At 35.7% G+C, this 144179-nt stretch overlaps 1 long non-coding RNA gene across 1 annotated transcript; it reads left to right on the top strand.

Annotated features, from left to right (window-relative positions):
- Nucleotides 1-40801: 40801 nt before the first annotated feature.
- On the top strand, nt 40802-110673 carry LOC107129086 (uncharacterized). The gene is made up of 4 exons (XR_001489169.4): nt 40802-41131; nt 44595-44745; nt 101527-101609; nt 108840-110673. It is a non-coding gene; the product is annotated as an uncharacterized lncRNA (long non-coding RNA).
- The last annotated feature ends 33506 nt before the right edge of the window (nt 110674-144179 follow it).

The following is a 144179-nucleotide window of genomic DNA, read 5'->3' as shown; positions in this document are numbered from 1 at the left end:
TCGTTACGAATATCGAATAAAGCTTACAATTTTTATACATATTTTTATAAATGTGGGAATTCCATTTATTCCCAATTCATGTGGGCAGGAACATATTATCCTGTGAATTAAAATCTCTATGGTGACATGGCAAGAACTATCTAAACTGTCTAAGAGATTCTCATACGAGCATAAATTAAGAAATTAAGATGATTCTTTTAGAAATCACAAACCACATAAAGCGCAAAGAAATTTACCTTTTTCAAGATATTGTTAATTATTAAAATGTTCTTTATTATGATTTTCCAGAATTTTAGTCAAGCACACATATGAGCTCTACTACTTTTTATCCCAGGAAATCACTTACTTACAGCTCTACAAACATACTTTTACTGAAATGAGCAGCTTTGTCCTTTAGCCTTGCTGCAGGCATCAAATATCATGGCAATTATGGAAAGACTATTCAGTGTATATTAATTGGTGGTAAAAATCTATGAGACTTAGCATTGCCCCTTTATGTTAGCACTGTAGTTTCCCGTCTAATGTTATTATGGTAGTTATTTTTGTAATTCTTGTTCTGAACTCTGATTGTTTTTAAAATCGAGATTATAAGATAATTTTTGGGGATTCTATTACTACTTGGCATAAAAGAAATGAGTCTACTGGTGTGTTCCCTAGAGCTTTCTTCAGATTTAATGCTACAATAACAGACTTTTTGCCATCTCTGTGGAAAGCATGAGACTCTCTTGAAAGCCTCTTAGATATCAATTATTGTCTTCATTTCCTGAAATTAAACAGAACCATTGTGAAATTAAACAGAACCTATATTACCAAATAAAGGATTACAGGATGTAAATCATATACACCTGAAAGAGAATATGGAAAGGGTAGGTCTGGAAAGGGCACCTAGAAATCCAGAGAGAAGTCACCAGTAGGCCCTCTTGAAGCACTGAGGTCTAGAGATAAGTCAGAGTTTTCCGGCTGGTCCAGATGCCACAGTGGAACCATGAAGGGGAACGATTGGGAGCTGTTGCCTCTGTGCCTCTCAATAGGCCTGAGATCACTGTTGGTCAGCAGGGAAGTAGGGAAGAAGAGCTGGCTTAATTAGTAAGTAACGGAACCAGGACAAGTTGGACCCTGCTGGCCTCTCTGCATCTGGCTGTCACCTCTGCATCTGGATTACACCTTCATGTGTGATCATGAAACCTTCAGAAAGCAATGGGTCCTCCTTCACCTCTAATATCCAAATCTCATGAAATGTCTCTATGGCTAATTCTAACTCAGAACCACACAGAGAAAGGGACTCAGGAAAACTTAGTTCCAGGTTAGATACGTTGACACAGGGCAAAACTACCACTGTGGTTTTGTAATGGAAGCATTACTTTTTGCTACTTCCTTGTTAAAATCAAATAAATACGTGTTTCAGTGTATAAATGAGTACCTCAATGGCTAAATTTTTTTGTTGGTTTTTACTATATCCAACAAATATTTTATATATATGTAAATACATATATAGAGGGAGCATGCATAGATATGTACAAATGCTATATATTTATATATGGATATATGTGTATTTTACATACAAACATACGAATAAATATGCAAATATTTGGAGTTATTTTATGATACGTACACATACATGCACATACATTTAATCAAAGATCAGGGCTAGTTAGATAGATGTCTTCTGGCACTCAGCAATTCTTTTTCTCTTCATAAGGAAATTTAATTAACATTATCATTGATCCCTCATGTAATGAGGTTATATATTTTGCATCCTTAATTAAAAACTAGATCTTGAGAATAAACAATGGTGGTAATAGTAAAACATAACTTCCCAGGTATTTTTTAGAAGTATTGGTATGTGATAATTACCTATTTCTTGAAACATTTTTGAGGGTCAATTTTACTGTTTACAGTTTTCCAGCATGGTACAGTTAGTGTCAACTGTGCTGATGATTCCTGTTAAAAACATTTATAAAGATCAGCGTATTCTACTGTGCAGGTTCATAAGACAAAGTGATTTTAATTGGGACCAAAAACTGAAATGAAAAGAGGTAAGCGCACTGCCCTGGTGGGATTTGTTACTTAATCAGTTGCAGGACACACAGCAGGTGATGTGCACTGACAGGGAGAACGAGAAAGCTGGATTATGCTAATATTTTAATATGTTAATTCATAATCCTAAAAAAAAAACAGATGTCATTCTCTCATTTCAAAAGTTAAAGCAAAGGCCAGGCACAGTGGCTCATGCCTGTAATCCCAGCACTTTGGGAGGCCGAGGTGGGTGGATCACAAGGTCAGGAGATCGAGACCGTCCTGGCTAATGTGGTGAAACCCCGTCTCTACTAAAAATACAAAAAAATAGCCAGGCGTGGTGGCGGGTGCCTGTAGTCCCAGCTACTCAGGAGGCTGAGGCAGGAGGAATGGCGTGAACCTGGGAGGTGGAGCTTGCAATGAGCCGAGATTGCACCACTGCACGCCCAGGCTGGGTGACAGAGCGAGACTCCGTCTCAAAAAAAAAAAAAAAAAGTTAAAGCAAAATAGACATGCTTGAAAAAAGTACACAAAAATTTTTTTAAAGTATAATGGTACTGCTTTCGATAAGAGTGTTTCAGCATTATACTTTTCTCCTTGTCTCATAAGAACTGTACAATCAAGACATATTCAAAAACATAGTTGAAAAATGGTCTTTGGGGAAAAGCATTGAACCATGATGAAACTTTTGTGAATTCTCATGAATCTACTTTAGAATAAATCGGTATTGAGTGTTTGCTATTGTAGTCTAATTCTACAGATCAGGTTTCAGTTATTACACATAAAGTGATTCAGTGAGTACATTCTTGAGTAGATATTATAGCTCTTCAGTTTAAAAAATTAGATTCTGAAAATATGTATTGCATACTGGAATTTAAAAGTCTATAAAATCCTCATTGACAAATTATCATAAACTAGGTTATGTATGACTAGTGATTTCTCTTTAAAAGAAGAACTGAAGCTAAGTCTTTACTAAATTCATCATGATCTGAAACAAAAACACTGATTGCACATAATAAGAAAAGATTAGCCTCAGACTTTACTGATATACTTAAAAAATAACTATGAAATGAAAAAATCAATAACTATTGAACAGAATTTCCCTTCATGCAAATTACTTCACAGTTCTTTTCTCCACATTCAATTTTATAATAATGACTTACTGGGGAATTTAATTTAGCATCTTAAAATATTTAAGGAAAAGAGAAAGAGTGGCAAAGACACATACAGAGAAAGAAACAGAGAGAAATACAGCAGATGAAATAGAGAGACAGAGAGAGAGCTCAGTAAAGGAGTGTCTGTCTCATTACTTATCCTAAGGACAAAAGTGATTTTAGCTCTTGGAATCTAAGGTCTTGAATGGCCTATGAACTTCATATTCCATTTCTCATTTCCCACAAGCACAAAAGCAAAATAAATCTTTGTCCTGATTAACCTTTAAAACATTTTATATCCTACATGATCTTACCCAGGGTTTTAAAGTAAAGTAGCCATGTAGAAGTTATCTCTGTAAAAACCGCAGAATACTTAAGAAATATCAAATCTTACTTGATTTATTTATTTATCTATTTATTTTGAGACAGAGTTTCACTCTTGTTGCCCAGGCTGGAGTACAATGGTGCGATCTCAGCTCACTGCAACTGCTGCCTCCCCGGTTCAAGCAATTCTCCTGCCTCAGCCTCCTGAGTAGCTGGGCTTACAGGCACGCACCACCACACCCAGCTAATTTTATATTTTTGGTAGAGACAGGGTTTCACCGTGCTGGTCAGGCTGGTCTCGAACTCCTGACCTCAGGTGAGCCACCCATCTTGGTCTCCTCAAATATTATTTTTAATTTCTCTGTAGAATCTACATTAAGCCTGTTCTCTTATGTACGGTATAGAAAGGGTATTTTTATTCTAAGTAAAATAATTTAGAAAATTCAAAACTCACATTTAAGAAAGGTCTGAAATGTTCTGATTATTTCCCCAGTAGTTGCTGCATATCCTATACACACCTCTTCTCTGTTGAAACAATGTGCTCTGTTGAAGATAATTAATTAATAAAGCCAGTGTTGCCTGACGTAAAGTAAAATTAATGGCATATCCCAAGTGGTTGTTATACAAAAGATGAGAAATGAAGAAACTGGTTCTGGAATGTACAGTAATAGTCCCAGAAATCTATTCTCTCAGAATGGCCAAGCCCAGGAGCAGAGGCTCATGAGAACCCAGGCTTCAAAGCTCACAACTTCATCCTTATTATTTTTCACCACTTACTTTTGCACTTATATTGTTTTCCAACCTATTTCATTGGCTTATCCTGTAATATTTTTATCTGTAAAAGGAAGAAATAGCTTGATAATTTAGTTATCTGTAATATTTTAATAATTCTGGAAGTGTTAAAGCTTCTTTGTAAAATACTCAGAAATTTTTTAGCTTTATTGGAACATGTGATGTTTCTTAAAGCTCAGTAAACTATAACTTACTCTTTAAGCAATGAGAACATAAGTTAATTATTATGTATGCTGATTCATCAACATAGGAAAATCTTATTATCCTGATTTTCAAAGTACAGCAGAATACTGCAGGTCAACTATAGGAAAACAGAATAATTTTCTGTTGGGTCTTCTAAATTTTTCAAGAATATCACTGGACTTTTTGTTGTTAAATATCTCTGGAAACCTTATTACTGAGCCCTGAATTATACGAATTTATTTTCATCACACACACACACACACACACACACACAGACTTTCAGTATTAAGTTATTAACCATAAACAACATGCTTTGAGGGAATAGAGTATATCATACCATTCTTCACATAGTTTTCCACCTAAATTAATTTGCTCTTCACAAAATATTATATGAATCAGTTAGTATTTGCCTTATCTTCACTCACTGGTATCAAGGCAAAGAATGATTAAGTAAATCTCTTAATGTCATCCAGCAATTAAGTGAGTTTCCAGGTTTCATAACTCAGGTAGTTTGGCTCCCAAGCCAGATTAAGTTAATACTAACTTAAGAGATAGAAAACTTAATAACTTAAGAGATATTGCATGTTTATTTTTAACCTAGACATAACATGTTATAATTTCATATAATCAGCAGGTCTATTTAAATTCATACTCATAGCAAAGATATAGATGTAGTTGCAGATACAGATATTCATATGCAGAGAGATAGAGAAATAGAGATAGAGACAGAGATAGGAATTGTAAGGTCTGGGATTACATTTTGGAATTTGGGGATAACCATTGTAACCATTATATTTCACACGCAAAAAAATGAAAAAAGCTAATTAGAGAGACATCAAAACAATTTTGTTAATGACAGACCTATAAAAGTTTATCATTTTATCAAAACTCAGCATTTTAATCCTCAGAGACAACCCACATGCACATTTATAGTTTTGCTTCTTCACAGGATGCCTATAATCATATTATATTAAATAGTAACACCTATTTATCTTTGTACTTTTCATATTGTTGGTTACATATTAACGTGATTTTTCTAGCACCAATACCATGTCAGTTGGAAATGTGGAACTCCTCTATCATTTTTAAGAATGTAAAAGAACTTTTGTGGTAAACATGAGAATGTTTTCTAATGTTATGTGTGTGTGTCTTGCAAATGCAAAATTATATAAAATGCGACAACACAAAGGAAAAAACAACAGCAAAGTACAATCCAATTTCAGTAAGCAAGAAAATACCAATATTTGTTTACTGCGGCTCTATAAGCAAAGGAATTGCTTGCATTCCTAGACTTTAAAGTGCCACAGTGGCTACCACTGGAAGCATAACTACCCTGTTCAGCTCACATTGCACAAGATTCAAAGTGGAACAAACACCAACGGTCTCTGTTCTTATAAGTGTAAAACCTGATTAGCCAAAGACCACCAGACAAATCAAATGCATTAACTCAGTGAACCAAGGGAAGGCATTCCAGAAGAACAGTGGAATACTGATACTCCTGATGAGGGAGGGAAGTGTCTTGTATAAAATTTGGGTTCCCACGAAGGGATGATGGGAAGGGATCTAAGGGAAGTACAGCTGAGTTCTATATTGGTTGCTGTTTCTGAGACAAGATTAGGAGAAATGAGTTTCATGAGGGATTGAGTGCTGCTATGAATTAAAGGCAGTTTAGCAATTGGGTATCCCCCATGACTAGAAAACAATAATAAAACAGGTTAGAATACACCATTTGTAAGACCACTCAAAGAGGAGGTCTTTATGCCATTCTATAGTTATTCTATAGTATATAGAATATGCCATTTGTAAGACCAAAGAGGAGGTCTTTATGCCATTCTGTAGTTCTATAGTATATAGAATATGCCATTTGTAAGACCACTCAAAGAGGGGGTCTTCATGCCATTCTATAGTTGTTGCGTGAGCAGAAAGAAATGATGTTTCCTCCTAATTTTGCCCTGCATTTAATTCTGTCACCTGCCCTTATTAACACTGAAATTGTAATTTTTTTTCTTTTCAAGTTTAAGCAAAGTTTTAGCCTTTCAATCTAAGATGAGCTTTGTTCTTTCAAAACCATACAATTTCACTTAATTAAGCTATAACATTATGTGTTAGCAAAGGCAAAATTGCCTTTTTTGGTAGAATATAAAAAGAGACTCCTTAAACAGGTGAACTTGTTAAAATGTCGGCCTCTGTATTAGTGTGGAATGATTAATAGTGGGATTTTAGCAACTAATAAAGATAAACAGAAAAGTTGATAAATGAGTCAAAGTAACTGGACTTAAAGAATCTTTAAAAAGAACCTTGGAAAAGTGGATTTTGGCATGAGGGGTGGGTAAGCTGAAGAAGTGTGGAGAAAGGGAAAATAGAAAAAGCATTTAGGAAAGGATGGTCTATTTCAGAGAAGAAATGATTTTTTTAATGGGTGATGACTACTTGGGAAGTGATTAAAATATAAAACACTGTGAGGATCTAAAGAGAAATGAATGGGACAGTAAAAAATACACGTTTAATGAAGAAGAGAAGCAGAGGAATAAGGAAGGAAGAAAAACCGGAGGAAGAAAGGGGAAAACAAAAAATTAAAAGGCCAAGACAGTGACTAAATATGGAAAAAATATTAGAATATAGTCTTATGGGAAAAAGTATAAATGTTTAATCTATATTTACAGAGAAAATAGAGACAAAAAGTACATCAATGATTTCCAAGGGCTGGACTTAAATATTTGAAAGTATAAAAAATAGAACTTTCTTCTGAAATACAGTATAAAAACTAACACATCGGAGAGAGAATACATGGAATATTTGAGAGTGAGCAAATGTGGTTTCAGTGTGTTTCAGATTAATCTTGCTAAGTTAAACATGCCTATAATAAAAGTGAATTCCATGATTAGAAGTGGCTGGGATGCAGTAAAAGCAGTGTTTGGGTGAAACTGATTGCATTCAGTACATATTTGAGTTAAAATTACTGCAGACTGGGTAATTTATAATGAGCTGAAATTTATTAGTTCACATTTCTAGAGTCTAGGAAGACCAAGATCAAGATTCTAGTATCTTGTGAGGGCCTTTTTTGCTGTGTCATTACATGAAAGAGGGGCACAGAGAGACAGCAAAAAGGGGTTGAACTCACCTTTATATAATGGCACCAATCCCACTCATAAGTATGGAACACTGATGACCTAATTACCCCTTAAAGGTTCCACCTCTTAATACTGTTATAGTAGCAATTAAATGATCACCTGAGTTTTGCAGGGGACAAACATTCAAACCACAGAAATGCATGTATCAGAGAAGAGGATATATAAAACAAACAATCTAAATGTATACCTTATACAACTAGAAAAAAGCAAATAAAATCCAAAGTAAAGAAAGAAAAAAAAAATGTAAGTTGAAGCAGAGATCAATGAAACGGAAAACAAGAAATCAATAAAGAAAATCAGTAAGACCAAAAGCTAGCTCTCTTCAAAGATCAATAAAATCTGTAAGACTCTTGTAAGGGTATAAAAAAAGAGAGGACACAAATTAATAGTATCAGAAACGATAGAAAGACATCAGTAAATACGTCACAGATATTAAAAGGATAAGAAAGGAATAACTATGAACAAATTTGATAACCTAGATGAAATAGGCCAATTTCTTGAAAGACGCATTCTGTCAAATCTTGTACAAGAACAAACAATCTGAATCTGTCTATATCTAAGAAATAAATTGAATCAATAATTAATAACCTTCCAAAACCAAATATACCAGATCCAGATGAGTTCAATGATAACTTCTAATATACGTTAAAGGAGGAAATTATATAAATTCTCCACAATCTCTTTCAGGATATATAAAGAGAGGTGATACTTACAAACTCATTCTATGAAGTCAGTATCACACTAATTCCAATACCAGACAAAGGTACTACAAGAAAACATCATACAAATATCTCTTATAAATATTGATGCAAAAATTCTTCGTAGAATATTAGCAAATCATAGCCAATGACTTATCAAATGAATTATATACCACAGAAAAGTGGGACTTGTCCCAGATACGTAAAACTGATTCAACACTCAAAAAAACAATTAAAATATTCAATCACTCGATAAGATAACAAAGGAAAATTACACAATCATATGAATGGATTCTGAAAAAGCATTTGACAAAATTCAACACACATTCATGATAAAAACTTTTGGTAAACTAGGAATGGAGGAGAACTTCATCTTGATGAAGACTATCTACAACAAACCTTCAGCTAGCATCATACTTAATAATGAGAAATTAGATGCTTTCTTACCAAGATCAAGAAGAAGGCAAGGATGCTCTCTCTCACCACAACGTTTTATAATTATACTGGAAGTCATATATAATGTAATAATACAAAAAAAAGAAAAGTTACAGTTATTAGGAAAGACAAAATACTTTGTCTCTTTGTACATGATAAGATGTTCTGTGTAGAACATCCAAAAGAATCAACAACAAAAAAATTCCTGGAACTATGAGGTGATTACGGCAAGATTGTGTGATATAAGATTAACACAAATGTCAGTTAATTTCTTATATACCAGCAAGGAACAAATGAATGTGAATTTAAGAGCACAATATCATTTACATGAGCACACTCCAAAATAAAATACTTAGATATAAATTAAACAAAATACGCAAAAGGCCTGTATAAGAATAAGTACGTAACTTTGATATCAAGAAATAACTAAATAAATGGAGAAAGATCTCATGTTCATGGATAGATAGCCTCAATATTGTCAAGATGGCAGTTCTTCTGAACTTGACCAATAGTTTCCATATAATCCCCATCAACATTTCAGGAAGTTATTTTTGTAAATATCAACAACCTGACTCTAAAGTTTATATGGAAAGGGAATAGACTAAGACTAGTCAACACAATATTGAAGGAAAAGAACAAAGTTTAAGGACTGACACTGCTCAACTTCAAGACTTATGATAGGGCTACAGTAATCAAGACAGTTTGGTATTAGCAAAAGCATGGACAAGTGGATCAAGGAAACAGTATAGAGAGCACAGAAACAGGTCCACATAAATACAGTCTGATCTTTGACACAAGAGCAAAGGCAATACAGTGGAGAACAGATAGCCTTTTAAACAAATGGTGCTAAAACAACTAGACCTCAGCAGACAAAAATATAAATCTAAACACAGAAATTAAATTCTTCACAGAAATTAACTCAAAATGTATGACAGATCTAAATGTAAAATTCAAAACTTTAAAATTCCTAGGAGACAATGCAGGAGAAGATCTAGATGACTGTAGGTTTGATGATGACTTTGTGGACACATACCAAAGGTATTATTCATGAAAAAAAATTGACAAGCTGAACTTTATTGAAACTAAAAATCTCTGCTCTGCAAGAGATACTGTTAAGAGAATGGAAAGACAAGCTATAATAACAGAGGTATATACATATACACATACATATAAATCACAGATATGTATATATATCTCCTCTTAAAACTCAACAATTATATATATATATATATATCTCCTCTTATATATATATATATATCTCCTCTTAAAACTCAACAATAAGAAAAAGAATAAATCAATTAAAAAATGGCCAAAGACCTTTACATCTCATGAACGGAGATGTATAAATGACAAGTATATAAAAAGTTGCTCCATACCATACGTCATCATGGGACTGCAAATTAAAACAACATAATACCATAATACACCTCTGCAGTATATTATGCAGTGGTCAACATTCAGAATACTGATAACACCGAATACTGGAGAGAAGGTGGAGCAACAGGAATTCTCATTTATTTCTGGTGGGGATGCAAAACAGCACAGCCACTTGGAGTACAGTATGATGGTTTCTTAAAAAACTGAATGCACTCTTATTATGTGATCCAACAATCACACTTTTTGGTATTTCCTCAAAGGAGCTGAAATCTTACGTCCTCCCCAAAACATGCACAAAGATGCTTATAGCAGCTGTATTCATAATTGCCACAACCGTGAAGCAACCTAGATGTCCTTCAGTAGATGAATGGATAAACTGTGGCTCATCCAAACAATGAAATATTATTTAACATGAAAAAGAAATGAGCTATCAAGCCATCAAAAGGCATGGCAGAACATTAAATGAATGTTACTAAGTGAAAGAAATCAATTTGAATAGGCTACATACTGTATTATTCCAACCTATGACACTTTGACAAAAGCAAAACTATGGAGATGGTAAGATGATCAGTGGTTGCAGACATTGGAAAGAAGAGGGTGGTGAATAGGTGAAGCACAGGATTTTTAGAGCAGTTGAATTAGTGAATTAGTCTGATGGATTCATAACATTGAATATAGCCATCAGAACATACACACAAATGCACACTTACGTACACATATATTTCATAACACAGGTAAATAAACGAAGTTATCATTATGCAGACAAAATAACATAAACTTGGATATAGAGAGGACTGAGAACCAGAATTCAGTTTAGCCCTACCAGACAAAATCTCAAATCCCAGTTCTCATCCTCATCAACGATGTTTTGAAAAAGTTTTGTATAAACTGAGTTTTATCATATGAAAAAAATGAAAGTTTGGCTAATGAATTTCTATTTTCCTGCCTAGAAATATTTGTCATGATTCTTCTAGGAAGGCTCAACTTGTCCTAAGTATTATAATGATATTCAACTAGAACTATTTATTGACCTCTCCTAGGTGCTCAGAGTCAGACAGGTTGTATTAGTCCGTTTTCACACTGATCATAAAGACATACCTGGGACTGGGTAATTTATAAAGGAAAGAGGTTTAAGTGACTCAAAGTTCAGCATCGCTGGGGAAGCCTCAAGAAACTTACAATCATGGCAGAAGGGGAAGCAAACACATCCTTCCTCAGATGGTAGCAGTAAGGGGAAGTGTCCAGCAAAAAGGGGAAAAAGCCCCTCATAAAACCATCAGATCGGCTAGGCATGGTGGCTCACACCTGTAATCCCAGCACTTTGGGAGGCTTAGGTGGGCGGATCATGAGGTCAGGAGATCGAGACCATCCTGGCTAACATGGTGAAACCCCGTCTGTACTAAAAATACAAAAAATTAGCCAGGTGTGGTGGCAGGCGCCTGTAGTCCCAGCTACTCGGGAGGCTGAGACAGGAGAATGGCGTGAACCCAGGAGGCACAGCTTGCAGTGAGCCAAGATTGCGCCACTGCACTCCAGTCTGGGCGACAGAGCAAGATTCTGTCTCAAACAACAACAACAACGACAACAAATCAGATCTCATGAGAACTCACTATCACAACAACAGCATGAGGGTTACCACCCCCATGATTCAATTACCTTCCACAAAGTCCCTCCCACAACATGTGGGGATTGTGGGGACTACAATTCAAGATGAGATTTGGATGGGGACATAACCAAACTATATCACAGGTTTAAACAAATTTAGCCTCTATTTCATCAAGGAAATTATTAAGACTAAAAATATGCTCATATGAGGGCTTTGCTTTACAGATATGACCAAACTATTGCATATTAACAGAAAATATTATTAGCTTTGCGAATAATATGAGCAAGGAAAATGAGCTTCTTTGCCTTCCTTTAAAAACGTGCCAACCAAGATGAAAACATTAGCTCTACTTGTACTAATTAGTTTTCAATAATTCAGCAAGTCCCAATACTTGATGATGTCACTCTGATGACCCTGCTGGCAATCGATGTTCTCTAACCTTATGATATACAGTGTCCCTGATCCAGGGCCACCACAGTAGTTAACTTATTCAGTCATACCTGCAGCAATTCACTTTATATTTTAGAAAAATTAACCAGGAATAATGTTTCCAAATCATGTGGCCAAAACTAACTATGCAAGGGACTATCACAACCCTTGCCCAGAGGATGAGTCAAGTTTATTAACAAGCCCATATGTCCATATCATGAATTGCAATTTTATGTGTATGGTGATGACTATAGAAGGGGAGAGGATTTGGATCTCTGCTAGAAAGTATTGGTACATTTCCTTCTCCTTTTTTACACTTCATTCCAGAAACAATCTGCTAGGCACGTTAGGAAAATGCCAGTTCAGTCATAACTTTGAGCTGAAAATTAAGAATTTAGGGATCAAAGGAGGATTAGTACTACTTTTAACACTCTCATAGATCCAGGATCAAGAGTCAAGAAATAACTGACTTCAAATATGTTGGAACTGTGATGTCCACAGTTGAAGGACTGATTGCAAAAAAACCCACAAAAAGTCCAGCCACCTCCAAATATTAAAAAGCATTCACATGTAGAAGAGCATAGTATTTCTCAATAACACTTTCTACTTGTGGATATAGCTTAAGACTGAAAAGAAAGATCAAAATATTCATAACGACATCATTTTTATGTACTGATGAGTACATTTAATAAGTTCAGAAATGTCAAATAATGTAGCAGTTGTACATTTCTGTGCACTCATACTAAATTATTTCTGACCTAAAAACAAAATAAAATTGACAACTACTAATTTAATATAAATATTTTGTGAGAAAAAGAAAAAATAATTCCAAATGAAATCAATTCATTTCACATAACGCTTCTTTGAAGGAAACTGGTGTGTGAGTTTCTGTTGGAAATTTACTATCCTATAGAATTTCTGGTATGCATGAATAAATAAAATTATATATGTTCCTGAGTATTATTTTGTGTTTCCAGTTCATCCTTGGGCACAAATGATTTTGAAGAGTGGGAAGAATTTAGTCTTTATAGATAAAGAATATCTAATGGAAAAAAGTAAGATTTCTGGATTATCATTAGTAATCTAAGTTGCTTATTTTCTTTCATTATAATATCTCAACCTTAATGAAGCAAAAGTAATATTAAGCATCTGTGAAAATATACTATTGACTTCTAAGATTTCTAAACATGTTTGGTTTTAAAAATTTACTTCAAATATGACTTCTAGATCTTTCAAAGTTCTGAAGACTGACCTATACTTCTACAGGTCTGTATTAGGAAAGGATTAAGGGAAGAACACATCTGGAAAAGAAGAGCAAGAACTTCCAAAAATCCACTTTTCCATAAAAACAACGATAACACTGACAACATTGTCAAAATCCGTGTTTCTCAGAACTCTAGAAATTAAACAAATGCTTGCAACCATCTATACCTATGTATATGTATACATTAATATTACATACATACAGCACATGTATATGTGTGTATATACATATATGCATACATATGCATGCCATTTTTGCTAGATAACTAGACAACTTTAGAATCATCTAAGTGAAAATGCTGTATTTTATTTACATATATATTTATTTATAGGTTTCATCCCAAAAATGAATGAAAGCTGCAGAATGCATGGCCTAAATGAAGGAGCTTTCATATTATACGGCTTTGCACATTGTGTAGTATCTTTTTACCTTTCCTAACCAAGTGAAATTCGAAAGAAAAGAAAATGATGTTTCTTGTATTACAGCTTGATTAAGCTTCTTATTTAGAACATGACTAGATAAATTTACAGGATACTTTATGAAGGTCATCTAGATTCCACTAAGCAAATTAAATTAATTCACAAGGGTTGGCTGGGTTTTTATGAAGTATTATGAAGACTTCCATTGTTATTACCTATTTTAAGATAATTGTTAAGAAGTAGATATCCCTTGTTAAACTAACAGATTAATTAGAAAAACCATGGCTAATAGTAGTTACCCATCCAGTTATATTATTTAATTACTCTATGGAAAAAAGTTACTAATATCAGGACTACCAGCAACAAGAATTAACTCAATCAAAGCCCCCTCACTATGAAAAGAAAAACAATTTACTTTTTTTTCAATTTTTTACAGTGCACTCAGAAATACAATTATTAAGCTTTTAGCACTTGACTAATGTTACATTTTTGTAATGAACAGATGTATGCCATTTCAATTTTTCAATATAATTATTAATATTAAACATTTTATTCCCTGTGATGGAAAACAAATTTTGAATATGTTCATGCTTATAACTTTAAGAATATAGTTGTTATTGTTCTTGTCATTCTTTATGACTCACTGATTTCCCTCAAAAATTAAAAATGAAGCACTTTGGGAGGCCGAGACGGGCGAATCACGAAGTCAGGAGATCGAGACCATCCTGGCTAACACGGGGAAACCCCGTCTCTACTAAAAAAATACAAAAAACTAGCCGGGCGAGGTGGTGGGCGCCTGTAGTCCCAGCTACTCGGGAGGCTGAGCCAGGAGAATGGCATGAACCCGGGAGGCGGAACTTGCAGTGAGCCGAGATCCGGCCACTGCACTCCAGCACGGGCGACAGAGCGAGACTCCGTCTCAAAAAAAAAAAAAAAAAAATGAAAAATGAAAAAGTCAACAGTTTTTATTACTGTTCAAGAAATGGCACAAACTGGATGCTAATTATTGAAGGTTTAAGAACGGGTTTCAAAGATTTTTAATTCTAACTACATGTTCTGAGGTTCTCAACCTCCAGGTCACAGACTGGTACTAATCCATGGCCTGTTAGGAACCAGGTCGCACATCAGGAGGTGAGCTGCAGGTGAATAAGCACTACCCAGTGAGCTCTGCCTCCTGTCAGATCAGCGAGGGCATTAGACTCTCATAGGAGGAGGAACCCTATTGTGAGTCGCACATGTGAGGGATCCAGGTTGCACACTCCTTATGAGAATCTAATGCCTGATGATCTGAGGTGGAAGAGTTTCATCCCCAAACTATCCCTCACCCAAAACTTTCCATGTCTGTGGAAAAACTGCCTTCCATGAAACCTGTTCCTGGTACCAAAAAGGTTGGGGACCACTGTTCTAAGCAATCTGTGGTATAATCCACTTTCTGAAGGCAAACATTTTAGGAGGCATTTGCTTTCCACTTGTAGACTGAATGTTTATGTATCCCTGCCCCCACTTCCTATGTTGAAGCCCTAATCCCCAGTGTGATGATATTTGGAAGTGGGGCCTTTGGGGGGTAATCACATTTATCTGAGGACATACGAGCAGGGGACCTCATGATGGGACTAGTGTCCTTATAAAAGGAGGAAGAGAGATCAGCGCTCCCTCACTCTAGCCACGTGAGGTCACAGGCGAAGGCAGCCATCCGTAAGCCAGGAAGAGGACACTCACCAGGAACGTGACCATGCTGCACCCGAAACTTGGACTTCCTGCCTCCAGAACTATGAGAAAAAATTGTTTGTTGTTTACAAACACCTCATGTTCTCAACTCACAATGAGAACACATGGACACAGGGAGGGGAACATTACACACGGAGCCTGTCAAAGGGTGGGGGACTAGTGCAGCAATAGCATTAGGAGAAATACCTAATGTAGAGGACAGGTTGGTGGGTGCAGCAAACCACCATGGCACATGTATACCTATGTAACAAACTTGCACATTCTGCACATGTACCCCAGAACTTAAAGTATAATAATAACAATAATAATGTTTGTTGTTTAAACCACCTTGTCTATGTTATTCTATGACAGCAACCTGGACTAACATACCACTCATTCATAAACATCACGTTCAAGGCTAATTTGCAAACTTTTGTTCTTGATTGCTTCATACTCTAATTTCTAATTAGCTAGAACTTATTTTGCATGTATAAACAATTTAAGTACCCCCAAAAAGACAGTTAAAGAAATGTTTGCAAGTATAAGATATCATTTTCTTGAATTTATGGAAGTAACAAATTTCAAGTTTTTGTTGCTGTGATTATCCTTGCAACTATTAAAATAAAGAAAATGGAGAAAATGAATAGACTTTAAAAATAAACAAATAAATAATACAAAATTAATTATAGCAATTTATATTTGTTGGCTGTTTTAATAATCCCCTGAATAAAACTTTTTTTTTGCTATTGATTTATACAGCACAAGCTATAACTATATGGGTTTTCCCTCAAATCCCTGACCTTTTAAAAAATGCTAACCAGAGTAATAATTTGACTGTAATGTCTGAGAGATTAGCTTTTTCCCCCACAGTATTTTTATGCTAGTGGTAAGCTGAATAGTGGCTCCACAAACACCCAGATCCTAATCCCGGAGTCTGGTTCTTATAGCACATAGAAAAAGACAAAGAGTCTTTGCACTGTGATTAAATTACGGATATTGAGAGAAAGAGATTATCCTCAGGTTAAACCTAAATATAATCACAGTATTTGTACAAGAGAAAGTCACAGGGCCAGTTGACTACAAATAAGAGAAGTCGGCCATGTGACAGGAACAGAGACTGGCAGAATCAGAGAGAGAAGACGCTATACCTCTGACTTTAAACACAGATGAGCACCATGAGCCAAGAAATGTAGCTCTCCACGCAGGAAAAGGCAAGACATAGATTCTGCCTTGGAGCCCCTGAAGGGAGCACAGCCTTGCCAACAGCTTGATTTTAGTCCACAGCACTGATTTCTGGTCACCAGAACTGTAAGAAAATTAATTTCTGTTGTCTGAAGTTGGCAAATTCGTAGTAACTTGTTATAGTAGCCATAGGATAGTGATGCAATATTGTGAATTTAGTTATTTTTTACTGGTTAATATATATTGTTTTTAGTGGTACGAATTCTCCCCCACTCGCATAAACATCTGAAGGTACAGTATGTTCTTTCCTCGTTTTAACAATATCCTAATCAAAATACAAATTTTTTCAATTGGTAAATAAATTTGACGAACGCTCTAAAATCCACTTTTATAAAGGTTAAATTAAATGTGCATACTTTTTGAAGCCTATTGATCAGAATCAAAGGTACTTAAATATGCATCTTCTCTTCTGAATCCAATTTTGAAGGACATTTTGCATTGTAATGTTAGAAATACTTAGAACCTGAAACAGTGTTTATTTAGGTTAAAATAGCTATTTTTCCCAAGACAGAAATTATTCTGATATGTGATAGGAAGAATCTAGGTAGTATTTAACAACCCATTTCTTTGAATTACTGCTTCACACCAAAACAGTAAATCTCTTTCCATTTAACATGGAGTTTTAAGATACTGACAGGTTACTATTGATTCAAGAAAGTAAATTCATTTATGACTGGAAAAGTGCCCACATTCTCATTTTAAAAACATTATCAGGGTACATATAAGACCTAACTTCTTGTTCTATTCTTCTCTAATCATAGCATTACATTCATTCCTAACATGATAACTAACTAACTGTATTGAGTGCTTACTATATGCCAGGCACTGGTTAAAAATTATTCCATGTAGGTAGCAAGGTAATTAACTTATTTTATCACGTTAGTCCTATAATATCAATACCAGTTATGCTACAATTACAATTTTACTGGTGAAAAAACTGAGAAACAGAGAGATTACAAAAACTCGCCCAAGAGTGCACACATAATAAATAGAAGAGTGGTTTATTTGCAAAGGCAGTATCCTTAACACAGTGCCTACTGTAAGCGGCAGGTGCACGAGCAACTGCTGACAAGCCACCTAAAGCTCCTGAAGGTAGCAAGAGAGTAAGCATCTCTTAGTTGGTGCCAAATACACAATGTATTGTTTACACATACACATTTGCAGCATTCAATATAATATTCATCTATGATGGATTAGACTGGCCACATGCTAGCACCGTTCTCCCCAGAGCTGCATACGCTGTAACTATAAAACATTCAAAATGTTGCTTTTATATGTAGGGTATACAAAATTTAGTAAGATACAATCTATAGATTCTACTTCTCATTAATTTTTAAACTTAATATGGAATCTAGATATATATATATCTGTCTCTAGTACATGTAAAAACAGTATAATCTGACCCATGAGTTTAGCATGAAAATCAGTCACTTTAAGAAATATATGTAAACATTTTTAAAGTTTTAAATTAAACTTTTTACAACTTTTAAATTTAAATTTATTACTACAATAATGTTTTTACAGGCAGCAAATATTCCTCTCTTGGATTTTCTAAACACCTCTAGTTTTTGTAGTTCATCCGCCCTGGTAAGCAGTTACATCCCAAATGAAAGAGTTAAGCTGAGCTTGTTTAGGCAATGAATGGGGATGCATCTTGCTTTTACATTATCCTGCTGAAAACTGGTCTACACAGTCTGATACATGATACATATTTTGTATATTTCATGATCTCCACTTAGACTTCCCATAGGCGTTAAAGCAAGGTGAGTTTCTCCTTTCAAATTAAGCCTGCCTGAGAGTGCCTGTTCTGGCTTAGGGCAGGGGATGGAGGATTGGGAGGCGGTTACTTATTCACTGGCCCTAATGTTTTCTTGTAGGTGTAAGAATCTCTATTCACTTGATACTTTTCTTCTTTTTTCAGTCCCTTATTTACTCTCCCCATATCCATTTTTCTTCTCTTTTTCCTTTGTTATTTGTCTGCTCAAAAATGACATGTTTTCAATTTCTCTTGACTATGCAGTACGCTGAATAGTAAAAGTTCTGTCCCTGTAGCGTACGGGTTTCCAAGATTCTGCGCCTACCAGCGGGTCACACTAATACCGAGATGCTCTGTTATAAAGCACTTTTTGGACATACCATATCGAGTCCTTTAGTTCAGCTTTTCATTTTAGATAAAAGTATTATTTGATTTTTATCTGCCTTTCCTTGAATATTTCTCATCCTGTTACTTGCTATAATTCTTACTTTTTAAAAACCTTTGTAGGTGTTCTTTTTCATTTTAAATGTTCTTCTTCCATAATTGCCATCTTATGTTTTTTTCATCCTATTCATATATTATTAGGTATCCATCTATCTTTTTAATTATATTGCAGATGAATTATTTGAAGCCCTTCCCACTTACTGTGTATTACAGTTAAAGAGTTGAGCACAGTCTATTCTGTATCTTGAGAGAAGGGTAAGTAAGCAAGAACCTAGAAAGTATTTAACAACTCATTTCCTTGAATTATTGTTTTACCCCAAAACAGTAAATCTCTTTTTATTCAGAATGGAGTTTCCAGAGAGGGATTTCTTTTGGATGAGTAGTATCTTACATGGAAGACTTGAACTCAGCTCTCTGTTATGAAATTTTGTGGCCTGACTGGTTTTAGGGCCCAAATATCCTCTGTTTCAGCCCTTAGAAAAATGATTTTAAAAGCATTGAGGTTTAAATTGGAATCAGATTTTACATTTCATAACATTTCCTCGATGTGGTTGCTGTTTGTCTGAATTTAACTATCCCTTTAATAGGCTATTGAGGTTGGAATACTCTGGAATTTAGCTAGGGACTCAATGGAATCTCTCCTGAATACCATCCCTCAAGGTTATAATCACAGGCTACATAACTTTCAGACAGTAGCTATAAAATTCACCATGATCCATTCCAAGATTGGAACATCAGAGTGTAACTGAAATAAATGATATCTAAAACCTCAAAATGCCAAATTATGCACTTAGTTTTTGTTGTTGTTTGTTTGTTTGTTTTCTGGGAGACACCCCCTCCCCATCATGGCTCGTGATCTCTGAAAGGGATTCCCCAAAGGGAGAAGACTGGACTGACCTCCAGGCTCTAGTTGGGTAGATGCTGAAGTATGATCAGCCACTGTTTACCATTGCTTCACTTTGCCAGAGATTGCAGATCCTGACAACTGGTTTAGTGCTTGCCCAGATCCCTGTGCTGGTCACTATGAATATTTGAGGGATATTGCCATAGTTCCTTCACTGCTAACACTGTTGAAAGTGTTTCCTAGGGCACAACTGAGTCCTAGTGCCCTGAGTGTTCCGGGTCCTGTGTACTCATGAGCTAAATCATGAATCGCTACCAAAAATCTTGCCAAAACTGGTTTAAGCCAATGATTCTCAACCATGAACAATTTTGCTCCCCCAGGAGACATCTGATTATGTCTGAAAACTTTTTGGTTGTGAAAACAGGGAGAGGAGGTTATAACTGGCATCTAGTGTGTAGAGGCCAAGGATGCTGCTAAACATGTTACAATGCATGGTGCCACACCTCAAAACAAAGAATTACATTGTCCTAAGTGTCAACAGGGCTGAGGTTGAGAAACCCCAATTTAAACCCTTAGAACCTTAAGCCAAACTTCAGTATGTGGTATTTGGTTTTCTGTTCCTGAGTTAGTTTGCCAAGGATAATGGTCTTCAACTCCATCCATGTCCCTGCAAAGTACACAATCTCAGTCTTCTTTATGGCTGTATCCTCCCACAGCCAGGGACCATCTTAAGTGTAGGTCGTCATTCTGAGAGCATTGTAGTTGTGCCTATTGAGTATAAAGAAAATTGTGAAGAGCACCAGACAATGCAGATTAGGCCTTCACCTCAGAATTCTGTTTGCTTAGAATTGAAAGTTGGAATCATGTTCTCATGTCTCATTAGTTAAAGATTTGACGTTCCTATTGTCTGTGTTCTAGAGTTGTCTGAAGAAGAAGGGAGAGTTTGATGTTCCTCTCATAGATGCATTTTGGCTCACGGAAGATTTTGTTCTCAGGTGGGAGAGTGCTAGGAAGAACAATGCCACAGCTGTGCCCACCTCCTTCCTTGCATTTTTGCATGGGAAGAGGGAAGCTAATATGGAGAGTTTGATATTGGAGTATCTATTGGATGACTTTCAACACCTGGCAGCCTTAGAATGACCAAAACACAATCAAGCGCTAACCACTCATCCTCTTTCACTTTCTGTTTCAAAGAGCATTAAGATCTCTTAAATTGATGCTTTCTATAGAATAAGTGACTATGAAGAGGCCTGCTCTGTTTCCCTGTGTCTTCCCCCAGCTCTCTCTGTACCTGCCAATCACAACATTTTCTCTGGCCCTGCTTGTGACTGGGTGGAGTTATCCTTCCTCAGGAGATAACTTCCATCATGTCACTGGTTGAATGGACACAAAATTACAGCTAGCTTTGCAGTCTGCTTTGCTATATATACAAAAATTAAATTGAATTAGAAAATAAATCTAATTACTAGTATTTCCTAAGGCCAAATATATTTAACTTGCTACTCTTATGTAGTCCACCCTTCCACCACCATTGAATAATTAACAGCATTGATTTTATCACAACTTCCATATGCTGTATGTGAAAATTAATTACTTTTATGAGAAAGCTATTATTGGACAGAAATGGTTCTTGGTTGTGGTGTCAGTCACCACGTGTCATTTAGGACTTCTGCAACTGAACCTAGGTCACTGCTCCTGTGTAGTTTTGCCATCTGATCCGCTACAGTGAGGCGGTTTCATACTGGTAGGCTGGGCTCATTCCTGCTGATCAATGGACTAAAACTGCCCCTAGAACAGTTTTAACGAATTATGCACAATGTTCATGTTAATGCTGTCCCAAGTAGCTCTATGATTTTGTCCATGCCTCTGATTTGCCATTTCTCCATGGTTCAAATGAGGGCATGGCAACAATAAGAGTTTGCCACCCAATCTGTCAGTTATCAAATTTCCAGTGAGGGTCGGGGTAGGGTTCCTGTCATTGTCTGACACTGCTCTTAGTTGAATTAGCAAGTAACCTAATACTTCAATTTCACAGTCAATGTAAGTACAGAGGACTACATTTCACTTTCTTTTCTGTTCAGAAGCTAGGCCTTCCAGCGTTCTGTTTTGTTCCTAGACATGAAAATAGGGCTGCAGGTGGTGACTCTCATTAGCCTAGGTAGTTCATTTTCTGTCTGGCAGTGAATAATCATAGTTGTGATCTATAAGCTCTGACAGGAGGTCAGTTTGGTAATTTCGATGTTTTTCAGTTCTACTTTTACACTACAATTACAAATACATGACTTAATTTTGCATTCACAAATTAAGTACCTCTCAGAGCACTTTTCTTGAAAGGTGGTTGGTCAGAATCTCTGAACTCTTTGGGATGTCCGCAGTGATCTTTGTAAGAATTTTGCAGCCAGTGATACCTTTCTCTATCCACTGCCTTCATGTCACCAAACACACCTAGGCAGATTAGGAGGGATTCTCCTGTTGTGAGGTCAAATTTGCACCAATTTTATTGGGGTAGTCACATCTCAACAATATGACTAGATGTGTTACATTCTGTTAAAAATATAGGTTTGGGAGGCTCTTTCCTCTCATATAAATTTGGAAAATGTAAAATAGGAGACAGACTCCTAAAATCAGGTAATATAAGGAGACTAATATGTCATGTTACTGATCCCTCTGCAGTTTTGAATGGAGTATAGCAATGTATTAGGTATAGAAAAACACCAAAATATTCCCACCTGACAAGAGTAGAGCAGACCTAAGTTTCCATTAAATAGTTTTGTGAGAAGGAGGAAAAATGACTCAGATGAGTCAATGTTCTCCTAATTCTGGAGGTCCCAAAGTCAACCCTCTATAAAGAAGCAATTTCCATATCTCAGTCCTGGTGTCCTCTTTTTGATGATGAACTTACTGTAGGAAATCTCTAGCAATATAGTGATGCTCAGAATAATGAAACAATAATGAATTGCCTATTCACTGTATCTCAAACAAAACCTTGTATCTTGCAGTTGTATGTTTGTGTATGTGTGCGTATAAATGTATTTGCACATATGTTTAGAACTTACATTAGAAACATGAATATCTTTATGTACCTAAATACATTTTGATACATATGTTTTGATCCTGCCATTATCTGACTCTGCATACATTATTTGTAGATAAATGTTTTTCTAATTATCTTATGGATAGGCCATTGTCAGATGTAGTTAGAAGCTTCTTAACTACTCTCTAACCCACTTACACATCTGACATGATGTAGTCATGTTCTGAGTGACATCATGCCAATGGCTTTTAGAAATGTCACTTAAACACCACTAAAGGCTTATAATCTCCGTTTAAACATCTTCAACATGTTTTTTTCAGGCAGAAAGTACGTATCTGTTCTTTTCCTTTAAAAGTTTGTTGTTTTTGAATTTTTATTTTTTAGGAATAAAATTATTATATTTCTAGCAATAATTACAAGCAATTTTCTTCTTCATAGTGATAATCTCACTGAATTAATTGAATGCCTGGAAGACATGTGGTTTTACATTTCTTCTTGACTGAACACTCAATTACAAGGATCCTCATGACAGAGGCACTCAGGCCGAGGGAGAAGCACACAACCTGCCAGAAATCTGGTAATGGAGCAAGACACGCACGCGGGGCTCCCCGCAAACACACATCTTCACATTCACAGATCATTCAATATTTAGTGTGATTTGTTTTTAAATTTAAAAATGCATATTAATTGTATATATTGTGTGTGTGCATATGTGTGTGTGTAAGCATGTGTGTGTATGTACGCCTAAATGCAAGCTGGAGATAAACTTATTCTGAGGCATTGGCATGCTGTGTATTTCATATTTGTTCAGAAGGCCTGTGCTTTTGTACAGATATAGACACGTACATATCTATCAGCCATCTATCTATCTTTCCCTATTCTGAGTGAGAAAGAGATCTACCATCTATATTTAAGCATAGTCCATATATATACATATATATATATATGCAGAGAAACAGAGAAAGAGAAGTTCATTCCAGAAAATAGTTCATCTCAAGAAAAGTGACTGAATACTAAAATAAAATATTCTTTGAGGATAAAGAAACAGCTGAGGATTGGGGAGTAACACTGAATACAGTGCATGTTACTCAAATTTTACCTTATACCAACTGTACTCCTCCTGGACCCTTAGAGTACTGGGTTTGCACTTAATGAACAAGAAAACTCATTAAAAATATATTAACATTATAACGGGACTTTGAGAGTACATGGTGAAATGTACAAAGTCAGTCACTGACCCTGGTAGGATCCGGAAGTCACGCTAGTACTCTTAGCACTTCTAGGAATACTGTCCTCAGCACAGACAGCAGTCCCAGGTTCAGGCATTACTGTTTCGGGCACAGATGGCAGCCCAGCCCCCATCACAGTAAGGCCAATGCCTTTGCCAGGTAAGAGTGCCTTAGTAGTTTCTCCAAGCACAAAAGCACAGGTGGAATAGAAGAGAAAACTGCCAGTTGCCAGGAAATGCCCAAGGAGACTAATTTGTAGAGAAGATTCAAAACAATCCCTGAATTTCCTAGATTTCTTTGATAAGTGTTTGGCTGGAATCCCAATACAGCAAGTGGAAGCAGAACCAGAGAAACTTATTTTGTTGTGTTTATAATTAGCTACATAGTTTTATATACAGTTTGATAGTTTGGTTTCCTAGTCATATATTGTTATTTTCTCCATAGTATAGGAACCTAAGAAGCCACAGCAACCGGTATCAGTATCATTCTGTATGTGTGACTGTGTATGTGGGTGTATGTGTATGCACGTATGTGTGTGACTACATAATATCAATGTCTTATCACAAAGTATCTCTCTGTAAAAATCTTATCACAATTTTGTGCATACATGCTGTCAGTGTATTTTAAAAGGGACATTCATTGGATTTAAACATAGAATACCAGCCACTGCATTGACACTAAGGAAATGTTTTGTTTTCATTTTGGATAGATTAGAAAATAAGCATCTATTTTAAAATGCATTTACATTACAAATGACATGCTACATATTTCAGAGGTTCCTACATTTTCTCTGTTCATGGAATCCTTTCATATTTTTATGTTTTACTTTTTTGTCAAAGCAACCTTAAGCTAAAAGAAATATCTAATAGTTTCATGTATAGTAGTTAAGCCCAACAACTTACTACGTATTATTTATTAACAACTTAACACCTATGGCATAGAACAACTTCTCACACTTCCAAATTGGATTGGATTCCATCACCCTCATTTTCTGTTCTCCACTGTTTTTTTTCCTCAAAGTACTTGCCTTTTATGTTAGCCGTCTCTGAAAACCCAGGTTCACAATAATAAGACATCACTATAAGGCGAGTCAGTGATCTAATGCTTAACTACGAACTACTTCAAGCGAGTAGTTTTGGAGAAGCTGCTGTGTACCCTTGAAAATTTAAAATGATTCATAATCTCAATATGAAAATTTTAAAATTTTCAAGGGAACACACCAGCTTCTCCAAAACTACTCGCTTGAAATAGTTCATAGTTAAGCATGAGTTATATTCCAGGTTCTTTTAGTTAGGAATATTAACTTATTGACAGATTATAGTCTTTATAGGTAGTTGATGAATTCAGAAAAGTTACAGATGAAAAGTCTGGGAGAGGGAAGAATATCTGAAACTCATACATCATTAGTGAAAGTTACTAGTACTCTTTACCTATGTGTGCTTGCTAATATAGCATCCCACTGAAAAGAACCTTATATCATCAGGATTTTTTTTTGCTGTGGATATATTGAGTATGCTCACTTACAGCTTTTCACATGATTATTTAATGGCTCAGAGTTCTTAAGAAATGACTTTCTTCTTTTATTAAAAGCATCACATACCAGGGCCTTTTGTGGGTGGGGGGAGGGATTGCATTGGGAGATATACCTAATGTAAATGACAAGTTAATGGGTGCAGAACACCAACAAAGCACATGTATACATATGTAACAAACCTGCACATTGTGCACATGTACCCTAGAACTTAAAGTATAATTAAAAAAGAAAAAAAAACTGAGGCCGAGCTGGGCAGATCACGAGGTCAGGAGATCGAGACCAGCCTGGCTAATACGGTGAAACCCCGTCTCTACTAAAAAATACAAAAACAAAATTAGTTGGGCATGGTGGCAGGTGCCTGTAATCCCAGCTACTCAGGAGGCTGAGGTAGGAGAATGGCGTGAACCCGGGAGGCGGAGGTTGCAGTGAGCCGAGATCACGCCACTGCACTCCAGCCTGGGCAACAGAGCTAAACTCTGTCTCAAAAAAAAAAAAAAAAAAAAGTGTTTTTCCTCTTCATTATCCTCAGAGAAAAGGAAATGACTTTATCTTATTCAAAAGATGAATGTGAGTTATTTCATGTGATATTATGTTTAAACTGGCTGATTAGAACCTGAAAAATAATATTTGAAAAATATATGACATATAAATGAGACTGAAAAAGTCATGTGCTTTGTTTTTATATTTATAAAATGACTCATAATCTACTATGACTCTTGAAAAAGTTAAAACAACCTTGTGAATTCACTGTGCTATACTGGATGGGCCTTAGTGCATGATGTGGGAAGAGCAGTTGTGCTCAAAAGTCAGTGGTAAGTGTCAGAGTAGTAAGTATAGTAGTTCTAGACATACATGTTATAACGTTTACCAAAAGTGAGCACTCAGCGATACTTGTCATTATAGACAAAGGCAAATAAAATCTGATATTATCAAGGAAAATTAAATGTCTAGTAAATAGGGACCTCAGAAGTGTATATATGTTTCTAGGCTAATATTTGCAAGACATACCTAAGTTTTAAAGCTTTTCCCTATTCTCAGACAATAGTAATATATCATCTGTAACTGTTCATAAAGTGAAAGTGAATAAAAACCAGATAAAGTCATTATCTCATTTTAGTATGAAAGAAATAGTTTGTCTAAGAATTACTTCTCCACAGATGATTGAGATTTTATCAGTATTAAACTAAGCCATATTAATGATTTGCTATTTGTATGAAACGATAATAAAAATTTTAATTAAAAATTCTAGCAAAGGAAAGTTTAGTACAAGCAAGAAGCTGTTGCTTTGTTCACTTGTAAGCAGGTGAGATATGAAAAAACAAATAAAAGATTCATTTTTGTCTGAATGAGAGTTAGTTTATACAAATGCATTATTTTATCTAATACCCTCTTATTTCCAAATACCATTGTGAAGTTCCACCTTTTTATAGGACTTCCTTTTAACTAATGTAAAGCTAAAATCAAATTTGAATAAAATCGTAAATACATAGAATGCATTATTGCAGTGCTAAAAATGCATAGCAGTTTTGTATACGTGTGTGTGTGTGTATGTTTTCCTTCCTCTATAATTATCCCTTTCTGTCAGCTTAGTCTATCTGAACACAAAGCTCCCTGTTGCAGCACCAAATCTTAGCCCGGTGTCTTGGGGCTCTTATCACTGACAGTTCTGCAGATCATGTTCCCAGTGGTAGACCACCAGGCCAAGACCCAGCCTTGGATCACTGTTCCCTCCAGTGTCTCCAGAAGCAGCTCAGTGGATGAAACAGATTCTCATTAGTCACAGGATTCTAGCTTAATTTTTTCAAGGTTCAAGATTTATACTATACTAGGTCCAGCAGAATGAACACCATGAAAGCTTTGAACAAAAAATTTGAAGTCTTGCTCGTATTTCCTAGTTTCTGTCCTGGAACCCAATGGGCCTGCAGGCTCAGCCTCAAACACAACTAATTTTTTTACTCTGATTCGGATCCATGGTGATTCACATCTTGTTTTTAAACACAGTTAACTACTTTTTCCTATTTTATCAAGGTTTTCTGTAATTTGGCAAGTGAAGGAATGAAAGATTGTCTAACACATGAAATAACAGCACCAACTTGACAAGATATTTGCAGGCCAGGGAAAAAAAACAATCTGGGCTTTTCAAGCGTAAGCAGAGTATGAATCAAATGTGAAGAGGAAATGGAGAAAACAGAGGAAAGTGATAAACATTGCTTAAATATAAAGGTGTAAGAAAAGGGAATTTCATATTCAGAAGTAACTCTCCCTTAGGGTAATGGATTTCAACAGAAAGCAAGTGCATAGAAATTGAAAGCAGTTCCGTGAAAATTCAGGAAAATGCCCTTAATTCAATTAGGAACTGCCTGTCATTACAGCTTTCTATCAGGTCTGGACAGAGCCTGATGGGCACATGGAGCAGCCTAATAATTTAGTTCTTAGTTAAAACAAAGAAAAAAACCAAATATTTCGTTGGAGAGGAAACCTTTTTCTATAAATTTCTTCTATAAATGTTCATACTCCTTTAAATTTGAAATAACTGAAGAGGTTAATAGTCTATATAAAATGCAACATTATAGTTTACCTTAACAGATACTGTTTTTTTTATATTTTTGCAACAACACAACTAAGTTGAATGGATATTTTCCAACTTTATTGAGGCACAATTAACAAATAAAAATCATATATTTTAAGGTGTACTATGTGATAATTTGGTGTGCATATGCATTGTGTAAAGTTTATAACAAATTAACACATTCTTCATCACACATAGTTACTCTTGTGTGTGCGGATGGTGAGGACACTTAAGATCTACTTTTTTGCAGATTTCAAGTAAACAGTACAGTATTATTAACTATCAAAATTAGATCCCCAGAACTGATCCATCTTATAACTGAAAGTTCCTGCTTGTTGAGCAACATGTGAGATCATGTAGCATTTGTTTCTCTGCATCTGGCTTTTCCATTTAGCACAATGTCCTCCAGGTTCATCCAAGTTGTCACAAATGGCAAGATTTCCTTCTTTTAAATGTCCTAATAATATTAAATTATATTTGTATATCTACACAGTATATATTAGTTTGGTGCAAATGTAATTGCTGTTTTGCCATTACTTTTAATATATGTGTCTATGTATTGTATACATGTGTATATTTGTGCATATGTACATATATATGTACACACACACCGTATTTTCTTGATCAATGAACACTTAGGTTGTTTCCATATCTTAGCTACTGTGAATAGATCATTCTTTTCCATTTAGATGGCACTTGTTCTTCTACTCACTAATTCAGTAACCTTTTTTGGGAGGTTACCTAACAATTTGCCCTGCTTGCATCATATGTAAAATAGGGATGGTAAAAATAATTTGCTTACAGCACTGTTGAAGTAATTAAGTAATTTACTATGTGGAAATGTTCAGAGATACACATAATGATAAATAAGTATCTTCTTTTGCTAATCTTTCATTGCAAAGTTTGATCTAACATGTTTTATTTGATGGTCAGGACCACAAAACTCCCTCACACCTTACATATATTTATTACAAAAATAGGAGAGATCAGTCAACTCAGATGACAAGTGACTTTTGTTTCTATTCTGAGGTTTTGCTGCCTGTTGAAAGAATGTGACTAGGTGTATTTCATAAGATATATAAGGAGTCACACATAAAATTCTGAGATTCCAGGCACCATAATTCAAATTTAGACCAATGTTATAGCATTGCTTCTACTTTGGTGCCAAGAAAGCTTCCCAGACGGCCCATCCATTAACCTTGTTCTGATTTTTAATAGAGTTAGTGTGATGTTTTGGAAAGAAAATTTGATTTGGAGTTAAGCAACTGAAGTTTGAACACTAAGTCTGAAATTGCTTAGCTGTCTAAATTTCCATCAGGATAAAGGTGATAAAACGAGAATCTTGTAATGATTCTGAAACTTACGAGGGAACATAAGTAGGCCAAATAACTCAGTGCTTGGTCTTTTTACCATACTTACGTTTCTCTCTCTTCTTTTTTTGGTATCAGTGCCTTGGTTTTTCTTGAAGCTGCCACATCTTCCTCCCTCTCTGCTCAGGCAGTGCAAGTGATCTATAGCAACCTTGAGCAATGCCACATGCCTAGGCCACCAGCTTTATGAGCACTCTCACTGTGACTTTTGCAAGAACTATCAGAGGAGACATTCTGTATGCCATGGAGTGGCCCAGCTGGTGGGAAGCCCTATTTTCCACCACTCTGAAAATTTGTCTGAAGATGAAATCAACGCAAAGAATAAAACATATCTGAGCTGCAAGACCAAGAGTGATACCAGTCATTCCGGAAGGCAGTTTTACCATATGGTTGGAATTAGTCATAAATTCTTTTTTGTTAGTTTAAAAAAATGTTTCTATATTTTGTAAGTCAGTTTTAGTTGCCTTTTACTTTTTGCAAACTGAAATATCCCTGGAAAATATAGTAGCTAATCAATAGAGGAGGGATGTATTTATTATTAGTCTATGATCTCTCAAATATCAGAGCCCCAAAAAGCAGAAGCCAATATCAATGACCCGGACCATCAGCTTTTCCAGGGTCTCAAGCCTGCTGCCTTTAGACTGGAACAATACCATAGGCCCTCGTGGGTCTCCAGCCTGCTAGTTCACTCTGCAGTCTTGTCTGGCTCCATAATCGAGTGAGCCAATTCCCTGTAATAAATATTTGTGTGTACACACACACACACACACACACACACACACACACACACACAGACCCTATTAGCTCTGTTTGGTTCTACTTCTCTGGAGAACATTGACTAACGCAAAGCCCTACTTCTTAAGGTACGATGTTTGCTTATAGCCGAATCTGCAGTGTTTCATTGCAACAGAATGAGTTTCCAAACAATTAGGCTCTTCAATTTTGTATGCCAGTATAGACCTCCTAAAAATGAATTTTTACCCAATTCATTTCAACAATTATTATGATCATTAATGGCTTTTTATTGTTAATGAAACTGCAGCATGGCTAATAAAAACTTACTAGAAGAAATAAATTTACAATCTCCAGAGAAAAGGCCGTTACTACTTATCATGGATATTATACTCCCCCTCAAAATAGGCTGAACCCCTAACTCCCAGCAGCTTGGAATGAGATGCTGTTTAGGAATACAGCCATTACAATTAAATTAATATGAGGTCACATTGGAGTAGGGTGACCCCTTGATCCAATATGACAAGTGTTCTTATAAGAAAAGTGAAAATAATGTAAAGACAAATAAAGGAGAAGAGATCTCCATTGGCAATGGAGGCAGAAAATGAGGTGTTACAGCTGTAAGCCAAGGAACTACAAAGATTGCCAGCAAACCACCACAATTTAGGAAACAGCAAGGAAGAATTGTCTCCTACAGGTTTCAGAGGAAGAACGGCCCTGGAGACATCTTGATTTTGGACTCCTAGGCTTCAGAACTATAAAATAGTAACGTTCTGTTGTGTTAAGCCATGTAGTGTACTGCGCATTGTTACGGCAGCTCTGGGAAACTAAACACTGCCCAAGCAATATTTGTTCATTTCATCTTTTTTTTAGATTTTACATCTAAAGTTACTCTATTTATATGGAACAGGATTGGAGGAATTTCTGTAAGTTGTGGTATATTTTTAAAATAAATCTCAATGTTTACTACCATGGAGCAAAGAATAATTTTATTTGAAATGAAAGTGAAGGTAACCGAAAGTAATAGTAGCGATCTAAACTATCATGTTATTTTGTGTATTATCTCCCACAGAAAAATACATGGATGCCATTTTGAGAGTATAGAAGTAGCCAACACAGTTACCTACTGACTGTCATTTCAATCAAAAGTATCTGGTACTAGGCTTATTACCTGAGTGACAAAATAATCTGCACACCAGACCCCTACGACACAAAATTTACCCATACGACAAACCTGCACATGAAGTGAAACGTAAACCTAAAATGAAAGTTTTAAATGAAGTGTGCTCTGTGATAAAGACTATAACCAACTCAATTCAATTTATTTTGATATTGAGTTTTATACAAAGTATCAAAATATCTAACAGATAAATAAAATAATGAGAACTATGTTATTTTATTTTAAAGTATCTCACAAGGACTGAGAGAAGATCCTTGTAAGAAAGAAAATCAGTATGAAAAACTGCTTCTAAATTAAATAAATATCCTTACATTCTTTCTTTACAGAAGGGGCATTCGTGGGAAAGTGAACACATTTGTACCTGTAATTAATATATGTGAAAGGTCTTAAAGAATAATTAAATAAAATGTTCTGTGAGAGAGAAATTCTGTTTAAAAAATCTGAGCCATCTTTGTTTCCTCTTCTGATTTCAAGCCCCACATTTAATTGAAGAGTATATAGTATTGATTTCAAAATATATCCAGAATTAAGCCACCTCTCTCTGCACTCCACTTCTGTGCCAAGCCACCATTGTCTCACACATGAGACAACAACCTTCTGATGTTTAAACCATCCAGTTTGTAGTACTTGGTTACACTAGCTTCTTAATGGATTTTACCCTGACCTTCCTATTTTAAAATTTCTACATCTAGTATCCTAACCGCACACTGACCCTGCTTACCCTGCTGTATTTTTCCATAGCATTCAATATAATTTGCTTTTTAAATGTTAATTGCCTAATATTTTCTTTCTTCAACCAGAATACAAGTTCTACAAAGTCAGATGTTTTTGGTGCTTTCACAGATGTATAGCAAGCGCTTTGCCTAAAACTTTATATGAAGTAAGTGCTTTGCTTAAAGCTTGGATGAAGTCACTTAGTAATCAATATACTTGCTAAATGAATGAATGAATGAATACCATGTAATATATTCTACATTTCAGTTTGAATAGAGAATATTGTGAGGTATTTCAGTGTCACAGTATGGTGTACTGGTTTGACTTGTGAATTTGCTATCGTAAGCGTTTGAAATGAGCATGCGATGCCATTGTGCAGGCATATATAAAATTAAATAGATTAAGGAACAATTTGGTTACAATATTTTAGTAACAAATTATCATTTCTAGATAGTAAAAGAAGGTAGAATTTCTGACAGGTTATGAAGCGGCTCTATAGTATTATGAATCGAGGACTAACAAGTCATAACTCCTGCTAGTGTTAGCCAATGCTGTTCTAGGATCTGAAGCGATAATTACAACATGAAATACTGGTCTCTGGGTCCACATGTCTCTTCATCTGTCTAAGTGAAAACAATTAACAGCAAAGCAAATTACAGAGCAAATAACTGTGTGATGATAAGAACAAAGAGAATTAAAACAAATACATTATTACAGTTCAAAAGCTGGAAAGGATGAAAAGAAGTTGATGGATAGGCACAAATATACACTTAGAAGAAATAAGACTTGATGTTTGATAGGTCAGTAGGGTGACTCTGGTTATCATTAATCAATTGACCATTACAAAATAGCAAGAAGAGAGAAATAGAAATATTCCTAGCCTAAACAAAAGATAAATTTTTAAGATGATGGATATATCAATTGCCATCTTCTGGTAATATGCATGTATAAAATTATCATGTGTACACTGGAAATATGTCCCTCTAATATGTATTAGTTTAAAAAATAAAAATTATAAAAGCTGTAAAAAGTCATTACTGAGAAGTAAAATGAAATGGATCCTGGAAAAAATGCCTAAAAGCTATGTTCAAGATACACCAGAAGGATTTATTCATAATTCTATTTCATCCATTGTATAGACTTAGAATCATTCACAGAAGCAAAGTATACAAGTCAGAAATGGCGCTATAAGTTTTATATGTACAGAAAAAGATTAAAATTGGAGAAATATAAATTTTGAAAGCATAATATATAGTTGTAGCATAACAAATAGTGACACATTTATATTGAATAGATGAAATTGAGGTAACATAAAACTATATACATGAGATATTAGGTTGGTGCAAAAGTGATTATTGTTTTTGCCATTGAAAGTAATGGCAAAAAACCCGCATTACTTTTGCACCAACCTGATATATTATTATATAAATATGTGCCTGTGTATTCTGATCCAAACACCTCAAGAGCAAAGAAAAAGCTTGATATGTATTTTGATTCATCGAGCTCAGTAAGGGTTCAAAATTTACTTTGTGTGTGTGTATGATTCAATTAACACGAAATAGTATTTATTTATTTTAATTATATATTTTTAAAATTTTTGTATTTTTAGAGAAAGGATCTCACTCTGTTGCCCAGGCTGGAGTGCAGTGGTGTGACCATAGCTTACTGCAACCTCAAACTCCTGGGCTCAAAAGATCCTCCTGCCTCAGGTTCCCCATTAACTGGGACTTCAGGCACCTGCCACCACATCTAGCTACATTTTTTTTTGGCGGGGGAGATGGGATCTCCCTATGTTGCCTAAGCTGATCTTAAACTCCTAACTAAACTCAAGCAATCTTCCCATTTTGGCCTCCCGAAGTGCTGGTATTATTAAAGGCATAAGCCACCATGCCTGACCTTTTAGTATTGGTATTACTATTTTTTTTAAATAATTTTAACTTTTATTTTAGATTCAGGGAACACATGTGCAGGTTTGTTACATGGGTATATTTCATGATGCTGAGATTTGGGATATGATGGACCCTGTCACACAGGTAGTGAGCATAGGACCCAATAGTTAAATTTTTCAACCTTTTTCACCCTCTCACCCTCTCCCACGTAGTTGTCCCCAGTATCTATTGTTGCAATCTTTGTGTCCATGAGTACTTAATATTCAGCTCCCACTTAGAAGCGAGAACAGGTGGTATTTGGTTTTCTGATCCTGTATTAATTAATTTATGATAATGACCTCCAGCTGCATGCATGTTGCTGCAAAAGAAATAATTTCATTATTTTTAAGGCTGGGTGGTATTTGATGATGTATATGTACTACATTTTTATTATCTAATCTACTGTTGATGGGCACCTAGGTTGATTCCATGTTTTTGCAATTGTGAATAATGCTGCAATGAACATATGAGTGCATATGTATTTTCGGTAGAATGATTTATTTTTTTGATATATACCCAGTAATGGGGTTGCCGGGTTACATGGTCATTCTAAATCCTTTGAAAAATCTTCAAACTGATTTCCACAGTTTGGCGGGACTAATTTACATTCCTACCAACAGTGTATAAGTCTTTTCGTTTCTCTGCAACCTCACAGGCATATGATATTTTCTGAGTTTTTAATAATAGCCAATCTGATACGTGTGAGATGGCATTCCATTGCTATTTTGATTTGCATTTCTCTGATGATTACTGATACAGAGCATTTTTTCATATGTTTGCTTATCACTTGTATGTCTTCTTGTGAGAAGTGTCTGTTTATATCTTTTGCCCACTTGGTAATGGGGTTGATTTTTGTTTGTCAACCTTTAGTGGATCCTCTAGGTTTTCCAATTTACCAGCAGGCAGTTTCTCATAGTATCCTCTAATGGCCCTTTGAATTTCTGTGATAAAGGTTGTTATGTCTCCTTTTTCATCTTTGATTTTATTTTGGGGGGTCTTCTCTCTTTTTTTATCAGTCTACCTAAACGTTTGTCAATTTGGTTTAACTTTTCAAAAAATCAACTTTTAATTTTGTTGATCTTTTGTATTATTTTCATTTCAATTTCATTTATTTCTACTCTGATCTTTATTATTTCATTAATTCTACTAATTCGGGGTTTGTTTGTTGCTTTTCTAGTTCTTTACCATTCAACATTAGGTTATTTATTTGAAATTTTCTTTTTCTGATGTACGCACTTAAAACTATATACTTCTTAGTATTGCTCTCACTGTATCTCATAGGTTTTGATGTGTTGTGTTTCCATTATCATTTATTTCAATACATTTTTCTATTTTTTTCTTAATTTCTTAAGATACTGTTTATTGAGGAGCATATTGTTTAATTTTCATGTGTTTGTATTGTTTCCAAAATTCTTCTTGTTATTGATTTCTTGTTTTATTCCACTGTGGTCAGAGAATATACTTGATATAAATTTCATTTTTCAGTTGTGTAAGACTTGTTTTGTAGCCTAACATATGGTCTATCCTTGGGAATGATCCATCTGCTGAGGCAAAGAATGCATATTTTACAGCCATTTAATGAAATGTTCTCTAAATATCTATTAGATTTATTTGGTCTATAGTGCAGATGAAGTCCAATGTTTCTTTGCTAATTTTCTGCCTAGATAATCTGTCCAATGTTAAAAGTGAGGTCTTGAAGTCTTCAGCTATTATTGAAGCCTATCTCTAATAATATTAGCTTTATATATCTGGACATTTCAATGTTGGGTATATATATATTTACAATTGTAGAATCTTCTTTCTGAATTGATCCGTTTATCATTATATAATGACCTTCTTTGTTTCTTTTTGCACTTTTTGTCTTAAAATCTATTTTGTCTGCAATAGATTATTGGGTCTTTTTTTTTATTTTTTAAATCCACTCAGCCACTCAATGTATTTGCATTGGATACTTTAGTCCATTCATATTCAGTGATATTACTGATGAGCAAGGACATACTCTTGCACTTTTGTTATTTCTTTTCTGGTTCTTTTGTGGTCTTCTTTCTTTTCTTCCTTTCTGTTTTCCTTTTAGTGAAGGTGATTTCTTCTGCTGGTATGTTTTAATTTCTTACTATTTATTTTTGTGTATATATTGTACATTTTTTTATTTGAGGTTATCATGAGGCTTGCAAATAACTTAAAACCCACTATTTTAAACTGTTGAACGGTGATTGCATAAACAAATATACTGACAAAGAAACAAAGGGAAAACTACAGAAAAGAAACTCTACACTTTCAATTCATCCCTCTGCTTCTGAACATTTCATTGTTTTTATTTCTATCTGATTGTACTGTCTATGTCTTGAAAAGTTATTGTAGTTATTTTTTATTGATTCATTTTCCAGTCTTTCTACTCAAAATATATGTTGTTTCCATATCACAATTACAGTGTTACAATATTCTGTGTTTTTCTGTGTACTTACTGTTATGAGAGGTTTTTATGTATTCAGATGATTTCTTATTGCTCATTAACATTCTCTTTTTTTTTTTTTTCAAATTGGAGAACTTCCTTCAGCATTTCTTTTAGGACAGGTCAGGTGTTAACGAAATCCCTCTGTGTTTGTGAGTCAGCTGAGTTTTGTCTTGCATTGCTTTCAGCTGTGCCAGGGCAGCACTGAGTTCTAATGTAAAGTTCCACAATCATTTCGCTCTTCCTTCCCCAAGTGCACAGATTATCTCTTCCTGCCCCAGGGCCACCACCAGGGGATGGGAGAAGGGGGACATTAGCAGTTCAATGTTGTCTCCCCTACCCTCTTCAGTGTCTCTTTCAGTGACATGAAGTTAAAATCTGGTAGTGTGATCACTCACCTGACTTTTGGTTGTTATAAAGATGCATTTGTGTGTGTATAGTTTTTCAAGTTGGTATTCCTGTGGGGAGGATGAGTGGTGGAAACTTCTATTTGGCCATTTTACTCCACTTCCATCAATAAAAATAAGCTTTATCCTGGGTCTTAATTTTTCTACATAATTTTCACAATCTGTCACTAAATCAGAAGTTCTCAGGCATACCAGAAGATCAGAAAAGATTGAAAACCATAAGGAAACACAGACTGAATGAAAAAAAAACATTATATATTGATTTTGATAAATGTTTATAAAATAAACCAATGGAGCTTCTGAACATCAAAGAAAACAATCAGCAAAAGAAAAGACAACTTATAAATTGAGAAAATGTATTTAGAAATTGTATTTCTGATAAGAAGTTAATATCAAAATTTATAAAGGTTTATAGAATTTAATAGCCAAAAAAAAAAACCCAATTAAAAAATTGAAAAAGGACCTGAAGAGACATTTTTCCATAGAAGACTTAAAAATGGCCAGCAGTTACATGAAAAGACGTTCCACATCCCTAATCATCAGGGAAATGCAAATCGAAACGACTATGACATATTACCTCATACCTATTAAAATAGCTATTCTCAAAAAAACAAAAGCTAACAACTATTGGTGAGTATGTGGAGGAAAGAGAACTCACCGCTGATTGGACTTTAGGTTAGTGCAACCTTATGGATAATATGGAGGTCCCTATGAAACTGAAAATAGAACTACCATAAGACCCAGCAATTCCTCTCTTGAGTATATACCCAAAGAAAATAAAAATCACCATTTTGTAAAAATATCTGCCCTCCCATGTTTAGTCAGCATTATTCACAATAACCAAGATATAGAAGCAACTTAGGCCCGGCGCAGTGGCTCACGCCTGTAATCCCAACACTTTGGGAGGCCAAGGCGGGCGGATCACCTGAGGTCAGGAGTTCGAGACCAGTTTTGCTAAAATGGCGAAACCCCATCTCTACTAAAAATACAAAAATTAGCCGGGCCTGGTGGTGTGTGCCTGTGATCCCAGCTATGCAGGGGGCTGAGGCAGGAGAATTGCTTGAACCCAGAAGGCAGAGGTTGCGGTGAGCCGAGATCATGCCATCACACTCCAGCCTGGGGGACGAGAGTGAGACTTCATCTCAAAAAAAAAAAAAAAAAAAAAAGGCAACTTAAATGTCAGCTGCTTAAAGTAACTGTGGTACGTGTGTATGTGTGTGTGTGTGTTGTGTATGAATATAATCATATATATAATGAATATTATTCAGCCTTTAAAAAGGAGATCCTGACATTTGCCACAAAATGGATAAACCTGGAGGACATTATGCTAAGTAAAAGGTAAGCCAAACACAGAAAGAAAAATATTGCATTATCTCATATGTGTAATCTATTTCTTTAAAAAGGTCAAATATACAGACACGGAATAAAACAGTGGTAACCAGGGATCCAGTGGAGAAGGAAAGTGGAGGATGTATGTCAAAGGATACAAAGTTGCAGATACATAGGGTGAAGAAGGCTAGAGACCAACATGAAGATGTGAAAAAGACTGTAGTTAATAATATTGCAGTTTTTGGGATCTTTGCTAAATGAATAGATTTTAGCTGTTCTTAGCACACACACAAAAAAATAGCTATGTGAGATGATAGATATTTTAATTTGCTTAATTATATTAACCTTTTTACTATCTATATGTATCTCACCTCATGTTACATACACCTTAAATATACACAACACGATTTATTTAACAAACCAACGTTTACTCAAAAACCAAAAGAGAAAATAGACATGAAAACTCCATTTTATGTGTTGAACAGCAGATTAGACACAGGCGAACAGAAAATTAATGAACAGAAAGATAGGTCAAAAGTAAACATCCAGATAGAAGCATAAGCAATTAAAAGAAGGAAAATGGGCCAAGGTGCTTGTAATTCCAATGCTTTGGGAGGCTAAGACGGGCAGATTGCCTGAGGCCCAGAGTTCCAGACAAGCCAGGCTAACACGGTGAAACCCCCTCTCTACTAAAAACACACACACATTTTGATGAGCGTGAGTCCCAAGTAGCTGGGAGTACAGGCATGTGCCACCATGCCCAGCTATTTTTTCTTGTGAAGCACAAGAATTCCTTGATCCAGAGGTTGCACTGAGTCGAGATGTTGCCCCTGCACTCCAGACTGGGCGACAGAGGGAGACCATGTCTCAAAAATAAATAAATAAATAAAATAAAGTAAATAACATAAAAGAAGGAAAATGTAGACTAGAGGGTAAGAGCATATGTAACATGGTAAAAGGCTCTAAAATATATTTAATTAGGGGAAAAGAGTTGAGAATTATTAGGAATCAATTATCAAAGAGGTCATGTCTCTGAATTGTCAAAACCTGGAAGTGACACAATGCCACAGACATAAAAGTAATAAAAACCTTAAGTGGGGGAAACTAAAAAATACCAGACTACAAAACATCAAAAAGTATAACAGAATTGTTGAAAACCAAAGATGTAGAGAAAAGCTTAAAAACAGTCAGAAGTCAAGATGGGAGCAGAGATAGGAGGAAGGAAATTTTACCTACAAAATAACACTAAGCTTTACAGCTGACATTACAACAGCAACAATAAAAGCCAAATTACAATAGAAAATATTTTCAAATAGTTAAAAGTAACTGCAAACCACTTGGAATTCTCTACCCTCTAAAAAACAATGTCTTCATTAGCAACTTCCACTGTCATTGGAGTTATTCATGTTCCCTCTATGTTTAATGTATACGTATTTACTCAGCTAGTTTGTCTATATTTTCAATTAACCATGACAAACAGGTTTTGTGTTTATATTTGGTTTGATCATCTATCACACGGCCTACCTTGTCATAGGCATTAATAAATGTTGTTAATCCTATTGAGAGGTGACAACGTGCTAGCAGCCCTCGCTAGCGCTGGGCGCCTCCTCGGCCTCAGCTCCCACTCTGGTGGCGCTCCAGGAGCCCTTTAGCCCGCCGCTGAGCTGTGGGGGCCCCTCTCTGGGGCTGGCCGGGGCCGGCTCCCTCTGCTCGCGGGGAGGTGGGGAGGGAGAGGCGCCGCGGAGGCGGCGGGGGGGCGGGGCGGAAGCCAGGGCGGTGCGGGCTCCACGGGAGGGGGGCGGCGCCGGCTCCAGGGGCCCCGCACTACACGCTGCAGCCGCTGCCCGCTGGGCTTGATCACGGATGAGCTTCCTCTGGGTTGCCTGAGTGCCCGGGCCCCCTGCCACAAAGTCCCGCGGCGAGTGCCATTGAGAGGTGAAGCAGGCCGGCCTTCTGGGTCCGGGGGGAACTTGGAGACATTTTTCTGACTAAAAGATTGTAAATGTACCAATCAGCACTCTGTGTCTAGCTAAGATTTGTAAACGCACCAATCAGCGCTCTGTGTCTGGCTAATCTGGTAGGAGACTTGGAGAGCTTTTGTGTCTAGCTAAAGGATTGTAAATGCACCAATGAGCACTCTGTGTCTAACTAAAGGTTTGTAAATGCACCAATCAGCACTCTGTGTTTAGCTAAGATTTGTAAATGCACCAATCAGCGCTCTGTGTCTGGCTAATTGGGTAGGGGACTTGGAGAGCTTTTGTGTCTAGCTAAAGGATTGTAAATGCACCAATCAGCGCTCTGTGTCTAGCTAAAGGTTTGTAAATGCACCAATCAGCACTCTGTCAAAATGGACCAATCAGCTCTCTGTAAAGTGGACCAATCAATTTTCTGTAAAATGGACCAATCAGCTCTCTGTAAAATGGACCAATCAACTCTCTGTAAAATGGACCAATCAGTAGGATGTGGGTGGGGCCAGATAAGGGAATAAAAGCAGGCCAGCCAGCAGGTGTAGTGCGCTTTTGGTTTCCTTGCATAGAGTGAGTGGTGGTTTTTGTTTTGCTCTTGAAGGTGAGTCTTGCTGCTCTTTAGTCTTTGGGTCTGTGTCGTTTTTATGAGCTGTAACACTCACTGTGGAGGTCCGCAGCTTCAGTTCTGAAGTCAGGGAGACAAGGAACCAAGCAGAAGGAAGAAACTCCGTACGCTTGTGAGCATCTGAAGGAACAAACTCCGGAGGCACCATCTCTAAGAACTGTAACACTCGCTGCGGGAGTCAGAGGCTTCCTTCTTGAGGTCAGCGAGAGCAAGAACTCACTAGTTCCAGGCACACCATGTGTAAGTGATCAATCTCTTGACAATAGTTCCTCGTGAAAGTTAATCTTAAAACTCTTCTTTAAATAGTACTAAAACGGACATACTGATTATCTTTAAAGTGAAGGTGTTTTTTCTTATTAATAAAGTGAAAGTGTTTTTTCTTATTAAAAAAGATGTAAAGTAATTTAAATGAATGCATACGTCAAAGGCATGTCTTTCAGTGACCCACATGATTATTGGTCCAATTGACATTGCTCCATTTTCTGGGGAAACACACAGGGTCCTTGGTCTCGTGCTGAGAAAATTAGTGATAGACACAGATGGAGCCGGATTAAGGAGTGGAAAGTTTAGTAGGTAAGAAAGAAGAGAAGGCTTTTCCTTAGAGGAGAGCTCCAAACCAAATAACTCCACAGGGGGCAGAAGGCAGTCGGTTACATTGGGAGGCTTGAGAAGGTGGTGTCTGATTTGCATAGGGCCGAAAAGGTTGGCTTGACCAGGTGTGGTGTTCAAGTAGCCCCCCAAAAAAGTCCTGCCCACGCTAACTTTCATTATGTAAATGTGGCTAGTTGGCTGGTCGCCATGATACGTAGACACATGGCCTCTACCTGGCTCACTGTCATAATGTCTGCACAAGTGGTAGCAAAGAAAAAGTAGAGGGAACCACCATGTTGAGTGTACCTGACTCTGAGCCTCTTGTATTTACATATGGCATATCAATACTTGCAGGTCTGGCTTTTCAGGCTGCTGTTAGAAATGAAATGTTTTGGGGATTGCTTTTTTATTAAAGGAAAAAGCCTTACTGAGGACATTTTTCCCCTTCTAGCTGTCTAAAATAATCTCTTAGTAACTTCTGTAATATAATTCCAGGAACATTAAAAAGTAAGTTTAGTGACATCATTCACAAATTTAATTTTCAAGAAGTAGCATTGTGTGCGTGGCTGTGTGTTATGCTTCTTCAGTTAGCCCCATTCTTTAAGTTCATCAGTTCACATCATCTACTTTTTTAATATAATCAATAAAATAAAATTTTATCAGTTACCATAGATATGTTTCTAAAATACAACTTTGGTTTCTTTTGAAATAAAATTTATTTTGCTTTTTATATTTGTTTTTTAACTTTTTAGGTTGATACAAATTTATACAAGAGTTGCAGAAATAGCACAGAACCCAGTTACCTATCCAGCTTCCCAGGTGGTGTTTGCTTATGTAATCAAAAAATGCAGTTATAAAAAACAGCAAGTTGACCTTAATGTAATACTATTAGCCAATCTAGGGATTTTATTCAACTTTTACTTTGTCACTAATATTCCTTTTCAGTTCCAGAATCCAATTCAGGCTCACATACTGAATTTAGTTGGCATATTTCCATAGTTTTCTCTAATACGGAATACTTTCTCTGTCTTGACTTTGAAACTGTTGAAGATTGCTGGTCATTTTGTAGAACACATATCAATTTGCATTGTCGAATATACACTACGGAAATGCTGTGTTATTATTACATGATTACATTATCTGATGTTGATAATACTACTGAGATATTTGTAAGAGAGGACCATGTTTCCAAAATATGATGTACATGAATAAAAAATTTTAGGAACAACCTCTGCAAGCTTCTGTACTCCATCAAATTTAAGACGTATTGATTATAAGATGCTTCATTGGATTTACCTGCAATATTTAGAAGGAAAAACTAATGCTTTCATGAAAAGTACAATGCAATAACTTTCTAACTAGAAATGTTACAAAAGTTGAAAAATTTGGTTTTATTTAAATAATAGAAGTGCGGATATCATGAACAGTTATTGACCAGGTTCATAAAAAGCGGTCTGACAGTAGCTTAACACCACGACTGCCACCAGACCAGCTGTGATTGGGATTCCCTTCTCAGGTTCAGAGATGTTAAAATGGGGGGGTGTGGGTGGGGGTGGGGGTGGGGGCGGGGTGGAAAAAAGTATTTTAAGTAAAAAACAAAATGAATAGCGAGGCCAAGCCACTTTCTTCTTTAACGCGGTGTCTGAGGGGTTTTGTCTGCGGCTTGTCCTGCTATAGATTAACACCCTCAAGCAATGGTAAAAAGTCACACTTCATATTGTGTACAGTGGAAATTCATTCATTCTTGTGGTAGGGGAATAACATGATCATAACATGTTGTTGTTGTTAGGGGGGTGCTTATAAGAGCGGATAGTATTTCCAGAATGTGAGAAAGGTCTTATGCATTGGGATATATTACCTTACGCCAACACCAGGAATGGCAATAAGGGAAAAAGTTTGAGTTTGGGGATCATACTGTTGAGAAAAGAAAAAGGACGTCTATTCACTTGCCTATGCTTAACATAGCACCATAACCACAGTGCTAAGTTAATAGTCTCTTGCTTTAGTGTAAACATTGGGAAAAGCTTTAAAAAATTTAGAAAACAAATACAAAGATCCTAAAACCATGATTTTCCAAGCTGAAGGTCATTTTCCCATTTCACAGCGTGATGTTTCATGGAAATGCTTTATATTCACCTAATGATTAAGTAACGAATACAATTGCAACAGTAGGAAATTTAACAAGACAACAGGAAACAAACAGAATTATGAGTATTAGTTTACTAGAGTGGCAGATTTTTACCTGTGTAAAGTAAAAAAATGCATTTCCAAAAATGAATAGTATAGCATAGAAAACCTGAATTATTTTAATTAGAGAATCAATCTGGCAGCTTAATGTTGAAGAAGCAAAGCCATTTCATTGTATCTGCATAGACCCACCTCTAAGGGAACTGCCCGGGACAATCCTTTATGCCTATGGTCCTGGCATAATTATTACCATTCTCTTTCACTGTCAACGCTTTTCAAGTTTGACGATAAGTCATGTGACCACTGAACTGATAATTTAAGTTGTAAATTATTAATTTAGAATATACAATGTCAAAAATTTATTTGGACATTAATTTGTGTAAGTGTATGAAGAGCAAGAACCTAAAATTGTAAATGTTATGTAATAAACTCCCAAAACTTGTTTTTAATGTAAAAAATGCATTTATACTCTGAGTTTCTTACATCACTTTTATTTTCCATGCTTATTTGAGGTATATGGGATGCCCAGGAACTTTTCTAACATAAGACAAATAAGTATAAAAACATAGTGAATTTGGAGCAGTTAGGAGCATGATATTTCCCATAGCATTTGAATCCTGGCTCTGCAACTATCACTAAGTAACTTTGCAGACTCACTCTAAGCCTTCTGTGTCTCAGTTTTTAAATCTCTAAATTAGAGGTAATTGTAACATTTACCTTAAAGTATTGCTGTAAGAACCGAATGAGTGATAACGCTCTATATAATTTCGAGAACGTCTCTGGCATTTTGTAAGCATTACATGAATACAGGTAGCCCCCAACTTAACTACAGTTCAATTCATGGTTTTTAACTTTAGGATGGTGTGAAAGAAATATATGTTGAGTAAAACTATACTTGAAATTTTATATTTTGATCTTTTCCCAGGCTAGTGATATGCAGTATGATGCTCTCTCCAGATGCTGGGCAGTCAGCCAGGGTATCATCAGGATAAACCACCAACATTCTTCAGCGTGCCGTGTTGTCAGATAATTCTGCCCAGCTGCAGGCTAATGCAAGTGTCCTGAGGATGTTCAAGGTAGGCTAGTCTATGCTATGATTGATGTTCAGTAGTTTAGGTGTAGTAAATGCATTTTCGACTTAAAATACTTTGAATTTATCATGAGTTTATAGGGACATAACCCTATCATGAGTTGAGGAGCATCTGTATTTAGATGAATAGATAGATAAAGGGGAATTTGGGGATTATTGCCTCTTATACAAGTTCACATTCACTTGGGAAAAGGGGGGAGGTTGATGGGTTTTTAAGTACAACACTGTGAGAACACAAAGTATAAACAACTCGACCCGAAAAGAGACAGTGAATCTTTAACACTTCAGGACTCAGGGCGCCACACAGGTCTAAGGTAACTTGCAGGAATGTGACATGGGTACAACTTTCAAGAGCTTTGAATTTATTTCTTAAAAGAGCTCAACGTAAAACCAAAGTGAGAGCAAGAACATTTTAGTTTTCTTCTCTTGTTTTACTCCATGTTTCATATATTAACAAACCATGTTTGATATTTTAAAATATTTTGAAAATGTGTCCATATTTGATTACTTTCATTTATACTACATACTCCATGACATCATCATCTCATTTATTTCAGTTGACCCCTAATTTGTCTCCCTGTTCTGCCCTTGCTCTCTATTCAGTGTATTTCCTCCGAGTAGCAAGAAATCTTCAGTTAAGGCAGAAGACTTGTCTTGTCTCTCAGAACCATCCATTGGTTTCCTGTTTCAGTTACCAAAACAGTTAGAGTCCTTAGACTTGTATACAAAGCACTCCGTGCTTACCTCTTTATTAAACTTTTTTTTTTCTATTTTAAATTTTTATTTACTTTTTTATTTCAATAGGTGTTTGGGGAACAGGTGGTGGTTGGTTATGCGAATAAGTTCTTCAGTGGTGATTTCTGAGATTTCAGTGCACCCATCACCCAAGCAATGTACACTGTACTCAAATGGGTAGACTTTTATCCCTCACCCCCACTCCCACCCTTTTCCCCAAGGTTACCGTTGGTGTATAGCAGATTTGTGTACATTAATTTTGTATCCTGAAACTTTGTTGAATTCATTTACAAGTTCTAGGAGCTTTTTGGATGAGTCTTTAGGGTTTTCTAGGTATATGATCATATCAGCAAACAGCGACAGTTTTTCACTTTCTCTTTATTATACTTTCTAGTATTCTCTTTTCCTTATTTTCATAGAAGCCACAATGGTTCCATGTTTGTATCCAGCAGACACATTGATGACTCACGGGTTTGCTCTTCTTCCTTGTACGTGAAAAATCTCCCTCCAATATAGCAATGTGGCTCCAAGATACACTTAGGATTTTTGCTAAACTTTTTTCTTTAGTAAACCCTTTTCTTGACTCTAGAATTTCTAGAGAAGAAATTCTCATCTGTTTGGTCTAGATTGACAACATTTCAAGGCATGTATAATGGGTAAATGCTTCTCAAAAAGGCTGAGGCTTGTTAAACTTGGGCCGTGTTTTTCCTGTGATTAGTGTGTATTTCATTCAACTATATATGTATCTTTTATAAAACAGTGTAATATACAACAATTCTGAGGAAAGTGCTTTTATGGAATAAAGCATTCAATTTTTTAGTTTTCTGAGCCTAACTTTGTTTTTGGAGTTAGAGAAGAAATGGAGGTATTCCATCATTTAGGGGTTTCTCTTCTTCAAGTACACTGCCCTTCCTGGTAGCCCTCTACAAAAAGTCAGACATTCCAAATAATCTTTTTCTCCTTTCCAAAAACAACTCATCTCTAGAACACTTGGCCAGTGCCCACTTAGTGTACAGCATATTGTAGATTGAGTTCACAAACCTGCTTAGCTAGAATGTGCTGTCAGCATTCTTTGCATCAGAAGACCAAACTTAGATTTGTTGTGTTCAGAAAGATAAGAATATATTATAAATTTAAAATACTAATAATTTTCTACAGAACATGTTTATGTACAAAATATAGACAAAAATTTTACTAGCTGTTAAAAGGGTGATTGCTATATGATCACAATATTCTTCAATAATATGATCAGTAGATGTGTCTTCTCAAAATGTCGTAAAATAATATTTCAAAAACATTTCTCAAAACAGGTAGGTCACAGTCTGCTAAATAAAAGGAAAAGAAACCAGTGTATATTTATTAACAAATAGGTATTCCTTGAATGAATATGTTTTGGGCTTTTTATTCTTTTTAGTGTTGCTTTTGCTTCTCTGGACACTTCCCCCTGTAAAATGATTAGTTGCCATGCTCAGATGTCATGTGTTGAATCTGAGTTGTCAACTCTTGTGAGTTGCCAAAGTATATTGAAATAGAATCAGACATTCAAAAAAACCAGTCATCTCTTTAATGATAGCTTGAAGACACTATTATTTTGATATTGAATTTTCTGCATCCACCCAAGATAAAAATGTATGTTAATAATGTAACTTAAACATTAACAATTGTTTTTGGAATGCCAATTCATCTCTTTTATGGGCATTGAAGAGATTAAGTGACCTAAGATGCTTTTTATTTTGGAGGATACAAATATGCTGATTGCAGCAGAATCTGCCCTGGTAAGAATGTAAATAACATAGTAAATAGTGAACTCAGTGCACTGCATTTGTCTTCTAGATTCATTATCAAAGTGTCCTTTGAATTTAACATTTTTCATTTAAAAAATGAAGACCAATACACTAAGGAAGCATTTTGTTTTCAGAAGTGATAACATTGGGAAATTCTTATGTAAGAATTAGGTAAAATGTCTTTAATTGAAGAATTGATTCAATCGCCAGATGAACTGAGAAATGTTTCTCTGAAGGCAGACCTATTATATTTTCACCTTCAGGCACCAGGGGGTAACATGTCTTATTAATGCCTCTATTAAAATTGACCTGCTTCCATAGGTATGGTACCAAATAGACAGCTCATCAAATAAAATGAATGCTTTTAAAAGGATTTTAAAATGCATAGCTATGCATTTTCAAAAAACAAATTTCCATTTTGATGCAGGAAAATCAGGAAATTTAAATACACTGAATCACTGCTAGCTAGAAGATAGCAATTTAAGTCATTATTATTGGGAAAATACCAGATATGATCATATTATAGGAAGCTACTTAACAAGTAGCATTAGTTATACATTATAAGGATTAATTTTACATAATTTTTCTTATAGAGATTTTGCATTTTCTATAAATAAATGCAATATTGAGGTTACTTAATTGGAAATTTGACTTACCCAGCATGTACTGTTTAAAGAGAGAGAGTCATGCATTCCAAATCCAATTTATATAAGGCATAAATTGTAACACTAACAGATAAGCTTGGTTTTCCTAAAATCTCAGGATCAAGCAGACAAACTCTGGTTGTAACTTGATCAGTCATCTCTATGCTGTGACTTGTGTATTCATCTGCTGAAGACATCTATGTGATATCCTCAAATAATTACAGAAGTTTGTAGAAATTACATAGACTGTACACCAGAAAAAGGCAGGGTTCATAATTTGTTAACTGACAAATGAGATAAAATCTCAGACTCTTCATTGTTCTTGACAGTTGGCAATGGACATGTGATAGTGACAGATGTGTTCTGAAAGAGGAGAACTAAGGTCCTTGAGGATGGATTGAGAGGATTTGAGGGAAGCGTGTGTAAGTTATGGTGAAAATGACAAATTTTATGGTCAACAGCTCTATAAGTGATCCTCCATTTTATTGCCTATAATCAAGGATGAATTGGATGAGTGATTGCAGAATAAAATATTGAATAGCATCCTGGTTATTACTAACTCCTCTGGGGAGGGAAAGTTACTCATTAACTGGCAGGGATCCTCTCGTCCACCTCACTTTAACAACTAGTATTAAGTCTGCAAGGTAGAGAGAAAATCTAAATTCTTTCCAGATGCAGTTTACAGAGATGCACACCAACACCGGACAGGAAAAGAAGCAATTTACAACTATGGACAGAAACCAGGCAAATATTAAATTTCCACGGGTTCTGTTTGGAAAGATAAAGGGTGTAATTAATGCTTATAAAGGAAAAATTGCAATAGCTGGGACATCTTAGGGCTTAGACCTTCCTAAACTTCTTAGAGTTGTTAAGATGAGACAGTAAAAGATCTCAGACCCTCCTGTGCAGTAGGTCTTGGCTGTAATAGTGGAGCTTTGGCTCTCTAGGAGATAGATCCTTCGAAGAGGTGAATTCCCGTGGGAAAAAAATATCAATGAAACGTTAACCTAGTACCAAGGTTTTTATAACCTTAGATTGGGTTTACGTAGCTGTGACTTTATCCCACTGGAGTATGTGAAACAAAGCAATCTAGGTATATTTTTTGTGTGTTTATCCTTGTGTGTCATGGAAAGCTTCACTAGATACTAGGTAGAAAACTGGGAAGAATAATAGAGAAGTTAGCTAAGCAATGGGGCAGGAGATGCCGTGGATTTAAGTGTACTCCTCAAAGAAGTCATGGCTGTGTGAGTCAAACTTGAGTCATTCAGAGGGAGCACATCCACTGGCCCCAACCCAGAAAGCAGTGTGACTGACACTATTGAGAGAAGGGATTCTCAAAACTGCCATAGATAGTGTCAGTCATGATATTCTCACAGCCTGATGGACCAGACACATTTAAAGTCAGTTTGATTGAGGCATTGGAAACTGAAAGTAAGTGTACTTTGCATGTTAGCTGCAAGCCACTCCCTACTGATGTGATCATCTTCTACCCCAGCCTCAGATGCTTTAAGAAAGATGAATAGAACTTGGGAGCAAGATGCCCCTGTCTCCAAAGAAAAATTAAAATGATATGCATACATTCAAGTTTGCAGGGAAACTTTGACCCTGGAATCTAGAACCCTGTAGGTAAGCTACAGCAGAACACTGAGTGTAATACACTGTGAAAGATTTCAGTGAACTCTATGTATGAGTGCTTATGCAAATGCATGTCTGGGGCAATATATGATATAGCCCATTTTCTATGCTGGTTATGTGAAGTGTTGAGGACAGGTTGTAGGAAGGACCTTTTAAAGCTTCTCTCTACCCTAATTATCTTATTAACTTTGCCTCAGTTCCCATGATACCTATCTTCCTTGACTCTTTCTTCTGACTATGTATTTTCCAGGATTGATACTATGTTATGTGTAATTCTCTAGTTTCAACCCTTTATTAACTGATGTAGGTATTTTTCATGGCAATTTGCCTGTCCAAGTATTTAGCTCATGCTCAACACATTGAGTTGACACATCCTTGTTCACATAAAAGTATAGACAGAGTCCTCTACTACTACCCCTCTCTTGCCCCACAGGAACAGTTCTTCTGTACCTCCCCTTAGATAAAATGATCAAAATATGAGAAGGAGAGACAAAGTGTGGTGAGCATGAGTAAATCACATTAATACAGGGAGAACATTTGGCTGCGTCAATTTTGCTCTGTGTGCTTTTTGTAAGTATATTTACCAGCCTTGTTGAGACCAAAGTTTGGGCCAAAAATATGAGTACCTGGCAGTTAATGCTAAAATAGAACTATATAGCATAATTTGTAACACTCTGAAAAGAAAAAATTTGAAGATGCTTATTTTGATTTTGTTTGAAAACTCCAATCATGGATATAAAATTCCTAATTTGCCTACCGCGTGAACAAGTAGTACATCCTTGTATTTGTATAGCATCTGTTTCCATGGAATATAAGTAGTAAATGTTAGCTACAGAATGTATAAATGCAGATTTGAGTATAAAAATAGCTTACAAATAACATTTTCTTTCCATTTTAGTAACAACTCCAAACTCAGTCAGAAATGCAACAGTATTTTGGCTGAGGGCCTGTTTGTTGTAAGAAATCAGGGCTATTTTCCTCCTATTTAAAACATAACATGCTTTTTCTTATATTCAATTCACAGGGTGTTTCATTTTTAATGAATTTTCCTTATTCTCCAGTGCTTCACTATATCAGTCTGTGTGAATGACGTTGATTTCTTAAGGGGAAACACTTCGCATCGAGATAAATTTGATTTACACATAACCAACGTAAGCAGAAAGTGAAAAACAGTCTGATATTTAGAAGTAGACAAACTTAATTTAGAGGAACCCCTACTTAGTTTAATGTGACAGACAATAATGAGGAAAAAAATTCTTGCTCATTATCAGCTCGGTTAGATGTATCTGCATTGGATTTCAGAAATGAACATATATTAGGCTCTAAGTGTGTTTAATGCATCATTTGGGTGCAGTTTCTTCAGTAAATTCCCTAGAAACCAGAAGGGGCTCTTCTTCAGATTGGCTTCTAATAGTGAAGGAATTTTTTTTTTTTTTAATGTACAGGCTTTCATTAAACTTCATTTTTAATGGCCTGAGTAAGTGACTTTCTTCCCAGACCATTAAAAATAATAATAGGGAAACAGAAGCAAGAAATGAGGTCACTCATAACTTAAAAAATAAAAATGGAATACATCCCTGAAAAAAAATGCTGGGAAACAGAGACTTTGAAGACTAAAAAAAAAAGCTTCCTCTTTCTCTTGAAATATTATCTCTTGAATTTGCCTACCATTCATCTGACAGCACCCAAGGATTTTTTTTTTCTAAAATATGAAAATTTTAGTGGTGGTGAAGCACTACCCTAACTCTCAAAGTTTTAGAAAATAAACGAGGATTGATTTCTTCTTCTAAGTTACGTTAAATTAAAGAAAACTTGATAAACCAAGAGGATTGAGTTGAGGCATAAAGAGATTTCAAGAAACACTAACTCAGTCTTACCAAAGTCCTTAGCAAATTTTTTTTTTTTTTAATTTGAGTAACTGCTTGTCCCTGGTAGAGTAGGGTACAGTTACATTCTATTCCAACAACAGATGAAAGGGCAAGGATAAACTTGGTGATTAAGGTAAAAACATAGAACTCAGTTTGCCGGTGCTTTGGCTTCACGGAGCAATAGTTACCACAAACCTATCACCATGGGTTATATCATCAAAAGGTCACAAGTGATTACAGGCAAAGTTCCCATCGATAAAGGCAATAACATGAGTTCAAATGTAGGTCAGATATCTGAGATTCTATATCAACAAAAAAATATGTGGTGGCTTTAGAACATGATTGCAAATTATTTAATAGTCTTTTCATTAAGACGGTCATCTCCTAAAATCTGGTGGGCTAGTCACTATTTCAACCATTTGAGTATAACTGAAGTTACGCCACATGATGATTTTAGTTGACGGTGGTATTGCCATAATACAATACCACAGAGTGGATGGCTTAAACAACAGGGATTTGGTTTTTCTTTTAGTTCTGGAGGCTAGAACTCCAAAATAAGTTGCCAGCAGATTTGGCTTTTCCAGAGGTTTCTCTCCTTGGGTTGCAGACAGCTGCTTTCTTGCTATGTCTTTCTTTGGCCTGTCCTTGGTGTTTGTCCTTCCCTAGTGTCTCTTCTTCCTGTAAAGACATCATTCATATTGGGTTAGGACCCCACCATTAGGTTCTGGTTTAACCTTAATTACCTCTTTAAAGGCCCTGTTTCCAAATGCAGTCATATTGGGTGTTAGGTCTTCAATGTATAAATTGGTGGGGGGTAGAGAGGTGCACTTCAGCTCTTAACAATGACTTTTTGAAGCTAGGTTATAACAGATTGCACGACCTCCAGTTTTAATGCTGGAAAATTTAATTTCATAGCCTTGAGTTGTCATTTAAAATATTAAACTACCTAGAGACTATATGCTGTGAAAAACCAAAAGCTGTGTGTGGGGGGCAATGCAGAGAGCAGCCATTCTGTATTTTAAATGAGACTTGAAGTATACATACAGGTATATAGATAGGTCCCATGGACGTGAATATGTTGCCACATCAGGTTATTGACTTTTTATCTTCTACCCCTTGGGACTATAGTTGCAGTGTCTAGATCAGAGAATAATGTAATATTGAACTTGAAAGTGAATGTGTGAAGAAATGTACAAGTGAATTCTGGAATATCCCAAGACTTGATTCTCAGTCTCTTCTCAATGTACAAATGTTATCTCATTATTATTCCCAGTTATGTAAGTCGTGGTGGGTTATATAACTGGAGGCAATTGAGCCAAATTTGAACACTTTTGTGGGATCTCAAAGCTCACTCTCTAATGCATATAGTATTGGAGAGTCTCCCATTTTCAAACATATCTCCAAATGGACATAGAAAAATAATACATTTATGGAACTACTGTAAAATATGTGACTTTTGGATTCAATGAGGATGATCAGAAAACACAGCTTCAAGTAGCTCCAAGTGCAAGCTTTACCGCATATGATCTATGTGGCTTTGAGCTTCTACAAATGTCGTTTCTTTAATATGCAAAATGAGACTATTAATACCTTCCTGGAAGATTGATTAAAAAAAGTTAAATGATAAATGGATTCAATATATGAGAAAATATCCTGGTGTATGTTAAGTACCATGCACATACACTATATTTTTATTATTTTAGGAATATAAATGCAGAGCCAGGTGCCAGTGGCTCAAGCCTGTAATCCCAGCACTTTGGGAGGTCGAGAGGGGTGGGTTGTTGGAGGCCAGGAGTTTGAGACCAGCCTGGCCAACATCGTGAAACCCTGTCTCTACTTAAAATACAAAAATTAGCTGGGCATGGTGGTAGGGTCTTGTGATCCCAGCTAGTTGGGAGGCTGAGGTGGGAGAATCGCTTGAACCTGGGAGGGAGAGGTTGCAGGGAGCCAAGATCATGCCACTGCACTCCAGCCTGGGTGACAGAGCGAGACTCCATCTACAAAACGAAAAATAGAAAAAAGAATATAAATGTAGTATAAATTCGTTGATTATTTGTTGGAAGGTGCAAGCAAAGAAAATTGGTTTGTAAATGGCTTTCAGTGACTCTCAAAATAATGCACCTTGAAATGTATACATGATTTATGTAGCATGCTTCCTACTTGATTACATTTTAATCAGAAATAATGAAAAACATCTTATATAATGTATATATGCTATATATAACATACAGCATTTTTGTTATAACATCTATATTTATTGAATAAATATAATTTGAACTAACTTCAAAAGTATTTTAAGTTACTAAGGTATTTATTCATTATTTAAATTTATAGGAACCACAGAAAAAATACTGGATAGTATATTGTTTGGCTTGCTTTAATCTTTGTGGAAATTCCCAGGTATTCTTTTTTAATATGCTTAGGTTTGATTATTTTGCTGGCAAAATTTTTTCATTGTAATCAGCTCCACTTTTTCTGTATCCTGACATACGGTAAAGAAAATATTGTTTTTACCAAAATAGGCATATAAAATAGATATTAAAAGTGTAAAGACTAGTAACATAATTGGCTTTCTCTTCAATTAAAATTCATGAAATTATCTTAAATCATAGAATTTCTAAGCACAAGCTGATATTTCACTTATTTTATGAATTAAAATTTACTAGGAATACTATATATGTGCAACTTTGCCTGTTCAAAAGCAGGTGATTTCTATGCACTATCATGTTAAATAAGTATTTCTTAACCTCATTTAATAAAAAGCATTCTATGTTACTTAAGTGAATCTTTAAATAGCACAACATATAACAAGATGACCAATTTCAAACATTTAGGGTCAGAATGTAGAGTGCAACTCTACATTTCCTAATGGGATAAAGTAACAGAAGAGTCGTCTTTTATTTTCTATCTCTATTTTTTTAAAATCTAGAGTAAGGATTTATTTTATTCCTTAACACTCATTAAGAATAATGGGAGATTAGCCAAAATTTCAGGAGTAAAAAGGAGTCAAAATTAGTTACATGTAAGGCATTCATCTTCCCTAAAACACTTTCAGAAGGTTAATTTCAATGTATATGAAACAGCTAAAACTTAATTACATATAACAACTTATTCTAGAGATCAATTGACTTAAAAAAAGTCTTTTGCTGGGACAACACATGTAACCCCAGCACATTGGAAGGCCAAGGTAGGAGGATTGCTTGAGGCCAGGAATTTGAAACCAGCCTGGGCGACATAGCAAGACCCTGTCACTAAAAAAAAAGAAACGAATGAAAAAGAAAGGTTTTTTGACCTATATGGGCATTTCAAAATCTGGCTCAAAAATAATGATTTATGTATATGAAAAGTCAATAGGTAAATTTATATACAATATTAAAGGAAGTTGAAATGTACAATGTTTACTGTAATTGTATTTGTCTTCGTAACAATTCTTCTGTTTTACCTCAGTTATATCCAAATATTCAGCCTACACAGGTCCTTTCTAGCCTACACAGGTCCTTTCTTAGTTTTACCTTCCTTGACCACAGCTACACAACAGCATCTTGTTTTAAATAAGCAGTCAAATGTAGAATTTTTTTTTTCTTTTTTTGAGACAGGGCGTCAACTTTGTCGCCCAGGCTAAAGTGCAGTAGCGTGATCAGGGCTCACTGCAGCCTTGACTTCCTGGGCTCAGATCATCCTCCCACCTGAGCCTCCCAAGTATCTGGGACCACAAGCACGCACCATCACACCCAACTAGTTGTATTTTTAGTAGAGATGAGGTTTCGCCATGCTGCCCAGGCTGGTTTTGAAGCCCTGAGCTCAAGCAGTCTGTCTGCCTCAGCATCCTAAAGTGACAGGATTACAGGCATGAGCTACCATGCCTAGCCAAAATCTTTTTCTAAATGTTCAAATATTCTTGCCTAAGGCAATTAGCATACGTGTGTGTGTGTGTGTGTGTGTAAAATTATATTGCCATGAATATTTATGTACTGACAAGTTTCTGTTAAAATCTCAACTAGTTGTTGGGTATAAGTGATCACTATTCCCATAGGCTAAAACTAACAAGATCTTCCTCTCATTGAAAATATAGGCTAATATAGATGTACGTATGTGTGTGTGCATATATGTATATTTTTCTGGGAGCTAGAAGCATTACACATTTTATATATATATATATAGGATCACACACATACATCTGTAAACCTTACTCTAGATTTAAAAAAAATACAGAGATAGAAAATAAAAACTCTTCTGTTACTTTATCCCATTAGGAAATCTAATATAGATGTGTATGTGTATATATATATATACACACACACACAAACATAAATATGCTAGTGTTCACCAGTAGTTGTCAACATTGTTTGTGATGGTGTCTTCTTCCAGCCTCAGGGTCTCTGCATAGAAAGTTCCCGAGGGCTATTGTTATACCTTCTCCCTGCCCTTATCTCTTGCTTAAACTTGACTCCTGCAAGTCATAACTTGGCAACCACCTCCTTAAGACAGCCTCCTGTGACTCTACAGGGAATTACAAATCGCTTAACTAAGTATTTCTTATCAGATCTATAATTACACACTTATTTATCTGATGAATACATAAGGCATTAACTATTCAAGTATTATCAGATTTTTTTTAAGAACTATGACAATTAGACCATTATACATGTAATCACTCATTAAATGCTAATGCATCATTTACTTTAATCCTCACAATGACACACCTAGGATCTGCAGAGCTAGAATTGGAACTGAAACAGTGTCAGTCTGGAAATCACAATTCTATATTTCTGAAAAACTTTATCTTTTTTTTTTGTGAAGACATTTGTTTACATCACTGGGAAGCTGTTAATAGGGCATTAGAAGGAAACAGATTCTTTTTTCAGTATAGAATGTTTCATGTCACTCATGTATATATCCCCAGGTTCCGAGTACACAGTTCCTAAGCTAATAATTGACTGCTTTAGTTGAATATTTCTCCCGTTTTTAAAATCTCATACATAGAGAACAGAACAGATCTGTTCATTCTTCATGAGAATAATAGCTTGCGTCTAGTTTGCTTTGTGTCGCTATCTTTATCTTTTATCTTCTACTCTGTTTATGACACCACCTTTGTGCCTTTTTGTCAGAGAAGCTTCTTGTTCTGCTAATTCTAATAGCTGGGTTGATCTAATGATAATATTTGACTAGTTCATGGCTCATTTGAAGAATTATTTCCTTTTTTTCCCCACATAGTATTTTCTTAAAAAAGAACTTCTCGAGAACATTTTCACTGCTTGAACCTTGAAAGCCTGACTCACCACATGTTAAGACAATTACAAGTTATTAAGAAAATGTGGTACATATACACCATGGAATACTACACAGTCATGAAAAAGAATGAGATCATGTCCTTTGCATGGGAGCTGGAGGCCATTGTCCTTGGCAAACTAACACAGAAACAGAAAACCAAATACTGCATGTTATGACTTACAAGTGGGAGCTAAATGATAAAAACAAATGAACACAGAGAGGGAAACAGCACACACTGGGGCCTATCAGAGGATGAGGGTAGGTGGAGGGAAAGGATCAGGAAATAATAACTAATGGGTACTAGACTTCATACCTCAGTGTTGAAATAATCTGTACAACAAACCCCAGTGACCGAAGTTTACCTATATAACAAACTTGCACATGTACCCCTGAACTTAAAAAAGTTATATAAATGTACTATTCACAGCCATTTCATAGGTTGAAAAACATCACTCTTCAAACATGATTTCATAAAAAGTTCTTGAATAACTATTTTTAGAATTTTGTAATTTATATCTCAGGTGCAGGAAACAAAGCTCAAATAAAAGCGAACTAAAATTTAGAAAATATTCACTATGTCACTTAAGTTTTTAGGTAGATAAATCACAGAGCTGTTCAATTTACTGTCTTAATGACATTTTTAAAATGTGGCTTTTCACCTTTCTGTCATCTTCAGTAGATTGGCTTAGTTCTCATGAAGCTGACCAGCATAATTCTACAATTTGCATTTATAGCAGCCAACTTTAACCATAAAATGTCACCGAGTCTTCCTATGAATATTCTTTGATTAGCCAGACAACCGTCTCAGAAGTATCCAGTGAACTTACTTCCTTGCTCCACTAGCTGGAAACCAAAATCATTCTCACTCCTAACTAATAATAACAAAGGAAATTAGATCATTAGGATGACATGTTCAAGCTTTACTAAAGACAAGAGGGCTATATCCTTTTAAATAAACTAGGGATGAAGAGACAAAAAGGAATTTTGCCTCGAGATTTTTTTGGAAGGCAACTGAAGGTATACCCTAAGGTTTTTTTCAATATTTACTGTTAAAATAATCTTCAAAAATATATGAAAATGTGTGACACATGAAGTTTTATTGTTTTATTTTCAAATCAAAAATGATTGTAAAGCATGTGATGATGATAATATGGTTATATTTTAGCTATTAACCATTTTAAAAGTAGTCAAATGAACGTAAAACCTAACTCATTTATCATCATTGAGCTGGTTGAATGTGCCAGATATTCTCAAAGTGTGAAGTACTCTGATACAGAGGAATAAAACCCAGCCCCAGACTTCATGGTGGGAACTGGCATGATATAATAAAAGCTGCTTCAGGCAAGAATTACGTGGCAGAACCAAAGAATGCTTTTTGGAAGAGGTGATATTCTTAAAAAAACGAAAGAGAAGACTTTAACTTAAAAAAACAAAAATGTATTCTGCCTGCTAAGGAATAAAAAAGGGTTCTCATTATCTAAACATTGAAGTGGGAAAAGTGTTTTGAACCCTCAAAAGACTAAAGTTCTGATATTATCACCAGATAGCAAGTTCATATTCATCATCCTATTCAGCAAATGAACCGTTAAGACTTAATTAAGCACTTAGAAGTTGTATGGTACAATGGGCATAATATAACTATCCAAATCAACATGGAACAAAATTAGAATTTGTGGAAAAAAGATCTAGATGATCAGATTTAATTTAAACCTGACTTACTAAACAAAGCTCAGAAACATCCTTTATATCTACATTTTAGTTCTAGAATCTATTAGGTTTGTCATGAGCACAGTGGAGTATTTTGTTTGGGCACCTGAAAGCTGAAGTGTTTCATGTGTGCCCTCTTCAAGAGACATCAGATTATGCATGAGACAAAATTAAATGGTAAAAAGACACAACAAAGAAACCAAAAATTTCCAAAACTGTCTTTTTCTTCAAAAACTTGTATACATCTTTGTGTCAGATAACCTGTCACTAAGACTGTGTTTGGAATTTAAAATGCCTGTAACGAGAAGTGCTGCATACCCACATAAAAAAATTCAGTGTTGATGTAAATATTTTCCTGGGAGCTAGAAGTATTACAAATATAAATAAAAAATACTTTATTTCCAAAGGTTAGAATATTCTGTTAAAATACCATAAAATGCACATTGTTGTGTATTCTTAGTTTAGTATGTGCTATGTACTGAATATATGCATCTCTCTCAGATTGATACATTGAAATCTTAACTTTCCATCTGATGGTATTTGAAAGTGAGGTCTTTAGGAGGTGATGAGTTCATTAGGAAGGAAACCTCATGAATGAGATTGAAGTCCTTGTAAAAGAAACCAGAGGGAGACCCCTGGTGTATGTCAATTCAGACACACTGAATTGACTTTCGATGTGTTGTAATGTAAACCGTCCGGAGCATACCCCTAGGCACTAGAAGAATATCACAAAGTTTGTTTTACAATCCCTCACTGATACTCTAATCTACCTTATTTGTGTGTGTTTGTGTGTTTGTTTCTCTGAATAAGGTCAAATAAATGAGTCATAGTTCACCTCTTTCTGCCCCTGTCCTACAAGTGATCAGACTCAAACTTACGGAAATTTGTTTTTAGAGTTGGTACTGAGATCATTTATTTTACTTAAATGGAAATACTGGTGCCTGTTTAAAGCACAACTGGACCAATCTCTGGAAACATATTCTTGTTACTACAAAAATGTACAATAGAACACTATAATACAAAGTGCATTATTAATAGCACACAGATGTCCTTAACATTTCCTTTAGAGTTTTCAATTAATGTACTGTAGTTTCAAGTTGTAATTATTTTACAGTGCAGAGTGAAGGGAATGCTATTTGATCAGTTCTGTCTTTCTCTGTTCTTTAGTCAAAGGCGAAGCACTCTGTAGTAAAAGCAACAATATTTCCTTAGATTTTATATGAGTGTTTGGTCTAGGGACAATTATAAATTCAATTTGAGATGAGAAGGCATATTCTTTAATATCTGGTATTTAATCACTGGAACTATTTTGTGTCCAGTGTACAATAAATGACATTTCATGCTAACCAAATGTTTGAGGTTTCTTTCTGTTAACACTGGTCAATATAGAGCTATTTTTAATAATAAATGTGGAGTTTATGACCCCTCATAATTTTACCTGTAACTCTTAAGTTTTAAAAAGATAAGGTTAAATTCAGAATATTTTAATATTTTTATAATTATTCTGTTTTTTACTACATGTAAAAACATTGTATACAATTGTGTAAAACTTAATCTAAGAAACTGAACATACAACAGATTTTCCTGCTTATTTTACAGGTTTTGTTAACATTGGTTTCTGCAAAACCTGTATTTTGAAATGCTTTATTTAATACTTTGGGTTCTTGGGCCAAACTAAAACTGAAATAGCTCCTTTTAAAATACATTTTATTGCAATGTAGTATTATATTGAAAATATGATCACATAGAAATATGGAGAGCTTCGCAATTTATTTGAGACTAGTACAAGTCTGAAATTAAAAAACAGCTAGCTGAAAAATGAAAAGTAAGAGGGACATAACTTTCTTACTGTGTATTTGCAAATAGAATTTATCATTGTGTTAAAAAGATTACTATGCCATTAGGGTTTATCAAAGAAATAAAATGGTAATTTCACATTAGAAAACCTATTATCTGACTCCATAGATTTTAAGGAAAAATCTATTAATTTTGGGGGGTTACAAAAGCAGTAGAAACAACAAAAAAATAGAATTTGGTGCATCTTCACAATAAAATTACTTGTGGATTTGAAATAGAACAAAATGTCTTCGTATGTTTGAAAATATATATTAATAAAAGCCCTACATTAAACATGATCATTAATATTGAATATGCTAAACATCCCTATTGAAAATAGAAGCATGAGAGCTCATTGTCACATAAACTATTTTATCTTTTACTGAATCTTAATCAACACAATCCAAAAAGGCAGTAAAATATAAACAACATATTGCAAGAGAAAAACAAACCCTTATTATTTCCAAACAGTACTATTTCCAAGCAAGAAAAAACCCAAATAGTAAAAAACAAAACTAGAATAGTTTAGCAAGATGACCAAATAAAATACCAATTTACAAGAAAACAATTGCATTGCCCCCAAAATAATTGCATTTAGAACAAAATAATTACAATGACTTAATTTGCGATGGCAGCGTGATCAAAAGATACACAGGAATATACTTGTCAAGATATGCAAGTTTTTTAAAGGACATAACAGCCACCAATTATATTCTGTGAGGTGGAAGAGGTGTTATGCTATTCAGAAAAGGGCTTTAGTCCCAGTTGTTTGGAGAGCTCTAGGCAGTTTTCAGCTGTCAGGTGCCTCAGCTACGGAGAAACAGCTTGTTAAAAGTCCTGCCTTTTACAGAGTGGCCCATATCCAATTTCTGACTGATAGAGGCATTGGTAAAAACACTTAGCTATTTTAGACCATTATGGGACAACTATGGTGGGTGGTTGGTTTTAACTCCAGAGTTCCCAGTGCAGTTTGCCAAAGTTGTCATGGAGTCTGTATGAGATCTTGGTTTCTCCTTCTGCCTAACCCTGATTTTTTATCCTCCCTTGCACTTGTTCAGATCCCAAAGACACCATCTAATAAAGTATCCTGCACACTACTCACCACCTCGGTGGTGTCTTTCTAGAGAATCCAACCTACAATACTGGGTGCCAAGAGTGGTCCAAGATATCAGGCACTAAGATAAAGTTTTAGACCTGAATTGTGATGACTGGTTGGTAAGAAGATTTCCATCAATGCTAGTAGATAGAGCACAAATAGCCCTGGTAAAGGGTGAATTTCCAGTTGTTCAGGTGGTGGTTTAAGTTGGCATTGGTTGAAAAAATTCTACCAGCCAGGAATTGGGTATGTTTGGCTAATCTCCGGTGAGTACTCTGGAACAATGGTTCTGAGTGTGAACCTGGAAATTTGTAAGAAACGCCAATAATCAAGTCTCACACTAAACACACTAAATTAACAGGTATGGAGGTGGGGCCCTGTGGTCCATGTTTCAGAAAGGCCTACCAGATTATTCTAGTATATTGCTTTATATGGCAATCAACAGGCAATTGAATGTCAATTTTACAAACTAGAAGTAACCTAAAATCTATTATCTCCTGGAGGAGAAGAGCAGAAAAAGTTGACACCAAGGCTCATGATTTTTTTTGTCAATATAGACAAGAGCTAAACTCTGAGTCCAGGTAGTCATGCGACTACAACGTCTAAATCTAGTCTGGAATGGAGACGTCTTGGTTTGACGTTCCTGAAAACATTAAAACTTTATATTCCTGCCAACACTGTAAGGCTGTAGAAGTGGCACATTTTTTTTAAACTTTTACTTTTAAGTTCAGGTGTACATGTGCATGTTTGTTACAGAGGTAAACTTGGGTCATGCAGGTTTGTTGTTTCATCACCCAGAGAGTAAGCCTAATTCCCATTAGTTGTTTTTCCTGATCCTCTCCCCCTCCCACCCTCCACGCTCCGATAGACCCCACGGTATGTCGTTCGCCTCCGTGTGTCCATGTGTTCTCATTTCTGTTAAGGACCAGCATCTGCTTGTCAAGAACACAAGGAAGACAAAGTCCTGACAAATACACCAATAAATGAATGAAGAGCCATTTTAAGATTCAGACAATTTATTTCCACAGACAGTGAAGGAAAGAGTGCCCAAAGGTGCTAGCTTCCCAGGGGCCTTGTATAAGACGCTAAGAAAAAGGAGAAAAATTCAACCTGGGTGATAGAATGCAATTTTGCTGGGCCATTCTAGACTGCAGCCAGCTTGTTTCACGGCCTGTAGCTGTATCTCAAGAGGGACAGTAGAAGTCCTCATGTCTCATCAGAAAATGGGGGACAATGAAAACATCTCTCATGATCATCTCTTTGGTAAATGGGGAAGCAAGTAAGAAAATGGCCCTGTGGAAGCTGCTTATAAGCGTCACATGCTCTTATATTCTAAGAGAATCACAAGGTGTCCCACCAAAACTCAGATCAGCGGTGGCTCAAGCTTTTTCCATGTGGCCTTTATGGATGCACACAAGGCCGTTGAGTACTGTCATGGAGTTCTCACCCCATCACTGCCACTCCTTGTTGAAGACAATGCAAAGGCTTCTCCCTAGCAAGCCAATATGTACCCCCACCCTGAATCAAGATCCCATCCTGAATCCTGCCATCAGCCCTATTCCTTGGGTTAAGTAACAGCAAGACCAAGTTAGGGACGTGGTCTCCCTCTCACACCCTGTCCATAGGTATTGATCCCCAAAGTACTCCAAATTCAATATTCTGTATATTGAACACTGTCTTAGAGTCTGCTTCATGGAGACTCAACTTTTGCCAGCAAGAGAACTATGAATCCTGGACATATTCTATTGTATTTAATTCCTGATACATCTTTTTCATAAACTCACAGCGATTTTAAGTATTCAGTTGCAAAACTAGTAAATGATAAGTAGAGACATGATGGAGTGGCTGCCTTTAACCACAATGCTAAAATGCCTCACCCTCTGAGAGATCTGTACATTAAAAAGGGTGAATTTTACTCAATAAAAATTTTACCTTAAGAAACAAACTAAGTTAGTGAAGACAGGAAACCAGTCTAACTGCTTATCAGTGGATAACTGAATAAAGGAAATATGGTGCGCATAATAAAGGAAATATGGTGCACATATCCACAACAGAATACTATTCGGCCTTTAAAAAGAATAAATTCTTACCATTTGCAGCAACAATGGATGAACTTGGAGGACATCATGCTAAGTGTACTAAGCCAAGCATAGAAAGACAAATGCCACGTGATCTAACTTATAGGAAGAATCTAAAAGAGTTGAACTCACAGAAACTGAGTAAAATGGTAGCTGCTGGGTCTGCAGGTTGGGGAAAATGGGAGATGTTGGTCAAAGGATATACAAATTCTGTTATAAAATGAATACATTCTGGTGATCTGATGTACAGCATACTGTCTATAGCTAAAAATGTATTGCACACTTGAAATTTGATAAAGTAGATTGTAAATATTCTCACTACAAAAAGTAACTGTGAGGTGATTGGATATGATGATTAGATTGGTTGTGGTCACAATTTCACAATGAATGCATATATTGTCATGCTGTATATTATATAAGGTATATATACCTTAAATATATACAATTTTTTATTAATATCTCAGTAAAGCTGAAAAAATCTAAAAAGAAAATCTACAGTCCATATTGACACTAGCATAGGACAAGTGTGTTTTTCTGTTTAATAACTACGTCAGCGTAAAATTTTCTGTGTAAATCCTGTCAATTTTTGTATGAGAGCAAGAACAGTAAATCAAGCATAAAATATCTCAGATTATTTATAGATTCTAAAATTCCCTTCCGGTTTTATATGCTCAATAAACTACATGTTTTTGTTGTCCATTTGGGAGCCTTATGAAAACAAACTGAAGAACAGACTTAAGATGTTACCTACTGTAATGAATAACAATTACATATCGACTCATCTATAGAGTACTCCAAAAAATAAAGGTTACCAATAAATATACTAATTATTTACATTTTTCTAAGTAATATGCCAATAACCAATTTTCTGTCTTCTGTCAAATTTTTAAAGAGGTAAATTAAAAAAAAAAAAAGTAAGTGAATAAAATGACAGAAGGGAAATTGTTGGGGGAAAAGATGAAATAAGAAAAGCAATGAGTTGATAACTATTGAAGCTGAATGATGGGCCCAGAGGATCCTTGTACCCTTTTGTCTGTTTTTGATTGGTTGAAACTTTCCACAATAAAAAATTTAAAATACAACAATAAATTGCAAATTATTAAAGTCAAGATGTATGAGAGAGAGAAAATGACAATACCTTTAAAGAAAAAATCTAGAAAAATAATCATTTCTTGGTATAGAAATATGTTAAAAATACAATTAAAAAGCCATATTGACAGGATGATACAATTATTTAAAATTTTAATCATCTCTGTCAAAAGAAAGAATAGAAAAACAATTATGAAAATTGACAACTTGAGGAAAAACTCAGTTCAAATATAAGGGACATTTACTATTCATAATAAAAGTTTTCTAAAAACTAATAGACATATGACATCCAATTAGAAAACTGGTCAAAGAATATTGAACTGAAAATATCCAGAAGAACGTATCCAAGTTTGCATGGATACACCATGATGATGACACTGGCTAATTCTGGGAAGATAAATAAGATACATAAGCAGACTCAAGGGACATATTAGCATCTTCTGCAATTTTTATAAATGTTTTTCAAAAAATATAAAATTTTGTTATTAAAGCAATGTAATAAAAATAAAAGTAATACTACAGGTATGCAATTTTTACAATAGGTGATTTAAAATTATATATTTTAAAAATTGTACTAGTCTATAAAGATAATTTTGAAAAGTTCATTGACAAGAACCACAGATTTGATTTGTTTAAAAAAATAAATTATAAACATTGGCTGATAAGTGGAACACCTACATTTTACTGAATAATAAAATGTCAAAGAGAACCTACCCATATAAACAGAAGTCACAGAAACACCCTCACCTATATCCCCAAGGTCTCAGGTCCAGATGCTTTTATGTGAGTATTTACAAGTTAATAAAGAAGGAAAAATGTTGATGGTATTTAGTGATCCTAGGATTACAGGATACAGATCTGCTCAATTACTCTTCTAAACTCAACCCAAAGACAAACATTTATAATAATAATATAATAAAATGTCTGGATTAATATAATTTATTAAAGAAGTGCAAAAACTTGACATAATATACTATCAAATTTGGTTCAAATATATATTAAAAGGATAATCCATCGTGATGAGAAGGATTTGCTATAAGAATGTAAAAATGACTTAGTGTTAGAAAATCCGGAAATACCATGATACATTAAGTTAAGTGTGGCTGTTAGGAGTTAAAATGAAAATGACAGCTCAATTCTGATGCTAGTGACTAGAAGTCCAAATTGTTTGGCAATCAGCAGTAACTCCGGACTCTGCTTACCTGTAGTGCTAGATACATAAATACTGTCAGGATTGCCTTCATGTTTGAATTGTTGCAGGAGTAAGTTTATAGATTTCAGTTATTTATGCCACTGAAGAAAGCAGGTACTGATCCTGAAACACAGATGCTCCTTGACTTATGATAGGGTCACATCCGGATACACCCACTGTAAACTGAAAAATTCGTAAGTCAAAAATACGCTTAATACGAATAAACTCAACACGAAGTTGAAAAATCATTAACTTAAACCATTGCAAGTCAGAGATTGCCTGCATAGCTAAGGGTAAAAAATTGGATCATAGAAATTATGCAGCATGTCAGTATATAAATTTTTCTTAATCACAGTCTCACTGCATTACACTTGAAAATCCCTTGGGTCAAACTACACAGGTTCAGCTATGTAACCAACACTTTATGGTCTAAGCTAGTTACAGTAAAATCTTAGAACCGCTTGGAAAAAATAAAGTCATAGGCAGTTCATTCTGGAAGAAAGCAAAACCAACTATTGAAATAAAGACATCAAGAGAATCATTTAATATATGAACCATTCAACATTCCCTTCTGTCTAGATCTGGTTTGTCAAGAATTGTGGGGACTCTGAGATTTTAGCCTATTTTCTGTTGACAAAATTACCTACCGCAATTTTATAGACACTGGCAGAGCACATTAGAGTTTTTATTCACAACAATAGCTGTAAACATTTTTGCTTGGGTTTAACTCAACCCCAATTTTCACATGAAGGAGGGCCAGACGTGCCAGCACACGCAGTGAGGTGCGTTACTGGGGAAGAATATTAGGAAGATGTGATCTTACTAAAAGAGCTGATACCTAAACCTGCCCAATGTCTAGAAGAAGAGTTATTTAATATTTATGATCCTGGAAGGCAAGCAAATCTTCTCCAAAAGGGCACATTATCTTTATCTTCAAATTCTTCCAATAATTCCAGTGGCATTAGAAAGACACCCCCGAGAAAATTAGCCGATAAAGCTTTTGCCAACAAGATGGGGCACAAATATCGGAGATCCATGAAGAATTGTGTTGGAATACAGACCCTTGCCTACCTTCATAAGTAAAGTTTTATTGAAACACAATCACACTTACTTATGCATACTCTATGGCTACTTTTACATATCAACAGCACCACTGAGCAGCTGCAACAGAGCCTGTGTGGCACACAAAGGATAAAATATTAGTATCTGAATTTTTAAAATCTTACTGTGATAGAAAGCAGACTAAATATAAACAAGATCACAAGCAATACAGAAAGGCCTCACATGTCTTACTGAAGTTTCCTCCTTTCTTGGTAGCATTAGCTAACTTAAAATATATAAGCCACTCTCACATAAATAATAAAGTGCAATATCAACTAAATCTTTGTGTTTTAGGAAGCCATGATTCTGGTTTGTATGAATATGAATCTGAAAAATCACATATACTTTTTCTATACTTTTCATGGCAAACAATGTTCAATTAATATTTCTAAATTTAAAAATAATTTTAAAATAACTTATTAACATTTAAATTATATAACTATTCTTTATCAATTATCTTTAAAATAAAATTCAACATATTAAAGTTTTTTAATATAGAAGTAAATATATAATTAGTTGTTAGATGTGTTTTATAAAATTGCTCCCCATTGTGCCAAGCTAATAGTGGTACTACAGGATTCTATAATAGGCAATTAAAAGTTCTTGTTGAACAAATTGATGTGTGTACCATAGGGTGACAAAGACTGTATCCGTTGCAAAATGATGTTGCCCATACATCCATATCAATATAAAATTAAAATTAATTTAACAACCAATGTATGTGTATATTTTTAAATTATATGTATGTACAAATTTTTAGAAATAGTTTCAACTTTTATTTTAGATGCAGGGAGCACATCTGCAGGTTTGTTACGTGAGTATATTGTGTGTGAGATTTGAGGTCTGAATGATCCTGTCACCCAGGTAGTGACCGTAGTACCCAGTAGGTAGTTTTTCAACCTTTACTTCCATTTCTTCATCTCCCTTCCAGTCACCCCCAGTGTATATTGTTGACATCTTTGGATCCATGAGTACCCAGTGTTCAGCTCCCACTTGTAAGTGCGAACATGTGGTATTTGGTTTTCTGTTACTGTGTTAATTCCTTTAGGATTATGGACTCCAGCTGCATTCATGTTGCTGTAAAAGACATAATTTAGTTATTTTTTATGGCTGCCTAATACTCCATGATGTATATGTACCACATTTTCTTTATCCAATTCACTCAAGTTGATGAGCACCTAGGCTGATTCCATGTTTTTGCTATTGTGAATAGTGTCTCAATGAGCATACAAGTCTATGTGTCTTTTTGGTAGAACCATTCATTTTTCTTTGGGTATATTCCCAGTAATGGGATTGCTGGGTCAAATGGTACCTCTATTTTAAGTTTTTTGAGATACTTGCAAACTGCTTTTCACAGTGGCTGAACTAATTTCCATTCCTACCAACACTATGTAAGTATCATCTTTTCCCGGCAGGCTCACAAGCCTCTGTATTTTTTGACTTTTTAATAACGGTCACTCTGACTGATGGGAAATGGTATCTCACTGCAATTTTGATTTGCATTTCACTGATGATTAATGATGTTGAGGATTTTTTTTTTTTTCATATGTTTACTGGCCATGTGTATGTCATCTTTTGAGAAGTGTTTGTTCATGGCCACTTTTTTTTGTTGTTGTTGTTGTTACAGTGTGAAAGATTTTCTTTTTTTTCTTTTTTTTCTTTTTTCTTTTTTATTATTATTATACTTTAAGTTCTAGGGTACATGTGCATAACGTGCAGGTTTGTTACATATGTATACTTGTCCCATGTTGCTGTGCTGCACCCATCAACTTGTCAGCACCTATCAACTCGTCATTTACATCAGGTATAACTCCCAATGCAATCCCTCCCCACTTCCCCCTCCCCATGATAGGCCCCGGTGTGTGATGTTCCCCTTCCCGAGTCCAAGTGATCTCATTGTTCAGTTCCCACCTATGAGTGAGAACATGTGGTGTTTGGTTTTCTGTTCTTGTGATAGTTCGCTAAGAATGATGGTTTCCAGCTGCATCCATGTCCCTACAAAGGACACAAACTCATCCCTTTTGATGGCTGCATAGTATTCCATGGTGTATATGTGCCACATTTTCTTAATCCAGTCTGTCACTGATGGACATTTGGGTTGATTCCAAGTCTTTGCTATTGTGAATAGTGCCACAATAAACATACGTGTGCATGTGTCTTTATAGCAGCATGATTTATAATCCTTTGGGTATATACCCAGTAATGGGATGGCTGGGTCATATGGTACATCTAGTTCTAGATCCTTGAGGAATCGCCATACTGTTTTCCATAATGGTTGAACTAGTTTACAATTCCACCAACAGTGTAAAAGTGTTCCTATTTCTCCACATCCTCTCCAGCACCTGTTGTTTCCTGACTTTTTAATGATCGCCATTCTAACTGGTCTGAGATGGTATCTCATTGTGGTTTTGATTTGCATTTCTCTGATGGCCAGTGATGATGAGCATTTTTTCATGTGTCTGTTGGCTATATGAATGTCTTCTTTTGAGAAATGTCTGTTCATATCCCTTGCCCACTTTTTGATGAGGCTATTTGTTTTTTCCTTGTAAATTTGTTTGAGTTCTTCGTAGGTTCTGGATATTAGCCCTTTGTCAGATGAGTAGATTGCAAAAATTGTCTCCCATTCTGTAGGTTGCCTGTTCACTCTGATGGTAGTTTCTTTTGCTGTGCAGAAGCTCTTTAGTTTAATGAGATCCCATTTGTCAATTTTGGCTTTTGCTGCCGTTGCTTTTGGTGTTTTAGACATGAAGTCTTTGCCCATGCCTATGTCCTGAATGGTACTACCTAGGTTTTCCTCTAGGGTTTTTATGGTATTAGGTCTAACATTTAAGTCTCTAATCCATCTTGAATTAATTTTCGTATAAGGAGTAAGGAAAGGATCCAGTTTCAGCTTTCTACTTATGGCTAGCCAATTTTCCCAGCACCATTTATTAAATAGGGAATCCTTTCCCCATTTCTTGTTTCTCTCAGGTTTGTCAAAGATCAGATGGCTGTAGATGTGTGGTATTATTTCTGAGGACTCTGTTCTGTTCCATTGGTCTATATCTCTGTTTTGGTACCAGTACCATGCTGTTTTGGTTACTGTAGCCTTGTAGTATAGTTTGAAGTCAGGTAGCGTGATGCCTCCAGCTTTGTTCTTTTGACTTAGGATTGTCTTGGAGATGCAGGGTCTTTTTTGATTCCATATGAACTTTAAAGCAGTTGACATGATTGTATATTTAGAAAATCCCATTGTCTCAGCCCAAAATCTCCTTAAGCTGATAAGCAACTTCAGCGAAGTCTCAGGATACAAAATTAATGTGCAAAAATCACAAGCATTCTTATACACCAGCAACAGACAGCCAAATCATGAATGAACTTCCATTCACAAGTGCTTCAAAGCGAATAAAATACCTAGGAATCCAACTTACAAGGGATGTAAAGGACCTCTTCAAGGAGAACTACAAACCACTGTTCAGTGAAGTAAAAGAGGACACAAGCAAATGGAAGAACATACCATGCTTATGGATAGGAAGAATCAATATCGTGAAAATGGCCATACTGCCCAAGGTTATTTATAGATTCAATGCCATCCCCATCAAGCTACCAACGAGTTTCTTCACAGAATTGGAAAAAACTGCTCATGGCCACTTTTTAATGGGGTTGTTTTTTTGTGTGTTGAATTATTTAAGTTCATTATAGATTCTGGATATTAGACCTTTGTTGGATGCATAGGTTGTGAATACTTTCTGACATTCCATGGGTTGTTTGTTTATTGTGTTGATAGTTTCTTTTGCTGTGCAGCACTTAATTAGGCCCAACTTGTCAATTTTTGGTTTTGTTACCATTGCTCTTGAGGACTTAGTCATTACATCTTTCCCAAGGCCAATGTTCTGAGTGGTATTTTCTACACTTCCTTCTGAGATTTTTATAGTTTGAGATCTTTCATTTAAATCTTTAGATCTTTAATGCATTTTGTTTTTTTAAATTTGTGGTGAAAGGTAAATATCTAGTTTCACTCTTCTCGTAGCTAATTATTCCAGCACCATTTATTGAACTGATACTCTTTTCCTATTGCTTATTTTTATCATCTTTTTCAAAAACCAGATGTCTGGTTCTGGGTGTGTGGCTTTATTCCTGAACTCTCTATTCTATTTTATTGTTCTGTGTGTCTGTCTCTGTAACAATACTATGCTGTTTTGGTTACTGTGGCTTTATAGTATAGTTTGAAGTTGGCTAGTGTGATGCTTCTTTGTTCTTTTTACTTAGGATTGCTTTGGCAATCTAGGCTCTTCTAGTTCTGTGAAAAATTACATTGTTTGATAGAAACAGCATTGGACCTATAGAGTGCTGTGGTCGGTATGGCAACTTTGATAATATTGATTCTTTCGATCCATGAGCATGGGATATTTTTCCATTTGTTTGTGTCATCTGTAATTTCTTTTAGCCATGTTTTGTAGTTATCCTTGTGAAGATCTTTCACATTCTTGGCTACATGTATTCCTAGGTATTTTGTGTGTGTAGAGAATTGTATATGTGATTGTGTTCTTGATTTGGCTCTCAGCTTGAACATTTCTGGTGTGTAGAAATGTTACTGATTTTTGTATGCTGATTTTGTATCCTAAAACTTTATTCAAGTTGTTTTATCAGTTCTAGAAGTCTTTTGGTAGAACCTTTAGGATTTCTAGGTATAGAATCATACTATCAGTGAAGAAAGATAATTTGACTTGTTTTCTTACTTGGATGCTTATTTCTTTCTCTTGCCTGACTGCTCTGACTAGGACTTCCAGTAGTATGTTGAATACCAGCGGTGAGAGTGGGCTTTCTTGTCTTATTTCTATTCTCAAAGGGAATGCTTCCAGCTTTTGCTTGTTCAATATAATGTTGGCTATACATTTGTCATAGATGGCTCTTAGTGTTTTATGTAAGTTCTTTCAATGCCTAGCTTGTTGAGGTTTTTATCATGAAGGGATGTTCAATTGTGTCAAAAGGTTTTTTTTTTTTTCTGCATCTGTTGAGATGAGCACATGGTTTTTGTTTTAAATTCTGTTTATGTGGTGAATTACATTTATTGATTTGCATATGTTGAACCAATTTTTCATCTCAAGAATAAAGCCTACCTGATTACAGCAAATTAACTTTTTGATGTGCTGCTGGAATAGGTGTGTCTGAACTTTGTTCACAATTTTTGCATCCAAGTTCATCAGGGATATTGTCCTGTAGTTTTTGGTGTGTGTGTCTTTGCCAGATTTTGGTATAAGAGTGAAGCTAGCTTCATAGAATAATTTAGGGAGAAGTGCTTCCTTCTCCGTTTTCTGGAATAGTTTCTGTAGAATTGGAACTAGCTTTTCTTTGTACGTCTAGAATAATTCAGCTATAGATCACTGTGGTACAGGGCTCTTTTTCATTGGTAGGTTTTTTTTATTACTGATACAATTTTGGAACTTGATACTGATCTATTTAGGGTTTAAATTTCTTTTTGATTTAATCTTGGAAGTTTGTGTGTTTCCAGGAATTTATCCATTTTCTCTAGATTTTCTAGTTTGTGTGCTTAGAGGTGTTCATAATAGCCTCTGAGGATCTTTTGTATTTCCGTTAGATTGGTCATAATGTCACTGTTGTCATTTCTGATTGTACAAATTATTTAATCTTATATATGTAATATATGCTCAAACATCAGATTTAAAGTAAAGACAATGATTTTAAATATTATGTATAAACACTTGATTTGAAATACTTCTTTAATTTTTGAAATTCCTTTATAATCCAGTGATTTGAACTTTTTTAAAGCTGTAGGAACTGGGGAAAAACAGAACAAACACAGAAATGCAAGTGGAAGAAGCTCCTCCTCGTCTGTGCTTATTGAATCATACTAATCTGTTTACCAATTTTACCTACTGGCTTTACAAATGATTTTGTTGAACTTACACAATTAAATGTCAACATTCTCTAAAGTTGACTGTATGTTATTGGGGAAAAAAAATTATTTTTAAATAATTTTTATTATACTAGAAATTATTTCAAACATTAAAATTTTAAGTTATAAGATGTTTATATTTAATTCACCATCGTGTTTATGGCAACTAAAAGGTACAATTAGAAAGATTTTTAAACAGAAGTTTATATCTATAGCATGAGTTTCAAGAAGAAAGTTATGCCCTTAATTGTTAAGATGTTGGCTTTGCCTTTAATGGTGTTTGTGTATGTGTATTTGAGTGTGCCTGAAAGTTGGGTGGGTGTGTGTGTGATTTAATATATGCAGGATAGCAAAATATTGCTGACCCTTTTTTATAGAAGTGCCTACAAAATCAAAATAATTGGGCTTTTCTTTTTACAATACATTTTAAAAATTGCCTACCTTCATTTGATACCACAGAATAATTACTATGTGATATAAAATAGCTTATACTCATCATTTATTCTTTGTTATCTTTTAAAGATATGTCTCCTACATAAAACCTTAATTTTAATTTTTGAATTTTTTTGTGGGTTCATAGTAAGTATATATTTAGGGATATTTTGGATATTTTGATGCAGGCATACAATATGTAATAATCACATCAGGGTAAATGGGTATTCATCACTACAAGCATTTATTTTGTGTTATAAACAATCCAAATGTATAATTAAATTACTCTTAATATTAACTATATCATCCTGTTGTACTATCAAATACTGTATCTTATTTATTCTTCTAACTAATTTTTGTATCTGCTAACCATCCCCACCTATTCCCTTCCACTATCTCACAGTCTGGAAAGGGTAAAAATCTTAAATTTAAAAACATAAGAACACATCTATTCCACAGTACAGAAATAAAAATGCATTGCAATATGAAGGAAGCTCATTAACATGTGAAGGTGTCAGTTATAACCTCTTGCACTGTGATTTTCCCTGTGTTTCCACCAGAATCCAAAATCTAGGCCATGTGACCCTCTGGCATCTGTAATGAGTGAAAGTGGTAGTGTCAATCCTTATTCTGAACATAGTAAATATTAATGCTTCAGCTTTTCCTTTTAGGCAAAAAATATACATGAAAGTCTGTTTTTTCTCACACCATTGACTTCTTTGGCATACAGTTTCTCCTTTTGGGGACGATTACATGGGTATAGTAAATTATTACCTATAGGACTGTTTTAAAATAATCACATTAGGTTTTTAAAATATTTTCATAATTAAACATTTTATAAGTATATATTTTTTCATAAGTAGATATTTTCATAATATGGGAATATATACATCAATGTTGAGGATCAAAATTGTATCCTTTGGGCTATATAAATAGGACTTTGGGTTTGAGACTAATTATGTGACAGAGGTTTTGGCAGGATACTTTAATCTTTGGGTAAGATATTGTTCCTGAGATTCTATCTTTTGTAAGAAATATACATTCATTAGATCAGAAGCTATATTTCAGGTGCTGGGTGCTGTGTTAATTTGCTAAAGCTAATGACCAATATGAAATGGAATTGCTACAATTGATCCTGGTGAAAGGATAATCAAGTGTGACTCCCGAGTTCCCACTGTTTTCTGTCCAGATAAAACATGTATGTCAAATGGAGATTTATAGATATTTTCACCTTTCTTCCATTTTTGGTAGTGGAATCATCACTTATGTGGGACATAGGTTTATCTTCCCCAAAATACTATTGGACTAACTGAGTGTCTCTTTGGCAACCATCATGGCCCACACAATGTTGCTTTATACCAAGAAAATTGCCTTCTAGCAAAATTGATTCTCACAGAATTAATTGATATCATCATATCCTCTATCACTCTGGTATAGATGACCTTATAAAATAATGCATTTGAATACTGAAGGCAATTCCAGCACCAGTTAGAAGACACCTTGTAAGGGGGGATGTGATATATGCACTGAACCATGAAATGCAATTGTAAGAAGAGTGGTAATACATCTTCCTGTGTTGAAAAAAATAACTGCAGACTTATGCAGGATTTACATCTTACCATAAAGTCTCTGGACATGGAACAATTTCAGTTCCCTAAGTTAGCAACTGTATCAGGTAATAAATTATTTACAAAACATTATCAACTAACTTTAGATAGCACAACTGTTCCATTGATAGGTACATGTATTTTTATTTTTGATAAGATAGAAGTTTACCTCTCTCACACAGAATATACATCTTTGTTAGTTTATGCATATCCACATATTCCATCTACTGTTATTTGATACTTGGTACTTCACAACATGGTCCAAGATGACTCCAACCATCTCATTCACATTCTGGCAGCAGGAAAGGGGAAGGGGTGAATAAGGATGTGGCCTTTTATTTTCATGTCAGCCTTTTTATAACAAAGATAAGTGATACACAGAAAAGTGCACACATTTATGTGTACAACTTGATAATTCATTACAAAAAAATGCATGTAACTATTTCCCAGATTATTAAAATATTAATAGCAACTGTCTTTTTCCAGTGCTATAACAATACCACAGGTTGGGTAATTTATAAACAACAGAAATGTTTCTCACCGTTCTGAAGACTGGGAAGTCCAAGATAAAGGTATCAGCATTCAGTGTCTGGTGAAGGTCTTCTTGCTTCATTCTCACGTGGCAGAAAGTAGAGAGGCAAGAAGGGCTAAATGGCTCCCTCGCACTTGTTTTATAAAGATATTAATTCCAGCCAGGAGGACAGAGCTCTCATGGTCTAATCACTTCCCCACATATCCCATCTCTTAAGACCACCGTAATGAGGATTACATTTTAACATGAATTTTTGAGAAGGACACAAACATCTAAATCATAGCAGCAGCCAAGAAGCTTTGTTTATGCCTTCCCCATATTCGTCAACAAAACAAAAACAATTTTTAAAAAAACCCACCAAATTCTAAATTTCCAGGATCAAAAAAAACAAATCCACAAATTTCTAAATTTATTCTAACAATATAGATTAGTCGGTATCTGGCTCATTTAAATGAAAGATTTTAATGTTTACCAAGCCTTGCATGTAGAAGCAGTATGTTCATTTATTTTGATGTTTAATACACATTGCTTTAATACACTAGCTTATATAATTTGATAAATTGGATATCTGAGATTTTTCTGATTTCAGTTATTACAATGATAGTATAAATACTTTTGCTTATCTTCTTTCAGAGATATATTTCTTTCTTTTCAGTGTACACTTAGAAGTCAAATAGCTGTGTCATGGAAGATGTGTATGTTTCATGGGATAGATATTGCCAAAGCCTGTTGTACCAATTTACACTCCCACCAGCAGTGTATGAGAGTTTCAGTTTCTCCAAGTCCTCAGAGGTTAACTGACAAGGATTTTATAGTATCTTATAAATATATTCACAAACATAGGGATAAATTTACTATCATGAGTGAACACATTCAGAGTAACAGCAGATAAATGAAAACTATATGAAAGAGGAGTAAATGTAAGCTTGCTCTGTTGCCCAGGCTAGAGTGCAGTGGCATGATCATGGTTCACTGCAACATTTGCTTCCCAGGTTCAAGTGATTCTTCTGCCTCAGCTTCCTGAGTAGCTGCAATCACAGGCATGCACCACAATGCTCAGCTAGTTTTTGTATTTTCAGTAGAGACAGGGTTTCACCATATTGGTCAGGTTGGTCTCAAATTCCTGACCTCAGGTGATCCACCTGCCTCGGTCTCCCAACGTGCTGGGATTACAGGTGTGAGACACTGCCTGGCCTTAGATTGGCTTCTTAACACCATATTGGAGATGCCAGAAAAAGGGTCTGGAATTTTGAAGGCAGATCAACAGAAATTAACAAGAATCCAGTCAGAATTCTGAAGATAGATCAACAGACTGAATCTATCAGATTCTAATCTAAGACAGAAAAAAACAAAGTCATGAATTCTGTAATCTCTGGGACATTAGCAAGAGATCTAACATATCCATAACTGAAATTCTATGAGGACAGGAGATAAAGAAGAAAAACTGAAGAAACAAGGGCTAAAAGTTTCCTAAATTCAAAAATGCAAGCTTACAAATTGAAAACAAACAAAAAAACCCCGCGAACCTCACAAAAAAAACAAAAACAACAACAAAAAAACACCTAGACCCATCATAGTTATACAGCTAAAAACCAAAGATGAACATGAAACCTGGAAACGGTCAGAATCAAACAACACATTACATGAAGGGAAGGAAATAATCTCAGCTGACTACTACTGATATACAATAGATGCCAAAATACAGTGGAGCAATATCATTAAAGTTTTGGGGTTGGGATGGCTAGCTCCAGGTTTCTATATACAGTGAAAGTATCCTTTTAAAATAAAGGAAAATGGGCCAGGTGTGGTGTTTCATGCCTGTAAGCCCAGCACTTTGGGAACCCGATGGGGGCGGATCATTTGAGGTCAGGAGTTTGAGACCAGCCTTGCCAACATGGTAAAACCCCATTTTTGCTAAACATACAAAAATTAGCTGGGCAGAGTGGCGGACACCTGTAATCCCAGCTACTTGGGAGGCTGAGGCAGGAGAATCACTTGAAACCAGGAAGCGGGTTGCAATGAGGTGAGAGCATACCACTGCACTCCAGCCTTGGTAACAGACCGAGACTTTTTCCTCAAAAAATAAAAGAAAATAAATAATTTTTAGACACACGAATTAAAAGTTTAAACAAAACTGTACTACGAAAAATGATAATCTCTTCAGATTAACAGAAAAAGGAAAGAAAAACATCTTAGACTTAAAAATTATTGAATTATTTCAAGAATTTTGTTTTGTTTGCTTCATTAGGTATTGGAAGTACTTGACATGAAATGGAAACATGATATTTATAAATGCAGTTTATAAGGCCTAAGGAAATGTAATTAAGTTACAAATGATTAGATTGTTTAAGTAAATTTAATTATTTCTAACTGCATTAATTTAATATTCATCAAAGAGATTTTTTTAAAAATCTAGTTTAATAAGTAAAACAATTTTGCCTTACACAACCTCAGATAATCAAGGTAATTTATAACTTTAATAAACTTAATTTTAAAGTTCAACAATCCTATGTAGACCTTTGCTTGCACAAACTGAACATCAAAAAATCTTACACTAGCTCTACTATTTAAAAAATGACAACAGTTCACCGGGAAATCAACAACAAAAGACTATTTTCTCCAAGCATCCAGCATTTTCTGTATGGGGTGGCATACAGATAATGTAAAGAAACAGTGGGGACTCCTATGAAAACGATTGTAAAATGTTCCATAAAATTGATCCTCAGTGTCACTCTGTGCTTGCTATTATCCACACCCAACAGTCATTCATTTATGTATGTTAAATAAATGGGGAAAATTACTTAACCAGACTCTCAAGCACATTGCTAGTTTGTCTCCCAGTCACGCTGTGCTGAATAAGGAAGAATGTCTGCACTGGTTGAATAAGAAGAAAAATGTTCAGACTGTTCACATGGTCGATTCTGCCATCCCACTCTTCACCTCACTCACTGTGCCTTTGACGTTACTATGAGATGGCCATACACTTATTTCTCAACCTCAGTGATTGTTTTAAGAACTGACATTTGAGTTCAGGCCAGTTTATACTCTAAAGAGAGAGCCTTTATAGTAAGCCAACTTTGCCTTGAGACAAGGCAGTTTTCTTTCTACTCCCCATTTGTTTTCTTTCTGCTGCTCATTTTCACCCAGGCACCTATCCTTTTCTCTACTAGCTCCACCTATGGCTACGGTACTCTCCTCTTATATAAACATATTTTTAGTGATTCCTGTCCTTTCTTGTTCCAGAATACTAGCTAACTCATTTTCAAATTTTTGAATACAAGTTTCAGTGGTAACAAAGATCGTATTTTGTATCTGCACTTGTTACCTGTACATCAAGCAGGAACTGTAGTAGATTCAACCCAAACATTCCGCACGTACATGTGGTGGCTTAACTGGTTGAGTGTTACTTAAATAATCACACCTGACTGGGACATGGTGGCTCATGCCTGTAATCCCAGCACTTTGGGAAGCCAAAGTGAGTGGATCATGAAGTCAGGAGATCGAGACTATCCTGGCCAACATGGTGAAACCCCGTCACTACTAAAAATACAAAAAAATTAGCTGGGCTTAGTAGTGGGCACCTGTAATCCCAGCTATTTGGGAGGCTGAGGCAAGAGAATCGCTTGAACCCGGGAGGTGAGGGTTGCAATGAGCTGAGATCGTGCCACTGCACTCCAGCCCAGGCAACAGAGTGGGACTCCATCTCAAAAACAAACGCAACAACAACAAACAACAATAAATAAATAATCACACCTACTGGGTGGAAATATCTATGACTAGACAGCCAGTGAATAAGTCTGTTTAGAGAGAATACTGTGGGGTTTTGAAACAGAAGAAGCTGCCATTGTCTTATCTAAAACATCACATTTGCTGACATCACACTGGATAGCGAAAACTGATAATTTTTTCTGAAAAATAAGTTGGTCTATTAGACAAGCTAAACACTGATCACAAGATTGTTACAAAACAGCTAAACTTAATTGCTAAAACTATGATTTTGAACATAATAAAGATTATGATCTAAGTGTCCATACATATTGCAATCTAAGTGTCTTTTTATTATTCAATTAAGAGTTATATGTTCTATGCTAGGTGTCACACTTAAGTATAGGTGTAACCCAAGGTATCACATTATATAAAATACATCTGCTTTCACTGAACTTACATTTTAGTGTGTGTCATGGTAACTTGAATTCACAACCAACTGGAATTAAAAATTGCAAAGACTGAATTTACAGGTTATAGAAGTGGAGAGCTACATATATTTGCTATCAAATATCAGCAACACGAGGAAGAACACTAATAAGATTCCCAAAGGATTATAAATCATGCTGCTATAAAGACACATGCACACGTATGTATATTGCAGCGCTATTCACAATAGCAAAGACTTGGAATCAACCCAAATGTCCATCAGTGACAGACTGGATTAAGAAAATGTTGCACATATACACCATAGAATACTATGCAGCCATCAAAAAGGATGGGATTGTGTCCTTTGTAGGGACATGGATGCAGCTGGAAACCATCATTCTCAGCTTACTATCACAAGAACGGAAAACCAAACACCACATGTTCTCACTCATAGGTGGGAATTGAACAATGAGATCACTTGGACACAGGAAGGGGAACATCACACACCGGGTCCTATTGTGGGGAGGGGACAGGGGGAGGGATAGCATTAGGAGATATACCTAATGTAAATGACGAGTTAATGGGTACAGCACACCAACGTGACACATGTATACATATGTAACAAACCTGCACGTTGTGCACATGTACCCTGGAACTTGAAGTATAATAAAAATAAGGACATACCAAACTAGTAAAGGAAATTAAAGGGATTTTCAGGCACATTTTTTTTTAAAAAAGGATTAAAAAAAATTTTTGAGTGTATGAATTTTATATATTTTTGTTCCCGAAGTGAATCTATTTCTTGGAGCTGTGTTATTTATAATTGAATGATAAATTATCACAGTACTTAGTAGTATAAAACTACAGCAGTTTAGTATGTTTCAGTTTCTGTGGGTCAAGAAATTAGAAGCTACTCAGATGGGATTTTCTGGCTGAGAGTTTCATGAGGGTCCCTCGAGGCTAAAATCAGAGAGTAGCTGTGGTTACAGCCATTTCGAAGACTTCTTCACTTATATGTTGCTTAGTTGATGAAAATGTGAACGGCTAGTGGCTGGAGTAGCCAGGGCTTCTCGAACATCTTTTTCTATCTCCATGTCATGTTTTCCCTGGTCTCCACAATGTGGCTGTGGAGTAGGTTAATACGGTGGCCCCACAACTCCAAAGTATGTATCATGAGAGAGAAGGTAAAAGTAGTTTCCCTTTCATGATCTAGCCTCGGAAAGCGTGCAGCATCACTTCTGCTGCACCCTTTTGGCAGAAGCAGTTGTAACACTCTGCCCAGACTCAAGGAAAGGCAACGTAAGCTAACCTCTCAAAAGAAGAACGTCAATGTCATATTGTAAGAAAAGCATGTGGAAGGGGTTAAATGTCCACATATTGGAGTTTTTATCTCCAGAGGGAAAAACAATTTTCCAGAGTAGCCAATAGTACATTCCACTTCTAGGCACAACACTGCTTAAGTTTGGAGGTGACTATTTAATGTGTGGAGAAATAAAGTTGGTACACGGAGATTGAAGATACATATATACACACGTATTTTTATATATTTTTATATAAAACATATAAATGATACATATTTATATATTTTTATAAATATATATGTATATTTATTTGTTTTTTAGATAGAGTCTCGCTCTGTCTCCTAGGCTGGACTGCAGTGGCACAATCTCAGCTCACTGCAACCTCCACCCGCCTGGTTTAAGCGATTCTCATGCCTCAGCCTCCCAAGTAGCTAGGATTACAGATGCCTACTACCAGGCCAAGCTAATTTTTGTTTTTTTGGTAGAGACAAAGTTTCACCATGTTGGCCAGGCTGGTCTCAAAGTGCTGACCTCAGGTGACCAGCTTTCCTCAGCCTCCCAAAGTGCTGGGATTACAAGCATGAGCCAACACGCCCGGCCCGATTGAAGAGATGCTATGATTGAGGTTGAAAACGTTTGTATCATCAAAAAAGACACCATATACGTGTGCAGATGATTATGATGAGAAGAATATGGGGTCTGTTACCAGCTATATGTGAATTCAGAAGTATCGTAAGAACTCTGAACTACCAAATGTGGTTAATACAATAAGAAACAATTGGTCTATTGCCTGCCCATGATATAAGCAGAGTCTTTCCTGTAGTCAAGGAGAAATCGTGATTGAGATTTGCAACTCTATGGAATCAGAATCAAGGCAAGGGCAGTTTTTACACTCTGATGGAAGACTAATTCATGTCTGAAGTTTGTGGCATGATTTTTTACTGCTCTTGCTAGGGTGAATGATACAATACCCTAAGTCTTCAGCACATTTATCACATGGAATCTTTCCTTTAGAACTGTAAAAAACATACAGAATTCAATACTCGAATATACATATTAAAATATAGAAATACACATGTATTTTAATATTCATACTGAAAATTAGGCAGTTAATTGTAACAATTTAAAACCCTACTATTTGAATGAAAAATTATCATAGCAATATTTTAGGTTACCAGAGAAGTTATTCAAGGTGGTAAGAAGCTCACTTCAATGGCTGTTATTTGGATAACCTATCACGTTTGTTTTAAACAGCAACAAAACCCAGTGGATACAGTCGCAGGGAGACTGATTGCAAAGATAAGTTTAAATATGCATGGAAATGTGAATATGTGACTATGATGAGGATACGCGCACACATACGTATATGTAGACAAGTATACCGTACATACTATGTGTGGTATATTTGTGTACTTCAGCGCTATTAAAGAAATAGAATGGGATTGTTTAAGAGAAAGCAAGATCTGGCTTAATGGAAAGTGTTAGATCTGCCTTTTCATCCAAAGATTTGATTACTCAAGCTGGATCCAATTAGTGACTCCACAGTATCATTGTATTCCACTGATGAACTATGGGCTTACGGAAATCAATATGTGTAGTTACTCAACTACAAAGGACAAATGTTTACAAGTGTATATGGTCTAGAATCCTCTGCACAAAGCAATATTTGTATTTGTTCCTTCTGCACTGTTTTGTCTGTCTACACTCCTCATCTATTAAGTTAGTTGCCTTTTTCATCATCCTGGGGAATTCTCTTGTGTAAATACTCATAACCTGAAGGGAACTGACCCCAAAGAAGTGCCAAAATGCTTATGTGCACTGTGACTATCTTCACCTGCTTAGTGATTGGCTAAAGCTTGAGTTTACTGTGATGATCTGCTATAAAAATGCTCCCCATAGAGCAACCAACCTGTGAAAGATTACTCAGCCTGCGGATTGCACAAGCTGTCTCATACCAAACACAGAATCTCTACTGAGCTAAGTAGCAACAAATATAGCATCTGACATTTACTTAAATCTTAAACATATGCCCACAGGGAGTTTCAAGTAGAAGCTGAATGAACACCTCATAGTGGAGGTAGAGAAATTTAAAATGGGATAAATGATTCTTTCACTTCTGGATTCTATGAAGTTCCGTGATTTAATCCATTCTTTGGCCTCAGCTTCAGCACAATGACTTCTGAGTCCCATCGTCTTTCTGTTACACTTTAAACTCTAGGAGTCTTTGTTCCCAGTTTGTCTGCCTATATTGGGAGAAACCAGTTTGGCTGGAGAAAATACAGCTATCATGATTCCACTTTTTAATTCAAACTGTTACAAATGTAAAACCTGTTAGGATTAAAAGAACACAATCAATCTGTAAGAAGTGGTGGGTATTTCATCAAATATTAAAAGGTCAAATAGTACTAAGTAATATTCCTACATTAGGAAAATTACTTAAGAAAATTCAATCTACTGGGAACTCTTATCTTTGAAATGTTATAAAGGTCATAGAATGAATGATTTAAAAGTATTGCAAAAAATAGTTGTTTATAGTTTACTTGCTGTCTTTTTTTTAACATGTCACACCTTTATAAACACACTCTCACTGCAATGAAATCACATCTCAAAGATAATAAACTTCTATTTACAAAATATAAAATTATCTTTAATTTTCATACAGTGTGGTGTCTGAAGTATTTGAAACTATTCATATCACTTTTTTGATACCCTTATATATTTGCTTTCTATGACATAGGCTCGGTGATTATCCTTTTGATCTCTGAAATGTACCTTAATCTATTTGCTTCAGCTTGGAAATGCAGTTCCAGAAACCATGTAGCGTGAACTCAACTCTATAGTCTATTCACACAGAACTTCTCACTATTTCCCCTTTAAGAATCTGAACTTTTGGCAGGGTGCAGTGGCTCATGCCTGTAATCCCAGCACTTTAGGGGGCCAAGGTGGGCGGATCACCTGAGGTTGGGAGCTCCAGACCAGCATGACCAACATGGAGAAACCCTGTCTCTACTAAAAATACAAAATTAGCTGGGCATGGTGGTGCATGCCGGAATCCCAGCTACTTGGGAGTCTGAGGCAGGAGAATCACTTGAACCCGGGTGGTGGAGGTTGCAGTGAGCCGAAATCACACCATTGCACTCCAAACCTGGGCAACAAGACCGAAACGCCATCTAAAAAAAAAAAAAGAAAATCTGACTTTTATAAAGTTGCTGATTTCACAGAAATATATTCTTCTTCCTCCCCATCTCTTTACACCTTTGATTATTGTGTTTACCAAATTCCTAGTCATTCTTCAAGATCTACTTGATAATTTTCTTTCTCAGTGAGGCTTTTTACTCAAAATGTAAGTCAAATTCTACCAGAGAGCGTTATTCTCATGACATAGCAAAGTCCTGGGCAGATAAGAGACATTCAGTTTATGTAATAGATCAAACAAGGGCTTTAGATTCAGAAGTCCTGGGTTTAAATTTTAGCGCTCTTGTGGGTTTGAAATCCTTCTCCAGAAGCCTTTGCTTCTTCATAGAAAACAGAGCTAATTACCACTTTCCTGTAAGAATTACATGAGAAAACAGAGGAATATCACCTAGGACAATATCTGGTACTTAGTAGAAGTTCTATAACCAGTTGCTACTACTGACACTATTATTATTTCTCTGCTCTCCCACATTTTTAAAATAATGGTAAATAATTAAATACATAGAAATCTTGAAATGTCCTTTTCTTTGTGAACCTATGTTACCAATCAAGATAATCACATCTCTTTAGACACCTGATATGGTTTGGCTGTGTCCCCACCCAAAAATCTCATCTTGAATTATAATCCCCATAATCCCCACTTGCCAAGAGTGGGAGCAGGTAGAGGTACTTGGATCATGGGGATGGTATCCACTCATGCTGTTCTCATGATAGCGAGTGAGTCTCATGAGAACTGATGCTTTTAAAGCATCCGGCATTTACTCCACTTGCAATCATCTCTCTCCTGCCACCCTCTGAAGAATGTGCTTGCTTCTCCTCTGCCTTCCTCCGTGATTGTAAGTTTCCTGAGGCCTCCCCGGCCATGTGGAACTGTGAGTCAATTAAACCTCTTTCCTCTATAAATTACCCAGTCTCTCATATTTCTTCATAGCAGTGTGAAAACAGACTAATACAATACCCTTGAAATATACATGGCCTTTGTTTTTCTCCTGCGATGTATTTAGTGGTTTATCTGTTCATTGAATTATTTTCAAGTCAGAAACAATAAAAATATAGTAGCTTCTTCTTAGATAATATCAGTCCATCTTTCTGGTGTTAATGCTATTTTCTCTCAAGGATTCACAACTAAATCTAACTGTAGTACCATGATGATTTATATAACCCAATAAACAAAATAATTATTTTGATAAGTAGTCATAGAATGTTGATTTTTTTTTTTATAAATGTATCATTCAAATACAGAAGGTCCATGTGATTTTTTGACTTTATGATGATGTGAAGTGATAAGCATTTGGTGGAAACTGTATTCTGAGTAGCCATACAAACATTCTGTTTTTCACTTTCGGTACGATACTAATTGTATGAAACCTTTTTTTTTTTTTTTTTTTTTTTAAGACGGAGTCTTACTCAGTCACCCAGGCTGGAGTGCAGTGGTGCGATCTCGGCTCACTGCAAGCTCCACCTCCCGGGTTCACACCATTCTCCTGCCTCAGCCTCCCAAGTAGCTGGGACTACAGGTGCCCGCCGCCATGCCCGGCTAATTTTTTTTTGCATTTTTAGTAGAGACAGGGTTTCACCGTGTTAGCCAGGATGGTCTCGATCTCCTGACCTCGTGATCTGCCCACCCTGGCCTCCCAAAGTGCTGGGATTACAGACGTGAGCCACTGTGCCCAGCATATGAAACATGTAACAGTTTTATTATAAGATAGATTTTCTGTTAGATGATTTTGTCCAACAATGTGGGCAAAATAAAGGTATTCTGAGCAAATTTTAGGTAGCTTTAGCCTAAGCTATGATGTTCAGCAGGTTAAATGTATTAAATGTATTTTGACTTATTATATTCTCAGCTTATGATATGTTTACCGGAACATAACTCCATGATAAGTAGAAGAGCATCTGTACTTTTCTCATTTTTATCCTTCCCCCTCTTTGGGAGTTTGAAATATTTTTTAATTCACAAGAAAGCCCATTAATTATTAAAATCTAGTTACTGAAATTCCACTAGTTCCTCCTCCAGGTATTTAGCAGGATACTTAAAATTAGTATGAGTTTTTCTTCCACAGTGGGCACTAGTTATGCAAAAAAGACACTGCATATTAGATAAATGTTGTTTAGCTTGATGAGTGGATGGGTACATATATATAGTCACACACATTGGCTAATACCATTTAAGGGAAGAGGTAAGATATTGGAGATTGTATGTTTCTTCAAAGGCTGTAACTGGAGAAACAAAGGGGTCAGAGGAAAATGAGTATAAGAAAAAAAGTATTAAAAAGAATGACCATTAAGCAGGTTTAGGAGGGGAAAGCAGGTCTCTGTCTATGACTAAAGGAAGAGAGAAGCCAGCATATTGGCAAGTCTTCTGCCCTTCAGAACACCTGCACCTTATTTGTTTGGAGCAGTAGTTTTCAGCAATATTTATTTTCAATATTGTAGGTCTGTGTATTAATCCATTTTTACATTGCTAATGAAGATATATCTGAGACTGGGTAATTTATAAAGGAAAGAGGTTTAAGGGACTCACAGTTCCACATGGATGGGGAAGCCTCACAATCATAGCAGAAGGCAAAGGAGGAACAAAGGCACGTTTTACATGGTGGCAGACAAGAGAACATGTGCAGGGGAACTGGCCTTTATAAAACCAGATCTCATAAGACTTATTCACTATCATGAGAACAGCACAGGAAAAACACACCCCCATGATTCAACTACCTCCCACCAGGTCCCTCCCATGACATGTGGGGATTATGGGAGCTACAATTCAACACGAGATTTGGGTGGGGACACAGCCAAACCATGTCGGTCTTTAATGCTGCCTCTGCAGAAAAATCCCAGTTTCTCTAATTTCTTTTATATATAAAATGTTTTGATCATGGACATCTCAGTGTGTTAAACACTCAGATCATGAGAAAATCTGAGTTATCGTTGCAATTAGAATAACTTCCCAGATAATTAACATTAGTAAATACTAAATTTCAATGCTCTATTTACCCCTCAAAGATTTGCTAAAAATATTTTAATTATGAACATTCAGTACACTAATTCTGTATATGAGCACCACAGTTTTATACAGAAATAAGTATTTGTATCTTGATGAATATTTAAGGCTTAGTAGTTAACAGCATTTTTATCTACTGATGATACTAAGTGCTTTTGCAAGGTTAATGAATTTTAATATGGAGGCGATTATGTTACTCTGTCTGCTTCTACTGTTTGCTGCACTGAAAGAAAATCCAATCTATTAAAACTCAGTGTGGAGCAAAGCCATGATGACCCACTAGTAATTGCTGGTTGACAATGTTGCACAATAGTTGGTCCAAAAGAAATCCGGCCTTGTAGATCTGGCAGGGGTGTCTAGTAAAATGCCACAAAGGTTATTGCAGAATATAAATGAGAAATTGTGTAACAGTAGTCACCCCAGTGATAGAACATTGAGGTTATGTTTACTCAAGTGGTAGCAACATGGTTATAGACCCTCTGGCAGCATTCATCTCAGGCAAATTAATTAGCTTAGACTACTCCAAAGCCACTTAGCAAAGATTGCAAATCAGTGGAGAAACCAATTAAACCACAATAAAGAAGCCCATGCTGATCAGTATGGCCATATATTATGGACTGCAGAGTCCCCCAAGCATTCTCCTTTTATGTGCATTCACATAATTATAATCCTGGTCAGAATGGAGAAAGAGAAATTATTGAAACAACTGATGAAAATTTAAGTTTATATATGGGATGGTTGTATGTAATAAAATGCTAACAATTGGTCATCTGAGAGAGTGGTTTAAAATTTTCTTGTAACTTTTGTGTACATTTTAAATTATTTCAAAGTATGAATTATTTTAAAAAATTAAACTTCCAAAGAATAAAAAAGCATTATGAAATAAAAAGTAATAATAAATAGTCTAATGGCAAAACCTACCATAATAATTTTATTTTCGATCAAGTCAACCTTAAAATTAAAAAATACATAGGATAATGATGGTATCTTTGTTTTTATTGGTCAGATCACAGTGAATATAACACTTACTGAACAGAAATGCAAAAGGTAATAATCCATTTTGGATATTTAAAAAGCAGGTCTTGATATAATTGTATTTTTTAGAAAGAGTCTATGTTTCCTATTTTATGGGCACGTACAATCAAGGCAGTGCATGGCACAAAATATTTTTTCTATTTTAATATTGTTTGCACAACTGCCCAGTACTTTAGAAAAAAATCAGATCAGGCATATTTTGAAGTAATTCACGGTGTTTGGGAGTGAAGTAGAACGTAGAACAGCTACAGAGTTGACATCTTCAGTGCTGTTTGCAGCCTGGATATACCCTCACAAGCTCTCTTGTCCCAAAAGACATCCAAAGCAGGCCTGGATGTGGCTTCTGAACATTTGATGTTTTCTCATATCACCTTCTAAATTCAGCCTCCTTATTAGAGGAAGACGAGCCTATCAGAACAGATGTTCAGCTGAGTGGAAAGAACAGACTACAGATTGAATCAATAAATCATTAAATGGATACTTTGAGAAAACAAATTAGTTACTTTTGTTCTTATATTACCCAGATTTTGACAAAATAATATGCCTTTTTCATATCATCATTTTTATGAAGATTTTTCTCTCACACAAACACGAATGAATATAACAGGATCTTTGTTTCTGCTGAATTCAGACAAAAATTGCGCATTTTCAACCAAATTTCCTGAAAGAAATGTGAAAACATTTAGGCAACAGGAGTTGCCTGACTTTGATGCCTCCCTCTTTTGTGAAATGTTTTATTATTGCGTCCATCCATCAGGGCCATAGATTTTATTGGATTTAGCTACCTAACATCTGCACTTCATTTCATTTTGGTAATTAATTAATTTTTAAATTGATAAAAATTCTATATATTTAACAGATACAACATGTTTTGAAATATGCATACACTGTGGAATCCCTAAATCAAACTAATTAACGTATTTTCTCACATAGCCTTTTGTGGGAACATACCATTTTGTGGGAACACTTAAAATCTATTCTTTTTGCAGTTTTCAAGAATATATTGTTATTAGCTATAATTCACTACATATTATCTCTTGAATTTATTTCTCTTGCCTAACCCCAATTTTTTATTATTTGATTAACATCCTTCTAACACCATTCTCCCGCCCACCCCCAACGCTTGGTAACTACCATTCTGCTTTCTGCTTCTGAGTTCCGCGTTTTGAGATTCTTCATGTAAGTGAGTTTATGTGTAGTATTTTTCTTTCTTTTAGGCAGTTTAAATCCTCATTTGCCATAAAGCCTTGCAAGAGCACTCCTTCAAAAAGTAGTCTTTCCTCTTCAGGTAGTGTGGCATGATTTCCAAAAGTTTGCTCCATTGCACGTTCTGATCCTTGAAATGATGTATCTCCTATAAATTATATTTTCAATTACGTTTGGAAAGTACTAAATACTACAACTCCTCTTGTAGAGATTGAAAAGGCAGATTCACTATTAAAAGTTCTGAAATTTCCAGAATTAATAAATCAAATTAGCTTGGTTTAATCTAGGTTTTTCTAAGGTAGTTGGTGATGGAAGCTTTCCCCATTATCTAAGATTTATTCACATCCTCCTGAATTATTTTTCAAGTATCTCAATTTGAAAAATGCTATATTATGAAAAGTAGATAAAATATATTAGTGATTAAATTTTACTATTTTAAGATGTGTTCATTTTTTGCAGTCAAATTGGTTGTTTTCTTATTTTCCTTTTTGCATATTTATGACTGCTCTGACCATCGTGTTCTTTCTTGGTTCTCCCAAAATACCTAACTGCATCATGGTAGGCTTTCAGTCTTTTTGATTTAGCAAAATTATTTTTATAAAAATATGAATTAAACAAATATAAAAAAATGTCTTGATGAAAAGACATTAATTGTCTGAAAAGACGTAAAAATGGCATAAAGAATAATGTAGGTATATACATACCACAGAGCTTAAAAAATAAAACTTGAAAATAAAAGTTGAAGATCCTTGTATATCCCTTCCTGGTGGCATTTCATGCTATTTAGAGGAACTCACCATCCTGAGGTTATTCTTTCTCGTTTTTAAAGCTTTTCTAATAGTTTATTACAAGCCCTGTATCCTTAAGCAGTAATGTCGATTTATTTTATAATTTATAAGTGGTTCTGCTGTATGTGTTTTTATTCTTTTCTTATGAATATATTTGTGATATTTAGCCTTACTAAAAATAGCCTCAAGAATTTATACATTTAATGCTGAATAGAATCATGTTATTTGAGCACATTTATTATTATTATTATTATATGCATTACAATTTGCTGGTGCTTGAAACAGTACTTCTGTGAATATTCTCAAATATAGCTCCGTTAATGCCGTTGGATGTATTCCATTATACTTGGTGGTAAAAGCAATTTCTGCACCATAATATATGAATATTTTTACTTTCATTGTGTCCCAGCTCCTATTACTGGGTAACAACTAACCCCCTAAACGTTGTAGTGAAAAAGAACCGCGATTTGATTTCGCTGACAGAACTATGAATGTCTGGGATAGTGGAGAAGGCTGAGGTGGCTTAAATTCTGATATATCAGAATCCTTTAGCTTGTGGACTCACATCCGCTAGTCCAGGAATTAAAAGAAAAAAAAAAAACTACACACACTGTAAAATCAGCTTGTGGCCTGATTGTATATGGCCCCTGAAATAGAAATCATTTTTACATTCATAAAGAGTTATTTTTAAAAAGAAAAAAAAAGGAAGTAATAGAAGTCTTTATGTGGTCCTCAAAACCTATATTATTTATACTATGTGGCCTGTTACAGATAAACAAAATAAAAACTAAAGCTTTGCTAAGGAATATTTTGGATATGGCATGTAATGAATTTTTTTAAAAAACACATTAGTACAAACTCTGCCTTTACTGATAAATGTACTACAATTGTATTTATTGTGTTAATTAAAAGGTTCAGGGTTTTTTTTCCTACCATCGTGTGTACTACTTTCTATTCATTATTTTTCCCTTTTACACATTTATATTTTTACAATTTATTTTTGAAATAAAATGTACACTGTGAAAAAAAATCTTCAACATCTTATTTTAAGGATCATAGCAAAGCTCTTAGTGTAACTTTAAAATAATCTATAACTTAATCTACTATTTTGAGTGAGACCCGATCTCACTTATACAGGGAACATATATATATGTATATATATGTTCTCTATATAGAGTGCTATATAATTATGTTCCAGTGCTATTTCAATATAAACTAACTTAACTCCTGCCATAAGCTCTGCCCCATTAGCCAAATGCATTTTTAATATTTTTCATTTGATATAATTCCTAGGTACTTGCTTAGTGATACGATTCCATAATGCTTTGACCTAAAGCATCACCTACATTTCAGAATTATCTGAATTCTTAATCTCTTTTCCCCCAACTGATCACCTTGTGCAAAGGTGCACAAGAACGTGGCTGAAGGCAGTTTATATGCAGGATAAGTAATGCAGAGAGTGAGGCAATTATCGCAGTTGGTTATCTATAGTGATTAAATTCACCTTCGAGTTGCTCTCTTCTCCAAATCATATGACAAACACACAGGTAAAGGATTCAGTTAAAATTGTAATTCCTTCCATTCACCAGGTAACACGTGTCTTCTTTCATGGAAACAGAACTCCTCTGGATGATTATGATTTGGCATTCACATAGAAAAGTGGCTCTCAAAGTTTAGTGCCTATCAAAATCACCCGAAGAGCCTCTTAAAAAATGAGAGTGCTGAGTTCAAAAATAGAGTGCTGAGTCCTACTTCCAGAATTCCTGATTCATTGGGTCTGTAAGGGGCCAAGCATTTGTGTTTCTAGCAGGTTTCCAGGTAATGGTAAAGATGCTATTCTGGGCATCACTTTAAGAACCGTTAATCAACACTACTATTAAAGAATTGATCCTTTTGCAACACCCAGAATAATAAGGAATATTAAACATCCCCCCATTTTCAGAGCAAATCTAGCCTAATATATCAATTAGGGCTTACTCATTCTTCTTGCCGGCTTCTAGTAATTTACCAGCTCTGTCTGTTAAGTATAAATTAAGCTGCTGACCCAAGTTCTTACTGTATTCCCTCAATTGTGTATGAGAAATAAAATAATGAAATCATCACGTGACCAGAGATTAATCCTTACAATATTTTCAGAATGCTAAATCATATTATAAGTATCTCCATTAAAGAAATTAGTACAAATTAAAGGAGATCAAGAAACTCTGTGGGACAGATTTTATGAATCAATTAGGTAGACTGATTATCAAATTAATACTTCCAATTCTTGAAAGAAATAATTAAACACCATAGCCTATCTGCTTAAGTAGTAGTAGTTGGATCATAAATAGGTAGAAGCGTGTTTATATATGTAGGGTAAGGTTGAGAGAGAAGTCCAGTAAAGATGATGCATTTCATGAGGTATCAGAAAACATCCATGATTTCATTAATTCTAGAACTGCTTAGATTTCTTGCATTTTTGAGGTTGCTACATAAAATACGGAACACCCAGTTAAATTTGAATTTCAAATGAACAATGGATATTTTTTAGCACAGGGATGTCCTAAATATTGCATAGGAATTACATTACTATAATTTTTTTATTATTTTTCTCAGCATTAAATTTAACTAAGGTTTTCATTTGCTAAATCTGGCATTTCATTTGCTAAATCCAGGCATGTTCAATTGCCAGAGTAGGAATATGAAGGAAAATTAATAAAAAAGGTTATGAAGGGCTCTTCCCTCTCTGCCTTTGGAGGTTAGCCTATGGACAACAAAAATATAGCCAATGGGTGAATGATCAGGATATAGAACAACAGGTCAAGAGTGAAGTTGGAATTGCAGATAAAGATTTCAGTTGCTCCCACCAACATAGTAATTTAAGCTATTTGGCACCCTATTCTTCTTGTGTGTGTTGAGGGTGCTGTAACAAACATACCATAGACTGGATAGCTAAACAACGAGCGTCTATTTCTCATAGTTCTAGAGGCTGAGAAGTCCAAGATCAAGGTGCCAGCAGATCCAGTGTCTGGTGAGAGCCCTCCTTCTGGTTGCACGTGGCTGTCTTCTTGCTGCATCCTTCCATGGTAGAGAGGGGAGAGCAAGAGCAAACAATTGTGTCTCTTCTTACAGGGGCACCAATCTCATTAATGAGGGTTCCATCCTCATAGCCCAATTACGTCTCAAAGGCAACACCTCCCAAAATCATCACATGGGGGTTTATGATTTCAACATTTGATTTTTGGGGAGTGATGCAAACATTCAGCCCATAGAACTTTTCCTATTTCTGTTCTTATCAGGCATTATGGCAAGTTGTAGATTTGTAAATCCCCTGTTAATAAAGAGATGTACCTAACCGAATTCTCACACCTGTGCCTTGGTTTGTTATTTCAAAACACTAAAATTTTTTTTGCATTACTTAGTAGTAGATATGTTTCAATCAAAGATACATAAGAAAAAGAATAAGAGTCAACTGTTTTATTTTTAAAGGTGGGGGAGGCATTTTATTTTATTTTTTAAACTTTCCTAACCCACAAATTCTCCTATTACATTTCTTATGAAAACAAGACTAGAAGAGACTAAAGTGAAGACACCGAGCCTCCTCACTGGCTGACATTTATTGCTGAGAAAAGTTTAAGCCGCTTCATATCTTCCACATCTCCCATAACTTCTATTTTGGCATAATGCTAAAAGAGTATTCTACATATTTAAATATAATGAAGACTATAGTATATTCAAAAGTTGGATTACATTGACTGGTCAATTCAAACAACCGTTAATGGTTGTCAATGTAATCCAACTTTTGAATATACTATAGCCTTCATTATATTACATTAAATGCAATAAATGCAGCTTAAACTTCCTCAGCGGCTTAAGCAGCTTAAGCTACACTACTGTACTGTTATAATAGACTAATGCAATGCTCCATTGTTTTTGTTCATTCTGAGTCTGCAAATTTAGTTCTTTCAATTCATTCTTTTTTAAATTTAATTTAATTTTATTTTTATTTATTTTGTATTATACTTTAAGTTCTGGGGTACATGTGCAGAATGTGCAGGTTTATTATGTAGGTATACACATGCCATGGTGGTTTGTGGCACGCATCAACCCATCATCTACATTAGGTATTCCTCCTAATGCTATCCCTCCCCTAACCCTCCACCCCCTGACAAGCCCTGGTGTTGATGTTCTCCTCCCTGTGTCCATGTGTTCTAATTGTTCAACTCCCACTTACAGATGAGAACATGTGGTGGTTGGTTTTCTGTTCTTGTGTTGGTTTGCTGAGAATGATGGTTTCCAGCTTCATCCATATCCCTGCAAAGGACATGAACTCATTTTTTAATGGCTGCATAGTATTCCATGGTATATATGTGCCACATTTTCTTTATGCAGTCTATCATTGATGGCCATTTGGGTTGGTTCCAAGTCTTTGCTATTGTGAACAGTGCTGCAATAAACATGTGTGCATGTGTCTTTATTGTAGAATTATTTACTTTAATTTGAGATAGAGTCTTGCTCTGCTGCCCAGGCTGGAGTGCAGTGGCACGATCTCAGCTCACTGCAACCTTCGCTTCCCAGGTTCAAGTAATTCTTCTGCCTCAGCCTTCCAAATAGCTAAGATTACAGGTGCCCACGACCACAGTCAGCTAATTTTTTGTATTTTTGATAGAGACAGGACTTCACCACGTTGGCCAGGCTGGTCTCAAACTCCCAACCTCAGGTGATCCACCCACCTCGGCCTCCCTAAGTTTTATGATTACAGGCATGAGCCACTGCGCTGGGCCTCAATTCACTCTCTTAACCAGAAAAATCAGTCAAATAGTAGATTACTCCACAATTAAATTATAATTAAAATAATCTGACAAACTTAATCATCAACGTTCTTTTATTTCTTAATATATATATTTTAAATTTCCTAACTAAAATGCATTGATTTAGTAATTTTTAAAGTGTTCTTAGTATTCATATTTTGTACAAGTGCATGGCACATACATAAATTTAAGAAATATTAAACTTAATAAGATAACAAGAATTTCAAGTACTTTTTATGTTTCAAACTCTACTTTTTTATTTAGTATTTTAAGTTGTTTACTGTTTTTAAAGGATAATGAGCATGCAGTATAAAATGCTTACATATTATTTATGTAACTCTGGAATTGGTTATTTTGATGACAGTGCTAAATTCTTAGGCCTCTGTTTTTTTTTTTTTTAATTACTACTGATAGCACTGTTAGATTTTCTACTCTCAATTTTATAAAAGTGGAAAAAAATAACATTTATATTTTAGGTAAAAATTTGAAAATCTATAATTTTAACAACTTATTTTCCATAACCTAAATGTGACTGTATGCTTTGAATATGTATAAACAGTGAATATTTATTTTAATAAATACTGCTTTGCAGTCTATGTAAACCATGCAGAAGCAAATTTATTTGGGATTGATTACAGATTTAATAGCTCATCTCATGGGGACATAAGATCAAATTAAAGTATTAATAATATTCTGACACAATCTATTTGATACTCCAGGCAAAAATATTACGATGGATCACAATGCAGGAAAACATGGTATTGGTTATTCTAGGTAAATAAAGGGTAGGAAATTTATTATACTTTTTTATTTTGACCCCATGAGGTAAGATTTGGTCTTAAATGCTAAATGATCATAGTATGAACCCAACAGCTTAGAATTTCTGAGCCAACGTAAAATTGCTTTAGTGACGTTTAGTAAACAAATATTTTTGGATGTTTCTTTTTAACCAGGCAGTATGCTGGGCATGGGGAATATGAAGATGACAGAAGCACACACAATCCCAGTTTATTAGTTCATGTTTGCTATTTGTTTTATATGTTATGAAAGAAAACAAACGAATAGAAAATTCAAATAAACAGAAAACAAATAGTGGATAATGTGGACATGTTTACTTTAGAAAGGTGACTGGAAGTGGCCTTTCTGTGGAGGCATTATTGAATTTAAAAATCGAGAAGAATGGCCAGACGCAGTGGCTCACACCTGTAATCCCAGCAGTTTGGGAGGCCAAGGCAGGTGGATCACATGAGGTCAGGAGTTCGAGACCAGCCTGGCCAACATGACGAAATCCCATCTTTACTAAAACTACAAAAATTATCTGGGTGTGGTGGCGAGCACCTGTAATCCCAGCTACTTGGGAGGCCGAGGCAGGAGAATTGCTTAAACCTAGGAAATGGAAGTTTCAGTGAGCGGAGATGGTACCATTGCATGCCAGCCCTGGGGGCAAGAGCAAAACTCCATCTGAAAAAAAAAAAAAAAAAAATTCAAGAAGATGGTCATAGAAACCACAGGGGGAAGAGCAGCCCAGAAAAGTATGATAGCCCTTGGCTAATGTGAAGAAATTAAGAGAAGTTCAATTTAGCTTCAGAGTAGATCACATTGGATTATATTGAAGACAGACGTGAATTTATATTTTATTTCAAGTAATAAGCAAACAGCCCTTCACAAACATAAAAGATAAATTGTGCAATTTATATTTTTGAAAAGTCATTCAGTTTGCTGTGTTGATATTGGGGAGTTATATAAAAGGTGGGAAGATCCTTTCCATGGCTGTCACAGTAAGATAAGAGAGCTGGTGGTGGCTTTCACTAGGGGAAGGGAGATGAAATTTGTAAGGAGTCAGGGAGAACAACTGTGATAGTAATAGTGATTGTAATATATAGTGGCCGAGGCTATTTACAAGAGGAATTATAATGTTGCATAATGGAATCTAGGTTAGACAAAAGAAAAAAAGGGATGTCAGAAGATACTAAATCATGAAAATAGAATGAGAATAATGTCCTAAAACTTACAATGAAATTAAATAATTGAGATACTGGGATTTTAAAGCAAGTATTATGGGAGACAGGAGGTTGTAGTTGGGAAACAAACTTCTAGAAATAAAATTTCAAGGTAGCCTAAAATCTGAAGATGATACATCTCGCAGGTGGCTGTATTAGTCCATTTGAGCTGCTGTAACAAAATGCCTTAGACTGGGTCATTTGTAAACAGCAGAAATGTATTGTTCACATTCTGGTGGCTGGAAAGTATAAGATCAAGTTGCCAGCAGACACAGTGTCTGTTGAGGGCTTGCGCTCTCCTTCACAGCTGGCACTGTCTTGCTGCATCCTCTCATGGTGGAAGGGACAAACAGGGTTGCTCAAGCATCTTTTACAAGACCATTAATTCCGGTCATGCCCTCACCACCTCCTAAAGCCTCCACCTCTTAACCCTATCACAATGGCTGTTACATTTGAAAATAAGAATTTGTAGGGCACACCAACTTTCAAACCTTAATGGTGTCCATGGCAGTGGATAGATAGGTAACTTGGAGGGGAAGGAAAGATAAATGGTAAGACAGACTGATTCAGTAGAGTGTTAGATAGTCAAGCTCTGCAGAGGTGGAATTCAAAGTGATTAATGACAGGCATTCAGGGAAAGGAGAACAAAGTCTTCAGTGAATTAGATGAAGTTAATAGTTAAAAAATAAGAGTCTGGACTTTTAAATATAATTGTTGAGCTTTAAAAGCAATCAAGAAGTTGAAGCTATAAACAAAGCTACAATTATTCATTAAAGTACTATAAAACTAAGCAATCTTCTCATCTCAAATGTAGAGATAATTACATTTGATTTGAGATTACATAAATTGAATTTCAACCTTAGCATGATAAAGCCCTTTGAGAGTCTTAGAAGGAAGCTGCTGAATATATACAACTTATTACCATTAGTAGAAAAGCAAACTTAACCCTGAAATCTGTACTTGGAATGCATTTTATTTTTCTAATTTTTTATTTTAAGAGCAGCTGTAGTACAAAACACAATTCCGTTTAAATAGATACATAGTATAGTATTTAATATGACTTCAGATTTGCTTATTGTGCTTTATTATCTAAGTAAAAGAAAAAAAATGTCTTCCTTCACAAAGCAATAGATTTATTGTGCAAAGGCAAAGACCGCTTCAGTTTGAATTTCTTGCCAAACCAGATAATTAAAACATACAAACAAATGCTGATTTTTTTCATAAAATATAAATACTGATATAAGGAGACATACATTATTGGAAAGGCAATTATACACCAAGAGTTTGTCCAAAAGAGAAGATGCCATCTGGCGTTTCTAATCTGATGTATGACTAATCTGAGATTGAATTTATCACAGAAAAACCTGTAATCATAAGACCTTTGGAAAGTTCATATTATGCATGATCAGAAAGCATTAGCATCACCTGTGAATCAGGAATGCTTCTGCTCTAAGGAAAAGTCTCTTGATTCAAAACTTTTTCAATTTTTATTACCCCGGTTTTTTCTTCCCACAGTTTCCATCTGTCTGGCACAAGAAATCTTTGGCTTAAAAAACAAATAGCAGGATGAGAAAATCTTAGAGTACAAACTCTATACACAATGCATAAATAAAGTTCAATATATTTAAAATATTTTTTATTTTCTTTGAATTCCCTCCTAAATACTGGCTATATTTCTTTGGGTTCCTTCCTAAATGTGAGTATCAGCTAACATTATAAGACAAAACATGTAATTAAAAATTTGGTTTCATTGCTAGTTATCCATTCCTGGAATTCTAGGCTGAAAGACAGTGCTTAGTTTTAATGTTCGAGTAAGGTGTTTCTAAAAAACATGCATCTGGAACAGTGATTTCTAAAGTCCAGGGTTATTTCCACAGACTTATATTCTTACCAGAGAAGTTTAGTCATTTACTGACATGGTAAATCATTTAGCTCTGAATTTTTGTTTCCTCTTCTCTGTGGAGGTAGATGACGTTAGATGAAGCAAAAGATGATTTCTACCACTCTTTATTCTTTGGATTCCAGTGATGTAACTTAACTCCAAAACTTATAAAAGGAAATGAAGTCCACTGTACAAATGTGCAACAGAAATAGGAAGGCTTTGGTTGAAAATTTGAGTAAAATAAAATTGACATCATATAATTCTAACAGTGCTATCGAAGCCATGCATCTGATAGCATTGCTGTTTTAATTCATAATTTATAAGAATGAGGAAGAGCTGGCTAACATGTCTGCATCTGTCAACCTTAATGTGTTATGATTACTAAAAATCTGTTATTAAGTGAAGAACTGCTAGTCGTCTTTTGTGTTTAGCAGACAGATCTTAAAAAAAATGAGCCTAGGAAAGAGAAGGAATGCCATAGCGTTAAGAGCTCATCCTCTGAGTTAGATAAACTATGTGTTCATTCTGTCTTTCCCACTTTTAGGGGTGGGAAATCCGCTCCCCCTAATCCTCATATTTGTTTATAAAATATTATTAAATGAATAGAGTTTTGATAATTAAGTACATGTTATATAATGAAGTTTATGTTATATAATGAAGTATGATGTAATGACCTTCATATAGTTGACCTCAGTATATTATGTGTACATACACATAATACATGTATGCGTATGTGTATGTATGTGTATACTTGTAAATGATTACTAGATATTCAAAATAGATTTTGCTCAGAGAATTTACATCACAAATATTATTCTACTCTGTAGCTTCTTCCATTAAAAAGGCATGTGCAAAATTCAAGTTCATAAAACCATTTCTTACGTAGCAGGAAAATCACCATCTCCACTATATTTTAAGGTTTTTAGAAAAATCAGTTGACATTAAGATGATGTATTAGTCTGTTTTTACACTACTATAAAGAGCTGCCTGAAACTGGGTAATTTATAGAGAAAAAATGTTTAATTAACTCACAGTTTCACATGGCTGGGGAGGCCTCAGGAAACTTACAATCATGGCAGAAGGTGAAGCAGGCACATCATACAAAGTGGCAAGTGAGAGAGAGAGAGACAGACAGGCAGGCAGGCAGACAGACAGAGAGATAGAGGAAACCACCACTTATAAAACCATCAGATCTCATGAGAACTCACTATCACAAGAACAGCATGGGGGGAAACCGCCTCCATGATCCAAACACCCCGCACAGGTCCTTCCCGAGACAGACAGGTGGAGACTACAATTTAGATGGAAATTCAAGATGAGATTTGGGTGCGGACACACCAACCCATATCAGATGGTAAAAGAGATTTAATTTGCCATGTAAATACATCACAAATGTAATCTTTTACCTTTTTGTGTCTACTTTGCTGCATGTCATTCACTCTATACATTTATCTATCCCTTGGTCACTGCAAAATATAGAAGTGCCTACTAAACCGCATTAAATTACTCTCAGTGTGATTTTTTAAATGTGCTCTAATACTGCTTTAATCAGACTGTCTCAATAACCATAGCAGCTCATTGTACAGCTGTTAGATAAAAAGAGTTTTACTCAATTGCCTCGAAGTTTACTTGATTTTGGAACTTTGCATGTTGGAGTCACTGATAATGTTCTAGAAATGGTTTCTGCAAATTTGCAGATTAACAGACCATTTCTATGAGTTACTTATGTTTGAGTTCTCTAAATCTAATTTAAATAAGTAGCCGTTTTCCTCAAGGAGCAATTTTATAAAGAAGCAACTATTAATGGGGATCTGTATATGGATTGTTTAATGTGACTATGAAGTTTTAAATTTTTTTCTTAGAGAACAGAAACACCAAATCTTAACAATAAACCAAATAAACTTCTCAAATGCTTAAATTAGAAAATAAAATTAGATAAGCATAATAAAATTAGAAAAACATATTTTTATCTTGAAGAGAAATTATTTCTACTCCATAATTTGTTTTTAGAATAATTCCTAAATAACGATTATTTACACATTCTACAGGAAATTATTCTTCTGTCTGCACATTGGTGGTTTCTAACTCTAGTTGGGGAGAAGGATTTTACTGACAATCAGCAAAATATAAAGTAATGAGAATACACCACCAAAACTTGAATACCAAGTGCTCTTTAAAACATACTGATACATAAATTCTCAAAATTTCCCCGTATTATTTTTCTGAGATTGTTTCACAGGCAGAATTCTTAAGTTTCTAAGTACTGTGATTTCAGCATTTGGCATCAGAAGAAAACAGCAGGCCTGAGAAGCTTCTACTTACAATATTGAAAAAGAAAAGTGAAGAACAGATTTTAGAAACAGAATATGGGGAATGTAAAGCCCCTTTTTCACTGCATCATATACAGACTATCTTAAATTTATTATTAATATATTAACAGATAAAGCCTTTTTTAATTATTTTTAGATTTCATGTTCTATCTAAATTCATAGTGGGCTTTGTTGCTTTAGGATCCATGTGATAATATTTGTCATACACTGTTTCATAGCTGCAAATTACGTAATATTTTCTAAGCACCCACTAAAGACAAACTTTCTACCATTCTCAGTGCCATTAAAGCACCTTGTACCTACATCTATACCTTAAAGTTTTTAAATGCCACCAGCCCATGAAAATGCAGCCCAGTTTTAGTCTGGCATGATTTGTAGACTTCTTTTTGGCTGCTGGGCTTGACAATTATGGATAAAATCCAATTTGTCAAAATACACATGATAAATTCTTACTAAGATAACACTTTTGTAGGGTAAAAAGAAACTAATTTATGCAATTGTATAAAATGATATTTTTAAAGCATATCACCCAGTGACCTTATCATTAGCCTTATTATTGCCAGCTTGTTCTAAAATGTTAACTAAGACTTTGGTCTCTCTGGCAGAGCAAGAAACTCCATGTGGTAGATAGAATCATCGTGGTTCTTCATGGCCTGGCTAGATGTGTGGATCTTTCCCAAAAGGAAAGGTAGGAGATAATTAATGGCTGGTTGCCATAATCTATAATATATGAATTACACAAATTGCCTAGAAATCCTAAATAAACCCAGGTTTTACACATTTTATAAGAAGATAAAACTTTACAGATATATCAAGTTTTATATGTAATGTTTAATACATTATACACTGTAAAAATTTAACTTTTAATACAGCTTAGGTTTTGTTTCTAATCCCAGTGCTATAGACTGGATGGTTTCATCCCACCAAAATTCGTATGTTGAAATTCTAACCTCCAGTGTGATGGTATTAGGAGGTGCAGCCCTTGGTAAGTAATGAGGTCATGAGGGTGGAGCCCTCATAAATGGGATTCGTGCCCTTATAAAATAGATCTCAGAGAGCTACCTCCTCCCACCATGTGAGGACATAGCAAGAAGACATTTATCTATAAACCAGGAGGGCAGCCTTGACTTGACCTAGAATCTACTGGTGCCTTGCTCTCAAATTTTCCAGGTTCCAGAACTTTAAGAAATAAATGTATGCTGTTGATGAGCTCCCCAGTTTATAGCATTTTGTTATAGCAGCCCAAATGGATGAAGGCACCCTGTTTTTCAAGAACACAGTAAAATCTTGCTATAGCATGATAATAGAGAGAGAGAGACTTCTAAAGGGAAAGCATTTTGAAATGACTAGTGCAAAGTAGGTCATTACCATTTTTTGCAACATAGAGCTAGTTAATACTAATTTTTAAGCTGGCTTTCAACTCCAGCTATCCAAGTGCCACACATGTTGTTCCAGGAGCTGTCATCTGCCCTAGGGGTTTCCCTCTTATTATAATTTAGCAGTATAAGTAAAGCAGACATTTATTTAGGTTGGTGCAAAAGTAATTGCGGTTTTGTCATTGAAAGTAATGGCAAAAGTAATAGAAACATAATTTTTCTGTGTCTGTTAACAGAGAAAGAAAGAATTAACTAAATGTATCTTTGTGTTTCTTTAGACAATAATGCAATACAGTAATGAGGCAATGCCTATTGCTTTAGGTGGAGGCAATCTTTCTTATTCTTTAATAATTCTGAGCAGAAATTTCAGCTCAACCGATACAGCAAATAGCATTTCCCAAGACATTTATTTGCTTTCTGGCACAACTGTTGGTGATAATCATTCAGCTGGTTTTCTTCCATAGAGGAGATAATATTAGCAATGCTGCCCAGTCCCTGAATTGTTTCAAGTAAGGAAACTTTTATAATGAGGAAATCAGTTCTATGTTGTGAATTACAAATAAGGTTAAATGAGACCCATACTTAGTTTATGGGGTGGCAGAGTGGAGAGAAAGAAAAAAAATTATTAGCTGTTGACAAACAGGCAGGAGGGCTGTCCTACTGAAGACTATGCTAACCACACAGCATAGGATAAAACTCATTTAGAGCAGGTGTGAATGGTGGGGGAACAAGTCTGGGTTTGATTTTGACATAGGGTTGATTTTTCAGGAATAAGTTAAATTAGGAGATCTACTACCAGCAACCCCCAGGGTCTTCTTGTCAACCATCATTACCAGAGTAATATCCAAGTGAGGGGAGTGGGTTTTGGGTCATATATCCAGGGAGAAAAAGATAAATTAATATTATAAAGCTGTTTAGTGGGTGCAGCTGACATTTTCCAGTATTTGGTGACATAGATCTAAGAAGGTTAAATTTACGCCTATAAATATAATGGCAAAATGGGCTTTGGCATAGGCTTGGTCTAGTGTATAGCCTGAAAATAAGGGAAATCAATGAATAAAACCCCCTATAATAGCAAATACAGCTCCTATTGATAGGACATAGTGAAAGTGGGCTACAACATAGTATGTGTCGTGTAATACAATGTCTAATGATGAGTTTGCCAATACAATGCCGGTTAAGCCCCCCATGGTAAAGAGAAAAATAAAGCCTAAGGCTCAAAGTATTGCAGGGAATCACTTGGTATTGCTTCCGTGAAGTGTGGCGAGTCAGCTGAAGACCTTAACACCGGTAGGAATTGCAATAATTTTAGTGGCAGAAGTGAAGTAGGCTCATGTATCTACGTCTATACCCACTGTAAACATGTGACGAGCTCATACAATAAAGCCTAAGAACCCAATTGATATTATAGCTCAGACTATACCTGTGTACCCAAATGGTTCTTTTTTTCCTGAGTAATATGTTACAGTATGAGAGATTATTCCAAATCCAGGTAGAATGAGGATATAAACTTCAGGGTGACCAAAGAATCAGAATAGGTGTTGATATAATATGAGATCTCCTCCGGCTGGATCAAAGAAAGTCGTGTTGAGGTTACAGTCTGTTAGTAGTATGGTGATGCTGGGAGCTAAGACTGGTATAGAGAGGAGTAGCAGGACTGCTGTGATTAGGACTGATCAGAAAAATAGGGGAGTTTGATACTGAGATATGGCAGGGGGTTTTATGTTGATAATAGTGGTGATGAAATTGATAGCTCCTAAAATAGAGGAGATGCCTGCTAGATGAAGTGAGAAGATAGTGAGATCTACAGAGGCCCCCAGGTGGGAGAAATTTCCTGCCAAGGGGGGATAAACTGTTCAACCTGTCCCAGCACCGGCCTCTACTATGGCGGATGCGAGTAGTAGTAGGAAGGAGTGGGGAAGAAGTCAGAAGCTTATGTTATTTCAGCGGGGAAATGCCATATCAGGAGCACTGATTATTAGGGGTACTAACCAATTTCCGAAGCCTCCAATTATAATGGGTATTACTATAAAGAAAATTATAATGAATGTGTGAGCTGTAACAATAACATTGCAAATATTAGCTAATTATTAGACCAGAAACCATGAAAAGGCTTTTCTAGTGAAGCTCCGGTGATGTTTCAGCTGGAGATCCTTGTGGTGAACCCCATCACCAGGCATTTATCTTGGCAAGGTTTGTCCAAGTCAACCTATGAAAGGAATTCTGTTGACTCACTCTGATTGTTTGAAAACCATATAACATGAACCACATAATGGGAGTACTTCCCAAATATGTTTATATCACTATACACAGAAAATGTGACATTTATAGGCCACACTAGGGTTAACAGACAAGCCTGTCAAGGTTAAGGTGGGTGGTGGTGGTCGGGTGTGCTATGAGGTCTTGAACCTGGCCATCCTGACATGGCTCCTCTACCTACTTGAGATATCTCATCCATCAGATAATATCTCAGGACTCTAATTAACACTGCATATGTACTGCAAAGAATCCAAAGCTCTTCTTTTTCTGCAGCTACCATATTTTTTAAGGGCTATAAGCAGAACATTTTATAATGTAAACCTGATTCAAATCATAGTACTTGAACATGTTATTTTGGAGTTTCCGAAAGATTCAACATTTCAGATGCTTTAGGAAACAATAGTGCTAATGAATTCAAGGTAGATGATAACTTTCTCTACCATAAGACTTGTAAAGTGTGTCCACACTTTACATTAAGAAATATTAAAGTCATTAAGTCATTAAGAAGTATTCATACCTCAGGCCGAAATATTTTAGAAGAATCCTGCTGATGATCGCTGTATCAGTCTTGGCACGTGGGTCTGTTTTACCTGTTGCCAATATCATAAATGCTCTTAAATTTTTTCATGTGAACAAATGGAACCTGAATATATTTACATGTGGATTCCCAAGGGCGAAGTGAAAGAAAGTGAGCCATTTTATTAGTCTTGAGTGTCTCTCCCCAATCCCCTACCCTGTTGTTGTGGCTAACAATAAAGCATCTCCAGTATTACTAATGAGACATGCTGGAGAAATTTGGGGACATATCATTCATGTTCAAATCATCCTGGTATTACCCCTTTACAGTTTATGCCAGGACAAGGGTTATACAATAGAAACAGAATGAATACTCTAGTATTTTGAGCTACTATTGGGGAGCAACAAACATGACCTGAGGAGGGAGAAAAAAGACATCATGACTGTCTTCAAAGTTGCTTTCTCTTTCCTTTTTCTTTCCTTTTATTTGCTTTTAATTTAATTAGCGAAGGCCAGGATCTGAAAGAGCTGCCAAGAGAGACTGCTCTATTGATAAAGTAGAGAGAGAAAGCAATTTAGGAATGAGAAATAACCACAGCCTTGGCTGTGTTCTTGTGCAGAAAACCATCTTTTTTTTTTTTTTTTTTTTTTTTTTTTTTTTTTAGCAGCCTGAGTAGAAAGAAACATAAGTACCATTAACAATTTAGCTTCTTCAGGAGTAAGAAACCTTCATTATTTTAATAATTTTTCTCAGCCAAGAAGCACCCAAAGGCATTATGAAAGGGGTGATAACTGATGCTTTTTAATCTGTAAGTGAACATTCTGCAGGAGAGCTGCCAGTTCTGGCACCTGGGTAGAACGCAGAGACAAGGAGGAAATTTCACCACCTCACAGAGCACAAAGGGCAGAATGGAGACCAATTTTATTTCCTCTCTGACCTACCAGTTTGTTTCCTTTTTTATCTACCATATATAGGTTTCATTTACTACCTTTTAAATACATTGACTTAGTTTATATCTATGTAGTCATACAGGATTATTGACTTAGTTTATGTCTATGTAGTCATACAGAATTATGTTTAAATGACATTATTCATAGATCTAAAACAGTTCATGGTAACAAGCATATCAAAAGGCAAGCATATCATGCAGCGTGATGACTAGACCTAATAATATGTTGCATACTTGAAATTTTCTGGGAGAGATTTCAAGTGTTCTCACCACACAAAATGGTTACTAGGTAAAGTGATGGATATGTTAGCTTGTTTGTGGTACTCATTTCACTATGTATGTGTGTGTCAGAACACCACATTATATATTTTAAATATATACAATTTTTATTTGTCAATCACACCTTAGTAAAGCTGCAGGCAGGGACGGTGTGGGCAGGGGATACAAGCATATCAAAAGTTTGTAACATGTTCATCTAGGCTACTGTTTTCAGTGTCGTAAAAAATTGCAAAATAATATAGACACATAGCTAATTTAGTGGGTATTGTACTTTGTCTTTGAAACTATTCTTTTCTCAGAAGGCTTTTTATACAGCTATTATTAATACTTTACCTCAGATGTTAATAAATAGCTTATTGTGCCTGCTCAGATTTCTTAAATGTATTATTAATAATTACCTAATAATAATAACTGATGCTTTTTAATATGTAAGTGAACAACATAAATATTTAATATTTGTGTATCACTTAATATTTCATTATTGATAATATATTATTAAATATAAATGATATTCAATTTATTATTGTTATTTACAAATTAATTTATTATATTTTATATATATCTCATTCAATGTTGGTAACACATTTCTGAAAACACGTTCTGCTTGAGAATGTAAACATTACTTTAAAAGGGAAATAATTACAATTTATTTACAACGCTTATCAGTTTCTCAAAATGTAACAAATATACAGAAAAAAATGCTTCAATATCAGTAACGAACAATCATGCCAAGGTGTAAAAAGCCTAAAGCACCACTTCTGCTTTCTGATCACCGAAAATTAACATAGTTGTTACCTACCAGATATAGCAACACAACAATATATGCTCAAAACCAGTAGCACTTGCAATGTACCACTTCTTTGCTGACTTTTAGGGAGCTTTTCAAACCATTTACACATGATTCTGATATTCCTCCAGTTGTATTGTAAGTAAAACAATGTCCCTAAGGGGGAACATTGACTTTTCCCCTTGGGGACATTATGTTCTGAGATATTAGAATCATTTTCCTTTATGGTCATTAATTGAAACTTGTCAAGAGTTAGATGTATACCATTCAGTTTGTATCTTAAAAACTGAGGGGCATTCTGGCCAGGCACAGTGGCTCACGCCTGTAATCCTAGCACTTTGGGAGGCCGAGGCTGGTGGATTGCCCGAGCTCAGGAGTTCGAGACCAGCTTGGGCAACATGGTGAAACCCCGTCTCTACTAAAATCGGTGTGCGCCTGTAGTCCCAGCTACTCGGGGGGCTGAGGCAGGAGAATTGCTTGAACCCGGGAGGCGGAGGTTGCAGTGAGGCGGGATGGTGCCACTGCACTCCAGCCTGGTGGCAGAGGGAGACTCCGTCTCAAAAACAAAAACAAACAAAAATGTAAAAAAAAGAAAACAAAACTGAGGGGCATTCTTGCAGATAAAGACTTCTCCATGAAAATATAACCATTTGAAACAAGCTTGTTTGTTTATTTTATTGCCTCTATCTTTCTACTCCTAAAGTACACCCACAGATACAATTTTAGTCACTCACAAATGTCCGCAGTTGACTCTTTTCCTGTCATTCTCTCTAATTCTCAGGCAGGTTCTCTACACAAGGTGTCAAAAATGATTCATAGCTTTCTTAGGTTTACATGGTTTATGCCAATCACCAGATCATAAGAGCAGAGAGCTTCTCTCTTCCCGAATGCACATTCAATCCTGAAAAAGAACTCTGATTGACTCCACTTGAGCCATCCATGCGTCTCTGAATGAATTAACATGTGGAAGGTTATAGTGTACTCGAATTGGACAACTTGGACATGAGAATCTATTCCTGTACAAATGGGGAGTCAGGAGATGACAAGGAGGATTTCTAGAAAAGAAAAAATTCTGGATAGACTCAAATGGAAATAACAGATTTTCATCAAATTCCATGTTCAGGGGAGTTTATCCATCCCAATCACCCTGAAAGAGATATTAGGAAGTCAGCACTGAATTCTCATCTTTCTTTCCTCCTTCCCAGATCAATACAAAAAAGAGTTACATTCATCTAAATGTCTTTCTCATATGGCTTGAATCATTGGAATGTTATATGTTACAGGAGATTACAGTTCCTACAATAAAGCAGTGCAGGGAAAAATTAAATATATATGCATGTTTTCCCAAGATTTCTAGTTATATTCATGTAAGTTTGGGTGGTCTCAATTCAGGGTGGGTGATTGTGTGATGCTTTGACCACAGTAAGAAATTCAGTAGTAGATTTTCTTTAATACCTTTGCCATTGTGCCTTCAAGCACGTGGGAGGAGATATGCATTAGAGAAAAAAGAAAGCTATTTCTGTTGTCAAAAGTAAATCTCTTATTATTATAATTTGCTTGTGCTTTGAATTGTGGCAAGAAAATATATAGCACAAAAAATAGTAATACCTCGTAGCATAGAAAATATTTCTTTTTTAAAAATTAGTATACTTATACTGTGATGAAATTGTTTTCCATCTCTATATGGAACCACATATATAAAGTAAGGCAATCAAATATTAAGTAAAACTTTTTCATTAATATTTTATTAGGAGGTGCATGAAGCAAGGTTAAGAAGATGGGAGATGAAGAATGATGAATGGTGACATGCTAAATTCTGTTAAAAATGAGAAACAAGGCCGGGTGTGGTGGCTCACACCTGTAATCCCAGCACTTTGGGAGGCCGAGCCGGGGAGATCACCTGAGGTCAGGAGGTGGAGACCATCCTGGCCAACATGATGAAACCCCATCTCTACTAAAAATACAAAAAAATTAGCTGGGCATGGTGGCATGTGCCTGTAATCCCAGCTACTCGGGAGGCTGAGGCGGGAGAATCACTTGAACCAGGGAGGTGGAGGTTGCAGTGAGCCAAGATCGCGTCATAGCACTTGCTTGGCGACAAAGTGAGACTCCATCTCAAAAAAAAAAGAGAAATAAAATAACCTTTTAGGTCAGATACAATAGGTGGTCACATGAAAATTACCTTCATAAGAAAAAGGAAATTAAAGAGGAACTTAAATTTTTAGTGTCTGGGAAGTAACCTGAGGTCAAAAGAGAATAGTGAGAAGTCAAATACAGGTTATGGAACAATGCAATTTCAGAAGGGGCTTGATTCATAGTGTCTATATCATAGGGGTCTAATTATTCAATGTAGGGGACTAATCTACAAAACTTCATATAAAGCAATAATTCCCAACACAGAGTTAGTGGCTGTTTATTGATGTCTCTGTTGAGATTCTGAACTTCCATCACAATTTGTCCTATTCTGCAGCTTTTTTGGTAACCAGGCTTCTTTGTCTTATCTCTTATTTTGTAATTTGACTTAATTTTCCTACAGATCCGATCAGCATTTAACTTAGCAGTTTTCCCTTGGTTTTCAACTTCAATAAGATTCATCTTTTAAAAAGTAATTTCTTTCAGTCTGGAACATTAGCATGGGATAAATAAAAAAACTGAAAATGTTTTATGTCCTCAAAATCATTACATTTGGTAATTTTAATGATGTTAAATATGTATTATCATATGTTTGAAGGGTTTGAATTCATGTAAATTGGCAGGTGGACCACAATTATGTAGTTAAATTCTATTTAAAATAAAAGGGTCATATATGCTACCTCATCCACTTGTATCAGTTCCCCACTGTGTTCTCCTTTGTGAATGATTTCACCAAGCAAAGGTGATCTGAAGCAATAAAGCAACCCTACACTCATCCTACATACTCCAGTGTATGTATGAGCAGCACTGGATTCAAAGGAAGAGGCCATCAGTCACTAAGCATGAAGAATAGATATCAGAGCCATTGCCATAGCTTTATCAAAGATCCAGTCTACTCCAGGCCTTTTTAAATGTTTGTTACATTACATTAATACACATTTATGGGGGTACATGTGAAATTTTGTTACATGCAGAGAGTGCATAATGATCAATTGGGGATATTTAGGGTACTCATTGATTTATCATTTGTGTTGAGTACACTTCAGGTCCTATATTCTGGGTAATTTTAAAGTACAATATATTGTGGTTAACTATAGTCACCCTGCTTTTCTATCAGATTAGAACTTATTCCTTCTATCTAACTGTATGTTTGTACCTACTAATCCCCTAGTTTTTTTGATGGCTGTGTTCTCACAAGGACTATTCCTAAAGGAGGACCTAATTGCTAAGATTTATACAATGGGGGTTTCTTTTGGAAATCTGTCTTTAAAAGAGGAGATGCTTGTGGGAAGGAAGGGGTAGTTGGAGATTGTAGTAGTTAATTTTGTGTGTCCACTTGGCTAGGCTATAGCACCCTTGATTCAATCAAACATGAATCTAGGTGTTGCTATGAAGATATTTGTGTGTAGCATCTACAGTCAGTTGACTTTAAGTAAAGGAGATTATCCTCCGTACTGTGTGAGTGGGTCTTATCTAATCAATTGAAGCTCTCAAGAACAAACTGATTTTCCATGAGGAAGAAGAAATTCCAGCCTTAAAGCCTGTCTGAGAGTTTCCAGCCTGCCAGCCTATCCTGCAGATTTCAGACATGCCTATCCAGATCCCATGATCATGCAAGCCAAGATCAAGTCCTTGAAATACACCTTTTTACATACCTGCCCTCCCCCACCCCCCACACACAGAGGATATACAGGATATACATATATACCTTCTACTGGCTTAGTGTTGGTCTGGTGGATACAGAAATCATATTAATTATTCATTTTATTCCTGTTACATCATACTGACCTCAGCCTGACAACATACCAGATTTCTCCCTTGCTCTAAGTTTTGGAGGGGTAGATGAAGTTCCTGATATATCACATATGTCCTGATATACTTGGTAGGCTTTAAGTATTTATATTTAACAAAATGAAACCATGATCATTTTGAAGCAAAATATATCTGAAGTTGGAATGAGAAACTTATGATTTCTTTATGAATATGAGATAATTTACTTGGGCATCATCCTTAGAGTAGCTTAATTTTTAAGGATATTTTTTCTTCTCTATACTAAATCAACAGTGGAAAAATCCCTAAACTCTGGAGGTGTTTTTATCTTACCAGTCTATCTAAGACACATTCAATCATAGTCGCGATTGAATTTGGCATTTCAGTTCTTCACTGTCACTTCTCATTAATTATTGGTTCTAATACTGTCTTTCATGACTTCTTCCTTGTCATTTTACTTCAGGAACTCATTATTTCTAATTGCTATTTTATGCCACTCTTTGGTTCATCAGTTTTTAATGTTCCACTTAATTGACTCCGTTGTTTAAATGATGTGAGGAAAAATGGGGTTAAATTTATCATTTATCTGATGCATTCTGGTATGAGAGAGCTTAATTTGGTTGTTCCATTTTCTAGATAGAAAAAGTAAGGAAATATTTTCTGCATTCTATTCAGATTGTTATTGCTGAAGCCATCTTATGCTATGACCTTTTAAAATAGTTCCAAAGGCTTTAGAAAAAAATTATAGGTACACTGACATTTGCTTATTGTGAAATTTTATATCATGTTCCTTTTTATGTTGTAATTTATAGTATTCCACATGACAGATTTTTTTGTTAATTGTACATCAGGTCTCACACCCTTATAATTTAGCCAAGAATTTAAAAAGACAAGTAAATAATTGGTTTTAACAGGCCAGAATATGTCAGGGATATATCTGTGGATTTAAAGTTAAAGAAAAATTACTAGAAAAAAATAGATAAAGAAGTATTTAATGTTTATAGCATTCAGTGCAATTTTTTACATAAAAACAGAGTTTGTAAAATATAAGCAGGGATATTTTATTGTTAAGGTTAACTTAATGAAAATAAAATATGCATTTTATAAGAAAGAATCTAAATCATAATAAATCTAAAAATTCATTGATTTAAATACCATAATATTCTCAATTTATGAAACCCTCCTTCGAACAGATGGAATTTAAATATATGACTTGGCCATCTATTTTTGACTCCAAATGTATTTATATGAGTCCTACATGTTAAATTTATTCCTGGAAATTATCATGACCAATAGAAGACTTTTATATATGTGTCACAATAAGCATGAAATAATGTGATCTCTTTCTCCTTTATTACGTATCCTTGCAGCCACCAGACTGCAGTATGTGACTTAATCCCACAGAGATATTTTACACTGAAAGTTTGTCTTAAATTATCTTGCAAATCTTTTTGTATTCTACACAAAATGGTTATTCTAATTCTCAGAGTACAACCACAAGCTAGGTAGGTGTAGATCGTGGCACATGGGCAAAAATATGGTGAGTGTAACTGGAACCACACTAGAAAAAAGGAAATTTGTCATCACAGGTATCTTAAGAATGAAAAATTTGAGGCAGTATTTTATTTGCAATGAATTTATGTTAGTGAACTGATACATAAACTTTTATACAACATATAATTGATTAAAATCATACATACTTGGAAATTAAGCTCATGGGAAAGTGTTTGAAAAAACAAATTTTATGAGAATTTTTGACATTGGTAAAATATATTTATAACAAAAGTTAATATTTATGGGGCTCTTTCAGAATTTTCAGTCTAAATGTGATAGGAACACAAATTCCAATACATATCCAAGAATCATAGAGAGCATGGTGAAAATATCAACATTCTACTATAAAGACACATGTATATGTATGTTTATTGCGGCACTGTTCACAATAGACTTTGAACCAACTCAAATGCCCATCAATGATAGACTGGATAAAGAAAATATGGCACATACACGCCATGGAATACTACGCAACCGTATACAAGGGTTGTGAATGCATGTTCTCACTCATAGGTGGGAACTGAACAATGAGAACACTTGGTCATCTACCTTAGGTATTTCTCCTAATGCTATCTCTCTCCCAGCCCCCCAGCCCCCGACGGGCCCTAGTGCGTGATACAGCCCCCCAATGTCCATGTGTTCTCATTGTTCAGCTCCCACTTATGAGTGAGAACATGTGATGTTTGGTTTTCTGTTCTTGTGTTAGTTTGCTAAGAATGATAGATTCCAGCTTCATCCGTGTTTCTTTATAGTTGAATGATTTATAATCCTTTGGGTATATGCCCAGTAATGGGATTTCCGGGTCAAATGGTATTTCTGGTTTTGGATCCGTGAGGAATCACCACACTGTCTTCCACAATGGTAGAACTAATTTATACTCCCACCAACAGTGTAAAAGCATTCCTGTTTCTCCACATGCTTTCCAGCATCTGTTGTTTCCAGCATCTCATTTCCTGAGTTTTTTATGATTGCCATTCTAACTGGTGTGAGATGGTATCTCATGGTGGTTTAGATTTGCATTTCTCTAGTGACCTGTGGTGATGAGCTTTTATTCATATGTTTGTTAGCTGCACAAATGTCTTGTGTTGAGAAATGTCTGTTCATATCCTTTGCCCACTGTTTTATGGGTTGTTTTTTTCTTGTAAGTTTGTTTAAGTTCTTTGTAGATTCTGGATATTAGCCCTTTGTCAGATGAATAGATCGCAAAAATGTTCTCCCATTCAGTAGGTTGCCTGCTCACTGTGATGATAGTTTCTTTTGCTGTGCAGAAGCTCTTCAGTTTAATTAGATCCTATTTGTCAATTTTGGCTTTTGTTGCAGTTGCTTTTGGAGTTTTAGTCATAAAGTCTTTGCCCATGCCTATGTCCTAAATGGTATTGCCTATGTTTTCTTCTAGGGTTTTTATGGTTTTAGGTCTTATGTTTAAGTCTTTAATCCATCTTGAGTTAATTTTTGTGTAAGGTGTAAGGAAGGGATCCAGTTTCAGCTTTCTGCATGTGGCCAGCCCAACACCATTTATTAAATAGGGAATTCTTTCGCCATTGCTTGTTTTTGTCATGTTTGTCAAAGATCAGAAGGTTGTAGATATGTGGCGTTATTTCTGAGGCCTCTGTTCTGTTCCTTTGGTCTATATATCTGTTTTGGTACCAGGACCATGCTGTTTTGGTTACGGTAGCCTTGTAGTTTGAAGTCAGGTAGCACGCTGCCTCTAGCTTTATTCTTTTTGCTTAGGATTTTCTTGGCTATGTGGGCTCTTTTTTGATTCCATATGAAATTTAAAGTAATTTTTCCAATTCTGTGAAGTAAGTCAATGGTAGCTTGATGGGGTTGGCATTGAATCTATAAATTACTATGGGCAGTATGGCCATTTTCACAATATTGATTCTTCCTATCCATGAGCATGGAATGTTTTTCCATTTGTTTGTGTCCTCTCTTATGAGCAGTAGTTTGTAATTCTCCTTGAAGAGATCCTTCACATCTCTTGTAAGTTGTATTCCTAGGTATTTTATTCTCTTTGTAGAAATTGTGAATGGGAGTTCACTCATGATTTGGCTCTCTGTTATTGGTGTACGGGAATGCTTGTGATTTTTGCACATTGATTTCGTATCCTGAGACTTTGCTGAAGTTGCTTATCAGCTTAAGGAGATTTTTGGCTGAAACTAGGGGGTTTTCTAAATATGCAATCATGTCATCTGCAAACAGACAATTTGACGACTTTTTCTAATTGAATACACTTATTTCTTTCTCTTGCCTGATTGCTATGGCCAGAACTTCCACTACTATGTTGCATAGGAGTGGTGAGAGAGGGCATCCTTGTTTTGTGCCAGTTTTCAAAAGGAATGCTTCCAGTTTTTGCCCCTTCAGTATGATATTGTCTCTGGGTTTGTCATAAATAGCTCTTATTATTTTGAGATATGTTCCATCAATACCTGGTTTGTTGAGAGATTTTTAGCATGAAGAGCTGTTGAATTTTGTCAAAGGCCTTTTGTGCATCTATTGAGATAATCATGTGTTTCTTGTTATTGGTTCTGTTTAAGTGATGGATTACATTTATTGATTTGCGTATGTTGAATCAGCCTTGCATCCCAGGGATGGAACTGACTTGGTCGTGGTGGATAAGCTTTTTGATGTGCTGCTGGATTCAGTTTGCCAGTATTTTATTGAGGTTTTTCACATAAGTGTTCACCAGGGATATTGGCCTGAAATTTTCTTTTTTTGTTCTATCTCTGCCAGGTTTTGGTATCAGGATGATGCTGGCCTCTTAAAATGAGTTAGGGAGGATTCCCTCCTTTTCTGTTGTTTGGAACAGTTTCAGAAGGAATGGGTACCAGCTCTTCTTTGTACATCTGGTGGAATTCGGCTGTGAATCCGTCTGGTCCTGGACTTTTTTTCATTGGTAGGTTATTAATTACTGCCTCAATTTCAGAGCCTGTTATTGGTCTATTCAGGGATTCAACTTCTTCTTGATTTAGTCTTGGAAGGGTGTATGTGTCCAGGAATTTATCCATTTCTTCTGCATTTTCTAGTTTATTTGCATAGAGGTGTTTATAGTATTCTCTGATGGTAGTTTGTATTTCTGTATGATCACTGGTGATATCCCCTTTATCATTTTTTATTGCATCTATTTTATTCTTCTCTATTTTCTTCTTTACCATTCTGGTTAGTCGTCTATCTATTTTGTTGATCTTTTCAAAAAACCAGCTCCTGTATTCATTGATATTTTTGAAGGTTATTTTGTGCCTCTGTCTCCTTCAGTTCTGCTCTGATCTTAGCTATTTCTTGCCTTTTGCTAGCTTTTGAATTTGTTTGCTCTTGCTCCTCTAGTTTTTAATTGTGATGTTAAAGTGTTGAGTTTAGATCATAGGCAGATCATGTCTGTTTAGACATAGGCATGGGCAAAGACTTTATGACTAAAACACACTGCTTTAAATGTGTCCCAGAAGTTCTGGTATGTTGTGTCTTTGTTCTCATTGATTTCAAAGAACATCTTTATGTCTGCCTTCATTGCATTATTTACCCAGTAGTCATTCCGGAGCAGGTTGTTCAGTTTCCATGTAGTTGTGTGGTTTTGAGTGAGGTTCTTAATACTGAGTTCTAATTTGATTGCACTGTGGTCTGAGAAACTGTTTTTTATGATTTCCATTCTTTTGCTTTTGCTGAGGAGTGTTTTACTTCCAATTATGTGGTCAATTTTAGGATAAGTGTGATGTGGTGCTGAGAAGAATGTATATTCTGTTGATTTAGGCTGGATAGTTCTGTAGGTGTCTTATTAGGTTCGCTTTGTCCAGAGCTGACTTCAAGTCTTGGATAGCTTTGTTAATTTCTGTCTTGTTGATCTGTCTAATATTGACCATGGGGTGTTAAAATATCCCACTATTATTATTTGGGAGTCTAAGTCTCTTTGTCAGTCTCTAAGAACTTGCTTTATGAATCTAGGTGCTCCTGTATTGGGTGCATATATATTTAGGATAGTTAGCTCTTCTTGTAGCATTGATCCCTTTATATTATGTAGTGTCCTTCTTTGTCTCTTTTGATCTTTGTGGTTTAAAGTCTGTTTTATCACAGGCTAGGATTGCAACTCCTGCTTTTTTTTTTTTTTTTTTTTTTTTTTGCTTTCCATTTACTGGATGTTGAATATTGGTCCCCACTCTCTTCTGGCTTGCAGGGTTTCTGCAGAGAGATCTGCTGTTAGTCTGATGGGCTTCCCTTTGTGGGTAACCCAACATTTCTCTCTGTCTGCACTTAACATTTTTTCCTTCATTTCAACCTTGGTGCATCTGATGATTATGTGTCTTGGGGTTGCTCCTCTAGAGGAGTATCTTTGTGGTGTTCTCTGTATTTCCTGAATTTGAATGTTGGCCTGTCTTGCTAGGTTGGGGAAGTTCTCCTGGATCATATCTTGAAGAGTGTTTTTGAGCTTGGTTCCATTCTCCCCATCACTTTCACATACACCAATCAAACGTAGATTTGGTCTTTTCACATAATCCCGTATTTTTTGGAGGCTTTGTTTATTTCTTTTCACTCTTTTTTCTCTAAACTTATCTTCTCACTTTATTTTATTGAGTTAATCTTCAATATCTGATATCCTTTCTTCTGCTTGATCGATTCAGCTATTGAAACTAGTGTATGCTTCGCGAAGTTCTTGTGCTGTGTTTTCAACTCCATCAGGTCGTTTATGTTTTTCTCTAAACTGGTTATTCCAGTTAGCAATTCATCTAACCTTTTTATCAAGGTTCTTAACTTCCTTGCATTGAGTTAGAAAATGTTCCTTTAGCTCAGAGGAGTTTGTTATTACCCACCTTCTGAAACCTACTTTTGTCAATTCATCAAACTCATTCTCCATCCAGTTTTGTTCCCTTGCTGGCAAGGAATTGTGATCCTTTCGAGGAGAAGAGGCGTTCTGGGTTTTGGAATTTTTCAGTCTTTCTATGCTGGTTTCTCCCCATCTTCGTGAATTTATCTACCTTTGGTCTTTGATGTTGGTGACCTTGGATTGGGTTTCTGTATCTGGATGTCCTTTTTGTTGATCTTGATGCTATTCCTTTCTGTTTGTTAGTTTTCATTCTAACAGTCAGGCCCCTCTGCTGCAGGTCTGCTAGAGTTTGCTCGAGGTCCACTCCAGACCCTGTTTGCCTGGGTATCACCATGCAAAACAGCAAAGTTTGCTGCCTGCTCCTTCTTCTGCTGTATGTTTTGCAAGTACCCTTTTAAAGGCATATTATTCCTCTTAATGAATCCAGAAAAGAAAGACCATTTAATACACATGACAATACCATAAAATACATATTGCATCATCCTGTCAGGATGGCTATTCTCTAAAAATAACCATACTCACAGGATCTCTTATATGCACATATAAGAGATAACAAGTGTTGGGGAGAGTTTGCAGAAAAGAACATTTGTATGCTCTTTATGGGAATGTGGATTGATGCAGCTATTGTGGAAAACAGCATGAATATTCCTAAAGAAATTAAAAACAGAACTACCATATGACCCAGCAGTCCCTTTTTGGGTATATATCCAAATTAAATGATATCATTATGTAGAAAAGATACCTTCATTCCAATGTTTATTGAATCATTATTCACAATTTTTAAGATATTGGAATCAATCTCAGTGTCCATGAATAGATGAATAGACAAATAAAAGTAGTATATGTACAAAATGAGTACTATTTGACTTTAAAAGAGGTGACATCATGAATGAACTTTCAGAACGTTATGTTAAGTAAAATAAGCCAGGCACAGAAAGACAAATACTACATCATAGATCCATCTATATGTAGAATCTAAATAAAATGAACTTTCAGAAAGAGAACACAACATAGCATTTACCAGAGACAAGCAGCATAGATGAAGGGACTGTGGAGATACTGGTCAAAAGACACCAAGTTTGAGTTAGATGGCAGGAGTAAGTGCAAGAGATCTATTGTACACCATGCCGACTACAGTTAATAACAATGAATTGTATACTTAAAAATCACTGAGAGAAGCATGTTCTCACCACAAAAAATTTGTAAGTATGTGAGGTAATGCATATGTTAAATTGCTTGATTTAACCATTCTTCAGTGTATACGTATATTGAAACACAATGCTGTACACCATAAATATTTACATTATTTACTAGGCATTTTAAAAATTAACTTTAAAAACTGAGAGCAGATTTGGAAAGTTAAAAACAGAAACACGTCTGCATTTATTTGGAAAGGAAATAAGTAAATTGTTAAGTATCACTCAACTAAGAAAAAAGAGAAAGCCTTTCAAAGAGCGAAAGTTTTAATTTTTTAATCTCTTTTTCTGTGCTCTCTGGTTTTAATCAAATATTTTAAATGATTCCATTTTCTATCCTTAGTGTTTAAAATTATGCTTTACTTTTTGAATATTTTAGTGTTTGTTCTAGAGTTTGCAATATACTGTAAATGTACAACTAATCTATGTATACTTTCAAATAACATTATTATTTTACAGTTAATGCACACAACTTATAGCAGAGCATTACCATTTCCTCTCCCTTGTAACATTGATGTCATTCATTTTATGTATACACATTTTATAATCAATATATGATTATTTTGGCTTTGAATGCAAATTTATCTATTGGATCAATTTAAATTTTAATTTATTTTACCTGTATTTGTTCCTTCTGGGACACTATTATTTTGTGTGTGTGTAGATCTGATTTTTGTGATCTAGATTATTTTTTTCTCACTGAATAATTTAACTTTTTAAAATAGTATGGATCTTCTTCTGTTTGCAATAAATCTCTTTGGTTTTAGGTTGTCAGGGGAAATATTTCTTCATTTTTGAATAGTGATTTTGCTAGATATAGTATTCTAGTTTAGTAAATTTTTTCCTTCATCACTTTAAAATGTTGCCCCAATTTTTCTTGCTGCCATGGTCTTTTAAGAGAAGGCTGATATGTGTGTGTGTGTGTGTGTGTGTGTGTGTGTATGTATATATTTATGGTGGTGAATACATTATTTCAGAATGTTTGTTATTTGGAAGGCTGATATATATATACACACACATATGATATATGTCACATATATATATCAGCGTTCAAGATATATAGGTATAAATTATATATATAACTGGTCCTTATTTCTCTGATATATATGAGAAATATATATATTTATGTATTATATATAACAAAGTATAGGTTTAGTTTTTTTTTGTTTTATTTTTGGTATTCTGCTTAGTGTTCACTGAGATTCTTGCTGTATGGTTTGGTGTCTGTCGTTACTTTCAGAAGGTTCTCAGCCATTATTACTTCAAATATTCTTCTTCCCTTGTCTGTCTTCTCATTCTCATTCTAGTATTCCTGTTACATACATGCTGAACATTTTGAGACAGTCTGTAGATCTTGAAATTTCTATTGTGATATATATATATCACATATATCAGCCATTTATATATATAAATATATATATTTTTTAACTTTCCTATTTCTCTATAGTAAGGTGTTTTGTTCTCTAGTTGCTACTTTCGAGATTTTGTCTTTGTCCTTAGTTTTCAATAATCTGAATTTGCTATAACAAAGTACAATTTTGGATTTATTTTTTGTTTTATTTTTGGTATTTATCCTGCTTAGTGTTCACTGAGATTCTTGCTCTATGGTTTGGTGTCTATTGTTACTTTTAGAAGGTTCTCAGCCATTATTACTTCAAATATTCTTCCCTTGTCTGTCTTCTCATTCTCATTCTAGTATTCCTGTTACATATATGCTGAACATTTTGAGACAGTCTGTGGATCTTGAAATTTCTATTGTGTAGCTTTTTAAAATTAATTTTCTTGTAATTTCTGTTCAAAAAGTTTCTATGGATAGATCTTCAGCTTCTTCACTGATTCTTTCCTCAGCCACGCCGAGCTGGCTGATGAGCTCATCAAAGCATTTCTGCATTTCTGTTAGCATTTTTTATTCCTAGAATCTCTTTTTAATTCTTTATTAAATTTTCTTTATCTTTACTTTATTTACCTGTTATTACATGTTGTCTACTTTTTTCATTAAAGACTTTTACATATTAATCACAGTTATTTTAAATTCTGTCTGATAATTTTAAAATCTGTATCATATATGAGTCTTGTTATGTTTGCTTTATATCTTCAGACATTTTTTTCCTGTCTTTTGGCAAGACTTAAACTTTTTTGTTTAAAGCCAACATGATATATTGGGCAAAAGGAACAGAGGTAAGCAGTCCTTTATTTTGAGGTGTTACATCAATCTGACTAGGATTTGGGCTAATTTTAAATTATCTTGTAGCTATACATTTCAGTCTTTTATTTACTCTAATATCCTTGCTCTTGTCATTCATTCAATCTTTGAGTTTCCCTAAAAACTCCTTCTTAAATAGAATGTGAGCCTGACAGCTCTTTCAGCTGTAATCTATTTTTATTATACAGGAACCCTGTTGATATGATGGGAAGGTGGAAGAGAGGGGAAGCATGTGATAATCTTATTATCAAATCGTGATAATAATGTTATATTCCCATCCTGATATTGACAACATGTGTCCTCTCTCTTTTTGTTTTGGTCAGTCTAGCTAGAGGTTTATCAATTGATACTTTCAAATAACTAGTTTTTTTTCTTTTTCTATTGTTTTTCTGTTTTTTACTTCACTGATTTTCATGCTGATCTTTACAATTTCTTTTATATTCCTACTTCATGTTTAATTTGTGCTTCTTCTTCAGTTCTTTAATAAGAAGCTAAAGACTATGATTTATGAACTTTCATCTTTCCTAGTATGGATATATGTTACAAATTTCCAATTAAACACTGTTTTTGCCACATCTCACAGAATTTTACATATCTGTATTTTAATTTTTTTCAATTTTTATTATAAGTTCCATGGTACATGTGGAGGATGTGCAGGTTTGTTACATAAGTAAACATGTGCCAGTATTGTTTGCTGCACAATCAACCCATCACCTAGGTATTAAGCCCAACATTAATAAGCTATTCTTTCTGATGCTCTCCCTCCTCCCAGGCCCCCACCCCGACAGGTCCCAGTGTGTATTGTTCCTCCTCATGTGTTCTCATCATACAACTCCCACTTGTAAGGGAGAATATGTGGTGTTTGGTCTTATGTTTCTGCGTTTTCAGTTTACTGAGGATAATGGTTTCCAACTCCATCCATGTCCCTGCAAAGGACATGATCTCATTCTTTTTATGGCTGCATAGTATTCCAGAGTGTATATATACCACATTTTCTTTATGTAACGTATCATTGAAAGGCATTTAGATAGATTCCATGTCTTTGCTATTGTGAATAGTGCTACAATGAATATACACGTGCATTAATCTTTATAATAGAATGATTTATATTCCTTTGGGTATGTATGCAGTAATGGTGTAGCTGGGATAGAAATGGTATTTCTGCCTCTAGATCTTTGAGGAATCACCACATTGTTTTCCACAATAGACTAATTTACACTCCCACCAACAGTGTAAAAATGTTGCTTTCTTTGCAACGTCGCCAGAATCTGTTGTATTTTGTGTGCCTTTATTTAAATCGAATTTGAAATACTTCCTAATTTTTTTGACACATGGATTATTGTGTTATTTTATGTACAAATATCTGCATATCTCCTAGAGAATTTTTAATGAATTTCTAATTTAAATCTATTGTGGTTGTATTGTAGTACATACATGGTATGATTTCAATGCTTATAGATACCTTGAGAGTTATTTTATGGCCTGCTCACTTGATTTGATTCCCTTTTCTCTCTGAGTTTCATGTAAGACAGTTTTTCTTGCTATAAATCTTTGAACCTCTCTTTTCAGGTCCACAAATCTTTCATTTTGCAGTGTATTATTTGCTGTAATACCATCGAGGATATTTTTCACTTACCCAGTTGCTTTTATCACTACAAGTTCTGAGTCTTTTTAATGGCATCTGTGTGTCTTTGAACATATGAGAGATAGTTGTATTTGTTTCCATATACTTGTCTGTTAATTCTAAAACCTCTGTCCATTCTGCATTCATTTTGATTGATTCGTCTCTATTATCAGTCATATTTCCCTGCTTTTTTATATGTTTGATAATTTTTATTAGATTTCAGATACTGTGAATTTTATCTGGGTAACTGATATTTTTATATTTTATAAATATATTCTTCTAGGAAGTGGTCAAGTATCAGGGGAGTCATTTGATCCTTTTTGTCTTTTTGGAAGAATTTTAGGCAGAATTGGCACAGTGCTCAGTGTAGGGCTTATTATTATCCACTATTGAAGCAAGACCATTCTGTGACCTCTACCCAATGCCACATGATTCATGAGGTTTTCTGGGATGCTTGGTGGAAACATCACTATTCCCAGCCCTCTCACCATTAATCCTTTAGGTGATTTTTCTCCCTAGCCTCGGATTGTTTTCTCACACTTGAGTACTAATCAGTATTCTGCTGAGCACTTGAGGGGGGAACTCTACAGGCTCCCAAATTTCTCTTTAAATTTTTTCAGTTCTATAATCACCAGTACTGAACCCTACAAATTTTAGGTTTTCTATTCCACTCTGACTGTCAGTTCTGTTTCCTCAATTTGGGGAGAATTCTGGTCTCCACCTGGGCTAACCTTTTCTTCACCATGGCCTCAGAACTGTGATAAAGCAGTAATCATGGACAACCATAAGGCTTCCCTCATTTGCTTCCCATTTCTTAAGAATCACTATTCTTTGTTGCTAAATTTTTAGTGCCTTAAAAATTGTTTTATATTATTTTAGTTTTTTGTTGTTATTTTAGTCAGGAGGGTAAATCAAATCCTCTTTTCTTCATCCTGACTGAAAGCAAAGTCTCTGATACACTATTTTCAAATCCATTAAATTTTGAAATAATTTTGTATACTTTATCAAAACATTTAATCACTTTGAGATTATTACAATGTAATATATATGCCCTAAGAACTGTGGGGAGACTTCAAGTAATTTAATGTAGACAATTAATTTTGTTACCTGAAAATTCTGAAACCAAACATTTAAGAGAGAAGCAAGAAGAAAGCTCAATACAGCACCAAGTAGAATATAATAAGTTTTGTTTTGTTCTTCACTTCAGCTTTTTGGATATAGGTGCTCTAACATAAAGCGTTTTGTCCTTTCTATTCCAATTTTAGTATAATGCTTAATGCCTGAGGAAAAAACTGGATGGATTACAAGCAAAATAGAACCTTAGCTTGGAGAAGGAAATCTTGATAAACACTTTTATTATTTTTATTTTTCGGAGACAAACATCTTAACTCTTCTGTAAAAATTGGTTAGTGGTACTTAACTGATGAAGAGGGCTCTCAAAATAGAGGAAAACAGTTATCCTATCACTGTGAACATTTTTCTTTCATACAGTACAATGTAACTTTTTTCACTCCTTTTAAAAATTGAAATAAAATTCAAAGTCATTACCATTAGTTAGAACCACGGGAAATAGCCTCCCAGTCAGACAGATGGCTCAATAGGCTTCTTAATGATGGTATTTTCCATTCCGGATTTCTCTACATGGAGACCAAAAAGGAAAACAAAACAAAAACTCCAGGATATCTGATTCAAAATTGGAATGGGAAATTTCAATAAAGCATAAGAAACATTGGCATTTCAGAATGCACTTTGGAATCATTTATTGCCTGCCCGTTTCTGTGTTATTTCAGGTCTTCATTACTTTTCATATGAATTCTGTACTAGCCTTCTAGGTATTCCCAATTCCCAACATTCATGGCTCCAAATTGTTTTTCAAACTTCTGGTAGCTTAAGTTTCTCATGGCCCAATTTCCACAACTTTCAAGTGCCTGTGTACAAGCATCCAAGGTGGTTTGATTTAATTGTCACAGCTAATCAAAATGTAATGCCTGTTTTTAAGAAACTGGTCTTCAACTTTCAGCTAAACTTGTTTGTTCCTTGTCTCCAAAATAAGCCACTAGTCTACTCATGTCAGACTTAATCTGACAACCCTATTCATTACCCCACTGATATGGCTTGGATCTGTGCCTGTACAAATTGCAGTTCCAATTGTAATACCCAGTGTTGGAGGAGGGTCCTCTTGGGAGGTGGTTGTATGTGGGGGCAGATTTCCCACTTGGGGCTCTTCTCATGATAAAGTGAGTTATCATGAGATCTGGTTGTGTCAAAGGTGAGCATCACCTCCCCTCTGTCTCTTCTGCTCTGGCATGTAAGATGTCCCTGCTTCCCCTTCACCTGCTGCCATGATTGTAAGTTTTCTGAGGCCTCCCCCGAAGTCAAGCAGATGCCAGTGTCATGCATCTTGTCCAGACTGCCAAACTGTGATCCAATTAAACCTCTTTTCTTTATAAATTACCTGGTCTCAGATATTTCTTTATAGCAATGCGAGAACAATTCAGTACAAAAAAAAAAATGGTATCAGGAGTGGAGTATTTCTGTAAAGATACCTGAAAACGTGGAAGCATCTTTGAAACTGGATAACAGGTAGAGGTTGGAAGAGTATGGAGGGCTCAGAAGAAGACAGGAAGAAGAGGGAAAATTTGGAACTTCCTAGAGACTTGTTACATTGTTGTGACCAAAATGCTGATAGTGATACCAACAATGAAGTCCAGACTGAGGAGGTCTCAGATGGAACTGAGGAACTTATTGGGAACTGGAGCAAAGGACACATTTGTTACACCTTGGCGAAGACCTTGGTTGGATTGTTCCCTTGCCCTACGGACCTGTGGAATTTTGAACTTGAGAGTGATGATTTAGGGTAACTGGCAGAAGAAATTTCTAACCATCGAAGTTAGAAGAAGTTAGAACCGTCTCTGACTGTCAGGTCTGTTTCCTCAATTCAGGGAGAATTCTAGTCTCCACCTGGGCTAACCTTTTCTTCACCATGGCCTCAGAACTGTTATAAAGCAGTAACCCTGGACAACCATAAGGCTCCCCTCATTTGCTTCCCATTTGTGACCTGGCTGTGTCTAACAACTTATGCTAACATGCATGAGCAAAAAAAAAATGACCTGAAACTGGAACTTATGTTTAAAAAAGAAGCAAAGCATACAAATTTGGAAAATTTGCAGCCCAATAGAAAAGAAAAGTCTATTTTCAGTGGAAGAGTTCAAGCTGGCTTCAGAAATTTGAATAAGTAAAAAGGAGCCAAATGCTAATATCCAAGACAACAGGTAAAAGGCCTTGAAGACATTTTAGAGACATGCATGGCAGCCCCTCCCATCACAGGCCTGAAGGTTTAGAACGAAAGAATGGTTTGGGGTGCCAGGTCCAGTGTCCCACTTCCCTGAGCAGCATAACGATATCACTCCCTGTGTGCCCATTGCTCTAGTCCCAGCTGTGGCTCCAAGGGACCCAGGCACAGCTTGGACCACTGCAAACCATAAATCTTGATGGCTTCCATGTGGTGTTAAGCCTGCAGGTGAACAAAATGCAAGAGTTGAGGCTTGGGAGCCTCTGCCTTAATTTTAGATGATATATGGAAAAGCCTGGATGTCCAGACAGAAGCCTGCTGCATGGGCAGAGCCCTCATGGGAGAACCTCTGTGAGGGCACTGTGGAGGGGAAATGTGGGGATGGATCCCCCAAATAGAGTCTCCACTGGAGCACTGCCTGGTGGAGCAGTGAGAAGAGAGCCATCATCCTCCAGACTCCAGAATTGTAGATCCACTGGCAGTTTGCACCCTGCACCTGGGAGAGCCACATTCAACACAAGTCCATGACAGTAACCATAAGGGCTGAACCCTGAAAAGCCACAAAGCTGGAGATTCCCAAGGCCTTGGAAGCTCACCTCTGGCCCCAGTATGTCCCGGATGGATACATGGAGTCAGTGGAGATTATTTTGCAGCTTTAAGGATGAATAACTGCCCTGCTGGGTTTCAGACTTGCATGGGGCCCGTATCCCTTTTGTTTTGGCCAATTTCTTCCTTTTGGAACAAGAGTGTTTGCCTAATGCCTATAGCCCCATTATATCTTGGGAGTAACTAACTTGTGCTTTTAATTTTACAGGCTCATAGGCGATCTGGGCTAGCTTTGTCTTAGATGAGACTTTGGACTTTGGTCTTTTGAGTTAGTTCTAGAATGAGTTAAGATTTTAGGGGACTGTTGGGAGGTGATGACTGCATATTGCAATGTTAGACATGAGATTTGGGAGGGACCATGGATGGAATGATATGGTTTGGATCTGTGTCCCTGCTCAAATCTCAGTCAAATTATAATCACCAGTGTCAGAGGTGGGGCCTGGTGGTAGGTGGTTTGATCATGGGGGAAGACTTCCCCCTTGGTCCTGTTCTCATGATAGTGAGTGAGTTGTGAGATCTGGTTGTTTAAAGTGTGTAGTACCTCCCCGCCTCTCTCTTGCTCCTGCTCTGGTTATATAAGACATGCCTGCTTCCTCTTCACCTTCTGACATGATTGTAAGTTTCCTGAGGCCTCCCAAGAAGCCAAGCAGATGTTAGCATCATGCATCCTGTACAGCCTGTGGAGCCATGAGCCAATCAAAACTCTTTTCTTTATAAATTACCTAGTCTCAGGTGTTTATTTATAGCAGTGCAAGAATGACCCAATACAGCCACTAATAGATTTGCTCATTCTGTATTCTAGCCATGCATGCCCTACTGCTTCTACAAAATCTGAGCCACCTCTCACATCCCTCCTTCTGTAGTATTCACTTACCAAACACAAACCAGTGAATCTCTCTCTCTTCTAAACAGGCATTCATTTTTTCCTGTTGTTACTTAATCATCATCCATATTATTCCTTACAATAACTGTCCATCACATTTTTCAGCCTATAGAGTATAGTGCACATTTCCCAAACTCCCACACTCCCATTCCCACTCCATTTCAGCAGTTAAATAGGATTCAATTTCTCACATTCTACTTTAGGGAAAAATAGAAGGCATACCCCTTATTTTACTGTAATTAAACATATCCAGGATCCTTTGCTACCCTTCTCCCCTCCTAGTATAATAACAGAATTATTCTTCCTGTTACCTAAAGCTAATTACTCCACCTGTGATTTGTTCTCATCCGTGCCTATCTTCTAAGCTATCAATGATCTCTTTTCCCTTTTGATATTTACCTTCTCAAGTGAGTTCCTCTCATTGCCTTAAAATAAAATTTCTCCCATCCTGCTACATTTCTGCCTCTCACAGTCCCTTCTTTCTCTGTCTACCCTTCTGATCTTCAGACCAGCATATTCAATAAGCTTTTTCCACTCATGTATTTAGTTAACCCCAAGTCATTTGAAGCTCAATATGCCCAAAATAAAATTTACAGTTTCATACATTCCATCCCACTAAAAAATATAAAATAAAATAAACGAAACCTCACAGCTTTTCTATTTCCTGCGTTTTCTGTCTCAGTGACTATCACTGTCAGCAAGCAGACACTTAGACGTCATAATTCATTTTGTCTTCTCCCTTTCATTCCATGTAGAGTCCACCAAAAGATCTGGTCAGTTGTGTATCCTAAATACCAATGACATTCACCTCCTTCTTTCCATCTCCACTTCTACCATCTCAGAACAGCTGTCTTCATTCATGACTCTAACATTTTAATCTGCATTTTCTGTCTACAGCATTCAGCCAAGAACCAGCTAAAGTGTCCAGTGACATCTCTATCACTAAACCAAGGGACATTTTTGTCTTTATCTTGCTTGACGTCTCAGCAGAATTCAGAACTGTTCATGGTCCTGTCCTTCTGGAAGCACTCTCGATCCTTGTCTTCCATGAAAACTTCTGAATTTTTGCCTATTTTAGCCACTCTTTCTCAGTTCTCTTTTTTGACTTTTCAGTTTTAGCTGGACCATTAAAACTGAAGTTTCATAAGAAGTCTCTCTTTCCCTCTCTCTCGATCTATCTCTATTTCTATAATTTCTCATTAGATGATCTTACTCGTGACATGACTTCAGTGAATATTTACATACACTACTCCATTATCTTAGCTCATTAACATCTCCCCTCCTGAAGAAAAGCCTTCTCAAACCTCATAATATTAATTGTTCTATCAATTACTTTCACACCTTGTAGGTTCCTTACTGTTTTCAATTGTAAACTTATTTACATGATTATTCTATTATTTTTACACCATTACACTGTTTGTTACATGAGATATAGTTTCACATTTTTAACATTAAGTTTACTTTTTATTTCTCTGCAAAGGTCTTAGAACTATACCTTGAATATAACAAAATTGGAAACTAAAAAATTTCCGAATTAGAAAACATTGAATGTTCAAATACATAATATTCAGTGTACTATATTGATTATGATTGATGGTCAAGAAACTCTTTACATTTATAATGTATGTAAAAATTAAGCAAATTTACTTCATAATACGTAGTGTGAAAATAAAATGTCTTGGGTGCCCAAAATCACTAAGGAAAACTGAAGCTGGAAAGTACTTAGGGCAAACCTGCCTCCCATTCTATTCAGTTATCCCTCTGCTCACTGCAATAGATGCATATATGATTGCCTCCTTTGGAAAGGCTAATCAGAAAGTCAAAAAGAGTGGAACTCTTTGTGTTTCACTTATCTGTGACCTGGAAGCTCCCTCCCCATTTAAAGTCTTGCTGCCTTTGCTTCAAGTTGTCCCACCTTTTCAGACCAAACCAAAACCAATGTACTTCTTACATACATTGATTAATGTCTCATGTCTCCCTAAAATGTATAAAATTCATAACCTCGACGATCAGCAAGATATCCGAAAAATAGGAGGACTATTCAAGACTTTACCCCTCACTTCCTCCTCCCTTATTATCGGCAGCCTAGCACTTACAGGTATGCCTTTCCTCACAGGCTTTTACTCCAAAGACCTTATTATTGACGTGCTCTGACCAACCACTTTGGGCACATGTTTTCAAGATTTCCTGAAGCTGTGTTGTGGGCACGTTCTCAACCTTGGCAAAATAAACTTCCTAAATTAACTGAGACCTGTCTCAGATTTTCTGGGTTCACAATAGTATTGCTTGCAAAGCAACGACAAAGATGACAGCCTTGATGTGATATATTATTTCCTGTTTTACGGTGTAAATGTAAGCTGTGACATAGTAAATATGTTTCAGTTATAAGGATCAATACATATTCTCTCACAAGTTAATTATTAGATGTAATCTGGTGAAAAATTAAGAAATAAATGTTTAATTGCATTAAAATAATGGGTTTTCCCAAAAATTTTGAGCTAACCCACTTCTATACCAGCATAAATTAGATCGTAATACTACATTCTTTTTCCTTTTTCGCTGCACAATACAATTATTGTGCTCATTGAGCTCTGAGAGCAATTATGTTCAATGAATGTATTTTCTCCCTAATAAAGAATAAGATCATATCAGTACTTGAGAATTCAGTTGGCATACTAGGCCTTTCAATCAATGTATTCCTTCTCAAGTTACATTCTGTATTAAGATCTCCTTTATACTTATAATTTTTAAAGCAACTTTCATCTGCAAAGTCATCTGCCATGAAAATTCTATTGAAATAAACAACACAGTAAGTATCACGTATGTGTCCTCCTTACTCTAAAGTGTATGTAAGTGTCTATTTGGAGGAAAAGACTGTTTGCTTTGAAAGATTGCTTTCCAAAGAGAGCATGTGTTGTCCTTAAAATACTGCACTTTTAACTGGTAGAATCAGTCACATCCTGTCAGAGCATACTGGTATAGTTGTCTCCCCTTGCCTTCCCTATGCTTATGGATCATCTCAGAATTTTTCATTCTATTTCCCTCTATCTTTAGAAAAATAATACTTTTATCATTAGGAAAAAATTAATTTTAGTTGTCAATTTGTGTAAACTAAATGCTGTGGGAGAAAATGAACTGAGAGTAGAATAGCAAGTGAGAGGCAGTTTGTTCTCCACCGCCTATTAGCTAAAGTGTCTTTAATCCCTCAGAACTGTGGCTTGCCTGCATAGAAAGGAATGTTTTATATATGTTATACATGTATAACATACCTAATTTCATCAGTAAAGATAGAGAAGTCAGTGAAGTAATTAGCTTTAGAGTTTTTGTTCGTTTGTTTGTTTTCCAAGACAGAATCTTGCTCTACCGCCCAGGCTGGAGTGCAGTGACACAATCTCCACTCACGGCAATCTCCACCTCCCAGGTTCAAGCAATTCTCCTGCCTCAGCTTCCCAAGTAGCTGGGATTACAGGCACGCGCCACTATGCCTGGCTAATTTTGTATTTTTAGTAGAGATGGGGTTTCATCATGTTGGCCAGGTTGGTCTAGAACTCCTGACCTTGTGATCCACCCAGGTTGACATCCCAAAGTGCTGGCATTACAGGCGTGAATCACTGCACCCAGCCTAGAGTTTTTCATTAACCTGCACCATATATATGCTTTGAGCAAATCTATTCTTCCCTATTTACATGATATCAAAATGTTTTTATATGGCCCAATATTGTCTAATATTAATCTGTGTATTTAAATTAAATACTATCATACATTATAGCTTTTTCTACCAAAAGATCTAAATCTTAAAAATATAATAAATATAATTTAAAAAAATAAATGGAGATGGTTTAGGGCTTGTTTGGATTCAGTTTATTTCTGCCACTTACTATCTATAACCATAAACATGTTTGGTGATCTCTATTAATAGCTTCACTCATTATTGTTTTCTTCTATATAATAGAGCATTTGAAAATTTAAGAAATATTTAAAAATTTAACAAAAAATTTAACAAAATTTTTTTAAAATTAAGCAAAAAAATGAACAAAAAATATGACCAATATGGTAGCTGCTGATCTGATAATGAAATTAATTCCTAAGATCAATAATTTCTATACAGTCATGTGCCACGTAGCAGCGTTTCAGTCAACGTTGGACTGCATATGTGATGAGGGCCCCATTCGAGTATAATGAAGCTGAAAAATTCCTGTCTCCTGGTGATGTCAAAGTGCATTTCTTGTTTTCCTTATAAATTTAGTGTAGCCCAAGTGTACAGTGTGTAGAGTGTCTACCGTATGTACAGTGAAGTCCTAGGCTTTCACGTTCACTCAGTAACTATAGACTTACCGAGAGCAACCTCCAGTCCTGCAACCTCCACTTATGGGGCCTGCATGTACAGGTGTACCATTTTTTATCTTTCATACTATATTTTTACTGTACCTTTTCAATGTTTAGGTAAGTTTAGATACGCAAATACTTACCATTGTATTATGATTGCCTATAGTTTTTATTAATAATTATTAATTTATTAATAGGATAGTATCATGCTGTACACGTTTGAAGACTGGAAGCAATAGGCTATTCCATGTAGCACAGGTATGTGATAGGTTATACCACCTAAGTTTGTGTAAGTACATCCTATGGTGTTTGCACAATGATCAAATGACCTGATGACCCACTTCTCCTCATGTAGCCCTGTCATTGTGATGCATGAGTGTTTTAATTGAGTGATAAAAGAAGACGATACCTCCTTAACAATAAGAAATAAAACACGTAAGGGTTAAGTCAATAAATTATGCCAGACAAAAATTGATAAAGTAACATCATTAGGTAAAAATGTTAAATAATCAAAAAGAGATGTTTTAGTTTTTGGTTTAGTTTAACAAGTATTTGTTAACAATGTAATATATAGCTAGCTTCATACTATGCTACCAGGAGTATAGAATAAGAAGATGGTAAACTCTTATCTCTGTTAATTATTGAGTTAGAAATGCAATACCTGAGCATCAAATCCATAATCTTGCAGCAAAAATAAGATTTGCCTCTTGCAATCCCAGGACTTTGGGAGGCCGAGGTGGGCAGGTCATGAGGTCAGGAGATTGAGACTAGCCTGACCAATATGGTGACACCCTGTCTCTACTAAAAATACAAAAATTAGCCGGGTGTAGTGGCATCTACCTGTAATCCCAGCTACTCAGGAGGCTGAGGCAGGAGAATCGCTTGAATCCCGGAGGCGGAGGTTGCAGTGAGCCAAGATCACACCTCTGTGCTCCAGCCTGGGTGACAGAGCAAGACTCTGTCTCAAAAAAAAAAAAAAAAAAAAAAAATGAGGTGAGAATGTAAGTTTGAAAGCAAATGCTAAGAGGCACATGGCATAATGCTTTGTTCAGTGAACGTGTGCTCTGGATAGTCATTAGAATGAAAAATATTTGTTATAACCATCTGAGAAAGTCTCATGGTAGAGTTGGGATTTATATAAATCTTAAGAAGTGATTGGCTTAGGAAAAGAAAAAAATACCCGTCACCAGCAGAATATACAAACAGAAAACCACAATAAAATGTAGAGATGAGAAAATGCATTCTGTTTATTGAGTGACAGACCGAAATACACTGTTGTCTAAAAGAAAACAGGCTTTCAAAAGTAGTGAAAAGAAGATTAGGTTGAACTACTGTGAAATGTTACATGTACTGTTAATATATTTTTGAACTTGATCTGAAAGGTAATATGAATATTTTTGATTTGTTGAACAAAAGCATTTCTCTTAGTTTGTTGCCCAGGCTGGAGTGTAGTGGCATGATCATAGCTCACTGCATCCTCAAACTCCTAGGCTCAAATGATTCTTTCACTTAGCCTCCCAAGTAGCTGGGACCGCAGACACCTGCCACCATGCCTGGCTATGTTTTTATTTTTTGTAGGGATAGGGTCTTGCAGTGTTGCCCAGGTTGGGCTTGATCTCCTGGATTCAAACAATCATCCTGCCTCAGCCTCCCAAAATGCCTGGATTACAGGTGTGAGCCACCACGGGTGGCCCAAAGACATTTCTATTTTTGCGTTTCACAGTAAGTTAAAAATGTACTAAGCACAATAAACTCTATATTTAGATTGGATACTATGCAGAAACTTTGTTTTCCGTAGTTTCATTGTATAATCATAAAGATAAGGAAAATGACAAACAATCTTGGCATTCCCATGAGATCGCTTTTTTATCAGGTACCATCTAAAGACAGCTGCGACAATAACTGGCAGTGGATCACCTCTACTTCTGCCTGGCTGAAAACAAATGGTCCGTGAATATTGCCTGAAACTCTATCATACAGATTTGCTCATTTTCCTAAGCATATTCCTATTACTCTAAACTCAGTGCATACTGTTTACTTTTGTGGGTCTTGCTATATTATTATTAAAGTCTATGGTGATATATGTTGGCTCATTTAGTTTAGTGTCTTAAAGATCAATTTATCTAACTCAGTAATTTCCCCAGTAGCACAGGTATTGATGAATGGCTTGCAATAACACAAGGAAATTTTCCTTGAACTCTCACATATTATCATCTCTAAAGGTATTACACACTAATTAGAACCCAACCTTCCCTGTTATTTTGTTAACTGGAGATCAATTTGCTAATCACTAAGTAACACAAAAGCATGACAGGGATAATACATATCACCTCTGTCCTTACAATTGCCAGATTTGGCTGATGTCTTGGAGCCTGTCAGGACTTCTGGATTTAGAGCACAGGCTAATGCAGTAGCCTTCATCAACAGGGAGGAGAACTGCCTACTGGAGAAACATAACGATGAGCATCTCACACTACCGCAAGCAGGACCTTCTTGAGAAGCAGCACCATGCTCTGGGCTTTCTTTCAATGTTTCTTTCCCATGAGATATGTATGTACAGCTGGTGCTGGGACTCACAAGTCTCTTGCTTTTGGTTAAGTGTCATAAAAAAAAAAAAACATAAGTTTTTTCTATGCAGAGTTGAGAAAGGAAAAAACAACTATATGTTTACTCTAGAAGATAATTTATCTTTTCTTGGAAAAATTGTAACACTACAAAATTCCCATAGCAGTTTCAAAATGCAGAAGTTACAAAAAAGCGAAATTCCTTATAAAATGTCCATGTGAATGCCAGAGGCTAATTTTATTCTCACTCACAAAAACAAAATCTCAAGTGAGCCTAATTTATTAGTTCATTGATGTTGTTACTGTCTCAAACTAAAAGACAAGGGGCTGATTTGCAGTGAACTCACCAATATTTTTAAATCATTTGGTCAAATGCATTATCTATTTATTTCCAATATAGAAGAGAAAAATACAAGATAAAAGCTCTGTGCATTACCAATGTACCCATGTTCTGTAAGTGAGAAATTGAAGCATAGAATGTATTCATTGTCTATTTAACATTGAGTAAAATTAGTAAAAGCAATTTATTTCAAAAATAATTCTGACTTGGATTATTTGGTCCATCAAATTTTCCTACTTGCTTTTCTTATGAAACAATCACAGTCTTTCTTTGTGTTGTTTGTTAAGCATATTTTAGTGTAAGTGTCCTAAAACTGATACCGTTATATTTTCAAATGTAGTACTGTAGTATATCAGGAATTTTTTTTTAGGAAATATATCATGGGACTAGAATTATGGAGAAAAAAAATGGAGGTTTAAGAAAATGTCAATCCTTATAAGTTAGTATTATTAAATTAATATTAAGAATGTTAAGAAAACATGTGGTTTCGGCCGGGCGCAGTGGCTCAGCCCACCACTTTGGGAGGCTGAGGTGGGTGGATCACCTGAGGTCAGGGGTTCAAGACCAGCCTGGCCAACATGGTGAAACCCGTCTCTACTAAAACTACAAAAATTAGCTGGGTGTGGTGATACATGCCTGTAATCTCAGCTACTCGGGAGGCTGAGGCAGGAGAATCACTTGAACCAGGGAGTTGGAGCTTGCAGTGAGCCAAGATCGTGCCAGAGCACTCCAGCCTGGTGACAGAGCAAGACTCTGTCTCAAAAAAAAGAAAACATATGGTTTTAAAGGATTATGGTTGTCATAGGTGAGGAGTGAGGAGTCTGAAAGATTGACTACTTAGTACTTTTGAGCGCTAACACTGAAAGTTAAAGGAGAGAGACAACAAAATGGGCAAACATAAAAAGCCTCCTCTGCTGTCTCCTTTCTTAATGATTCTAGATCTTTGTTAGTAAGTGTGACTTTCATTATGTAAGTGGATGATTTAGGGAGTGCATTAGTCAGGGTTCTCCGGAGAAACAAAACCAATAGAATATATATACATATATATAGAGAGAGAGATTTATCACAAGATATAATAACAGTCTTGCCTGATTACAGAAGCTGAGAAGTCCCATGCTCTGCCCCCTGAAAGCTGCAGATTCAGGAAAGCTGGTGTTGGTATAGTTGGAAGGCCTGAGGGACAGAGAGCTGATGGCCAAGATTCCACTCAAAATCTGACAGCCTGAGAAGCAGGAATGAGTGCCAAGGGTGTGAGAAGATTGCTGTCCCAATTCAAGCAGTCAGACAGAGAGTGAATTTACTCTTATTCTGTCTTTTAGTCATTTTCAAGTCCTGAATGATTTGGATGATGTAAACGTACATTTGGACAAATGAACGGTCATATGCTTTACTCATGCACCAATTGAAATGCTCATCTCATGCCGAAACACCCTCACAGACATAGCCAGAAGTGATATTTTACTAGCTATCTAGGCACCCTTTAGCCTAGGCAAGTTAACATATAAAATGTACTATCACAGGAAAAGACTGGAAAATAATATAATCATCAGGAAAGACTTATCTATATAATTTGTCCAGAAATTTTCTTCTGCAGGCCAAGTTCTGCATTGCTTTCTGCATATTCTCACATTGTATCTTTCCATGCCATTCTATCCTCTTATTCTACTTTAATTTCTATTAATTCAATTCACCCCCTGACATAGTACGAAAGTATTTCCTTAGTTGTTTGGTTGCTTATATCTTCCTCTCATCCACATTAGAAAGTAAACTCTATATTCCTTTCTTCATAGCAGTATGTCAAGAACCAAGAATAATGCATGCCACACAGAAGGAGCTCAGTAAATAAATGAATATTCACTTATTGAATTAATAAATATATCCAATATTAGCATTTGGTTTTAACATATAATCATTCCTTCCATCACTGAAAATTTAGTTTCCCCGAATTTTTGTAGTAAAGGAGTGTGTTTATTTTATATGTTGGTCCAGTTGTGCTTTTTTGGTCCACATATTAAATAGAAAAACTACAGAAGCGAAGAATTAGTCAGTCAGTACAAGTATGCAACAAACTATTAATGAAGAGTGTAACAAAACTCAAGTCCACAGCATCAGATTCAATGCAGATTAGGGAGGTGTTTGGCAAGCTTCTACGTTACCATTTACACATGGGGTGGAGTCTAGTGTAGGATGTAATTTGCTTGTGGAAGATAAAACGTGTGCTTTCTCAAGGCATACACTCTTAGGATGTCCCTTCTGCATTTGTTCTTGCATGCAGAACACTCAGGTGAGGAAAGACGCACTGTTAACCTCACAACCTGGGGCATCCAAATGCAACCTGCAGGAATCCCGAAGTCAGAGAGGAATAGGAATATTCTACTTATTTCTGTCTTCATTGACTGTACTGCAGAGTCATGATGACAAAAAAGACGCGGCCCAATGCAGAACAAAACAGAAATGGACACTGGGCTTTTGAAATGTAAACTGAGCAAATGCGGGCTATGTGAAATGGAAGAATTGAAAGCCCTGCAAAGGCAAACTAATTTTAGCTATTAGGCTTAGTTTCTACACGTATTACAGATCAACAATGTCTGAAATTGCTGAAATGTCTCTCTCTGAGTACTGTTTTTTCCCAGGGCAGAGCAAGACAAAGGGTGGTATCCAGCAGCACTTACAAGCTAGTTTTGAAAATCATGGATGTGAAATTTGGTTAATAAAGTGGGTGGATAAAGACAACTTTCCTTCTATTAGGACTCTGAAGAGAGTGATTTCCCTCCAAGCGCTCTTTGTTTGGGAAAGATTGCAAAGCTGTACTCCTAAATCATTATTGTTGCAGCCTTTACCTCTGCTGCCAGACTTGGCATAGATTCTGCTGGCTTCCCGTGTGATGCTGCCAAGGCTGTTTCAATTCCTTTTATTATGTGTTGGCTCATTGGAAACTCTCCTGGAAATAGCCCAAATGCATATATACACCATGCCACAATGCTGCCAAGTTCTCTCCCTGGGTGTCTTTACCTCATTTTAAAGTATGTGAGACTGTGTTTCAAGGTGCAGTTCTAAAAACTCACTTTCAATCCACAGGGCTGATTTATTTAATTGAATAATCAATATTGTCTGCTTAACTGTTTGGTTTCAGTAGTTCACTGGAGTTTTATTTCTACTGCTGTCTTCTCTCTATATAGATGTGCAATTAGAATTTCCTGGATAATAGTCTCCTAAAAATGGTGCAGTGGTAGACCACAAACTTAGATGACCTTGGTAAACAAAGTCTAATTCTACTTATTAGAGTGTATGCATATCTCCACAAATATTTGTGTCTTATGTTTGACTTATTATAACAGCTTGTTTTAAGGGAAGATGGTTTAATGTTTTTCCAGTTTTCACAATACTTTCAAGGATCCTGATTTTTGGAGACTCCATAAAGGGACTTCTACTTCTCAGTGACCTGGTAATTACATTGAGTTTATATGTTCACTTTGTTGAAGGCACTCATCCCTCTGCAAGATTTCTGCAAGACCTCTTATTTGTTCTCTCTCTAAATGTGACCCACAACGGTATCATCTAATCAGTTGGGAGGTGTATCCCAAACTCATTAAACTATTAATAAGTTCCTTGTCTTTATGGCTGCCATTACTTAAAATATAAACTAAAACTGTTTAAAGCTTATGTCTACAAAGTCATTTCTCATTAAAATTTCCCTGTGCTTTCTTCATTGTGATCAAAGGGATTTGAGTTAAAGTAGGAATGCAGGGAGGACACTTAATTGTCTTTTTAGTTCCAAACTGACACACCTTACCCAAACTTTTTATTAACTCGTGGCCTTGGTCCTTAAATTCAGATGGAAAACTCACTTCCAATAGAGCATGTTCAAAATTAATCTCTCTGTAACTTTTGATGAATATTCTTTCCTCTTGTGTTTGCTTCTTTGCCATGGTCTGTTTTTATTATTAGGTTTTACAAGAATATTATATTTTTCTTGATCCAATTTTTGAATTATTTGGACCATGTGTTTTAGAATTTTTCTCTATCACAAATGTGAAAATAAACCTGTGGGTATTATGTACCCACAAAAAGTTAAAATGAAAACCTTTTTTAAAATAAAATTGTGGGTAAAAAGCAAAGTAAAAAAAAAATACATGAAATCGGATTCAAGTCTTAAAATATATGTATTAAAAAATAAAGTGATCTATAACTCCTTATTTCTGAGTTGAAACTGAGAAAATGTAAAAATAAAAAATATTTGATTAATCTATTGACTTTGAGTGTCTTCTCTTTCTCCTCCTCCCTCTGTCTCTTTCTTGATTTATATACTTGATTTATATACTACAATTTCCAAAGTCTTGAAATACCTTGTAAATTTCAAGATGGTATGAGAGAGGGTACTTAGAGATAATGAAGGAAAAGTGTCATTTGAAGAACCTGAACTAATAGGTGGTTTTTAGTACCTAAGTTAAAGAAATAATAATATTTGCATTAGGACAAACTAAGTACTTAATAAATATCAACTGCATAATAAAGTAATAAATATAACTAATTTAAAATTAAAATAACAGTAAATTGATTTAATTGGTTAATTTGTAAATTAATTGGTTAATAAATTAGTAAATTAATTAATTGGTTAATTTGATTTCAAAGGTATAAGTATACTAGATTGTGTTTTAAAATGCACCCAAGATTTGTATTCATCAGGTCTAGTGGAACATGCAGACACAGAAATGACTGGCACAAAGGAGGAAGTTTATATGCACAGAACTCTAGAAGCAGGAGCCAGTCCACATGCAGGGCCACAGTCAGAAACACCAGGTCAGCCAGGAGGCAGAGGGAGCAAGCAGAAAATGTGAGTCAGAGCTTTAATGAACAAGGCAGGGTAAACAACTTAGAACTGGCAAGTGTGAACAATTTCAGTGTACTGTAGATTGTAGGGGTTTCCTGAGTTGTCTGGTACCTGGCAATGGAGTGATTAGGGCAGGGAAATATTGGCCTGGAGTGTAAGAGCCTCATGGCAGTGAGTGAGCTCTGGATTGGTTAATTCGCCTAAGAAAGGTTCACTCCTGGTGAGTTGTTTGCTATCTGTAGGATTTAACTAACTCTGGGGGCACAGTCTCCTCCAGTGTCAGCAAGCGCCCAAGTTGTAAAAGTATCAAAATAAAAAGACTTGCTCAACAGGTTAGATAATTTGTTGTCTATTATTTTTGTTTGCTCAATTTCTCTGTTTTGGGGTGAGAGGATCTCTAGTCCATTTAGTGTGATTCTGGGAAGGCTTTTCAACAAGCAGCCCTGTCATGCCTGCCATTCATGTTCCCCAAGCAGATGATTCAAATCTATTCATAGGCATCTGTGCTGAACATTGTTCCCTTCATTTGGACTTCTCAAGAATAAGGCAACAAAAAGCTTTTCTTTTTTTTCATCTTAAGAAATTTTAAGTTGGGTTTATCAACTTGCCACCAAAATAACTGTGATGAAATAGTTTAAATTTTCTATACTAGAAACTATAACCAATACCGAGGATAAACACTAACCACCAACTCTGACCTCAATTAATGTCACGCGTTCGTGAACGGCTTCCACCAGTTCTACACAAGGTAGACAAATTTAATTCCTTCTTGTGGAATACAGAATGTGATCTGTAATATTGTAATTGAGATTTAAAATAAAATAATTTTGATTCCAAACTTGAATCTGTCGATTAACTTGTGTTCATCTATTTTCTTTTCAAATTAAAAAAAAAAAAAAAGTCTGTGTAAATGTATGTAAATGAAGGGTGATAAAACAAAGTTAAGGTACTAACAAAAATAGTATAAACTGGTGAACAAAAAATAATACTAAGTACATTCTGGCTTCTTTGTTCTAGTGCAATATTTAAAATCATCAGTAACTTGAAAAACTAGTGCTGACTTCGGAGATCAATACTGTAGGAAGGGCAGTAGAAAGAAGGCTTAGGAAATTATTCATCATAACTCTCTTTTGTACTTATTCATTCCTAGAATACCAAGAAATGTTATATTGTATGCTTCATCTTTCCAGCTTTCATTTAAGGACTTGTAACTCCCGGTAGTCTGAAGATAATAAAAGAGCCTTTAGACTTGTAACTAAAAATACTTTCCCTATCTATTTCCCACCTCATCTACTTCACCCGTATAGACTTCTGTTCAAAAACATTTCCAGAGTTCTAAAAACATGGTTCTTGCCTTACATTTTAATTTCCCTAAATCTGACAGGTTTTAAGTTACTCATATTTAAATTAGGGGACCATTGCAGATCAGTGTTAAGTTTCTCACCCTTATTTAGGACTGCTGAAATGTTAAGGAGCCATGTTTTAATGCTGTAGCTTTTTACTGAAGTGCTACATCCTACTCTCATGATGTAGCAGCAGGTCATCTTGTCAAGCAGGAGGGCTGTGTTGACACTGTGGTGCCTCTCTATTACTCTCTACTTATAATAGGCATCTAAGACTCCACAAAATAATATGTATAAACCTTGTTTCTTTTTCACTTTTTCTTTTTCTTTTTTTTTTGAGAGCAGAGGGTCTTGCCCTGTTGCCAGGCTGGAGTACATTTGGCACAGTCTCGGTTCACTGCAACCTCTGCCTCCCGGGTTCAAGCAATTCTCCTGCCTCAGCCTCCCGAGTAGCTGGGACTACAGGCGTGCACCACTATGCCCAGCTAATTTTTGTATAAACCCTGTTTCTAAAAGCTACTCTGAATGAAATGATGAGATTCCTGAGCCTATTCTAAACATGCAGTGCCCCTACTGCTCCATCTGTCTGCTCACCGTTACATGTCATAGAGATCCTTTGATACTAGGGCAGGAGTCCCCAACCTTTTTGGCACCAGGGACAGGTTTCATGGAAGACAATCTTTTCACTGACTGGGAGCAAGAAAAGGGGGGTGGTTTGAGGATGATTCCAGCATATTACATTTATTGTGCACTTTATTTCTATTATTATTACATTGTAACATATAATAAAATAATGATACAGCTCACCATAATGTAGAGTCAGTGGGAGCCCTGAGCTTGTTTTCCTGCAACTAGACGGTCCCATCTGGGGGTGATGGGAGACAGTGAAAGATCATCAAGCATTGGATTGTCACAAGGATCAGGCAACCTAGATCCCTCACATGCACAGTTCACAATAGGGTTTGTGCTCCTATGAGAATCTCATGCTGCTGATGATCTGACCGGAGGCAGAGATCAGCTGGTAATGCGCGTGATGGCAGTGGCTCTAAGTACAGATGAAGCTTCCCTTACTCACCCGCTGCTCACCTCCTGCTGCGTGACCTGGTTCCTAGCAGACTGGTAGTGGTCCGTGGCCCAGGGGTTGGGGACACCTGTTCTAGGATATTAGTCTAGTTCTGCTCTTTCCAACAATTTAATATATGAATACTTCTAGATCTTTTTGTTTTCTTTTAGAGACAGGATCTCTAACCACCCAGGCTTGAGTGCAGTGGTGTGGTCACAGCCTACTTCAGCCTCAACCTCCTGGTCTCAAGTGATCCTCCTGCCTCAGCCTCCCATGTTGCTGAGACTGCAAGTATACACCATCACACGTGGCTAATTTTTTAAATTTTTGTATAGATGGAGTCTTGCTCTGTTGCCCAGGCTGGTCTTGAACTAGTGATCTCAAAAGATCCTCCTGCCTTGGCCTCCCAAATTGCAGGATTACTGGCATGAGCCACAACATCCTGCCTCTTACAATGTCTATGACATATTTTAGACAAAAAATAAAAATATTGCAAACATATAAAAAGATGCTCCATATTATATGTCATTTAGGAAGTGCAAACTAAAACAAGGTACTACTGCATACCTACTCAAATGGGCAAAATCCAGAGCAACAGCAAATACTGGTGAGGATGTGAAGCAACGAGAACTCTCATTCACTGATGGAAATGCAAATGCCATAGACACTTTGCAAGACAGTTTGGTAGTTTCTTACAAAACAAAGCATGTTTTAACCATATGATACAGCAATCACATTCCTTTGTATTTACCTAAAGGAGTTGCACAAAATATGTGCAAAAACCTATACATGATTTTTTTATAGCTTTATTCATAATTACCAAAACTTGGAAACAATCAACATGTCCTTCAGTAAATAAATGGATGAATAAACCAGTAAATCCATGAAATGGAGCATTGTTCACCACTAAAATGAAATAAGCTATCAAGTCATTAAAAAAAACATGGAGGAAATTTAAATGTATATTACCAGGTGAAAAAAGTCAATTTGCAAAGGCTGTATACTATATGATTCCAACTGTGACACTCTGAAACAGGAAAAATTACAGAGACAGTATAAAGATTAGCGAGTTCCAGTCCAGGAATTAGGAAAGAAAGGGATACATGGATGAAGCACAGAGGAATTTTAGTGCAGTGAAACTACTCTACTACAGTGGTGGATACATGTTTGTCTGTCCAAATCCAGAAAATGTTCGGCATCAGGAGTGAGCCCTAATGTAAACTGTGGGCTTTGAGTGCTAATGAGGTGATATTGTAGGTTCAACAGTTATAACCAATGTACCATTTTAATGGGAGATGTTGATAATGGAAGAGGTTGTGCATGTGTGAAGGGAGGGCATATATGAGACCTCTTCATACCTTCTGCTCAATTTTGCTGTGAACCTAAAACTGCTCTAAGAAATAAAGCCTATTTTTGGCCGGGCACAGTGACTCATGCCTGTATTCCCAGCACTTGGGGGGGCCAAAGCAGGTGGATCACCTGAGATCAGGAGTTTGAGACCAGCCTGGCTAACATGGTGAAACACCGTTTCTACTAAAAATACAAAAAATTAGCCAGGCATGGTGGCGCATGCCTGTAATCCCAGCTATTCAGGAGGCTGAGGCAGGAGAATCGCTGTAACCTGCACTCCAGCTTGGGCAACAAGAGCAAAACTCCATCTGCAAAAAACAAAACAAAACAAAACAAAAAAAAGTCTTTTAAAAAATATTACAATATTTAAATAATAATCTATTGAACATAGACATTCACTTTCAAGTTTAGTAAGTTAAAATTAAAATCACAGTTGTAGCTTTCTGTGTCCTCCTACTCTGCTCACTTTCCTTCACTACCAAGGGAAAACATTCTTTAGCTTTTTAGTCATTACTTAGATGTATATGTGCACTTTTACATCTGACTACACCCATATGCAACTTATGGTACTGTTCACATGTTTTGAAAATTCCCACACAGAGTATCACAGTAATGACGAGAGTTGTTTATGATATGTAATGATGCTAATTTATGTAATATCGTATACATTTTCATCATTCTGAATATTTCATTTAAATTAACCACTTTTTTTTTTTTTTAGATGGAGTCTTGCGTTGTCTCCCAGACTGCAGTTCAGTGGTGCGATCTTGGCTCACTGCAACCTCCACTTCCCAGGTTCAAGCGATTCTCTTACCTCAGCCTCCTGAGTAGCTGGGATTACAGAAGTGTGTCACCACACCCAGCTAATTTTTGTATTTTTTTTGGTAGGGACAGGGTTTCACCATGTTGGCCAGTCTGGTCTCGAACTCCTGACCTCAGGTGATCCACCCGCCTTGACCTCCCAAAGTGCTGGGAATACAGGCTTCAACCATGGTGCCTGGCAAATTGACCTTTTTGTTTTTATCACATATATTTTTTCATAAATAGATGTTGGTTTTGTCCTAACTTAAACTTTTACAATTACTAAAAATTACAATATAGCAATAAATCTGCTGTAGAATAATATGCATTCTTGGACATAAACCTAATGTAAAATAGCTTTTACCATAAAAAATAAGCTATTTAGTTTTGTTACATAAT

This window comes from Macaca fascicularis, chromosome 3 (assembly GCF_037993035.2).
Source record: "Macaca fascicularis isolate 582-1 chromosome 3, T2T-MFA8v1.1".
Classification (NCBI taxonomy): domain Eukaryota; kingdom Metazoa; phylum Chordata; class Mammalia; order Primates; family Cercopithecidae; genus Macaca; species Macaca fascicularis.
This window is presented reverse-complemented; position numbering and strand designations above follow the sequence as displayed.